Below are 118,013 nucleotides of genomic sequence, written 5' to 3'. Positions count from 1 at the left end.
ATATTTAATAGGGGCTGGAAATTTTTGAAGATACCGATTACTTCAAGCTGAGCTTTGCGATTCGCTGCACAGAAGGGTGGGGTTAATTAGACTACGTCGTCTCAAGGAAACGCTCAGCTCCCTGAAAGAAAATCTTGTCAAGGAGCAGGACTGTATTTCGGGAATGAATCTTTTAATGCGAAACGCAGGTAAGATTATTAAAGTAGCATTGAAGCCCAGACAAAATCGTCAAGATTCTATATGTGGCTGTCACTACACTTTGAAGCTGTAAAGTAGATGTAACGATCAAAGAAACGATTTATGTCTACAAGTTTGTTGCAGCCGATCGACGAGTGCTTGCCTGACAATTTCACGGTACTGTCTGCAAAAAAATAACAACAACAACAACAATAATAATAATAATAATAATGGAAGACCGAATCGGGATCTGAAATGTAACCAGCTGTTGCCTCGAGTGTCCGGACCGTGAGAGTGGACGTCTGACAAATCGAGACCATTCGTAGGATGTATGACACACTTCAGAAGCCAGGCTGTTCAGACTGCTGTTGCGAAACAGTGTTGCCAAAAGATACCCTCGAGACGGCGTATTTCTTTGTCTCGAGATTTTTCAGTTCGAAGATGAGAGCGTCGAACAGCGTGATAACAAATGACATCATGGAGAACTCTCTCGATGTTCGATCCCTGAAAGCCGAGGGGAGAAATCCAGATTCGATTCATGTAGCCACGTCTACTTTTCGTCTTGCGAGTTGGATGGTAACTTGTCACGTGTATCGCGAGGACAGAACACGCTGTGAGTAGACGCGGAAGGGTTGTTTGGCCACCTTCTCGGACGAACGTGACATATCGAATGCAAAGACGAGATCTGAATGCGGAGCAACAACCCATGAGCGGATGAACGTGAGCCTCCCCGAATCCCACTCCTGGAACACCTTGGTCGAGCAGTGCGGACATTCATGGATTCGCAACGTCGCTCGCAAACCTTTTCCGCCACCCTCGTCATCAGCATCCGTTTCTATTGTGTCGCACTCGAGATATTGCTGCGTAGGGCTCTTCGAACCATCGGAAAGGCAGGTTCGATCGGCAAAAATTACACCGTCACTTTCTTGAACATCCGAGGCGTGTATTCAAACGCAAAAATAAACCAGTCCCATTATCGCGCAATATGGAAGATGAATCATATTGCCGTATCCATCTTTCAGACATCACTCCATGTGTCTCATCCTTTTAACGCTCACCACGCAAGCTCCTCGATGGTTATGAAATTTGTAGAGAGACACGTTTGTGAGAATCCTTCTAAGCTCAACTTTGGATCCCATTGACGGAAGAGGCATCGCGAAGCCGATGCAAGCTTGACGCAAAGCCACCTCGATGTCCTTGACATTTTTTCAACGAGAGTCAACGAGGCAGTATCAAGTCCGCCCGTCATCACGGGGGTGAGACACGACGGAATACAGATTTTTTCGGGCTAAATACTCGGCTTCATATGTACCGAACAAACAAAGTTAACGAGCCGTGTCAGCTGCACAGCGAACATGGCAGAAATCCGAAGCACGAAAGGCGTACAATTACGTGCCTGGATGTTTGAATGCTCTTGTATTATACGTACACTCGTCAAGTGTATCGTGTGCGAAGGGATAATAAATACTGGGGGAGGGGGGGCGATTGAGAAGCAGCGATGCGAGCCGCGAACGGGGAACGAGGGAGAAATATATATTTTTTTAAACGACCAAGGGAATCGCAGTCTGTTTACCGGGAGCACTTTAGATAGGGCGTTGGAGCGTGAGGAATTTTTTTCACCTCACAAAACGACCGCCCACTCACTTCTTTTTTTCTTTCTATTATACCCTTACTTATATTCATATTCTACACAGATCAATCATTTTTATTTCTCCTCAATATCTCTTGTTTACCTTCCGTTTCACATCATCCGCCGATTAGAAGAGAAAGAAACAAGCATTTTCCACTGATGCGAAAGGACTCGAGTTCCGTGCATCCGACGCGGTTCGAAACACGCGTGCTGCGCTATCAAAGTGCGGATTAACAAACCACTGCCGATCGTATCGCGGCGGATATCGTTCGGAGTTTGGTATAAAGTTGAATTGCCTGAGCGTGGGAAGGGCTGCGGTATGCACGGGCTTAACTCGTCCATCGTTTATTTCACAAATGCAATTTATCCACAGTGCTACAGGCCGTGATGCGAATACACTGGCAAAATTTTACCGGTCATTAAATATCCGGCATTTCGAGCTGAGCGATAAGCAACGGAAACAAACGTTGCGAGCTTTCCAAACTGCCCGAAAGGTGGCGCCGCGCGCCACTCGTGACGTCAGGCGACTCCCGCCAATCCGGAGCGCGCTTAAGTGTCGCGGGATTTTCGAACGAGCCAACGAATGTTGGGGTACGGAAATTGGAGAACGAAAAGCCTGCTAATTGAATTTTATCGCGTGAAGAGGGCTGAATTTGTAGCGTAACTGTCCGCGTTACACGGGTCGAATAGCTGGGAACGTGAAATAAAGGATTCATCAAGTTTCTGGACGCTTGAGCTCCTCGCGTTGAAAATTACAGGAGCGGGTTTAACACCGTCTCAGCAATTTACCAGGTAGTAATTATACTCGCAAGTGAGTTGGAGTGCGAGTTTGCACGCGGCGAGGCAAAACAGAACAGCCGGTAGGCGTACCGCGCGGAATACCCGCTTCTAAAACCGCCTATCTTTTCCGCTTCATCCGACTTTGCGAAACTAAACGAGTCGATTATCCAGAGTATAGAATACACGCTACTTATGTGCGCCATGCCGTCATTGCACCATCAATTTCCATGAAAAAATTCTAAAATATTCTTGAAACCATAAACAATAAGCCCTCGAACTCGAATCGCTCCACCAAGTGTTTTCATATTCCTTGAAATAAGAAAAAAAACTCCTAAAAATAGTTTTGGTCTAATTGTAAGACCTTCGAAGCTGCGTCTATCCCCCCCTCCATAACATCGTCGGAAGTTCTTGTCACTCCGTATACTTTATTTTAAATTCAATAAAAAAAACTGGCGTGTCTAACCGCACATCCAATCAAATCAAATGATCGATTTAACAGGTGCAATTCCTGTTTATACACCCGTGTAGAGAGATTATGGTAAATTCTGCTCGAGTATGCATGCGGAATCGAGCGGTTCAGGATTGGCCCGTGCCAGTCTACGGTACATATGCATTATCCCAGCTGGCGGAAGTACGTGTAGGACATTATACATACGTCGTGTTGGTACCTACTTACTACGGTGATAAAATTTTACGACGTTACAGCGTTACATATGCGGCAAGGGCGCCACTGAGAGATATACGATACGTGATATAAACGGATAATGCATATTCACTGCAGCGACACCGACACGCCGGGAAACGACGATCCCACGCGAACACCCCGAATCTCGTGGAAACAAATTAATTATCATTCCTACCAGACGGCCGGCGTCGGTGTACGCGTGTAGCAAAGACGCCCTTATCGCGCGCTCGTACCTTCTCTGGCATTTATTTATACGCGACCTTGTCCAACCTTCTTATCACGCCACTTTAAATACGCGATGGAGAAAATTTCCCTGCCTAGCTTCACGCGCTTGAAACAACCGAGCTGATTGCAATCCGTGTTGGTAGATCTCGTTAAACTGCAATCAACCCGGTCCTGCGGGCGAGACGATTCAACTATGATTGCGATTGATCTGTTGAGAAATTTGTATCAACTGTGGTATCTTTACGACGACACGGAATTCTCTTATCAATTTTCCGAAGAAACGTGTACTTTCACACGTTCTTATAACAACGACATTACTCTTCACAAATACAATTGAATATTTCTTCCGAAATACATGCCGTGTGATTCGGTATAAATATTCCTATGTCGATATATTCAGGAAGGTGACAGAGATTGGAGGATCGGTGTACAAAAAAACTATAAAACCAGGGAAACAAGTGGTCGTGAAAGTGGAACGGTTTCGCCTAGAAAAAAAAAATAACCTCTAAATTTCAACCCCAATTTCCGTTCCGAGACACCATCGTCCAATCTTATACGACCATCTCTGCTCAGGGCGGCCACTCGACGTTTCGAAATAAAATGGCAGGGTTTTTTTCCCCACTCTCGTGAATTTACTCGAGTACCTGTACAGTTGTATAAAAGTTCAGTAAGCTACCGATTTTACGAGCGATATTCTCTCTTTCGAATGAAATTTTATAGTTGTAGAAACTATCGAGCAAATGAATGGCTTATTTAATTCCGTTGGCGAATCGAGTTTGAAATTACGAAGAAGCTGTTTACTTGATTAGCGCCTGCGTGTGTTTGTGTGTGTGTTTTTTCTCACTCATCGATATTGGGTGTGAAAAATTCCGTCTAATGTGAAAAATCCAAAGAATGCAGAAGAGCGAGAAGTAGGCGTACAAATAAATTGAAATAATAAAGAATCTCTGGCACAAAGTCACGTACATTCCTTACATCTCGCGGGACGCAGCAGTTATCGTCGACGATAAATTTCCAAAATTGCCTTCCTTTTTCGATAGAAAGTCGAGGCTCGGCACTGGGTGTAGAGAGCCGTGTATCTAACAAGCCAAAAACTTGATTTGTGTCTTATAATTACAAGAGGTATTGAAAACGACGCGGTTTTCATAGGCATTTCGGCGACGGAGGCTCAGCAGCCAAGTTCGGCTGGCAAAATTGCGAGAAGAAGAGACTCCGCGGGGGGCATTTGGCGATTCACGGCACACAAAGCATCGCTTCAACATCGCCGCTCGAATTTCAACTCGAATACATCCGGCATCCTTCGATTTCGCCATTTATTCGCAATACCATAACCGTGACACGTACCGCTATCGAACTCGGGAAAAGAATTGGCGCGATTCTCCGGCATCTGAGACGTGTGCGATTTTGTTTCGGTAAATATTCGTCAAATTCGCACGGATTCGTGAGCCACGCTTTCTTTTTCTCCTTTTTCTCTCTACTCTCCTTTATCGTAATGAAAAAGATCACAGCGCTTCTCCGCTCGGTCGGAATCCCGTTCAATATCCGCCAAACGCACTCGTCTCGCGTCTTAGATTTTCGAAAACAAATTACAGCTAAGAATCCGCTTAACCATTTACCCGAGTAACCTTGCCTTCCGGCGTGCCGTGCGACGTCGAAAGGTTAGGTAGACACTTGATTGAAAATTTGGTACCCTGCCCTTTCCACCCACGCAAAACCAGTACATACTGTAAAAAGCGGCGTGTCATGACGTAAGCGAAGCCAGCCGATTCTCGGGAACGAATCAGGACCAGGATTCCAGGTATAAAAGCTTTTTCTGCCGCTTTATTGATGTCTCAGGATCGAGTGGAAGGAGAGTCTAAATCTTTAAAAATACAACAACAAAATCCTGTATATCCGTGAGAGTAAATTTCACGGACCAAACACACGGTTGGTTTCTTTTTTTTATTTTTTCTCTTGTTTTTTTGTACCTAGTACGATGAACCAAGGTGAAAAATTGTTCGTTCCTGGAGCGCCTGATCCCGATTCATCCCTGCAAAGTTTCCGGCTTGTGTGGCGAGCCTCGATCCCATGACGTAACGGTGAACCACGTGCACTTTACGTGTTTTCGCAAAGTTTCGGGGGCACGGGGCGGAGGGTGGAACATCAAGTTATACGCGCATTACACACGCCGTTTGCATGCCGTTATATGCAGCCTCGAAGGTACCTAAGCCGGATACTCGAGCCCTTCGTCGAGCTGATTCTATACCTATAAGGAGGATTGACGATAAGACAAGGGGCTCAGACCCCATCACCTAACGAACCCTCGGCTGGGAATCGGTGAGCACTCACGCAGCTCACGATCTTTAATAAGTGTGCTAATTTCGAGGCTGAGATTTTCTTTATCAAGGGACGGGGGATTCGCAATCAACCTTATTTGAATTCATTTTTTCGTCATTCAGCCTGATCAATTACCCATGAATTTTGTGTAAAAGTATAACCAAACTTCTTTTACCAATATTAAAAAACGTCTCTGAGTAAACGTCTGGTTTTGGCGTCGGATCTTACAGTCGTTTCAGCGCAACTCCGATTTCCATTGCTCCGCTATCCGCTATCTGCTAACGTAATGTGATAATTGAGGGAAAATTAAGCACGTACCGCGAAATGAAGATTTTTCCCACAACGTGGGCGTCGGATGATACTTGTCACAGATAAGATTGCCAGACGCGTATGTGCCGCTTCCGTAGATATGATGCATGGCAAATAAGGGTTCCAGCAACACGAAACGGTCTCACGTACCGAGTAAAACGGTTATACGGCTGACGTTCCGTACGTTGAAAAGATTGAGTAAGGAAGCGAATGGGCATTGTTATTGCGTCGATTCAACGCCCGGAGAAAATGGCAAAGGTGGAAGGTGCCGCGGTTGTTAACAACTAACCGTATACCCGCCGAGATATCATGCGTATAAATCATTCCGTTTTCGTCGAACGATCCCGGGAACGATTACCAGCTACTGCAGAGCGGTCGTAAGATGGCTGTCACTTATCGCTGGATATAATAGCGGATTGTTATACGGCCCAGACAACGCGACGCGACGTGGAATGAATTACGCGCAATACTGTGTCTCGGAATTTTTTCCCCCAACTTCTTTCGACTGCCTCGAAACAAGATCGAAATTATAGTTTTGGGAGAAGAAAAAAAGTATCGCGCCTATACTCTACGTGCGTATTATCTTCTCTGCAGTCGGATCGGCCTATTTGTTTTTAAAAAAATGTTCGTTTCTTCTTTTCTTCCCAATCCTTGTCACCGGCGCCGATGACTTGCTGGGAGTAAAACCGTCGCGGTCCGAACCTTGGACGGAATTGCATGAGCAGAGCGGCGGAAGGGTCATACGGTGTACGTGCGACGAATTTATATACCAGATTCCGCGCACCGTTCCCTCAGGATTCTGCCGATTAAACCGAGGGATCAACCCTCGGTCAGAGACAACAGCCGAGAGCTTTTAGTCTGGATCAAATACAACATGCAGCCGGCTCAGCCACCGGCTATCAAAAGCGAAACAATGACGCCGGCTGCCTCGAGAGTCGCATTCGGTATTCGTTGGTCGTTCATCCGAACTTCACGGATTTAATAACAACGTCCACCTCTCCCTACCTGAGTCTCGCACTCACTGAGATTAGTCCCGGAGTAATAAAGACGTCGCGGAGTGCGAAGCAAACGAAGAGCCGCATGCTCGGCGAGGGTGGAAAACTCGGCGCGAGTCGCTTTTCTGAAAATATCTGCTCCCAACTCGATTTCAACGAAAGCAAGCTCCGACGATGTTTACTTGGAAATATCGAGCTTCTCACGCGACGTCTGAGGTGTCTGCTTCCAATTTTATATTCCAGGCCGGACAGGTTCGACACAATCCCTTTTCCCACCGGGCACGGAGAAGCTTCAACGACCCAGACCGCGGGATTTAGGGATTACTTAATACTCGACGGATCAGGGAGTCTCGAGACTTCTCCCGATTCCACGCGGAGTTCGACGATTATACTGTCGACAAATGGACTCTCGAATCGAGCGGATCTGCCGACGCGTTCGTTCCAGATGTTCGACACTCGAGAGACAATACGAGAAGGACACCGCTTCTGATCCTTGACGAATCGGAGTTAATTGCGTCAATTTCACAACGATACCCGAGTCGTGTTCCGAGGGACGAGGTGACCGACCGAGCCAAAGATCCGAGGACGGTAAAATGGCCGTGATTTATTCCGTTGTAACTTTGGCTCCAGCTGCAACGATACAATCAGCTTTTTCGCCCCTCTTCGTTAGTCTAAAAACCAAGTTCTTCGCCCGGATTAAACAACTACAACGTGACTGAATGTAGTCTGCGTTATTTTCCCCGTTTCTCAAAGTTGGTATTCACTCCGGCCTCTTTGAATAATTGCCGAGTAGCGAATTGGGTGCTTATTCTTACGGTGATAATTAAGCTGCGAGAACCGGGAATAGATAATTGCTGCAAGCTCTGGCACCCCGTGTTATTTGTTCTGGAACCAGTATCTCCGTTGTATGTGAATAGTGCTCCATGTTTCGCACACGTTCCTATAACTCTTACAACTAAGTGCGTTGTTGCGGGTAAAGTGAGTCCGAACTGGAAGTCGGAACCCCGGTCCGCAACTGCTGGGTAAGGAAATGAAAGAACGAAAAGCAAACAGGAACGAACACATCGCTTCGATTATGGGTCATACGTATTTCAATCTGTTGCGCTTCGGGATCTTGAGGATAAACCACGCCTTGCGTTATCGGCCGAAGCTCTCGTTCTCGAAACGTCGAAATAATCCAATCGTTGATTTTCCTCGGACAGAGAGCTTTCGCGACACGAGCAGAGTCGTCGTGTTTAACATTAAAATTATACCGATAAAAACTCGAAGCGTTCGCCGATGATTAACGACTTGCTTGCAGAGAGCGGCTCGACAAATATCAATCACTCAACTCAATCAACGCGTATTTGGCCGGGGTCGTTTGATAAATTTTGAAGCGCTTAATCGATGCCGCGTCGACTTCTCGCGTGCTTGGTTACGAAATTACGAGACCTGAAAGCGAGTTCCGCGATACCGTCGGAGGTTGAAAAAAAAAAAAAAAAAAGAAAAAAGTAAAACCTGGAAGTGCAGCCCACGCGCTAAAATTGCGGCTAGGATCTTCGAAGTTGTATGAAAGTTGAGAAGCTGACCCGGGATATGCCTGGCTATATATCTTCTTTGACTTAATTCGCAAACTTGCCTGATATATATGCATAAACGCCGGGCCAGGCTCTGAATTTTTTAAAACTTTTCGACACAGCCGGAAGAAATCTGATTACAAAATAGCTGAGAAAAGTTCCGTCCTGCCGCGCCGCGTGCGTCTCTTCGTTGCCAATCTTAATTATCGTACAGTCAATATCACGCCTCTAGCACTGCGATATCAAAACGGCGAGGGTCGCTTTCGAAACGCGCGTAACTACGACGGAAGATAGTCATCATTTTTAGGAAAGGGAAAAATTACGTATTCCCTGTGAGAAACAGATTAAAAGCTCGTTAGAACTAAGCCTCATTTAAGCCGTTTCGTTTTTTCCACCTTTGTTCTTTTACCTGCAATGTTATTGCGATTCGTTACACACTCCAGTTCCCATTCTTTGTCATCTTTCTCTTATTATGTAAAATAACACTACCCGAAAGTGCTCCGTAAGGCGATATTTCACTTTAATTTCCATTATGTATTTTTATTTATTATTATTATTATTATTATTTGTTCTTTTTTTTATGAACCATCTTTTTTCTTTCCTCTGCGCGCAAATACGACACTGGCTTGGTAATGTAAAGCAGTATAGGAACATAGCTTCCTACTCGAGGGATCGTCGAACTTGCGCAAGCCACTCCCTGCAGCTTATATTGCCCGTTAAGACGAGATAGGAGAATGACAACGAAAATTACTAATACACCGGACGTTGTATGCAATTCCCCTGTGACAAGGTATCCGTCAGCTTGTAGCTCTGCAGCTTTTTAAAATCCGTCGAAGGTATGCGGCATCGTGATATTATTCCAATTATAAATAATTTGAGGAAAACTTGGATTCAAATTCAGAATACTCGGGAACCTCTCCAATTTACCGTACCGGTACACGCGTACGTACTTGAAATCACACAAAAAATTGTGCTGGAAGGGTATCGTAGAGTTTGGGAGTTGAAAATAAATAAACAAATAAGAGCAAATACTCGGGTAGTTCAATAAGCCGGAAAAATTACCTCCTTATTGCTGCTCTCGTGATGTGCGCTAAGAAAAGATTTCGAATTATGCCTCGGCGGTACGAAAACCTTATATTCACCGCACTCGAGAAAAAAAAAAACGGGTACTGCGAAGGGTTTACGAGACGTACAGCCATGGCTAAAATTTGGCAGAGCAAAAAACGCGACGAAAGAAGAATTCGAAGATTGAAACTGACGAAACTGATCAAGTTGTGGCGAATTTAAGAAATACCTGCGTACCAGATCAAGAGCTTAAGTAGTACTGAATTCGAACTCTACCTTCTCATCTACAACGTTCAGAAAAATTAAACGACCGAAATAATTTTCAGCCACGTTTTACATTCAAGGCTGTTTTGACCCGACTGTACTACAATCTACATCCCATACATTCACCCTAAGATGAAAATTTTCATATCAAGTACAGCTGCGGTCTCGCGAGGAATGATATGAAACCGAGTAATTTGTTTTCTTCATACGTGAAACGTGAATTTCGATTTTTTTTTTCTCGGTCGTGAAAGGGGGTCGATAGACAAGAGGAAAAACTACATTTTCCATCAAAAATCGACACGTGGTTCGTTCGTCCATCGTTCTATCTTCGGGGTTGACTTTCTCCCCCCCCCCCCCCCCCCCCTCTCGCGCCCCGTATCTGCGCCCGTCTCCACCCCCACCCCCGACGGCAAAGCCGGTGTTCACGCTGTCGGCGGTGCCTCAGTGGCTGCTCTGGCACAGAGCCGCGCGGTACTCGAGCTTAAGGCTAGTCCACAATGTCGACCTCGTTTCGCGCGATATAGATTCCCGTATCTTAGAAATCTCAAGGGGACCGTTCGTACTTATGGTATTTCCGACAAACCCCGAACACCCCGATCATGCTGGCAATAATTAAACCGTCTCAACACCCTTCGGCACGGTCGAGCTCTTCTCGCCGATATCAATTTGCAATTTTCCACAACTGTCGTTCGTTCGTTTAACTCCTACTCTGCCGAAGGTGAATAATTAGGAATTAAAAAAAGTACACGACTACTGAGCTCGTAGCTTGCTGAATAAAGAAAGAAAAAAAAAAATTCATTCAATCAGTTCCTTCTTTTATTCTCTACAATTAAACTCGACGTAATTCAATTTCGCGATGACAATTCGCCAGGTGTGTAACCTCCGGTAAGCAATATCCGAATAATTTTTTATCAATATTTAACCAGCTTTCAATACCGGTACCATTGTAAATCTATATATGTACACACGCATCCGAGACGTGTACCTATAATACAACCGTATACGCGAATGGTACGATGTCGGCGAGCGAATCGTCGGAGCGTGGAACGCGAAAAGGAGAGGAGAAAATGCTCCGATCGTGATGTATAAGTTTGGAGATCGTTCAACCGTAAGTATAGATATGTTTGCGGAGCAGAGGCAGCGTACGCAGATTTCTAATCCTAAGCACGAGGCTCGGGGCTTTCAGCGATAAATTGATTTCTCCTTATGTCTGTAACTCGCTTCGTGCCTATTTTCCGAGCTTATACGTGTATCCGGTTTCCCTTTCGCAATCAGCCCGTATTAACTTCGGTTCAGCAGCCGCCCCCGTCCTCGGGGGTTGGTCGTGTGCCGCTTGTATGAACAAGCGTTCGGCGTTTGGGGTGGCTTTCAAATTAGAGTTAGAATCGTGCGGAGAAACGTGGCAAAAAGACTTCCCTCCTAATCTGACGGATAAAAGCTTTTGGGGTGAGTTTGACAAGATGATCCAGCGGTTTTCCCCCTCGCAGGTTGAAGGCAATTATCCTGATTACGTTGCAGACATTATTTGAAATTGTAATACTCTTCGTCCTGTTCGCAGCCGCGGAGTGAACTTCGCGGTGAGAATATTCGTGTGAATTTCATTATATTTCACACTTTGCGGAGTTGAGCGCAATTTAATAAGCCGTGACGAAGACGAAAGGATCTCCAGGCTTACCAGCCGTTTCGTTGGAGTGGAAAATTTTCACCCCTTCTTCTCCTGCGGGGCGGGGGGGGGGGGGGGGGGGGGGGACAAAGTTGCACCCTGTCTGTACGAATGACACGTATTTCGGCTGGAGAGTTATTTCACGGGTATCATTATTCAAACAGCCCGAGTGCCCGGCGCCAGATTTATCCCTCGGATTGATGACGGCGAGTGATTAATCCGGTAAACTCGACCTCCTCGCCAGTTTTACCGGCATATCATACGCGTCGCGTGTCCCGCCTCAGTATTTCTCCAATGCCCCAATCTATTATGTAAAAGAAAATCTTGTTTTTCCATCGCGGCTTTCAAGATTTATCAAATTACCAGCTCTCGACCTTGCCTTTCTCATCTCGGCTCATTTTTAATCAACTTTTCTTGTTCAACCGGCTCAGATTACGGACACAATTGTGCTAACAATCTATTTGATCTCATTTTTGTTTTACAAGAGCCTCGTTTATCATAATCGAAGTAACGGCGGTGTGGCTAAAATCGCACGGCTTAAAGCAGCGGTGAAAAGAAGGGGGGACATCACGATACGCTCGAGTATTCAAACGGTTGTTTGTCGTATAAATAAACTTTCCACCACGTCACCTGACTGCGTAGGTGAAATATTTCGGGTAATATCCGATCCACCGAGGCTCGCGTAACAAAGTGAATCGAATTTCTTACAACCGAGATTAGATTTGAGCCAAGATTGCGAATGTCGTTCGTTCAGGGAAACTGTAACAGCAGGAAAATTCCGAGGGTGGAATAACCTCGTTTCGCGTACGAGGTACAAGCCTAACAACGGTGCTCTAAATAATGGTTCAAGCTCCGAGGAGTGAGCAAACTCTCACGCGTATTCGACGTGCGAAAACTGTACTCTACACCGGGTCTTTTGTTCGCGGATTTCCGTGTCGTCGCAGCTGCAATTCGCCGCAAAAGTTGGTCGGTACTAATGAGAAAGGGTTCAATTTCGTTTTGACGAAGTACCCGCGAGTCGTTGAAAGTGTTATTAGCGGTGACCTTTTCGCCCGTGATCCTCGTTAGTCGAACCCTCTCGTTTCCTTCTTGTACACCAGACTTCGCGCTGTTTTTCGGGAAGATCCCACAAGACTTGCGACGTCTGGAAGAAAAAGAAGCGTAAAGAGGATTCCCGGAATCGGCTTATCATTCCTCGCGAAATTTCGTTTCCTTGGGGACACGGAGTTTCGGGAACCCTTTTATGTGTCTCGCTTGAATTTGCATTCTCAACCTCGTGTTACAGTCTAAAACCTCGACCGTATCCGTGACGCGACGACCGTATTCTTAAAACTCAACGATGACCGCGTACTTACAAATGAGATGGGCACCTGTTGATTCACTTTGCACAAGAGGCTCGAGATCCGTTCACAGGGGGTTAAAAATTTCCGGTAAAATCAACCGTGAGCTCCGCACTTTACATCAGTCACTCACTCTTCTCACTATTTTCCCGATTTGAGTTGTTTTTTTCCATTACATAAGCAAGTGTGTAACGCTTGAACGGACAAAAACGCGTGGTTCCATATATTGCGCTTCGTTTTTTCAAAAAAACTTTATCACCGCAATCGGATCTCTTTATCTTTCTTCGTGCATGTACGTTTTGCCCGAATCGTAAGTCGACGATTCGCTGAAACAGACGTATACGCGCGGCAGTTTCTGGAAATGGGTTGAGTAACTCGGGTCCTGATCCTGCGGGACGAACGGAGGCCGGGTGAGCGTCGTTAATTAATATCTTCATAACCCCGCGGCTTAGTGACGATATTCTCCCCCCGCGGTTGTTCAGAAGGCAGAATAACAAGTTCGGCGAAACTCTGTGCCCCTTTCCGCAAAATGGAAACACTTGATTCCAGTTTCCTTAATCTGGCGTGATATCAAATTCCGTTCCACCCCGCGTTTAGCCGTCGTCAGGTTGCGTCGCTAAGCGGTCTTGGCCGTAAAAGAAATCACGATTAGCCTCCGACACGATCCTCGAATCACCCGGGGAAATTATTATTCCTTGTATCGTTGCCGCGTTACATACCTACGTGTATGTGTGTATACCCGTGTCTGTGTATAAATATATGACATCCAAATAGGGCCGACAGATGGCCGTAGAAGTAAATTCCCCAGGGGCGGAAACACTGCTCGTCGCACTTACCTCGTATATACCATAAATGTCCCCTCTTTTCCCCCGAGTATCGCTCCCCTAAATTTTTCCCAGTTGGTATAATGACTAATGACGCAGGGTCGTGGATTTCCTAGTCCTTTATTTCACCATTTTCTTTTTCCTTCCCTCGCCGCTGCTAGTAATTTTCTACCGCGTACCGGCGAATCGTAATTCCCTCGGATATTTGCATTTTAACTTTAATTACTCCTCACTTGAGAAACGTGGAAACAATTAGTTCGCGAAACTTGATTTTTCTATATTTTTAATCGTCCAATTAAAAACCTGCCGACAAAATTTACAACTTTGACAAATTAACCTACTTCTATTTTTCGTAGTACCGAAGGTTGGTATTTTCATTTACGTGGGGGTAAAAAAAAATAAAAAGAAAAAATCAAGATAAAGAAAAGGTCAGACCGTAATATCGAGGAGCGTAATGTAATCGCAAAATAAATTGAGAGATCAAAAATTATTTTCTTTTCATTGATATAACAGTAATAATAATAATCCTTCATTAACGTATGCAAACAGGGTATATATTATACGTATATAAGAAGTGTACAAGGTAAAACCTGCAGATGAAAGCGATACGGTATTATTATTTGAAAAGGATACACCAGCCTGGTAAAAAATTCATACCAGTTCAATCAAACCTTGAAATACGTTTGACGGATACACCGGGAACGTAAATCCTGAAGAAAAGAGAGAAGAAAAAGAGTCAATAGAGGTAAAAGAAGTCGGCGCAAGTAGGCAGGATCCGTTCGAGTGTCGGTGACTGAAGGGTGGAAGGAAGACGGTGGAGGGGGGAGGGGCGGGGAGGGGAGGTGAATTCTAATGAAAATACTTCTGAGGAATTCAGAAATCCTTGAATCCCGCGGTCTCGCGTTTATCCAATACTTATAGAAGCGTTGAGCAAACACTCCACGGTGGCGCTGTTTGCTCGTTAATAATTGCAAGAAAACACCCGCGATCGAACAAATAGGCAGGTTTCCGGTTTATAAAATAATTCCCGAACCAATTGCAGTGACAGTTTTCACCCTTCGCGCCTCTCGCGGATATCCTTCTTTCGCTCTTCCCTCCTTCTCGCTCTTTCTCTCTCTTCATCTTCCGCGATTTACATCCGACGCGAGTATTTTTATTCCAGAATCAGGGTAAATTATGCTGCCGTAGATCGTCATCGTCTGCGGCTTGGTGTTAAATTGCGCAAACGGATATTAAAAACGTGACGTCGTCTCGTAAGCGTAAAAAATCTCACGTCATTACGGTTCGGGTATGATGAAGAAGAATTTGACGTCGAGAGAAAAGCGGGAAAGTTCTTACTCCTGTCGGTTAGTTTACAGACAAGGGTAAAGAATTGATGACGTACCCGCGTAATGATCGACCTTGCCAAGAATATCTCCTTTCAAATAGCGTATTAAATTCTATTCACACTCCAGCTGCGACTATCTCAAGCTTGTTTTCGATACAAGTGTATCGGATGACCCGGCCGATGGAAAAAGCCGGGGAATTTGCGCAACGAGAATGCGATTATTCTCGTCTTGAATAAAATTGTTAGCCTCGAAACTTGCCCGGGACGGGAGATATAAAATGAGCAAAGTGACTCTCCGTAGTTAAGGATCTCGGGAAAAAAGCCCCCGGTGGAAATTTTTCTCCCAAGTATACATCTTCGATACATATTTATGCAAACTGGTTTATCATATCGATTCTACATTTACCAACCGAACCACCCCGGGGCCGACTTACAAACGACGAACACGTGCGATCCTCTGCCTCGATACCCTAGTTTTCCTGTCACACGGGACGCTGCATCGCATCGATGCGAATTTATCCAACGTTTTTGCAAGGATCCGTTATACCTCGTGGAGTCCCCGATCATCGCCGGCTACTTCCATTTTTAGCGGTACTCCCACGTCTCGACCGATTCGAAAACACGCCTTCGTGAAGGATGAAGATCGCGAGTGAATCAAATACAATACAATCCCATACAAATCCATCTCACCGTCTCAGCGGAAAAGTGAAAGGTTGTTGGGTCGGGGTTGAAGTTCCGAAAGTGCCCAATTCCGAATGATTTGGTGGTGAAACTTCAAGTAAGGAAATCAAACTTTGCAGAAACGACAAAGTTTCTAATGGGCGGAAACCCGACGGCTCAAGGTTTCGAAAATGAAAGTTACGATAGAGCAAAGTAGCGAAATGTAAAATTCTGGCAGAGCAACATTGCGAAAAATTGTCAAAGTTTGACTTTTTTACTTCAACTTTCGCCAACTAAATATTCGGAATTTTTCACTTTTGGAACATTTCCATTTCGGAATTTCAACCTCGTCCCAGGATCTCCACACTTCCAAAAGTGACGACGACAACCAGTTTAACAGAAAAACGAGAAACGCTGAGAGCAGCATCGACAACCAATCCGTAATTACTTGAAATATAGCCGGATAGCCGAAAGTATGGAAGAGTAATAATTAGAAATTTGATAAGACCTGCCGAAATTGGTAGAATTTCATTCGGGTCTAGTATTCTTCGTAGTTCCTGGAGAAATTTGAACCAGGAATTCGTTCAAGTCCGCGGAAGTCCATCAAGTAACTTCTTCAATTACGTCCGGGAAACCGAATGAAAACGCCCTGAAAGAGGATGACTGGAGTACAATTTCAACGCCTACTCCAGGTTTTCGGTTATTCTCTTATCAGAGTTTCGTCGTAAAGTTTTCGCGAGACATACGAGACTCCTTTCCCGGGTGGAATCCAAGTGTTCAGCAACATCCGAGGGGTTGCGTGGGTGTAACAATGACTCGACGCTGCTGTTCAGAGAAATTATTCAACCATCGGGATCATGCCTACATGGGGTTAATTGCAGCAGCTGGATGACGGGATCCAGTCGGGATAACGAGACGCGAATTCGTTTCCGTCCTAGAAAATTCGATTCCGAGTATGCGTGCAACGCGTCGCCTTTTTCATCCAGCACGTTCGATCGAGCTCGAATATCATCTGTCTCCTCGCATACGTGATGGTTCCTCGAGTTCCGAGCGAAAGGAACCCAGGACGAATCGCGAATCGAAGAATTCAGCCGTTCCATGACGGATGAGCGGAATAATTCATCGAGTTACTTCGGGCGGAGACAAAAATCATCGATTTTTGCAAGCATGAGATGAATTCATACATACGATTAAGTATCGTGTTCGTGTCTCGGTGATGCGGAGTGTTAAATTTTCGACGACAGCGGAATCAGTTCGAAACGATTCGGGATGGGGTGACGAGTTTCCGAGATCATTACGCTGCTTGGACGACGAGATTTTCGGAAGACAGTAATACGATCATCTTGATAATTTGTAAACGAAGGAAAACCAGGGAGCCCGTAAGAGTAACGAAGCTTGGCTCGGCTTAAAGCTGTAACTAAGCAACATCGAGGTAATGATAATAATGCACAATTTATGATCGAATGATAAGTTTCGCGAAGAGCTTCCCCGCCACTGAAACTGAGCGAAAGTTTTCCGAAAGGCCGATGGTAGAAGGTGGAGTGAATTTTGTGTACACAGGGACTGACAGAATCTCGCACGTATAGTCGAAGTTAAACGGACAAGTTATAATTGGCTTTTGTATCGTAAGAAACTCGATTGCATCAAAGGGGGAAACTATTCGTGGGAAACCGTGCAGGATGCTTCGGACAAAGCCTAAATCAAACAGCACCTTCATTCCGCAAAGTCACAGGGACGAGGACGAGACCTGTCATACGCAGGATCGTTTTGGTTACGCCTTTCGAAGGAGAGACGAATTCACCTCCCGATCCACTATCAACGCCTTCCGTTCAGCCTCGCTGGTTTTCCCCATCCTTGAACACGGAGCCCCGCTGATACGAGGACAAATCGAGACGCACATCCGCTTGGCACATCGACGAGAGCAGGGGTGGGTTCATCCCTTTGCATGTTCACCGGTAGATTGTCCATAATCTGTAAATAGAACCCCGTGCTCCGAAGCCACACCTAATCTGGGGAAAGAGGGTTCGAACTTGGGAGCCGAGTAGTTTGCCGTCCGTAGACCCGAGTTACGGAATGAAATATGCACGGTCGAAGGGCAGGTGCATTTATCCACGAACTGAACGGTTGCGTCGGGCTAGCCGAATGATTAGCTCCTAGTTTGTACTCGATCCTCGTCAGGAAACAACTAAACACGTTATCGGAGTCCTTGCTCGTAGAGATTCGACACAGTTTATAGTGGCGAGTCAAACTCGTTTGAGGGCACGAACCGGGTCACGTTCGATGGTCCAAAGTGATTTCAAATGACTTTGAGCGATCCGGCTGGTTTCTCGTCTTCAATTTCCGAACTATCCTAAATCGCGTGTATTCCCTCCGGTGACCAGAGCTACTTTCGAACGTATCAACGCGCGTTGCCCGACGTTCGTAATCCCGGTCGGGGCCGTTTTCGCGTGAGAATGACCGCACCTGTATCAACGGTAAACTGACAAGTAGTGTGGCTCGGAGGCGCGTATAGACATCGCTTTGACACGGGTATTGTACGGTGGAGAAGCGTGGCATCGGTTCACCGATAAGGCCTCAGAGTTCCCATCGTCCTTTGCAATTCAGAATGGGCTAAGCATAGTACAATGGAATACGGCGGGTTGGTGATCTTGTCGGGCAGCCCTCGGTACCTTAAGAACAAACGCGGATTCTGTAGCGGGCTTTACGCCTCGCGACGCGATGCCGGGAAAACGCGTTGGAATTAGCTACGAATTTATGGCGGAAATAAAGCCGTTCGTCATCGAGACCCTAGAAGGACTGGCAACCCTTGCTCTTCGCAATAAATGGCACAACCAGCTGAGAGAGGTATTAACTGATTGAAATTTTGGAGGCTCGCCTAATAGTCGCTGCTCCATCCGTCGGTCCCTGAGATCTATGGGCTGGATGCCGTTTTCAGGGGGGGATGAGAGTGTATTCAAGGTAATTCGGAGCCGTTCGCCAGTCAGCCATCCGGAGCGAATGATCGTTAACCGAAAGCACTGCTAGACGGTGAAACGTTGAGACGGAGTTGCTTAAAAAAGTCTATCCGCAGTGTCGGGTTGAAACAAAGGTCACGGCAACGAGGCGAGGGCTGCGGAAGGGCAATCCGACTAATAGCTGCATTATGCTAAGGCCTCGCGGCCGAGAAACGAGGATCGCAGCCGGTGACTACAGCTGCCGGCGTGGTCGGCGTTGACTCCGATAAGAAAGAGAAAAATAAAAATAAACTTTTGCTAAACTCGCCCGACTACCGGCGGATTTTCGCCAAATGCCGAGGGGGGGAAATAATAAATCTCTACTTTGGTGCCGCGTGCCTCGCAATCCCATCCAACCCGTTTCGCGCGTTTACGCTCCCGACGAACCTGAGACGCTAATTTGAACTTTTTTATTGGCACTCGAGTAATAAAATGATATCCGGGGTAATCTACTCCGTTTTACCGCGCCCCGATTCCCGGACCATTCTCTCCTCACGCCAGGCGGTTTCAAAAGCTCCGAAGAGATAATTTTAGGAGAAAAGCCCTTCTTTGTTAATACTTGTTGTTCTTCGTATTTTCTCGATACATGCCGCGATAGCATTCCGCGGCCGACAATGAGGGATATACTCGAGTTTGGTTTGTTTTGAAATATGGCCGTACAGGCGTACACCTTCTTTCTCCGGTGAACTCGACTCCCTCGGAGTCGTCGGCATGACGAAAAGGCAACTTGGCCCGTAGGGGTGGGCCGCGATGACGAATGGAACCCGGTGAACTTAGAGGGCTAAAAACTTGCCGCAACGCCAACCCCCGCGAGATTGTGATATTTGTTAGACGAACAGCCTCGGATCTGCGACGCTGCCTCATCGCCCGAAGGCCGCGATACCTTCCACCCCTCATCGATCTTCCCCAACCAAGGCCCAAGACGCGCGACACGAGCTACTCGTGCTCTTATCCGACAGGCCGAAATGGACATTGTTGTGAATCGTGAACGGCCGGCCATCGAACTCGGCAGTGCAACGGAAATCCCCGAAGGGGTTAATCGACGCATCGGGCAACTATGACGAGATGAAGTCGCTCCTCTTACTGCTCGGCTGCATCTGCCTCGGGGATGGCGGACGCCGCTCGAAATTCTCGTACGAGTGGGACGCGAACTACGAGCAGGGGTTCCTCGACTCGGGATCGACGATAGGCCCGGTGTTCCAGGCCGCGGAGAAGAGCCACCTAGAGAACCCCGAGACCCATCACCGCATCAGGCACGCCGACAGGAAGTTCAGGTCCTCCGAGGAGCCCCAAGTTCCCGCCACCATAAATTGGCCCGTCAAGAAGGAGGCCGTAGTCGAGGGCGACCTGGTCCTCGGGGGACTGATGATGGTCCACGAGAGGGAGGACTCTGTCACCTGCGGCCCCGTCATGCCCCAGGGTGGCGTCCAGGCCCTCGAGGCGATGCTCTACACCCTCGACTGGCTCAATTCCGGCGGCGGCATCCTTCCCGGAGTTAAGATCGGCGCACACATTCTCGACGACTGCGACAAGGACACGTACGGGCTCGAGATGGCCGTCGACTTCATCAAAGGTGAGTCGACTTTGTCAAGGGGAAGCGAGTCTCTTTCCTTTCGCTTCGTATTTAGATTTTATCAACCGTCCGACTACCGAGGATCCGATGTTGCGGGCTTCTTGGGAGCAGGTATACGATTCACGGTGGAAAAGTGAGCTGTATAATCATATATTCCAACCAACGAAATTCCAACCAGTCTTTAGAATTTGAAAATTGTAATTCGGGATGCGAAAATTCGAAAAATAAGTGAACAACGGACACTGTACGAGCAAGTATTTTCAGGGTATCACTCGACGGGTGTCCAACAACCTCTCGAGATGTCCGACTTCAGATTAATACGCCAAATTTTTCAGAGCTTGAAAACACTTTGTTAAACCTTGCCAACGGGATAAAAGCGTATCTACCTCCGCGCCACCGCGTTCCCCGATGCAAAGTCTCGAAACGAATCTCCTCACTTTTCACCGGAAAAGCCTGAGACCTCCGAAGGGAACTTTGGTGGAATGCGTGGTTCTTATTCTCTTCCGGTAGTTTGATAAGTCGGAAGAGATTTCGTACGAGGAATTTCGTTGACAGTTTCGGGATTCGCGTATCCGGGGTTACCGGTGCTTCTACGCCGTGTAATAAATCGGCCCTCCGAACCACGAGGCCAATAAAACCGTGGAAGGTACGAGGTCTGTGTATGTATATGTATTTTCGAATAGGGAGAGTCGAGTGACGCAGCTGCTGCAGTCTTGAAGCGACGGGATTTTCTTTCTCGAAGTCTGTTATTATCGAGTCGCTTATTGGAAATAACTTTCCGTAACGACAACGGCTGATTAAATTTGTTCAAGAATTCTTATCGCAAATTTCCACTTTGTACGTGCCGGATCTTCACGCGATTCGCGTACCGATGAATTGCAGACTTTACACGTGATGAGGCATTCCACATTCATGCATTATTCGCCACCCGGAATAAGTTTTCGCAGGATGAAAAAGTTTTCCCACAATTACCTTCCACTTTCGTCATTCTCGTGTTTCATCCGATTGTTCAAACACAGCTGGCACACTTACGTACGTGGATTGTTTTCGGGTAATATTATTCTCCAGGGTTAAGAACCGAATTAGAAATTAGGACGAGTCGCAAGATCGTGCAAAACAGTTTTCTCCGTCGGTAGGCACGAAAAACTTGATAATCGTGCGAGCTTTTTCCGGGAGCTTTATTTTTTAGGGTAGAAAGATTTGCCGGATCGTTGGTTCGGATGAATCGGGCTCTCGGCTCGCCGATCACGTTTAAATACGGTTCAATTTTTCCCGATCATTTCTCCTTCTTCTTTCTTCGCTCCTCTTTTTCTCTCAATCAATTAGACCATCTCAAATTCAAGTTTCTAGCTAGAATAATGAACAGGCGGAGATTCCGCGGGAGGGCTTAAAGGCTTTCCGCGCAGGCTTTCGCCAAAGCGCTTCGCAAAGCTCTTGGAGCAATTAGATATGCAAAAATAAGACATTGCTGCAGTGGAGAGAATTCATTTGCCGAGACGGAGGTTGGTTAGCCCTGACTTAAGAGGCCTTTGTTTACCGCCTTTTTTTCTCAAATACAGACGAAGATGCCCTCAGGCATTTTAAAAGTTACACAGGCACAGCTGCCGGGATAGAAAAGATCGAAGGAAGCGCGCGGCAAATTGGCGCGAGGGACCGTCGTTTCGGACCGCAATGTTAACGGTCACGTTTCATTTCCCGAAATGAAAACATACGTAAATATCTGGTATTCCTCACGTTTCTTCCCTGCTGCGTTCCATTTATTTTTCAAAGGAAACACGCCGCGAGTGTAATATCACGACGCACGCCATACGGGCACGCGGATGGGGACATGAAATTTACATTGAACAACCGATGTGCCAGACATTTATCGCCGCAAATACACGCGGACCAGGGAAAAGGAAAACGGCCGTATCGAAATAAAATTTGAATCCTCTCGCGATGTCCCGGCGGTAGATAGGAAGGTATAAAAACGGACGCTTTGGCAGACGTCCTAGGCTTACGACAAGATCGAGGGGAAAATCCATATTTTCTTAATTTTACAACGGTTTTATACGAGTGTGTTCCGTTTTTTTTTACGGTTTAGTGAATTTTGGCAAATTCCAAAAGCGCGAAACGGCAGCTCTTCCTCGGCGTGGAACCAACCGCAACCAATTTTTGTGTCGCGTATAATCTGGGTTCTTCTTAGAACGGCAATAACATAACGATAACCGGCACGACGATGGGAGAAATTGAAACAGCCTAGCAGGTATCCGGTTTATTGGATTTCCTTTCTCTCTCCGATACGTCCGACGAACGTGTAAACGCGAAGTCTTTTCCCACCTCGGAACAACTTCACCCTCTTCTCGTATGAATTTCGCATCGTACGTGCCTCGGAGTTGCATGCCCGGCTAATTTGACGTCGAGTAATCAATGTCTCGTTGTACGTTCCGTAACAGCAGGAATTTGATTAACAATTAACCCCCGGTCACGCGTTGAGCTCAACCGTAAATTTCACCGTTCGTTTCAATTAGCAGGTATCTTGGCCCTCGGACGAAATGATTTTCACCGCAGATATTAAATTTCGCCCACAGTCGGATGCTTCGCCCTCCCGCCGCGCGCCAAATTTACAACTCGGAAGTAATCCCACCCCAGTAATCGCGGGCCGTTGGTTTTAACCGGTAGTCTCGTCTTTGACGCGTCGCAGCAAAGAGCCGGCAAGAGTAGTGATTTATCGACTCTTCGATACTTGTCGCCGATGCAAAGTGGCCTTCGAGTTAACGTACAGCGGTGAAGTTTCCATAAAGGCAAACGATTTATTGCGCTTGAAATGGTGGAGCGAAACCTATCACGCGATATCGCGCTTAGAACATGTGCAAATATTGCCTACACGAAATAGTTCAATAAACCTTTGCCTGCGGACGTTAGACTATCAGGTACGAGATCGTGTTGGTTCTACCTAACGGGTTACGCGAACTGGGAAGGATCAACTTGGACGCCTGGAAGTCACAAGGTGGGTTGCTTGTTACTTGAATTTACAAGCGAGGTACCAGCTAAGCGAAAGGTCCGGCTATTCGAGAAATCACTTTGAAAGAATTCACTTTTACGGGCGAGTCCTAAAATGGGCTTTGCACGCTTACGTTTCTTAACCCTTACACTGCACGCCGGGGTCAAAATCTAATAAGAATCTAATAATCTCTGATTTGATCCAAGAAAAACAATGAAATATTGTGAAAATCATTAGTTGATTCTTTTTCCAAAAATTCAACTTCACTTACTCAAATAAATGCCTCTTTTCGTCACGCATATTTTTTCCCTTCCTACGTGTATCTCTGTCTTGAGAATTGCCCGTTCAATTTTGCAGCCTGAAATATCGAAAATTCAGTGAGTTATAATTTTTTGAGCATAACGATCCATTTTTTCGGATTCAAAATTTCATTCTGCTAAACGTAAAAAGTTTTCGAGTTATTGGGATCGATATCTCCGTTTCTACGCGATAACTTTTGACGTGACACCGCTGTTATATACACAGCACGTGTGGAGCGTAAGGGTCAGATTGAGCAACTAATGTCAGAGTTGCACTCGAATTGGGAACATTGTACAAAGGCTCAAGTGTACCAAAGTTAGTTTCGCGTTACGTGCGTCCGTTTATTTTCGACTGTGCAAAGTCCGTTCGACGATCAGTGATGAGCCGGCTTTGCAAACGTTTAAATTGGCACGAGAGGCAACCCTTGACGCGAGAGGGTCGCGAAGCACCGGGAATTAAACGAACGCGAGCACAACACTCGAGTTGAGCGCAATTTTAATCCGAACTAGGAACGGTAATCGGAGTCGGAAGGGGTTTAATTCCCTCGACAAGCCGGGCAAGTTCACCGACGTCCGAGCCGAGTTTTTTAAAGGACAACGCACCCCCGTCTCGCGGGGTAACAGATTTCCCGTCTGGCCCGAGGTACCCGGGGATCGTAAAGATAACGACACGGCGAACGACGTCTCCAGAGACTGGAAGAGAACGAGGAAACCAGCCGGAGGACTGGCACGGTCTGCACTTTCCGGAAAGAGTCTTCTGCCCTGGAAACGGTGGCTGACGATGAGTATTATTGCACCTGTGGGCAGACGCGTCGTCGCATCCTCCGATCCTTGCTCGATCAACGGTGATCAAGTTAAACACGTATAAAGGATCGACGGTGAATATGCCGAATATGGTGGTCAACTGTAGCGAAAGAAACGAGTTAATTTTTTTTTTTTTCTTTCTTTATTCTCTATTTTTTCAATCAACGAGATGCTGCTCGACTTGACGAAAAAGCGATCGGTACAATCATTCGTGTTACGAAGTGAAATCACGCTTTTTGGAATTGAGGCAACGTTTCGTTCGCCATATTTGGAGAATTCTAAATTTGTTTTAGCCAGCCTGGGTACATAAAAGATTGGACGCATAGATCTGTACGAATCGGAAGAACGATTCGAATACTCAGTCATCGTGATATTTAGCGGCGAAATCGCGTGATCGTTTCATTTCAAATGAAAACGTTCGTTCCTTAAACACATTGTTCGATTCGCTCTGAAAAGTTTTGTATCTGGGATCGAAATACGGAAGTTCGCGGATGGATGGAGAGGGTACGAAGGTGAAAAGGTGGAAGGTAGAGAGTGGAAGATAAAAGGTGAAGGATTGGTGGTCCGCATCTAGGGTATGAATCGTATAGGGGTTGCAAAAAACGACTCAAAGATCGGGCACAAAAAAGCGCCTCGTTCAGATTTATGCCGGTCTAAAAGGACCGTGATTTTTAATCCGATGAATTGACACGGGACCCTTGGCTATTTTTTCCCACTTTCATGGAGTCCATTGACGTCAGCTTTTGCAGGATAAATTAACGTAAAATAAAAAAACGTGATTCTCATAGAACAAACGTCTTTACGTTCAAATTCTTGTACGGCTAAGCGAAATTTTTCCGACCCATTTTCTCGTTGATTCGTCCAAAACTTGATATATTTACAAATGTATGCAGATGCGATTTAATTATACGCGTAAAAGATATTGCGGTTGGAAGAAAGTTAATAATTTTGCAACATTTTTCAGATATATACATATTCAACATTATCCCCGACTTTACTTCCAACTTGAACTTTCGCCGACATATTTCCTCCTCCTCCGCAATTTTCTTAACGCCGTAATAAATCTTGGTGAATCTTCAGCGGTTGCTGTAAATAAGAAAATCGCTTTGCGTGCATCGATTCCGCTGAAGAAAATAGTAAAGTGATAACACAATGGGAATTCAATAAGCACGCGCATCGCGTGTTTAGCATGTGGTCAGAACCGTTTAAGTTTATTGAAATATGAAGGCTAACGTACATTACACGTAGGCATACGCATACGAGAAAAGCCATGAAATTTATACGAGGAATTTATTTCTCCTTGGTGGTAGACGCCTACGTATTTTCCATATGCTTCCAGGGCGATGCCTGTAATACAGACTCGGGATTCTTTCGCAGCCTGTAATGGCACTTGAGCGACGTTCAATCTTCTGTATATGACGTGGAGAGAAATTTCATTCATAAAATTTTTATGGAACTACGAACGGACGTAAGTTAATATAATTGATACCTCGCGTTTCACAGAAGATTGCTGGCACGGTGAACCAGATCGATGGGTGAAAAGATCGCAAAATAATATTCGTAATGGAAATTGAAATTCGCACCTGTGTGCCTAAAAAATCGGCATACGTCATACGGTGTCTGTCTCGAAGACATGCGTTACAGAAAAATAATCGAACACGACTCGATTAAATCCGTAAAAATTGAACGATTAATCGATTATTTCATATTTTTTTGAAACCGCACATTAAAGATCAAAATTTCATAAATTTCAGGACATAGTCTTGATACTGAAAAGGTTTTTTTATAATTTATAGCTTGGTTCAAAATATTTTTCAACTTCAGGTGAAAATATTCACTCATCTTTCACTTGTTACATCAAACAAGTACTCGGTAAGTAAGACAATGATAATAATTGATACATTGTGTAAACAACAATGAACGATTGTGAGGAAAAAGAATCGAGACGATCGATTAGTCGATTATACTCGATAAATCGTGAAAGAATAATTGAGACGATCAAAAATCAATTATACTCGGCCATTCTTACATCGTATCGCACTAAAGAAATGACTTAGAATTTTCACCTCATGTTACAGGCGAGACGAAATTTATCGGCGCTGCCTTTTTCCACAATTTTCATTCCTTCGGAATCAGCCGCGTTCCGGAAGACGCATCGCCGCGACCGCGTTATACGTAATTCGCACATCCCATCAGCAAGGCAAGCCGCCGGGGATTCTATCGCGGTATTCATATCTGGCATCCACAGCTATCGAGATCCATAAATGTTTGAGAATTATCGTTGAACAATGCGGCAGCTCCGATACCTCGCGTGTTTTATTACCGGCATAACGAGGCCGCACTCGATTTTTATTGGCCGTCGTTAAATTATAGAGATGGAACAAAAGTACGGAGTGTACGGAACTTCGATAAATCGAACCGTCGAAAATATATTCCATCACCATTTTATTCTCTCTCGCTGTTTACTATTTTATTTCATTCTGATTTAGAGCTCGATTTAATCACGCTGCGGTAATAAGTTTCCGAACAAAATGATAACTTTGAAACAGTTTATTAGCTTATCGACCGTCGCTCATCGAAAACGGGGTTCCTGATTCTTTTGAAAAGTATTCTCCAGGCAGGATGATTTGTGATCGAAACTTTCATATTTTACGGCAAAGAAAAATCGTCGTTGTCTGCGAAAGAAAAGAACCATCTCTTCTTTCGTACTTCCTTTCCGGTTAAAAATCAAAGTGAAAGCACAGTTCTCCTGTTTTCACGAGGAAAGATCCGACGTCGAATAAACTTCGAGCAAGCTTCGCTCCCAAGGTATCATAAGAAAAAAAGGAAAAGGAAAAAAGAAACCTGGAAAGCAAAATTTGTGCCAAGCTTCATCTCGGCGCTGCTCGACACTAGAGAACGTCGTTAAACTTGACCCGTAATTTTTTTGAAGCTACACGTCTTGCGATTCCATCAGAGGAGTGGAAACGGCGCCGAGTTAAAAGTCGCGATTTTCGTCGAGAGTGGGGAAGAAAAATGCGGTGAAATTCTCGCCTCGTCGCGTCCCGTCGCTTGTTTAAAACGAAATCAGAATAAAAATTACGAGTCCGTACCCAAGCATCAAGGCTCGGAGTACCGACTGCAGAGATTCGTTCTCCGTGTTTCTAGCACTCCGAGACTTGCGGTGCCCTTTGAATTTTTACTCCCTTTACCGCAAGCTCACACAACCAAGGCGCAATGAAAAAGAGTAGTTGAAAAAAGGAAAAGAAAAATACCCGCGAGCTTTGAAATTTGACGAAGTGGAACGTAAATGAAAATTGATATTCGAAAGCGTGACCCTTGCTGATATATTATGTATTCCGAATGCTGCAGCGGTGTCCATTAATTAAGCTCACGGGGCGTTGACGTTCCTCGTAGAGAGCGGAGCGGCAAAACGAAGAAAATTGAGCCGTACGTGGCGAACGCGGAGGACGAGAATTCCGCGCTTGCGAAGCTTTCCGCACGCGGACGTAACTTTCTGGACACGGTAGCTGCACAGTGCATTTAGAAAGAGCTTGGCAAGGCATTGTCAACTCGAAACAATATGATAGCTTCCCATTGTTCCGGACCCCGCTTAATTATAGTTACGCTGTTTTACGTCCCCTCGTACCATTGTCAAATGACGCAGAGTGGCGCAATTTACCCGGTTCGTCAAGCGGTCAGAGTCCCTTGTTCGTTTTGTGGATATTGCTCGGGACGCGGAAGCTACGGGCGGAATGAAAGTCCTCAATGTTTTATTACCGCCCGGTTCAGTCGAAAAAAATGTCAGAAAGTACGCAAGCTGATACGCAGCATTGATGATTGAATTCAGCTTTCATAAGTTTCATCAGAATAGTATTACGTTATTTGGTACGGAGAAGAATCAAAAACCATGAATTATGATCGAAATGATTGAGTAATTGAAAGGGCTAAGCCGACTTACACTATCCGACAAAATTTCTCGATCCGTTTAGCCCTTTAAAAATGTTTTCATTATTCCGTACAGCAACGCCAACGTAGTAAAATATGAACAGTAATTATTGGCGTATAAAACTGACCGCCGCTGTTAATCTCGGACTTACAAAGAGCTAAATGGACATGTCTGTGTGTAAAATCCCCGTGTGTAAACCGAATTACATCTGCGGACAAAATCCACACACCCGGTCGGGTTAAACCAACTCCGGTCCAATCCCAGATTCCCAATTTAGACCGGGTGAGGGGTATAAAAAAAATATATTCGCCCAGCGAAAATCTATCGAATGATTGCCTTTCGTTCGTGACCCCGACGAGGATGGAGAAAAATTGTGACTCGCAGAACCAGAATCTGCGCATCCGGAGCCGGGCAATTTTTTTGTTCAGTACATTTATTATCCTTTATTTTTCGTTCGTCAATTTTGTCACTTTCCCGGGAAAGAATTTTCTCCCAAATCTCTCCCTGCTGTTCCTGATCTAGCAATCATCGGAGGGGGCGGGGGGGGGGGGGGGGAGGGGGATTAATAGGTTCGAGGATTCGCAGCGATTTCGGGTTCCAGACTGTCCATTTATTCCTATCGGTCTGTATATCGCTGCGCCGTTTTCAGAATCGAACGAGCTTCAAGAGTTACTGCTAATGGCTACTGAATATGCAAGCGAATCGCGCCGCCCTTCGCTGGCACTCCACTCTAAAACTCGGACGCAAGTAAATCAGCCCCGGTTTCTCCCGTCCGAAATTCCCCGGTCTTTCTACGCCACATGGACAGCGGTTTAAACGTGAGTAAAGCCTCGGAGAAATTCGGGCATGAGAAACTGAATCCCAACAAGGATAACCAGAAATGGAAGAAAATACAAACGAATCGAGCAAAAGCACGTTCCTCTCCTTTCCGACCACGCGCTGATGGACGCTTTCGAGTAATTCATCACTTCATTTCTAGGAGTTTTTTTCTTAGAAACTAAAGCACTTGGAGCAATTTCAGTATGCGGACTTTACTGTTTCCATTTTTTATCGTTCGCTAGTTATGTGCGCCTTGCCGCTATTCTGTTAATAATTACAATAAAAAAAAAAAACTCTAAAATGTTCTTGAAACTACAAATAATGAAGCCCTCAAACCGAAATTGCTCCAAGTGTTTCCATTTTGTTTGAAAAAAAAAAAAAAAAAAAAACTACTCCTAAGAACAGGGATGCTTTTAGACCGTCCAAGTTGTATCCCCCCTTCCTTAATAGCCGCGGCTTGCGGCACGCTGTCAAAACTTTCCGAAACGCTCTGCAAACTCACAAGGGAAAGGCTAGAAGGGGCGAGAAGAAAAGTGCGGCCGGGACGAGCTTGACTTTGGGAGTGTGGATTTGGTCAAGTCTTTGGAGAGTTTGGGAATTGCGGATCTCGAACTCCGGTATCATTCACCCGATGGAAGGGAGAGTCCGCGCTGCTGCAGCCTCTTGTAAACCGAGTGAGCCAACTTCATCGCGGACGGAGATGAATTACTCCAAGTTTGATAGTTACGGAATTCCTCCAAGTCCAGGGATCTTATTTCCGATCGATCCGCCCTGCAGCTTTCGTCGTTGCAACCCGATTTCAACTTTCCGCGGCATATCGGGTTTCGCTTTATCGGTGCAGCTGCAGCCTAACTTCGGCGGTTATCGACTTGACAGGAAGTTTTGATGTGTGTCCTCCAGTCACGAAATAAGTCTCAAACAAATCATGTCCGCGAAACAAAATAGTCTTATCATTCACACGGAGGTTTGAAGATTTTCCTTTTTCCTGCGGAAGAAATCTAAATGGATGTAGATTTTTTGGACTTGTACATGGAAAAGCAGGTAATGTAAAGCTCGGAAAAAAAAGCTGTCATAATATGACCCTGTTTATAAAATGGATGCAACGATGTTGAAATCGGAGATAAAACGCCGTTTGTTACGCGATTTAAAAACCGCTGGCAAACCCATTCGTGATACGAACCAAAAGCACAACGATGATTGTTTCAAAACCGTCAATGTACAATGTGTAGAATTGCACAGGAAATGATTTCACAATTTCGATAAGCTTTACATCTACACCGTTTCGAATTCCAGCCTGTTTTATACAACGCGTAATTTTTATCGCATACCACGATCCAACGGGCGTGAGAAAAGGGATATTAATTCAATCTCGTCACAGCCGGCCACCTGTGGTTTTTTCCGGGTAAAGCGCAGCCGGCTTGCAGCTTTTGCACCCGGCAGGGGATGGTTTTATTAAAATAATTTCCTGTCACGATCATCTCGCGCGGTCAAATTCCTCCCTCGCTTTATTATTTACCAGCTCCCGGCTAATTTTGACGAGCGCTTTTTCGCCCCCCGCAGTTGGGCCTCTCCGCTCGACAAATTCGCCCGAAATTCCATCCCTGAGAGCTTTTCTTCTTCGCAATCGACCCTCCGCTCTCAATTCATCCCAATAGGACTTCGGGTCTTCCAAAGATCTCCCCGTAAAGAGATCCCAGGTAAATTCCTCTTCTTATTCTCATCCCTCGGAGGGATTTCGAAAATTGAGCCACCACCGCCACGCGGCTTGTTCTCGGGGAGACAAAAGTGAAAAAAAAAAACCTCGCTTTTTGGTAATTGTACGTAAAACTCAATCGGGTTCACCCTGCTCGGAAGAAGCGGGGCTTTTCGTCCAGTGGGAAGCCCACCCGGCATGCAACGGAAGATGGATCAGCAGTTTTCCGGTAGCTCGCTGATGCGACGGTGGATTACAATCCACGAGGAAGTTTGAGCATCGGATTCCAGGCCCGGAGGAAAGTTCGCGAACTCCGCGCCCCGGGTGGTCTTCAATAGTTCGCTCCTTTTTAGGGGCGGAAATCGAAAGTTGAAACGCAAAAACTTTCCAATCGCTGGAGACGCCGGGTCGGCAAGAAAATAGAAAGATTTTCACACCCTCGCGTTGTGAATTTTAGCAGTTTCGAGAACATTTCATTTTCACTTTCGATGAAATGACGGAAAGCGTTTCATGCCTTCAAGAATCCAGCATCACCTGTTCGGAAATATGATTTTCACAGCTTCCTCTGAAGGTTATCCGTTTAACTTAGTTTATATTCATGCACAGTGTACATTCAGCCTTCTATGTGCACGATTTTCCCATCTCCCCTTCCCCCCCCCCCCCCTCACTCTCTCTCTCTCTCTCTCCCTCGCTCTCAGTAGAGATAAGGCAGCTATTATGAGGCATACTAAACGGCGAGAATACTTGCAGCCTGGTTACACACGTACACCTGTGTGCTCAGAATCGAAATACATGAGGTGATTGTGAAGCAGGTCAGCAATTTCAGATTTTAGAAACCTTTCGAACAACCCCTGAATGACATCAGATTTGAGCCAAGATTTCCAGTTTGAATTTTCATGTGGTAAATTTTTTAAACGAATAATTAATACGAGGGATGAACAATGTTCCTCGTATATCGAGAAATCAGAAATTCCATACGTTCAACATAGGCAAAAGTATTTTTCATTCGTAAATTTTTATTCATTGCTTCTCAGTTGGAAAGATTATTTATTTTCTTTCTGAATGGAATGTGAATAAGATTTTTTTTTAAATGTGAATCGCACGCGAACTACCAAAAAAAAAAAAAAAAAAAAACAATGTGTATAAACGTTGAATATCGATTTCACGTAAAATTATGCGGACGTTGAATAGATTCGAAAAAAATTCGTATGTTTGCATAATGGTGGCGGTAGGTTTTTGTCGAAAAGCTCGTTTATCACGCGAGTGGGATCGAATCGCCCTTGAGAAATGTCGAATTGAGAAGCGTTACGCTCCCATACTAGAATCATTATTATCAATTTTCACCAAGACGCATTTGTCTTGCGAACAAGAATTGGTTTAGCATCAGGCAACCAGGTTCAGTCACACCAACTTGATTCGCATTTCTCACATTCCCCAGAGTCCAGAGTTTCTGCACCGGAGAGAGAAACATTTATCTCCATGTTTCTTCAACTTTCCTGGATTACCCCAAATATGAGAATCCTTGTTTACGACAATTAAGCAAATGTCACGTGACTACTTTGAAACAACCGATTCCCTGGGCAGGCGAATATTCACGCGGGACGCAGTCGATTGCCTACGTGAATGTATCATCGTGTTTTCACGGCCCGAGGCACCGAGATCCTGGTCACATAGCGAACCGGGCAAATCCAGGCCATTGTTAGTCAAACTACGTGACGCGTGTACGCGAGCAGCTTGCGCTATGTGTAAATTGGTTTTTCCCTTATTATACGCTAAGGGTAAGAGGAGACAAGTCCGGGTTGCGGTCCGATTCCACCCTGCAAGGATAATGACACGGAGCGAACTATTGACACGTTTCTTCGGGAAGCTACAATTCAACCCTCCGTTCGTTATTCACGGAAGCGGAGAAAAATATGCGAAAATCATTGCCGTGCTCCGTCTATGAATCGCATAGACGAAATTCCCCTGTATCGTTATCGACAAGTCGAGTCGAATTTGTAACTTTGTTACGAAACTTATAACTGTGCCAAAGAAAGTCGAACTGCAAGCTCAGTTTATAACGAATCGAGGTATCGAAATGAAAATGTGAATTCTTCGTAATTAATTAATTACCTTTACGAATCGATCTTAATTATGCATTTTCTAAGTCACTATTAATCGTATACCGAATTATTAACCCTGTTGCAAATTGTACGAAACGAACGGGCTCGTCGCCAGGGTGAATCGAAATTCAAATGAACTTGTTCCAATTTATACCGCAAGTAAATTTCATGCATCGATATACAATAGAATCGTACGTGTAAGGTAACGGGGAAAAAACTACAAAGAGATGAAATTGTCCCTGCGGTTACGCGTAGATGACAGGCGTGAGATAAAATTCGATTGTCTGGCGTATCTGAAATAGTTGAGAAACTGCGAAAAATGCATCAATGCATGTGACTTTTCGATGCATCGCTTATTACATACATAGATACAGGTACATGAGACGCGTGCAAAGAATCGAATCGAAGGATAAAGGCGAGCTGCATAAAGGACGAAGAACATTGACTTGTAAATTTCGAATGAAAACTCGAGCCATCGAGGGGCGAACGACAGTTTGCGTTGTGTTTTACGATGGGCTTTGAGTGTTTGAGCTGCCTCAAGTGAGCTTTGAGTGCTTCGCGCGCTTGACATGCATAGGCTGCTTTTGCACAGGTGGGCTGCTAGACGTCCTCGACTGATCCGCCCTGTTAACCTGATACTGCAGAACTCGAGAACCCGAACCACCATTCCGTTCTTCCGGAACTCCATGCTCTTGGAAAGTGAGCAAACGAAATGGGCGAGGGAAAAGTGCCGTGAAACCGTGTTAAAGGTCCATTGTTTTACTTCTGGAAACGAGAAGTATCGACTTGACCCGATGACGAGACGCTGGGCGAAAAAATACGCGAGGTTGATCTTCCCGTCGATAAATAAGGCTTGATAAAGTTACCGCAAAGGGTTTTAAGCTTTTCATGGTGAACGAGTTTGTTACGGTTTATACAAATTAATACCGAATACCAACTGACGTCCGGCAACAAAGCGCGGCATTGCCGAACAGATCTGCGTAGATTAGATGATTGAATCTGCCTAACAAGGAAATTGCCTGCGCGGTGATGAACGACGTTTGTCGTTTGGCGTAGCAGGGATTACTCGAATCAACCGCAACTTTGGCGAAGAGCAGCTTCCGCGTCCTCGGCGGGGAAATTACAACAATGAAATTGGAGTAATTCCTATGTTCACAAGTCGACGGTGAAGCAGATTAAAGCATTCACTTTTGCCCGTGCAATTTGGTGAGATTTTGGAAAATGTATTCGTTTAGCTCGGCGTGCACTTTGATGGTCAGCCTCGTTATGGCTTCGCGCAAGAGTTTCCAATCAGGCTGTGAAGCCGACAAACAATACCAGCACCGTAAAATGAACACGAAAAGCTGAAAGTCACGGTTCATCCCCGTTAGAATGGTCGTAACGGTCGAGGACGGGGGTTGAAATCAGCTTTGGGTTTTCCAACGATTGCTTCTTCCACATCGTTGCGACAACCTCGAGCATTGTCAGCTGCATTCCGAGACGGTATTGATCAGCGTCGGTGTTTTTCCCTCTTTGAGGAAAGTCCGTCGAGTCGGACCGACGCGATCCGAGGCACGTATAAAGCGCAGCTGCATGCGGATAAGGGTGGAAAAAAAAGGAAACGTTATTAATACGTGTTCGCCGTTTCCATTATCGCTCTGGCACTGCAGTCGCCGAGAGCCACAGCGGCGTAGTTACAATAAGACGGAGTAATTTGTCATTGCCATTAGCGGAAATAACGTAGTATACACGAGGCGTTGGGTGCCTGTCGGGTATTCCTGTTCTGCCGAGTATGATGTACTGTAATCTTAGTAAGCCATCTCCGCGCCGATGCAAATTGGCAAACACTGCATTGTTGGGAAGGGGGCAATCGCACGCAGCGAAGCCGCCATCATCATTATCGTCATCAGGGGACATCCGTAAGTGTGCGGAAGAAAAACACCATCAAGATTCAGCGCGAAAACGTCGATACCCATTTTCATGTATGAAAATCCAGCTCTTCCGTCTCTGAATGATTATAAACCGAACAGGTCACAGGTACCTACTAATTAGCATTTGCATCGAATCGGCGTTAACCAGTGAAAACTAACGGTGACGGAAACTTCTCCGGTACGATCAAAGACTCGTAGCTTTTACTTCTACGCGGATATCGCTACTCGGGATTTCTGGTTAAACTGAAGTTCATCGACACCAAATTAACGGGGTTTTGCAGCGCGTACGTTGGATAATTACAAGCCGCGCGCTCTGACGTCCAAGTTTCTCTTCAACGTGAAGTTTCATTCGTTTCAAAACTCCGGATACCAAGACGCTGAGTTACGATCTAAATCAATGATTAACGTATCGCGCGAGAAGCTTTGAAGATTTACACGCGCCGTTGACTCGAAGGAGAAAAATAAATTGTTCAGTCGACGCGAAGAGCGAATATTTATGGGACGCCGGTGCAGGCGGCACTAAAATTGATACCGTGGAAAGTGTAAACTCGGCGGTATTGGGCGGGAAAATTTTATTGGAGTCAGCGCTAGTTCGGCGCTTCCGGGAAGCTTTTCCCCCTCAAAGTTCGGGCGTCGCTCAAAGCAAGACGGGAGAAAAGGCTGATTCAAACATCGGTAAATTATCTTAAGCAGCCTGGGTCCAGAATGTTCCTCGCATACTTTGGGACCCGGATTCGGACGACGAAATTACTTTTCTTAAGCAAAGTAGCCGGTATCTGCTGCCGCGGTGATTTGTCGCCCTGAGAACTTTTCCCTTCTCCGATTGCCGATCGGCGCTTGAAATCGTAGATCATGGATGATCGAGAATCATTGGATTGCGCTTTACGCAATGAGAGAATTCGCGACCGTTCCACCAGCTGCCAATCCTCGCCGGTGCGGCTGTTCTCCTAATAAGATCATCGGTGTCGTTTTCGGCAACGTGACTCTTTGCCAACTCCCTTTTTTACCCCAGGACACGTCGCCCGGTGACTCGACATCGTCTGCTCCAGACGTCAGGGGTGGATCCATTTGACGGGACGAGGAGAATACACCTCGAGGACTTCTCGCCAATTATCGGCACTCTGTCTCTAGGGTTCGCAATTTTTCTTTATTTCTGTGTTTTTTCTCTTTTTCTCTCTCTCTCTCTCTCTTCTTTCCTTTTTCCAAACGGGTCGAAATTGGAAAGCGCATCGAGTCGAGTGAGCCACTACTTCCGCACAAGGGACTTTTCTTGGGGGAAGAATTGCACACGGCAGGTAGACGAGAAATCGGGTGTCGAGGAAACGATATCTGAAAAAGCGACGTGTTGCTTTTTATGCGAGGAGGTCGAGTGGAGAGACGAGCGAGCTGGGACTCGGCTAGTCAAATTCCGTCTCAACTTTCCCACGATGTAGCCGGTATTCAAATTTCTCAGGCATCCCGCAGCAGCTCACGTATTTAGGGCTGAAGGGTGCCGTGAGTCGTCGAAAACCGGAGCCAGAATTGCTGATGGCGAGTGTCACGGGAACCGCGCGTCACAATTCCAACTCTCGGTTCGCCTTTGTGTAGTAAATCCGTACTTTGGAAAGGCGGAAAATTTCCTGGATCTCGACTGACGTGAATAAACATCGCGATACTCACCTTTCCCCGTTTCGGCGTGAATTCAGGAAGAATTTGTCCGCGAGTCCCGGTTCGACATCCATCTAAATGGGGCGACAAAAACGCGAAATGATTTCAGGGCCGACCCTTACTTGCTTTCATTCCTTCATCGCTCATTGTCAGTTTACGTCACGAACAGACTCGCTTCTGTGCTCTCGAGGCTGTGCGAAGTACGAGAGTTATTAGATATCCTTTGTCCTGATCCTTGGACAGATTATTCTCCTTCTAATTCTAAGAATTGGTCAATTTCGATTGATCTTCGTCAAGAAATATAGAGAAAAAAATTGTCACGACGCCAAGTCAAAGGTGGAAGTGGACGACGTGTTTATTTGGTTAAATTTGTATCTATTTGACCTGACGTAACGAGATTGAAGTCACGAATCCAACTTGATTTCATTGAAATCCGCGCGGACGCAGCTGGTTCTCTTCAGCGTGAAACCTTTCCTCCGTCAAGCGTAAGCTCTCGCGTACGTTCGCAAAGCTCGCAGAGAATTTTCGAGACAGTTTTGTAACCTCGTAACGTTTCGCGGACGGTTCGCCGAGCAAATTCGTGCGAAAATCCGAAACGTGATGGGGTTATTTATCGACTTTGATCTCCGAGGCGAATTAATAATTCTTATAACGTTCACCCCGAGGTTCGGTTCGACGGGCGGAGGTTACGTTGGTTGGAAGAGGACCGAAGTTCGAACCCCTCGATCCTCGTCGCACCGCCGCTGATAACGTCGCGAATAGAGTAATGCAAACCCTGCGTACAAGGGGCAGACACACCTTAAACCCAATATACGATATATCACGCCCACGCCCAAGGATCCGGCGTGTGTGCGACACCGAGCGAAGGGATCGTCTACCTTATGAATCATCGTTGTACACGCCATCCGCACACATCGAACACCGTGCGCTATGTGGACCCTCGCTTGTGGGCGAACCCATCCGCGCCATCCACCTCAGCCATCTTCCGGGACCTGAAATTTGTCCCGTAGACGAGACCGAGCCCTTTCCGTTGACTCGAATCAGTTCTATTCGGGAAACCGATCGCGTGTGATGAATCGTATTGCTTAATTACATGGGGGAGGAATGTGTGCACGGAATTGTACGAGTAACCGCTTCGGGGTTGGGAAAGCTGTTGGAATAATCCAACTAAGCATGCGGCACGTGGTGGTGCTTGATGCTGGCACGTATCTGTGATTAGAGGTATTTAGGCGGTGTACGTATCATTTTCGATTTATCTTGTCGAGGGTGAATTTACCCCGATATTCAACAGCTGCTTTACTTCATTTGGAGGTCCAGCGGGGCGGGGTTGAAATTACGAATTTCAAAGGTTTCGAAAGGACGAATATCTTTCTCCCAGAAGAAATACATAGTTCGTCCAATTGCGATGAAGAACAGCTCATTTTACTCGTAAATGAATTTCCTCCAAACCATCGAAATATTCGTAATCGTTTCCTTTTCATTTTCCGAAATAGATCCACTTTTACGTCGACCTTCTTCTATCCACAAGATTCTACATTCTAATTACTCCAACGATATCATTATCATACTTTTCGAACGGGGAGAAGTCGAAATATCATCCGAACCGATATCAGACTTGAACCTCTATCGAATACCCGTGGAATCCCACGCGTCACATTGACGAGTATGCGGCGATCCTGCAGCAAGCAAACAATTTACCGTTAATTAAAGGAAATAGAATTTCCCGAGGATTCCTCGGAGGTTGGATCAATTAGGTTTGCGATCTATTATTACGCTGTCCGCATTCCATTGAGGGACGAATGGAACCGGCGGAAGTCTTTGCGGATTCCAGGAAGCATATCTCGCGGAGTACTCGTATTAACAATATTTACCCACAATAATATCTGTCGTTATATCGTAATTGCATCGCAAGTATTCGTTTGGAGGTAATTTGGTAATTTGGCGACTCGAAAAGCTTGCGGTAAAAATGACCAAAACGATTTTGAACGATTTTTATGAAATAAAAATAAAATGAATGTAAAACTGAATCTCTAGGTATAAAATGAACAACATTAGACTCAAACAATACTTGAGAGACTGGATAAATCAGACTTGTAATATTTGTTTCTAGTTTCTTCGAAACTCCTGTGTTGTTTTTCAAACTCGATCAATCACCCATTACGATTATTTTTTCTCACAATCGGTTTTTGCTTTTACTCCCATGAACGATGAAATGCAATATCAATTTATGCGATCAGAGTATCAATTGTTATCATTGTCTTACTAAGGACCTATTTGACGTAATAAGTGAGAGGTAAATGAATATTTTCACCTGGAATTGAGAAATATTTTGAACGAAGCTACAAATTATCAAAAAAATTGACGAAATTTTGCTTTCAAATGCACCGTTTCAAAAAAGAAAAAAAAAAAAAATACGAAATAATCGACAAATCGATAAATTTTTATCGATTCAATCGAGTCATGTTCGATTAATTTTTTGGACCCGATTAATCGATTCATCGACTATTTTTAGCTTAACAGCCATCGCCAGATTGCAGCGAGAAAATTCTTCGAATCCATTAGATTTCCCCCCGGGTCCTTGATTGGCCATTTACGGTACAGTGATTGGAAAGTTTTCCAGAATCAAAGGGGGGAAAATAATAAATGTAACGAAATCACGATCATTCGGCTCCGCCGTACTTTAGCAGAGCCAATTACGACGCTGCAGGCGCTATCGCGTTTCGAATCCGCGGGATGTTTCTTGCCAGCTCAGTCTTTCCTTCGTCGTCAACTTTTTAGGGTGCGCTTTTCACCGGCAAAAAATAACGCTTGGGTGAAAGTACAGCTCTGGAACTTGGCTTTGTTGACGCGTAAGCTCGACTAATCTCTCGCTATAATCGTGATCTCCTCGCAGTTCACCCTCGACGAAGTAGGCCGGGGAACGAGGCCTATCTCCGAAAAAGACTAGGGAGGGAATGACAAAAAACAAATGCTCCTCCGGGCGGTATATTTTTGAAATATTCCCTCCGCGTTCTGATATTTTTACAAATTATAATCCCGCATTCTAAAAGCGGAGAAAAATGCGAACAGTAAAACGACGCGTATTCTACTTCTTCCTCAATATCGTCAGAATCTTCTTTCCTTTTTCTTCCTCTCGTGTCATCTCTTTTTTTACCTTACAAATTTCTATCCCCGAACTATTTTTCATCCAATCATTCGACTTCGGCAAAAATTATGAACGAAGCTCGACGACCGTTTGCCCCACCATGCGATTTGACTCATTTTGCAAATTACCCGTGGCTTCATGGTGAACGCGTACGTCGCACGTGCCCGTGTATAATAATAATAATAATAATAATAATAATATGCAAAGCGAAACGCGCCGGTCCAATCGCCGGACAAATCGAGCCACGGATCGACGTCGAATATTTCATCTCGTTATCGCCGCCACATGGCGTAATTCATCCGTGAAATTGTAAGGTAATGATCGTTTCACCGCATAAATGCGGCACGCGATGGCCTCAGTTTGCTCCGAACGTGCATCAATGCTGCGCACTTGACTACGAAATTAACGACGATTACAAACGACAGATTTTCATCTTACTTACCGTTTTCAACGGCTTTCGTTCCTCTCGTTTTCGTGTAGAAAATGAACTGAGGTTAATTAATTTTTTGCAAAATACCAGGACGATTTTTTATCCGAATTTTTTTGTTCTTTGTAACCATGGGAATTTTTTTCAGAGAACATAACGATAAAAGTCCAGATAATAAGTGGGACAAATCGGCCCAACTCGTATCGCCTATAATACTTGGAGTTCAATTAATTCTTGTTAATTTGCCACCGCGTGTGCTTTTAATTGCGTCAATAGGACTCGTAATCGACCGTGATTCCGTATTAATTGCCGTTGCAAACACTTGTTCGTTAAATATTCCGATTCAGGGGATACATTGTGTAACGTGTACCTCGCATTGCACGCCGGCACTGATGGGGTGAACTTACGATTTCGACACCGCTTCTTAATTGATTTCGCAAAATTTCGCATTCTGCATATTTGACAATCCGACTTGTCATTTTTTTCACTCGTACTCTCCCGCCCTTTTCCTTCGTATAATTCAAACTCTCGCTGCAGGGCAGATAATTTCTCGGAGCCGCGTAATAATTACACAAGCGAACGGCGCGATCGTATCGCGAAACCGTCTCTTTGTTGCCTTTTATTGCGTTCTTTTTTATCTTACCCGCCTCGCTCGGCGTCCGCGCCCTTTTATTGTCTCCATAAAAATACGGAAAGAAAAATGAAGAGCAATAGGCCACCCGAATACGAGATGAAATCCCTACTCTCACCTTCAACCCTTCAACCGCTGCCTGCACTCGCTTTTTCTCAGTCTTCGGCAATACCGTTTTCCACCCTGTCGTTATTTCGCGACGCGAAATTTAAATTTTCCGCCTTGAATATCTCTCGCTCGATACAACCGACACTCATCCTTTCATCCCTTTCCATATTTTTACTTTCACCCTGTTTTTTTTTTTTTTTTTTTTGCACCGCAAGCAACTCGAGTGGCTTAAGCAATTTCCTGTACGTTAACAGCGCGTATAGAGATCGAAAGTTATTGCGGGGAGTGGTAAAAAAAAACCAAAAAAAGACATGTAATTATCGATTTACAGCAGGGAAGTAATCTCACGAGATGGTGTTTACGATTGTCTCTATTTATAGCACGATTTCAAGGTAAATCGGGAATTCGGTATTTACATACACGGTAAAAACGGAAGTATGAGGCTCGTGGCTCGTTAACTTGTCAAGTAGTACATTGAATCCTGCGCCACGTGTGCGAATTAACGGCGGGAACGACGCGTTATCCGTTTTATAATCGAATTTGTTCGCCGGTCGTTTCCCGAACTCGGTTAATTATATTACAATAATAGCCGGCAGAGCGTTGTGGAAGCTTGCAAGAACCGGAACTCCGCGCACCCTCGGAGAAATTCCGAACTCAATTTTCGCCACGAAATTCGGGCATCAGGCTGACGGCTCTTAATCGGGCGAACCGCGGGCTTCCCTTTACTGGAAGGACGCGCAAGTCCAACCCCTTAAACCACCATAAATAAAGTACATCGCCGCGCTAAGCTTCCGTACGACCGTCGATTCGTTTCGCGGGATAAAACCGGGCGCTTACTTACCTGCCCGATAAACCCTAATGCCGAAATATAACTTTGCAGAGAAAGTTGGATGGCTCGAGTTGAGCCAGATCGACCGCATCAATCCCCGTCTCAAGGCCGTCGGAAATCACTCCCGGTTGGGTAGAAAAAAAAGAAAAAAAAAAAGAAAAACTTGGGGTGGGGTTGAAATTCCGAATTTGAAAAGTTACGAAACCGCCGAATGCCAAAAGGGCGTAACTCCGACGAGTCAAAGTTACGAAATTGCGGAAGTGAGAAAATTTAAAAATCTTTAACATCGAAATTTCGAATGATCGAAGATTTTCAGAAATTTACTATATCGAAACTTTATTTTTCGGTACTCCGTTCTGTCGGAACTTGAATTTTCGGAACTTTGAGCCGTCGGCTTTCCGACCATTCGAAACTTTGTTACGTGGTACAAGTTCGATTTCTTTACTTTAAGTTTCGCCACCAAATAATTCGGAATTAGAAGCTTTCGTAACTTTTCAAGTTCCAAACTTCAACCCCACCCCCTAAAAAACGCCCAGCAATTTTCAATTTCACGATCGATCACTGATTCTGCACTTACACCCAACGAATACCGCACAACTCTAATTATCATATTCCGTTTATCGGAAAAAGCTGCTCCACAAACTAGCGTAATTGTTTATAAAAGATTAAATAAATTCGAGATTTTAAATCTCCGACAAGTGTTTGAAAATTTGCCTGGTATTTAAATTCATCAGACCTTTTACTTCACATTTGCCTTCTCGTTAAAATTACATTATCGCGCCTTTCCCGCGTGTTCGACGCGTGTTTTACTAGACGTATTAATTCATTTCAATCCGCCCCCCCGGCGAGCTAATGGTCCCGGGATACAGGGAGATGGATTTTTACTCCCCGTGCAGTAATTTTAATCCTCATACCTCTCCCATAAATTATACGGGAGACCGGAACTCACCTGACAACCGATAACACGGAGCTTTAAAGGCGGGGTCGGCAAACTTCGCCCAATGACCTTCCACGTCCGTTTCACCCTGTCCATAATATGTTTTCTGTCCAAGAGTGTCCGTCATGTCTGAAAACACATTTCGTGTATCGTGAAAAAACGATTCGCAGGAAGTGAGATCAACGTTCTCGTTTACCGATATAAAAGTATCTCAATTAATATTATTAAAAAAACACCGTTCCTTTCAGCGTAAAAAAAAAAAAAAAAAAAAAAAATTACTAGCAGCCGTGAAACGATAAAGGCGATGATAAACGTTTGAAAAGTAATTGCAGAGAAGTGGAGAAAAGTGTGTAACTTTGGGCGGATATTAGGACTGAAAAAAAAAAAGTGAAAGAAGAAAAATACTTTCAACAAAAATACAAGCAATTTAAACGGATCATTTACGCTTACACGCGTAAAGGGTTTTCTGACAAACTCGACGAAGATCTTGGCGGTAAGAAAAAAGTATACTCAAACGCAAAGATTACCGAGCAGGGGGTTGTTTGCAAGAATTAGCAGGAGGTACTATTTGCCCCTGTAAATTACCCGCATTGGAAGGGCCACGCGGTTTTCATTTTATTTCGGTTAGAGTATAATTACTGTCTTAAATCAAGCGATAAACTGTGTGTGTGTGTGCGCGTGTGTGCGTGTGTGTGTGTTTGCACGTATATACTTGTTTTAAATGAATTTATGTATTTCAATTTGTACCCACCTACAACAAGTCTCTTATTTCTTCCGAGCAGCCTCGACCCGCGTTTAAATCCCTGACATTTACGGCTGCGGACAGAGAGAAAGAGAGCGGATAGACAGGGAACGCTGTTCACGTGCAGAGAGAACGAAGAATGGAACGGGGGCGGAAGGGGGTGGAAAAAGAAAAAAAAAAAAGAAAAATAAACTGCCCGTGATCAGCGCCCCCTGACGTGTGCCTGATAGTTAACGATGCCACTTTGTACGTAGGAACGAAGTTAACCCTCGAACATTTGAGATTCGACCCTTCGCCCGCGAGGGTTGAAACGCGGTCCGCGTCAGCCTCGAAGAGCCCTCGAGGGCTGCATGATGTATTAGCCTCGGAGTTACATAATCATGCGAATTCGACGAACTTCTGTACTATTTCTCATCTCTCTTTGTTCCCCCTGGTACTTTTCAAATAATACTTGTCGCGCATTCGTTGTAAGATTTTTCTATATTTTTAAGCCAGGATGATATTAGTAATACCTGGTACGAGAAGAAAAATACCCATATTAAGAACGAGAGCTCGTACATTGATTCTTAATTTCAAATCGATTTTAAGGTGGTGATTTCTCTTCACAATCGCTCATTTTTTCTCTCTCTCTTTCTCTCTTTTGGCATACTGTTTTTCGTAAGTTTATTGGAACGATTTTTTATTGTTCTCAAATAGTCGATTTACAACGTCGATAGAAACGTGATAAAGAAAGTACCTCAGCGAGATTTGAATGAACATAGCCTTTTGAATAAAAATATTTATCATCGCAGAGTAACACCGAACGAATTAATTATATTAAGTACTTTACTATGTCAAGGTAATTTGAAGTGAAAAATAGGTATTCGAGATTCTGTTTATAACTTGTAAGTACTTACTTTCGTTGCATTAGTCCGATGAATAATAATCAACGCGCGACTATCTAATAATAAATTAAAAAAAAAAAAAAACAAAGGATTGATTTTCAGCTCACGAATCTCCCCGAAGAGAATCGAACCAATAATTAATTTGCTTTTACGACTCCCTCTTGACCCTCAAAGGTTGCTTGGTAAGGTATAAGTAATCCAACCCTTGACGTAAGGGTAATTTGATTGCGTACGCTGAACGATCTCGATGCCTACCAATCCTCCTTTCCTTAACCCCGGTAAAATCGATCCTTCGATATCTGTTTCCATCCCAATTTTACTTTCGACACGGATCGATTTGTCCTCCAAAGAAGAAAGGTAGACGGAGACGTCGACGCGTCGGAAAAATGGTGAAAAGGTGATAAGGTGAAAAGGTGGTCGAAAACAAACGCTCGGAGAAAAATGGAGCCTCGGTCCGGTCGTTGGCGACTATTTTGGATTCGTAATGTTTCGGATGCGATGATGGTTGAAATTGGCATCAAACCGTGTGTACGAGGTGCCGGTAAAGCTAAAGGAGTCGCTGTAGGAGTCGGGTCCATAAACACTGGACTGCCTTTTATCACGCTCGACGCCTCTTTACGGTCCTGCAGAAACGTCCGAGCGACGGTGAATGCAGGTGAAAATCTCGTAACCCCGATATGACGAGCCGTGCACGCTGCAGCTCGGCTAAATCGCATTTCCACCATTCTCTGCGCGTAATTCCATAAAGCCTTGCCACCGTACGCCAAATGAAAGGTGAAAACCCGAGCGAAGGAATTCATTTTCCAATTGCAATTGCTCGTCGAGTTTTGAGAATGGCCAAAGATAATCGATCATTTTTTAAAACTCGATTAATCAACCCACTCGAGTGTTTCTATTCGAACCCCTGAAAGTTTCTCACCGATAATCGCTGCGTAACATACGTCCTGTCTGATAAGCACCAAACGAAATTATCATTGCCACAAATTATGTTTCAAATAATAACGTCTTACCGTCATTTTTTCAACGGATTAGAGAAAAATTGTTCGATTCCTCGGGAGGCGCGAGGCGTGAAATGCGAAGGGAAAGAATATCGATGAAAGCCGTTCGCCCCGCGTCCTTTATTACTTTGAGATCCTTTCCGTTCCGCGTGCAGGATGCAACGGTTCTTTGGAAACGAGAGGCACGGAATGGGAATCACGTTCTCCCTTTTCTCGGCACACGGCCAACCACTCAGCCCGCCTTCCTAGGAGGAATGTATTCCCCCCCGGAGTACCCTTAGACAAACCTATCGAATCGATTGAAACAACCACTTAACCCTAGCTTTGACGGGTGGATTTTGAACCCGCCTTTTACGGCAGGACTCGGGATGCTGGAACAACCTTTGTTCTAAATTCGTTTCCGCCAAGACTGTGACGGGGAAAATTCTTGCAAGGAATTTTGAAATTCATCCTAGAACTTTCCTCCTTTACACTTAACCCCGAATTTCTTTCCCCCGTCCTTCGGTAAGTTACTACGAAAATTTCTGTGATATTCTGAAAATATTTTCACCACTCGTTATCCGCTAATTTCATCAGTCCTATAAACTGTAAGAAAAACGTTGAAATTCCATATGTCGAAGATTTCTGTATTTCACCTCAATTCGCACCTTGAATTTCACTTCTGCCAAATTCTTCTCTCTCTCGTGAATATCTTTCAACTTTTACGCCCAAACGTCTGACTCAATATTCATATATTTTTCATTCGCATTGCCCCAGAGACCGACAATCGAATTCAAATCTAAATCAAACAAAAGTAGCCCCTTCTGCTCACGTGCTAGACAGAGAGAAAGAGAGAGCGCTTAACCGAACCAAAAGACTTTCTTCTATCATATATAGCTCGCTTAAAATTTGATTCACTTCCATCGAATATAACTGGGTTCGTTGAATTTTGAAAAGTTACCGTTTAACTGGCAAATAAAAAATAAAACGTTAGAGTTACTACATACTTGCCATCGCTTTGCTGGAAGTTAAGAGGACAATCGAAGCCAGAGAATTCAAAGTCCACGGAGAATACTCGAATTCGCCCCGAGACTTTTTTAATGCACGCGTGAGTGATTTCTTTGTGAAACGACGGTGGATTTATTTTAAAAAGAATCGTGAATATGCAAATACCTTTATGCGGTCGTTTGGCTTGCCTCTTTGTAAAAAGAGAAAAAAAAATCCCCTTTCTCCCACCCCTCCTCTTTCACCTCGGCTGCGGTTGACAGCCGGCATCAGAAGTGGCCAGAATTTTTCCCTACTGTTTGCCCGGAGTCTTTGTCAGCTTTGTACACGTATACAATACCCATCGTGTACTTTCATCGTAAAGCAAACACGACGAGTCCGAAGGGAATACAAGAAACTCCCGGCCTTTCTACGTCTCGCAATCGGAATCCTAAGACATCGGCAAAAAAGTTTATCCACCAATTTTCCCCGAGTAAAAGCTCCTTATGACTTTTCCATCTCGATACAATTCATCTGTCATTTCTGACGGCCACTCTTCGTGCCGTGAATCGACAGACATTAACTCTCCGTAATATGTTCTTTACGATTCATCAATTTCTTTTCCCTGGTAGAAAGAGCAAGACGTTGTTCTGTCAATAAAATTGAGTATTGGCTTCCCTTGCGGAAAAATGAATGTTTAATGTAATCGGCTTTGCTCTTCTAATCGAGTCACGAAAGCACCGGGATTGCTTTCTGTTCTTCTTCTTCTTCGGTTGTTTTTTTTTTTTCTTCTTTTTTTCACTTCTTACTTTCCGTTGTCGGAGGGAACCGAGATTCTTCCTTCCAACCTGCTCGAACCAATTTCCACCGAAGAGAAAGAGTCCGCGTAGCTGCGACGAGGCGAGCGAAATCGGCCTACCTGGCCAACCTTCGTCAAGGGAATTAGCGCGGTTCGTTTCGCACATGTGTCCGCTTTCATCCCTGACCTCATCTCGACCTCCGCCTTTGTAACAGTAGCCTAACTACGTTATCGTTGACTCTGGCTAATCTGTCTCTGGACATTCCCGACCTCCGTTTTCCTCAATGTCCGCAGGCCAACCTCTTTCCTTAATTGAGACGGGCCTTGCCCTAGAATTTTATGGTACGTAGACAAACCCGACTTGTCGGACTGTGCTGCATTCGTTATTATTATTGTTATTCATCGGTTTGCCCCGTAATTTTGTAGAAATTAAGCAGACGATTGAAGGTAACTGTTCGTAAAATGATAATCATGCCGAGGTTGATTGAATTGGATTTAATTGAAACCACAGATGACGCGAATGATATTGTTATACGATAAAATGATGATGAAAAAAAAATCCTTTGCCACGTGTTTTTTTGGATTCGGTGAAATAATACAGTTTTACTTGACTCGAGAAAGAAGTTTATCGGGTGTCCAGAAATTGCTTCATTTACACTTTTACGCAAGAGTAAATGATTTTTCTTCAATTTAGTAGAATTTCAGTGATTTCATGAAAAATTCTTTCGTACAATGTCATTTAATAACGTGTGATTTAATTTCCTTGGCACCACGTTGCATGAAATGATTTAATTCAATCGGTAAAAACCTCTTCGAAAGAAATGATAAATGAAGTGCTATTATGTATTTCTTTACAAATTCATTCAAATTCAAAAAAAAAAAAAATGCGAAAATAAATAAATGCGTAAACAAACTTTTTAGGGGCTGCCAGGGTGGAAAATCGTAAATTATTGTTTTTCGAAACTCCTTATCGTCTACTAAAGTATGTACATAATATTTCTTTAAACTAGGAATATATTTTTTCAAATTTACCTTTACAGACGGTATAAAAAAATTTTTTACACCGCGATAGTTTCACCGCTATTTTCAAAAAGCGAACGGATACTTTTGACACACTTTTTGTGGTACGGCTTGCGAGTGGATGAGCGGATGGCGTTCTTTGCGAGGACGATAACTGGATTGTCAAAATTGTCATAAATAAAATATCCGGGATTTGAATTCGCCGGATGTCAGAGGTTTCGGTTATAATTTATTCCTACCACGATCGTAACACTAATGCGGAATTATTCATAATGTAACTAATACCTTCACCGTTATGCGATGAATTCAGGGGGCGCGAATGGTTTCGGGTTTCAGTGATTAAATTCATAGAGCGCGTTATACCTACTCGGTGGAAATCGCAAGGCTGTATATGTCTAATAATAATACTTGCGCACGTATTACACAGCGTATTATATAATAACAACGCAAGTTCTCGGAATAAATTAATCCAGAAGCAATAATTTGTTCCCTGCTGGGCTGGTTCGGCGCAGATAATTGAATTCCCGTTCCTAATTGATATCCGATTTTGAAAAGCTTGCAGCTAGGCTGGTCAAAGATTCCAGCAACGTCTGTTCGCCTTCTGCGCTCTGATTCGAGCCAATTTGGATCGGCCGAGAACCCGGCGGCTCGGTGACGGAGAAATCATATTTTCATCAAGCTAGATCGTGCTTTGCGCTTGCGGGATTTTATGCCTCGCTTTCTTTTCTCTTAATCAAGGCCGAAGCGTATCTCGTTCCGCGTTCACGTGAGCTTTTCTCGTTTTCACCGACGAGACAATTGAACAACAGTTAAATTTCTTCGGACGCGAAGCAACGGGCCGTTACTTTTCTCTTCTGTTATATCCTCTCCTTTTTCTCTTCCTATCTCTTATTTCCTCCGTCGCCTTTCCTTTTCTCCAATACTCCGTACGACCTGATCCCCTTCGGTGAATTCAAATTTACAACCCTCTTAGTCCGGCGCAGCGATGCGACGTCTGTTTCTCATCCCGCCGGTACGCTTCAATAACGTTTCAGTCCTAGTCCTAAAACGGGATCTTATAAAACTCACCGAAGAAAGTGTCTCTCAAGCTCCGCAGCGGCGGCTTGCGGGGGAGAATTTTATTCCGGCTTCGTTGGCCGGCTTTTTTTCTAGAATGCACAATCCGTTACGTTACAGAACTGGATCGATCGGCCTGAATCGTCTTCCGCACATTTCTTTGACTCGGGTTATGGGGGTGGGAATTTCTCTCGATACGCTTATTTTTCCGTTTCTCTGGATTTTTACTTTTAACTTCCCGTTGCTCTGTTTTCAGAGAAAAAAGAAAGCTTTCACGAGATTTCCGCGTTTTGAAGTTCAGAGAATCACCTCCGATCATTCTTAGACGGACGTATGTCTGTCTCTACGTACACGTACGAACGTGATTAATTTTTTTGTCCGACGATACCTCGAGAATGAGTTACAAGGTTTCAATGATTTTGGTGTACATCGACGAGGCTTTTTCAAACTTAGAACTGATCATCTTAAGAATGGACGAATGGATATGAAAAAAAATTGATACCGTGCCGGTTTTTGGGTCGCTAATCACGAATATAAGATCAGATTTGTGACATTTAAATTTCGCGTATTCAATCATCTGGACAAAGTAAAAACATTTGGATTTTGATGAAAATTGGTACTCGTCGGTTTGTTGGGTGATTGATCACGAATCTGAAGTCAGATTGCGAAATCCAAAATGGCGATCCGGTATGGCGGAAAAAAATCTAGTAGAATTGGTAGGCGGAGGTTTCTTGGGTCACCGATAACGAATCCAAGGCTAGACTAGAAAAATTTGTAACGGTTCGGAATACAAAAAATCGTCATATTTTTTTGTAATATGATATCCGAGGGCTTTAAAATCGTTTACCACGAAACTGAATTTCAAGTTCGAAATTCGAATTGAATATTATTCTTCTTTTTTTTTCTCTATGAACTTGGAACCTGCGGTGCGAGAATGGAAAGTTCGAGGTCTGGCTCATGGCCAGTCTAAAGCCGCTTGTCTTTTTTTTCTTCTTTTCCTTTCGACTTAAGCTTATTTCTTCGTCACACCATCCCTAATTACCGGCTCTCCTGTCTTCCTCCCTTTTAAGATAGAGAGATAGAGAGAGAGAGAGAGAGAGGGAGAAAGAGAGGAATGAAAGCGGAATCGTGAGAATAAATTCGAATAAATCGCGACTTTATTATACCCAGCGAAACGCGGCCAACGAGGCTCAAGGAATTTGCCGAGTCGCGGAGTGCGGGCGAAACGTTGCGGCTCGAGATGGACGGATTAAACTCGTAAGAGTGTTTCATATCTGTTAATGAGATTGAATTATTCATTCGTGGAAAAGTGCCTGCGGCTCTGTACCTTATATATATATATACATATATATATATATATATATATATATATATATGTACACCTTCTGCTCTTCTCCCGGTAATTTAAGAAACGACTAGTGAAAATTCAGGAGATTAGACTCTTTCTATTTTCACTCTCTGGTCACGATACACCCAAGACTCTCGGCCAGCTAAAATTACGCGAAAACTTTCCCGACCTCTACCAGCGATTTTACGACATTTTAGCGCAATACGAATGCGTCACGCACACACACGCAACTCTCGGTATTATACGCGTATATCGCATCTCGTCCCCACCTTACAGACTTTATCTTGATTCACCGACCCAGCCAGGCTGCGACGCTTATTCCACGGAATGGTGGCTACGGAATAAAATCAACCCTCCGGACTGTCTGAAAGCTTCAGGGTTACAAGCAGACAACGCTCACCCGCCAACCGCACACAAGTCAGTTTTTCCCGCCTTTTTTCGGATTCCCTTCGAGCGTGTCTTTGGCTTTTTTGAACCAGAGCTTCCAACGGCGTGGAGAAAAAAAAATCAACTTTTATCCAGGAGTTTACAACTTGTGACAATTCTGTCAGTGTGGCTTTCAATTTCAATTTTTATCGTTTAAAAGAAAATCATCGATTGCAGAAGCTCCAACCTGTCCTGTTTGATCTAAAAAAAGTAAAATACTTTCGTCGAATAGGTAGTGAAAAACAAAAAGCGAAAGATAAGTTTTACGGAGCTCACGAACCGATCGCCGGACGATGGAAACTTATTTTCTCCTCATAACAATCCGGCGCATTTTTCTCCTCCAAAAGGCGAAATGAGACTGCTCGGCAAAAGCGCGAGCATAACATAATTTTTCATGTGAGGATAAGCGAGATTAGCACATAGTTTTTATTCGGATTCTTACATCGCTCGTGCGGTGTGGCCGTTCGTTTTTCAACCCCGAGGAATAATACTTTTCAATTTCCGATAAGAGGGAAAGAAGCCTGAAAGGAAACGCAAGCTTTTGGTATTTTCTTCCGTGTTTGAATCTCGTTCTCACTTCTTCGAATTCATGGCAGGGAATCTTTATCCCGTGCCGTGAATGCCGCGAAGAATGACCGAGAATAAAATGTAATGGATTTGCGATCGAATCGATTATTTTTCCTCACAATCGGCTTCTGTCTTTTACTCCCAAGAACGACGCAATACGATATCAATTTGTGCGATCAGAGTATCGGTTATTATCATTGTCTCACTCACTAGTTACTAAAGATGAACGAATATTTTTACCTGAAATTTACGTAATTTTTGTTTGGAACGTGCCGTTTAAAAAAAAAAACGCGTAATAATCGATTACGAGGTTAATCTCTACCGATTCAATCGATTCGCGGTCGATTACTTTTAGCTCAACCTCCATCGGCGGTATAAGATACCTGCCGCTGCACCGTTTAAACCTGGAAAACTAATCTAATTAGAGCGTAATTGGTAACGTAGGACGGTGTTCGGTTCGCAGTGTAACAGAGTTTGCGAAGCCGTGGCCAAATGTGTGTGTCGCAGCTCGTACGTGCAGGAATCGGACCGCCGCACGAGCGAGCAAAGCTTTCGTAATATTACTTCCGCCTGCCTGGCTCTGGATACGAAATTCCGAATGCCGCAGGTTCGCCTCGTAACAATAAACAGAAATTGGAGGGAATTGTTATCGCGCGTTCGATATCCTCGCTCCCCGCAAACTTCGAGGACGCGTCGGATCCGCGATTTCTCGCCTCTCGAAGCCGCGTGCTTCCGTCTCTCGGGCCGCAATTGCGGCGTGGCAGTAGACGGGGTTTTAGCCGGCCGAAAAACAGCCTTTCAAAGGGACCAGAGAGCCTTGAAATTTTCAAATTTCCGACTCCGGGTCCCCGCCTCGAAAACCCCGAAAGCCTCGCCCTCGCGGCGACAACGTTTCAAACTACATCGGAGTCACCGATTCGTAAAATTGACGAAGCGGCAGGCCAAAATGCGAAATACCCTCCGAACGCCATGGAAATTTATATCCGCGAAACTTTGAAACGCGTTTCTATCGGGATCACATTTCTCCGTACGCTCCGCGTGCGACAACGGATCGAGAATATACGCTGAAAATTTCACGCGTGCTGGACTCTGATTTACAAAAGTTGCCGTCAAACGATTCCGCTCTTTCTTTCTTTCTTTTTTGCTCGTGTTATTCTAAGCAATTTTCGATAAATCCGGGCGCGGAAATTCGACGCGGAATTCTTCTCCTTCGGCGCTCAATCGATCATCACTCGATTTCTCGATTCCTTGTGCCTGCCTACCTGCTTCGAAATCTCTCCGCGCTGCGGAATGACTTTCGTTCGAAACGAGGCGTTATCAAGCGGAATGATCTCTCGATATCGTCGCAGCTGAGCACACTTCGCAACGTCTTTCAGACACCGAATTTCCATATTTCTCTCGACGTATGACGTGGCTCGAGAAGGGATGAGAAGGGGCGAAAGAAAGCAGATAGGACGACGAGGTCGAGCGTTACTCACGGATATCCATTTTTTTTTTCTCACTTCTCTTTCCACCATTTTTTCCTCACCCTCTGTGGGAGCGGGTGAAGTGGATTATCTAAATTGAGATAGCGGTTTTACATTGACAAAATGCTATTCCCGGGGGAAACGTTACAGTGGAATAACGGGACGTTTCCCTCTTCTCGCCGACACTCTGCGTCGATAAATATTTCTTAAACCGCGGGTGAACTTTACTATTCGATTATGCTTCCGAACAATTTGTAATTAGTTTTCATTGATTTGAAAATTGTTATCCAGTCCAAAGACATGGACTGTATTACCACGTCGACAGATTTGTAGTGAATAACACTGTGCGACGTTATAAAAATTAAACAATATCTCGAATAGTTGTTCGCATTAGGTATACCTAGTAAACAAAAGCAAAAAAAAACAAAAAAACAAATTCAAATTTACGTATCAGCTCTCAAAACGTGATCAAAACATAGAAGAGTAAAATTTTACTCTCTTTACTTCCGGCCACACTTGTTTGAGGGCAGACACAAAAATATATCTCTGCACGATGTATACAAAAATGATGCAAACATTCAGATTACTCATAAATCGACAGAATGCTACGTGTTTGTGTTAATTCTTCTCATTTATTTTATATTTGTGGTAGATTTACTCCTAAAAATGAAAACGAAGCCTGTCCCCGTTACTTGAAAAGTGTTACGAAGCTTATTTCAAAATTTTTATTGAAAATCAAGACAAATTGTTCAAAAAAATATAAGTTTTTTATCGAAAAATAAAATTCTATATCACTTATCTGACGTGATGTGATAATATTAGTTATAAACCTCAATTGGCTTTAAAGCGAAGACCCATAATTACATACCGTAAGCCCAGTGGAATAAAAAAATATTCGATTTGTTGCACAGTGTAGGTATCTTCATGAATGAGAAAAACGTTTCATAGATTTTATGAAATTATTTCACGCTGAACTGTAAGAAATTATTTACTCGTGCCTTATAAAAGCAGCGACCGATTTCCTCGAACCAAGTGAAACTGAATTATTTCGCGTATAATATCGACGAGTCACGGTCGAGGAGTTTATTCTCGGACTAACCTTCGAAGTGTACCAAAAGTGGATAAATTAAAAAATGATGGGAAGAAAGTTTTGAAACGTTGCCTAGCAGCCGTTTTCTCGGCTCAAACTCGAGTTTTCGGGCGGACCTAACAAAACTCATTCCGAAGATGGTTAATTCTAGAACTCCTCGAGGCCCTTAAGACTCCCCAGACGAAACACAATTATAAGGTAATCTCTCGAGTCGCAGGTCGATGAACAATGAGCGATCGTATTCAAAGGAGTAAAACGCCGCCCGAAAAGCTCCTTACGGGAATCTTCAAGGACGTGTACGATTGTAAGAGAAACGGATAATGATCGTACGCGGAGGAAAAACAAGGACGGGACGACAACGTCGTTCCGAGTATAGCGAGAGCTTTTTGCAGGCGAACCAGCAAAGAAAACATTTCCCCGTCAGTTCCGAACCCCTTCTTTCATCCGACGACTCGAAGCGCAGCTTCGGAGAGCTTCTCTCCTCAAGCTCGATTCAAAGGTTGAGTTTTATCGGGGCAAAAATTTCTATTAACTTCTCAAGACGTTGAGAAAAATTTCACACCGCGCACGGCGTTATTACCACTATTTTACAGCTACTGGAATTTCCGCAGTTGAAAAGTTTCACCGTAATTGCGAACCGTTTGAAAGAATTCATTGATGTTGTACGGTACGAGGGAATAACGAGATTTTTCATCGATGTTGGAGGAAACGATGAGATTCTGCAAGTGCGTGTCCACCTAATAAAAAACGAGATCGAAACATCACTCGACGTTTCTGATGAAAATAATTCCACCAATTTTCGTTCCAAGCGAAAGAGACGGGACGAGACGAGAAACCGCAAACGTTGTAAGTGCGATAATTATTGCGATGGGGGAAAAAGACGGGTAAAAAGGTACCAAATTAGCATTTTTCACAACGCTCCGCACGCACGTCGAGATATAAATTTAACGGCGACCCGCGCGCGTAACTTTCGTCTGGGAATTCTCTTTTTTTTTTTACGCTCAATTTCGTTTTTGTGTAAAAAAAAAAATGTTCCTTTTTTTTTATCTTTCTTCCTCGCTTTCTCCCTCGCTAGCAATCTCGAGTTTCCAGACTAACTACTTAACTAGGCGAGGCGCTGCAGGAGGCGCTAGCAAGGTTTAATAAGCTCTCGAAAACAGAGGAGATGAAATACTCGCTTAGCCGTTATTCCCACTTCTGACTCGGATGAAAATATCGGCCGTCCGAGTTTTCGGGATGCGTTACTAATTCACTCTACGCTCTTCACGGCAACGCGATATTGCCTCTCGTCTTTCACAATTTCCAAGGTCAATTATCTAATTGCCTCTAACCTTCCCCGAGTTCGATCTAAACAATCAATTTCACCCTTTGCCTTAATCTGAATATTAATTATTTGTTACGGAGTTGAAGAAATATGTCGGAATTTTGTTGCTCGAAAACGATTATAAAATCGATATAGAATAAAAAAAAAAAAAAATGCTTAAAAACCAAAATTTCCCCCATCTTCGAAAGGGGTTAAAAGCATTTGCAGAGGGTGAGGGGAACTGATTTCAACATCGCCGAGCCGTAGGTGCGACAACCTCGCGCGTTTTGTTAATTGAACAAGTTTCCACATAAAACAGTGTCTCCCTCGCTGGGTTTCAGCGTCACACCTGTTTTCAGACTCCCCGTAATGTTTATCGCCGAAACAAAGCGAAAATGACCGTAATAACAATGATGGCGAAATTGAGAGAGATTTGGCGGGAAACGATCCGGAAGTTACACGACACGTGTTAAGGACATTTGCATAAACTTTTGGCAGGGAGGAGGTAAAAAATGTATTACAGGCCAGCTAATAAATATTTATCGCCCATTCCTGAATAATTCATCGGCGTGTATAATCCGACAGCTGTATATACGCAGCGATCGGGGACATTTACAAATGTATATGCATACACTCAGCGATAATCCAATACCTCCTTAGGCGTGATCCGATCCTCCTTATCCTGATCCTCGTCGTCCTTACAAATTTACTGAATTATGTATAGCATTGATATTTCCTGTTCCGCGAACACGGGTCGACGGGGAAAAGACGGTGGGCGAAGATGACGAAACCGTTGCTTTAAATTCAATTTTCAACAATTTGCATTATTCGACGTTAATAACGATACGATTATTATTATCCCACGCCTTCGGTTATACATTTTTTTCTTCATCAACTTCTTCGAGCTTTGGAAATAAGAGTCGGTAGAAACGAAAAACACGCGAAAGTTTGCCGAATAATTTCTGTCCGTGAAATAAGCTGAGAATTGGGTTTTGCGGTCTGCAAGAAAAGTGCAAAAATGTCAATACGTCAGATCGAGTTACGCGGGCGGTAAATCCCGAGAGACTTTTCCCTGTGATATATAACCTGCATATAGGTAATACATATCCATCGGCAAATCCTCTTACCATTTATATATTTATGTATATATATATATATATATATATGCTATTCCACCAACAGTCTGTTTCTCGAATCGAAATTTCCGGCTCGGCTTACCTCGATCCGGTTGACGCGAATGTTCGCCTTTGATCGGCTGAGGAATTGAATGGCCCGATCGAAGGACGGAAAGTCGAGAAGCGTCTGAAAATCGGACTTTCCCAGGGTTGGCAAAACGCCGAGCGCAAGTCGAGATGCAGTTTCCGCCCGTAATAAGCTCGAATTATTCCCGGATCGGAATCTACGACCCTCAGCATGGATCCGCGGCCTGAATCACGGTTAATTGTGTCCTGATAAAAATGCATAAAAACGTTTGAAAATATCCCTCAGCGCGATTCGGCGAGGGGGTAAAAAGTGTCGGAAAATTGAGGGGTAAAATTTTATTTATCTCACTCTTTTCATCCGATTTATCATTGAATTATATGACGCGCGGAGAGAGGCGGGAGAGAAAAAAGAGCCGAGGAGGAAGAGGCGCTTTGACGGATTGACGGATGACGTTGAATAATGAACGAACGCCTCACGACCGAGGGGCGAGGATTCAAAGAGGAACAAACCCCCGCAAATAGGAACGGAATCGAATCCTTTCTCGATATTTGGAAAAATCGGAGCGTCAAAATCGGGATAACAACGTTCGGCGAATCGGGATCTTCGTTTATCCGCTCTGAAATCGCCATCGATCAAACCCTCTACCGATGCTCTTTCACCCCGGACTTATTTAGGGATGAAGTTAGCCGAGAAGGGACTTGGATTAAATAGGACGCGAGAACGAGTGTCTAGTCTATACTAACAATAAGTATAATATGTACGAAGATCAAAGCAACATTGATTTGATTTCAGTAATCGGTCTCAACGTGCGCTTGAGGAAAATTAATTACCGATTCGCAAGATACTTGCTGTTGTGATTTTCGAAGATACCTAATTCTCGTGTCGCTGACCGAGGGAGACAATTTTCAATCACGCACTTAAACGTCCGGCTTAAGATATTTTAAACCCAAGTTTCCATACAGTTTCACGTGTCTTACGAAGTTTGCGAGAACACAAATGAACGGTGTGAATAGCGCCTGCGAATTCAAATCATAATCGCGAAATTGAATTTTTCAAGGAGTAGGTACAAAAGCCCAGGCAGCGTGAAAACGAAAACGGGATGTTGTAGAGAAAAAAAAAAAAAAAAAAAAAAAAAAAAATGAGTAAAAGAAAGTGAAAATTGAATTTTCGCTCGTATAATTCTAGCGCGGAGAGGAACGTCTTACAATACCGAAACCAGCCCTCGATGTTGCACACACGTTGTATTCCTACGCGATGAGCGGTTCGTTGCGCCCGGGAGGAATTATACTTCGCAATGTATAAATACGCAAAATATAATGCATATATTTGTTCAATTGTTATTCAAGGTTAAATTTCATTAACCTCTCGCAAACCTCGTCACGATCCCTTCTATTATAACGGTTGATTAACTTGCGAATGAATAATTGTCAAGTTTATTGTTTCGTTAATTACGCAAAGTCGTCGGTTCGTATAATACGGCTCGGGGGCGAAATGATGCGGGGGTTGAAATTCGAATGAGAGAAGAACTCGGACGTCTTAAACGATATTAACTTTTCAATTTTTTTCATCACAAATTTTCCCCACCCCTGAGACACGGTTCGCCAAACGCGACACGGTAGACTCTTAACTTTTTTTTTAAAACGATATATAAAGCTGCGACGGCTGCTGATCGCCGAGCTGTGAAGGCCGTCGTCTTATCGGAACTTTACAGGTTCTGACACAATTTCCAGTCAACCAACCCCTTTCTGTCTCTACCCCTGGTATACCTACGCCGAGGGTTAATGATGGTACCGACGGTCCGGAGGTCGGTCGAGGTAACTGAAATTTCCCTCAGAAATTTTCTCACGCCGTTATCGTTTTTCCTCATTTTCTTCCCCGCGATATTTTATCGCCAAGATCGTATACAACGGATGAATTTTCGCCATCTACTCGGGTATTGTTTTTCCCTTTTTTCCCAGCCGACTCTGAACTGATTGGACATGCCCGATATTTTATGTCTCTGGCCCTCGAGACCGAGGCGCCAACCCGCTTCGAAACGCAGCATGAATATAAAGTCTTGTTTGCCAATTAGACGTCGGCGGGCCAAATTGGATCATCGGAATTTAATCCTATATAATATAAAGAGACGTTTCTTCGCACCCCGCGAGATAAAATTCTTTTAAATCCTTAACCCTGCAGTTCGACGATACGTTGATTTATTATTTATTATTATTATTGTTTATTGTTAAAATTTTGGGTCCTGCGGAAATTGAACACGGTTTCGTTGAGCGATAAAGACGTGGACCAAGACAGGCAAAATTAAAAGAAGGCAACGATGCGTTTATTAGCGATACGTGTTACGTCGGTTTCAAATCTGAATTAGAACTGTTTTTACAATAATGTTGGTTGCCGAAACAACCTTATTCGTTTCATTACCATATACAAATAGCTGGATCGTTAGAAAAGGGTGCAAAACGGGTGATTCGACCCTTTGTAACATCATTATTGTTGTACGATTTTATTCATTATTATTACGGTTTTTGTTGTTGTTTTTATTATTCGTGCCAAGACTGATCGAGCTCTGCATCAAAGTCGAGCCCATTGAATGGCAATCAGAACCCATAACTATTTGTAATCTGATGATCCGCACTCTTGGCTGCAAAAATTGCGCATTAGGGAATATATTCCCAATAATTCAGCATTAGGGAATTGTTAACCCCGCACCCTCCAACTTTCCTCCGTGCCGTGAGTGGAGAGTGCAGATAACCGGCGCACAATAGGTGCTTCTCTAAACTCTCGATGATAGCGCGACGAACGCCGTGTGAAGGCTGCTTGTACGATGATCGTACGTTTAAGGGGTAAGAACCTGAAAATTTTACCATTTAGAAAAAAAAAAATTTCTTACAAAAGAAAAGCTAACAAGACAATGATATGTGAGAGAGTTATTGGGCAAACATTCAAGTATAATACAAATATTTATTGACATAAGATATTAAAAAATGGAGACATTCTCGCGAGACTTGCGAGACTCGCTCGAAATAGTGCAAATTTGATTGTGAAAATTAAGAAAAAAAAAAAAAAAGAAACACTTGATCTACATATTAATATAGCTGTACGGAAATGCGTAGGGGATTTTTGGCATGTTAATTTGAACATTTTTTGTCGAAAATTTAATGTCTTCTTTCAAACACTCGCCCATTACACAAAAATATTTTTCGCCGCAATATTTTTTGAGTCTTTGTTGACAGTAATTTTGTGTATTATACTTGAATATATATGTCTAATATCTTCCTTGAATATTATTATCTTATTACCTTTACTTCCACAAAAAAAAAGAGTCAAAAACGTGCCTTTGTTTTGTTTTTACACGCGGGTCACGACAGGGGGCAAGGAGAAATCGCCGATGGGACAAACCGATTTCGATGAAAAATTTTACGCGCAATTATTGACGATTTTTTAACATAACTTTTCATTTACAGTTTGAACGATGCCTCTGTGTAACGAAAATTTCGTAGTCAAGTACTTGAAGTCGTTTATTCGTGTCTGAAAACGTGTTAAAAAATGGCTGTTGAAATCTGTGTATCCTATTATTGGCTAGTCGATTTCTGAACATTTCTACGAATTGACGTTGCCGCTTCGTCGTGCGATGTAAAGGTTAAAAAAGCAACGTTAATTACTTGTCTCGAGCACCGTGCACCGCATTGTTTTCTCTCAGCGGTCTTCGAAGAAGGCGTTTCAAAATTTCGTTAAATAAAAAAATAATAATCAGCACAAGGAAAAAGGTTGGCAAAAAAGGAAAGATAATCGTCGGATCGTGTAAGGCAAGATTAGCTGATCGCGAGGCGACTGCGTTGCGTGCGGAATGCCGAAAGCGAGAAAGCTTTCTGAAAAATAAACACAAGTCGGTATAAGAGTCTGGCTAATTGCGGGGGTAATTACCAAATTTATTTACCCGTTATTGCGTAAAGCGAGCCCTCGAGTCAAGAGTACGATAAGTTATGTGATATTTACGTTTATCTTTACTTCTTATACCATTTTTTTTATTTCTTATTACTGTTTCACCGTTTTTTTTTTTTTTCTTAAGAAAAATCAAGTTGACGGTCTTAAATATTTTACGAGCAATCGCGCGTTTCACCTTCACCCCCGGGTAGATTACATCACTTGCATCAAATTATTCAAAGTTTACGTAGTCGCGTATTTTTATGTTATCCGGCGATCTTCTGCATTTTCCTGTAAACCTGGAATCAGGTAAACCGTCAATACGGCTTAAAAACAATTTTTTTACTCCGTCACTTACCGTCAAGTATTATACATCGAATCTAATAAATTCTGGAAGGTGTTTCTAAATTTATTTCCGTGAAGAATCGTCTCTCATTTGCAGGCCGGATAAACAGAAACGCGACCGTGAAACTAAGGGATGATATCGAAACTCACCGCTTACTTACACTAATAAACCTTGCAGAGTGACAGCCATTAGCGAGCGTCATTCGCTCCCAGCCAATGTCGCAGAAATTATGTCGCTCGTTTATCCTAAGACAACAAGGTGTTCGAACAGCGGTAGGAACAAAAGCTCGCTTTTTTTTAACGCGCGCGTTTCTAACACGCGTGTATTAATGAATTAAAAGTAACGCGACTGGCAAACTGTTCGCACGTATATATTCGACAAACCTTCGGAAGATTTTCTCGCTCGCAATTTGTTAAGGCGTGCCAAAACCCGAGGGCAAAGAGTCTGGAGCGTGGTCAGCTGAATTTCACCAGCTTGCCGTCTGGTTTTGCTGATTTTGTCAGACGACAGCCAAGCTGGTGAAGAAACGGAGGAGACTCGTCGAATATAAATTGGTCCCTCGGTATTTTCCGCTACCTTTTTTCACGAACGAAGCCGTTGCGGTGACGCAACTTGTTACGTTTCGTATTTTGTATCGTTGATAATGTTCTCCGCGGGAATAAAAGACTGGCGACAATTGATACGCGGAGTTAAATTAGATCGCGGTGTGATCTAATAAGGAAATTTAATAGGGCCTTCTCGAAAGGCGTGACAAAAGTACTTCGCGTAGAATTTAATTTGAAAATAACAAGGCAAATTGATGAGACGGCGTAAATTGGGGCTAATTTTAAACTCGACGCCGGTTAGTTGCCTACCGAATTTTTTTCAATCTCTTTCGCTCTTTTCTTACACCGCTTTCTTTTTTTTTTTTTTTTTTTTGTTTATTACGAAGAGATACCGAATGCGGATCAAACTGATTAAACATTTGAATCGTCGCATCTGTAACGGTTTAAATATTCCCGCCTGAAAGCAAAACAATTACTCAGTTGAAATTGACCCTACTTGTAGGTCACGTGATATCCGCTTTCCTTTCTTCTCGGAAACGAGCATCTCTTGCTGCAAAACCATCGTCAGAACATCACGTGTCAAATAGCTTTCTCTGATGTATGTGTTTTATTTTCTTTTTGTTTACGAAGAATGCAACGTCAGTAACGAATAAAATAATTTACTGATCTAAAGATTCTGTTTCACGTAATCAAATCAGAGATGTGTAAAACATTAATTATCTGCGGTGTCTTCGACAATATAATTACATGGATATACGCTTCAACCAACCTGTCGCCGTCACGGATAACACCGATGGATCTGCTCTGCAGGTAGTAAAATATAAGTGAATAATTCTAAGCAAAACAATTCAAGACATTGAAACGACAAAGCTACAACGAAACAAGTATGAACAAAAAGTTGGAGACTATTCGAAAACGAATGAAGAAAGAGAGAATAATAAAAAAGAAAACAAGAAGAGAAAAGATAAACAATTTTAACGAAAAAAAGATGATTTATATTTACAATTTTAATCTGTTTCACCTGTTGATCGGTAAATCGTGCACTTTATGAGCGGATGATTGAACGGACGAATCAATGAATATTTAATATGTTTTTCGGTTATTGATATAAATTTGTGCAACAAAAATCAAAAATAGAAGGAATATTGACAATTCATACATTCTATAACATAAAATCCTTTTTCAATTTATTTTCAAGATTCAAACCTATATTTACACACCGAATGCTACGAAGTTGCCGTATATCTGGCTACGTCTTCGACAAGTATTTTTTACGGTCGCTGCCTACATATTTTACTGCATAATACATATATATATATATATATATATATATATATATATATATATATATATATATATATATGTACAGTTTTATCTGAGCGGAAAACTGAAAGATACCCATTTTTTTAAGAGGGTTTGGGCCTTTTGCGACCCAACTTCTCTCGCGCCGATGGGATGTAAAACGGGTTGGAAAAAACTGTTTCATCGTCATTTTGACGCCATGCATATTTCACAGCGAAATTGAAATCCCGCTTTATAGATTGTCCTTTTGTTCAAGCATGCGTGTGTGAATGTAGTACGAGTCAGTGTACCGGTATGTGAAAATTCAAAACAGCATCTGAGGTCGAGAGAATCTCAATAATCCGCGCAAAAACATATGTTTAGTAAACCTCGGTGTTATTCTCTCTCACGCGAAACTCGTCGCGATGAGAGACGATACAGTTCGTCGCTAGGATAATTAATAACGCGGTTTTCGTCTACGGTGTACAGATCGAAGCAAATTGTCCAAGTTGAGCAATTATTTGACGTGAATAAATATTTTTAAATTTTAATCGTTATGTTATAATGATGAAGGGAATATAAGGGATGAAGGGAATCAAACCCAATCAGATACCGAAAGTACCGTGAGAACGATAAAAATCTTATCTAACTGTTCGCAGTTTTTTTTTTTTTTTTGTTTCTTCATAAAGTGCACGTTTTTTTCATTTCTAAGCGCTTAAACTTTTTCTAAAGCACACGGGTTGCGTTTTCTTTTTTTGCCGGTGCATGGCCAATAAACACGCGAATAATTATTATTCGCATTTTAAACGTATTTGAGGCGTGGCAAGGTTTAAAAATTACTTCGCCAGTCGTCTGATTAACCTTGAGTAATCGGTGTATAGACTGACTAAAAAATCGCCGTTGGTTCGAAAGCGCTGCAGTCGCGATAAACGAGCCTTTCGCAAAGCTCGATTGGGCGGATAATTAACAGAGAGAAATAGGGGAGGGTGAAAGTAAAACAACGCCCAGGGATTTAAAGCGAATTGTGTAAAATAAAGCACGACTCAAGTTGTAAAAATTCAACGAACTTACAGCCGCGATGGCTTCCTGTTGCTGACGCTTCGTGTCACGATAAGAATTATTTGCGCGCCCCGGATTTTCGTGTCGGATTTATAAGCTTTACCCTTGTTTTTTATTTCTACGATACCCTTCGCGTTAGTGTCACGTATTTTAAATGAATAATTAATTAACTGCCGCTGATGAGTGTACGACATGTTCACTTTCAGGAAAATGCTTGCTTTCCGTCGCTCGATAATCCTACAGGTTTGCGTTTTTTTTTCCCCCATTTCTCTTCTCTTGGGATAAATTGATTCTCGCATTTTCTTTCGCTCTAAATATGAAGCGTAAATATTGTCAAAAAAAAAATGGATTCATAAACAGGAAAATTTCGATTCAACAATCCAGTTATAACCGAGCTCATGTAGTTCCATAAAATTACTCGATAAGATTTAACTTTTCCGAATGCAGTAAATAGTGCGAACCGAGTCCTAGATAATCGATTCAATTTCACCGCGCGTATCGAATTCCGGATAGTGAAAAAGGAATTTCTGGTATGCAGGTTTCAAAGCTATGTAAATTAATTGACTGATAAAATATTTTATCGCACATTGTATTTTATGCGTGCAGTTGTACTCGAATAAACGAATTACCGCACTGCGAACAGACTCCCCGAGTTTCGTTTCGGGACTTTTGGAAAGTGGAATAATTCCAACGATCGAAGTACGCGAAGATATTGCAATAATTTCTGAAAATTGCGCGAGCGATGTGTAAAATATCGAGACGCAAATGGTTTTTCACTGGCAGGTGCCACGCCAAGGACTTGATCCATTCGCCGCGGATGATTGATATATTGATCAAATAAACGTATAAATTTGTCGACATCACGGTCGGAGAGAAGCGAACGCGTACAACCGGCAAACAATTTGTGAAATTGAATTGGCCCCGTGAATTAGCATGTTAATTAAAATTGCAGGGACTAGGTGGGCGTGTCAAAATATCGCCATCATCCGTCACCTCGCTGGCAATCTCCGGAATGAATTATAACTCCAATTAACGTCTCGCGAGACTATTATTTCGATTCTGTAACCAAAGCTGCACGGTTTTGCAGAGAGAGAGAGAGAGGGAGAGAGAAAGGAGAAAAGCCTCGGCCGAGATGCGGCCACCGCTAATCTTTGCGGCTAAGATCCCCGACGTTTCTTCACCCAACCGGCAGCAGGGAGTGAGCGAGGAAAGTCTCATTTTAAAGGTTTCTGCTGCTGGCCATATATTCCTAAACTCATTACAGGCCCCTCCTCGAAATCCGCGGAGATAACTTTTAAAGTGTAATTTGCGCCGAGCCCTTATATTTCTCCCGAAATCAGGGGAGGGGGGGGGCTGAAAGTTGTACCGCGAAACTCTTTCATCGAATTTCGCTAAGCGGACGCAGCGTCCCTTCTACGCCTTCCATTTCCGCCCTATTTCCAGGCGCTTACTTGTTGCTCGTTTAATGATCGAGTTCCTTTCGTTCCAGGCTCGATAAGCAACATCGACGGCGCTGAGTATCATTGCAACAAGACGGCAGTCCGAAAGGTTATAAGCGGCGTCGTGGGAGCCGCGAGTTCGGTAACTTCGATCCAAGTCGCCAATCTGCTTCGCCTCTTCAGGATACCCCAGGTCAGTGCAACCCCAGAGATCTTAAGGGGTTACCAAGGGTTTCGAGGATTTTTTTATGGAGAGACATTTCAATTTGTTATTATGAAAATTTATACACACGTTGGGGTAACGTTGAACTTTTTTTTTCATACTTTTTATATGTAAAGATAATGGTTTTTAAAGCTGCTGTAGCCGATCTTCGGGGGTACTTTTAAAAAAAGACGTCTTGCGGTGAGCAGGTTATGTCTGGACTGGATCATCTGAAATTAAAAAACAAAAAATATTTAGTTGATATCAGGTATTATCTTGTCCTTTATCGAAGGAATGAGGGAAACAATAATTAAAAAAAAACGCGGCTTGTCAGAAAAAAATCTCGATTTTCCATACAAATTTTCGCCTCAAGTTGTTTCTAAAATGGAAAATATTTATCGGCGAGAATAAGCCTTCGATCAGGGAATGAAAAATGTATTCATGAAGCTTGTGTAAAAATTTGAGACCCATCGATTGAGCCGTTTCCGAGAAATCTTGCTCACTGACTTTGAAAACATAGTTTTTGAAAAAACGCGTTCAAAGTTTCAAAAGCGCTTTACACATAGTTCGCAGACGTAATTTCGAGAATATTTGTCGGATCGACATGAAATTTTCTGTTCGCATACTTAAATGCATATACATTACGAAAGTGGAATTGAAAGAAAACAAATCGATTATTGAAAAATCCCGACTAAGTAAAATGCGCAGTAAATTCTCCTCGACGCCAATCGGCCCACGTTTTTCCCTCGACGATCCCTAAATGCCCGCTCCAAAATTGCGAGCCACGATCAGAGGCCTTTTTCCGAGGGGTCAAACCGACTATCAGATGCTCGTCCGGTCCATCCTCGACGGGCAGCCTGATGAGAACGTTCGCCGTTCGGAGGCGAGGCGATAAGGACGAGTAAATTTTTTCGCCTCTTGCAACGAGGATTAATTTCGTTTCGCGATCCGTATTTTTCCCTCCGATTCGCGACCCACGAACAAGGCCTTCGGCACCACCTGTTACCGTTCCCGTCTGAATCGCACGCGGAGTATTTCGCAAACGCGAGTAAAAGCTGAGCTTTTTCACGGACGCATCCGAGTTGCCGATGGAACTTCGACTCCCGTCAACGTGTTGCACAAATTTATTCCTACAAGAGTATGGAAGTGGAGAAGCCCGGCAAGAGTTCGCTGGAAATAAATGACGGAAGTCGGGGCACTTTGCGACGAAATGCACTTCCGAAGTCGCGTTTGCCGTTCCTCGGTCGAGGACGACGATAATTTATTCATCCTGGAAGTGACGTCATTGTCCGCGTCACTCTCTGCCGATGTTCAGGTTTTATTACGTACCGGTATATGTAATGTGTGAAAAGAGGGACGCGGTAACGCTGGAAAGCCATTTCGGCGTGAAATCACCTTACTTATTCTTCTTCTTCTTCTTCTTCTTCTTCTTCTTCTTCTTCTTGTTCCACTCGGCTTCCGCTCTATCTCGCGCTTCACCACCGAGGACCGGCTGAATTCCATCCCAGAAGAATTATACACACAAGCTGCGTCAGAGTCGCCATTAATACTGGCTAACGATAAGAGGGACTTTTTCAACCCCCGGTCGAGAGAGTTCGCAACCACCCCGTTGGGACTTCGGAGAACTTACTCACTCCGGGATTCGAGAGCGGAAATAAAAGCGAGATCACTCTTGGCTGCACGGAGCACATGCAGCTCGTTGTCTAACTACTTTTGGTAAATTAGATGACACGTTACCGCACGTGTGTTGGATAAATTACGTGTCTTTTATACCATACACGTTTTACTCTTATCGGCGATACGTTATAACCCTTGAGGCAAAAAAATTGCTTGGCCCAATTTCAAGGACAAAAATGATGCCTTTCGACGGTGACGCTGACGGCTTTAAGACGTGTTTTCAAACAATTTGAGAACGGATGATCAGTCGGTGTTTTTATGTAATCCTCTTGGTACTGCGGAGCAGCAAAAAGTTGTTTGTAAGAAGCCTGCGAGACGGCGAAACTTGAGTTCGGCACAGGGTCCGATAAAATCCCTGGAACGAAGTTCCGAATCACCGAGAGAAGAGAAAGGAGAGAAATGACTGCGCCGGACGAATGTGAAAATTTGACGAGACGGATTGCGGAAACGGTGATCGACGGAACGAACCTGAAGTGACTAATCGCGTCGCGAATAGTCGGTGACGGAAAAGCGTCAAAATTAACGGATTTCCTTCTTATTCCGGTATTCGGAAGTTATCCTCATAGACGAAACGCTTCTCGCCTTCTCCTCGCCGCTTTACTAGCTCAATTCTCATCAATCATGAGAAGATGGATGAGCGCGAATTTGCACAGCCGTAGTACGCGGAGCGCCGTATGGTTGTTACTCTTCATCATCAACCCGGTCATCAGCTTCTCTCCCTTTCTCTCTCTCTCTCTCTCTCTGAGCGAGGCAAAGCACAGGCAGTGCATGAAACTATGACGCGTTGTGTTGCCGCGGGATGCGAAACTTTGTTTCACTCGTGAATTACTTTGTTAGTGAGCTGGCAGTTGACCTGAAATGAATTTCAGCTGCTTCCGAAACAGCTCGGTTGAATCCTTGTGCCGCTCTCTCTAGAATCCTATTCCAATTTTAAGAGATCCACTTTTCATCATTATTTGATAACCTGATATATTTCTATTAGAGTTACTCCGCTTTCGTATTTTTGTAAACTCTTTTTCATCGTATTAAATAGACAATTATCTCGCGATATATTCCGATTCGAAAAATTTATTTTCTGCGTGAAGTGGGGGATTTTTAATTTAACGCGTCTGTTTCATCATCGGAATTGCTGCTAATTATTTCCGTAATCTCGGAAACTCGATACTCGCTCAAGCGTCATTTTTCCAAGTCCGATTTGAGCGCTCCTAAGATTAATTAAATCTCGAAAATTCGACGTCTGATTATATCGAAGAAATATGCAACAGCTGTCTACACGAGTAATTAACGTGGGAAATTCTTGCTGACGGAAGAAAAAAGATTCGTTCGAAATATAGAGACCTAGTTGACACGGTGTAACCCTCTGAAAAATTCACTTCAATCGTTTGGCAAGGCTTGAAATTGAGAATAACTATATTGTTTTCTAACCGGCGAAACAATTCCTCTCGGCAGAATACGAGACTCGAATACGAGTGATGAAATTTATTTTTTACGATTGCAGTAAAATCCGGCAAGGAGTTTAGGGAAAAGGGTGTTTCAACCGCTTCGAATGGATCATGGATTGCCGTAAACGCGACTGTAATTTATTCATGTATTTCTTTTACGACTCGTCGAGAGGTCAGTTTTCTTCGATCCACTCTGATTTTTTCCCCCCAGAATCTGCCCCGAATATATTCGGCGCCCAGAAAGAACCGAGGAAAAAGTAAAGATACGTTGAAGAAGTTAAATATCCGAGACTCCGGGTAAAAAAAATTGTCGACATCGATCTCTGTTTTTTCCGAGATTTTTCCAACTTGACGCGAATCTGTTAACTTCTCGTATTCCGAAACTCGATGATACGCCGAGTAAACATGAATCGAGTCAGCATTGTGACGTGACTACGCGTTTATTCGACGAGAGAGAGTTTTTTAAGTAAGCAGCGTTAAACAATTGAGCTTTGCAACTCGTGCTGTACAACGAATGTCGTACAATGCGCAAGTAGTTGTAACGGAAAGTTTATTGCGCCGATGTGTATAATCCGAATTAAATTGGGTAAAGTTCAAGGGTGTTACAAGGGGTCTTGTATCGGCCTTCTGGCCCTTGTTTCATCAGCAGCTTAGAGAAACTCTCCTTCTACCGCAGATGTAATATAATAACTCCCTCTGGAAATATCCCGGCTGCTTTATTTGCAACACCCTGAAGCCTGGCCTTCGCGTACTTGAAGTTCCGAGATTGGGCGCCTCCCCGACATTCTGGAAACAAGCTATCCTCGGCTCCGTGCCAAAGTTCGCGCTTTGAAAGGACCCCCGCAGGATGGGCTACAGGTACGAGTGCGAGGCACGATAAGAAGAGAAGCAGGCAATCTGTTTTCCTATTTTTTCGTCCCTCAGCCCCCTTAATTTCGAAAATTTAACAGCGACAAACGGCTGTTTGTTGATTTATTTGTTTAGTTATATTTTGTCAGTTTTAATTGTCGGGTAAAACGGAGAGTAGAGAAAAAGTCGGATCAATAAATGTCGCGTTTACTTAACGTTTGATTGGATAATTTTATTTTTCAAAAATTTCATCCCTAATTACGCGATGCGCTTTAATTGGAGAGTAAAAAATTGTTCAAGTTTGTTTAAAAAATTTCTCCCCGATTTCGCATGTATAACGGAAAGGACGAGGATCCTCGCGTTTTAAGCGACGGAGGAAAGTCTTCGAGCGTATAACTTCTCAAATACGTGACGTATATTTATATCGAGCCAGATGTAAAATATCGGAGGTAACTTTTTCCGAAGCTCCGCTAAGCTCCAAGGATCACCCTCCAATATTTGGAAACTTGTTTCATTAATATTATCCGAATGAGCTCGTGCATCACGAGTTCGTTTGAAACGGCCTTAACGAGACTTCGACTTTCGGAAAATGCTTTGAAGGGAAAAAGATAGCCTGCGGCGGAATGACGCTTGGATTTTTTTATCCGTACTTTTTACGCGGAAAATCAAACAATTTCGTAAAAACGGTATACGATTTCCATATTTTTCCTCCCTCTTGTACGCTTACCTCGATATTCCGAAGGTATATGCACAGTCTGCGGTTGAACATCTTGACGTTCGAAATCTGTAAATAGCGTCTAACTAAGGATGCCTTTGATCGACCCACTTGTATCATTTTCCCCTTTCAAACCCCTCGTGAAACGATCCGATTTAACTTATTTTCCTCGGGTAACTCAGCGATGAAAATATCCTGTAAGATGTCGAGATTTTCGCTGGAAAATTGCTTCCCCAAACAAAGTACGTTCATGGGAAATTCATTGAGTAAGGAGTCGTAAACTTCGACAAGCCGTTGACGTGAACTTGAGGAAACTCGGTTTTCATCCCCTTTGAGACGGTGAATCAAGCTTGCTTCGCAGTTCGTTTTAAGCTTTCCAAGCCTAATTTGCGTTTCCTGGAACAGGGAAAATAACGAATGATAATTCGTCTCCTGCGGACTGATCGTTGATCCGATTTTGAGTGAAATTAAAATATTTCTCAAGGGCTGAAAATCCGGAAGCGGCGGGGTTGAAATTCCAAATTTGAAAAGTTCCGAAAGCGCCTAATTCCGAATTATTTGGTGACGAAATTTGAAGTAAAGAAATCAAACTACGTACGGCGAAATGACAAAGTTTGGAATGGTCGGAAACCCGACGGCTCAAAGTTCCGATAGAGTAAAATTCTGCCAATTAAAATATACTCGCATAGCGTAGTTCGCTCAACGAGTGGGCGTAAAAGATCATAATGACCAGGATTCCGAAAGTAAAGATATCAAAAATCCGAAACAAAGAAAGCTCAATGTAATGAAATTCCTCCGAGCCAGAAATTCACAGAACTGGAAATCTTCGTTCATTCGGAAGTTCGATATTTCAGATCTTTTAGTTTTCTCACTTTCGCACCTTCGGAACTTGACTTGTCGGAGTTACGCCCGTTCGAAATTTTGTACTTTCGGAACTTTGAGCGTCGGGTTTCGGGCGATTCGAAACTTGACCGTTTCGTCAAAGTTTGATTTCTTTACTTCAAGCTTCGCAAGTAAAGAATTTGGATATCGGCGCTTTCGGAATTTTTCAAATTAGGAATTTCAACCCCGCCCCGGCACGTCAAACAACGACTCCAAGTCTCCTTTTGGGAATTCGAGGTAATTGAAGTGATATATTGACAGTGCCCGATAAGCCGGTTGTTCGCTTCTATTACACCCTCTCGGGTATGTGTTTAGGACTAAGATACGCCGGCCGGGAGCTGGGAGGGTCTGAGAACCGAGGGAAATGAAATGACTGGGGCTCTTTCGGGTGCGTTGAACGTCGTAGATCGCGTGACGCCACGTCGGCGCGTCTTCTCAACGCTTCAAACTATGATTACACACTTCGGTTGGCAGGCAATTTTCACCGAGGTGTACATACGACTCTCTCTCTCTCTCTCTCTCTCTCTCTATACACGTACACCCTACATGCCGTACCCACGTTAATTTGACACCTCGTGGAGCTCAACTTTGGCATTCCAAGCACGCGTAGGGCGCCCGCCTTTTTCGACACCTTCGCTCCCGCACTCGTGCCCATAAAAAATTAATTCCAGCCGCCTGGACGGGCGATTTCTCAGCAAACCGCGGTAAGTGGACGGCCTTCCCGCTTATTTATCTCCGTGAAATATGCAACGCGTTAACCGATATCGGCATTAATTTATCGGAGGTTGTTGGAGAAGGATACCCCAAAGAACCGTCCGTAAAGCGGTTCGCTGAATTCACCGAGGTTTTAAATTGGCTTTCCGGCTCCTCGGCGACGTCTCGAGTGCGCTAACAAACTCCGGCCAAGACTGGCGAATTTTTCGGGACGGTTGAGGTTGGGTAAGGCGGGTGGGGAAACCTCATTAGGAAAACACGATGGGATTGTTGCGTGGAATCTTAGGGAGCCGGTTAATCTTGAACTTCGAAGATCCTGGAAACGGGACCCCCTGACACCGGGTGTAAGTGTAATTCTCCGGGGTGACTTTCACGCTAGGTTTAACCCCAACGAGCATCGAGTTCCTCCGCCCTTGCGACAAGAGACTCGCCGAGGGAGTGCCGACTTGCCCGAACAAGGTCCCGGCTGTCTTCGCATGACCCTCAAGTTCCAGGGTCGGATCGTCGGGATGCTCGCGGGGTTCCGCGTTGTCCGAAACGGCCGGAAGTATCGACGTTTTCGTCCGACACCTACTCCGCGATTCGCAATTACACACCCTCCGTTCGACACGCAAATTCCGTAGAGCCTGGGTGTGGCAGAGAAACGGGCTGCAACTCGCCGCCGAGCCTAGCGCGCGTCGCGTTTTCCCTGTTTCGGTTGCTGGATTCGATTTTCCATCTCCTAGGCCGCCGTCGCGCCCTGCAGCTCGGCCTGGTTTTTGGCGGATTCAATTAACGACGTGACATCGAGCTTTCGACACCCCGCGGCGATCCGTCATTTGCAAATAACACGGATCAGATCGGCGCGGGCCTTTGTGTGTTCCTGTTTTAAACTTTCGATGCAACGAGACTTCACCCCTGTGTAGCACGCGCTATAATTTCACCTCCTCCATTATTCAAACCCGCTTCGAGGATCGACGATTTCCAATAACTGTACGCGCGATGAATAAATACCTCGATGTAAACGTAAACGTGTACGCCGCTCGTTCAATACTCGGTGCAAATATTTTCCCCACTTCTGAAACGAATTCGCAGCAATGCGTTCGGCGATCGGTGATGTTTTTCAAAATCAATCGCAACTTTTTGTCGTAATAATACCGGAACCAAACTGTCCATGATCGACGAAATTAAGCACACATTTGCTCCGAGTCCTGGAATCACCTCGAACAAACTGTAAATACCGTTTGCGTGAAATCCCGTGTAGAATGATTAACAAGGACGTGCTCGAATTTCGGAAAACCATGCTCGCCGACATCGAAAATTATTATTCTTCCTTGTCAGGTGAGGAGAATTCAACCAAATTCGCAAATTCGAATAACTCGACGAGACAACGCGACGGTTGGGTTATGCAGAACCATGAAAATACGTGGTACCGGTTGGCGATCGCTGAAGTAAGAACGGGACCGTAAGGACGAAGTAAAAAGTTGGGAAAGAGCGAGTTCGGTAAGCCGACAACCCGTGATAAATACGTTGACCACCCCACGTACAGGGTCGAATGATACCGTGAACGTGGTAAAAGTCGGCGAGCACCGGAGGAGATAAAAGGTAACGCAGCTGTCGAGAGCCGGCGGATGAAGGCGATCCACTGCCACTGTAACACTCGATAACACCGCAGCTCATTTCTCGCTACATAAACTCCGTAAACGAAAGCAACAGCAGCAGCGCTGAGTTTTACCCGGGAAATGACGAGCGTCCTTAAACCTCGGCTCAACGGCTCAGCCCAGCTCGGCTAAGAAATTACACGAAGCCAGGCTCGCGACCCACTTCCGGTAAGCTCCGCAAGGATGTATCAATCATCATTGGCGTGAATTAGTCACCGGGGGTATGATTGTCGTTCTTCTTTTTCACCCGGGTTATACGAGCCTTCGTGGAAACTAAAAACTACGTCTGATCGACTGATTTGTGATCGAAGAATTTTCGAACAAATGAATTCGAGTAGGCCGACTTGTTCCAGCTTTCTGTCTTCCGGTTTCATCGAAAGCATGCACGGCCAAACTTTGAAACGTGACTTGCAGCTGAAGATGAAACCTCTGTGATCCCTGACGGTGATAAATTTCATGAATAATCGAGGACGAGGCGAAGCTCGTAACCTCGTCACCCTCCTCTGAGTATAAAAAATGATTGAAAGATCGTAAAACCTGCAGTTGATGCGACGTCGTAAAACATCTCTCGGCCAAAACGTTGGCCATTTTGCAGGGGAGCGTAGATTTCGCACGCGCGTGTATCGAAAGCGTATCGATGCTCGGATTTTCTGCAGCAGCTGCGGATGAACTTCAACTGATTTGTCATCCTTTAGTGGCTATGAATTGTGAAATTCTTCGTTGTCGTATCCCACCTCGATACATCGCGAGAGGAATAACTTGAGAATTGCGTTAACCGTAGCTGCAGAACACTGCCGATGAGATATCGTATTCATATTTCTCAGCTGTCCCATTGTTGAGGTTTCAAGAAGCGCGCGGGTGGCTTGAAAAACAGTAATTTGCTGCCGACGCGCCTCACGTTGAACGGTTAATTAATAACGTGTCAGATCGTCCGCAAAGCTCTGCCAGTCTGGATTCAGGCCTGAGAGGCAAGGAGGAGTTGTAAATAATATATCATTTCTGTATCACCGGCTGAGATCTAGAAACGGGGTAAAGAAAAGGGCCTAATGCTGATATATCGCGAACTCCGGTTGGCCGCATTGTCGGTGCGTTCGCAAATTCGCTCGATTAATACTTTAGCAAACGAGTTGCGAAGGGTGAGGTTGCGTTTGGAAAAACTGTTCAACCGTCGACCGATCGACGATTAAGAAAGAAATTTGACGGTAAAAATCTGTCGCTATTGCAGACGCAGGTTGTATTCGCTCCGTGTACCGACTATCTTTTTACTTAGTTTCGCCTTTTCCTCCTTTTGTTTCCCCTTTGTCGTTGCCTCGGCACTCCGACTCGGAGACGATAAAAGGCTTTCCTATTATTCGGAGCAGTAAAGTCTGCGGAGAATAAAGGGAGTGGCGTTAACAGGTTTTCAACTGTGAGGGTAAGGAGGATTCCGGACCGCGGAGGTTCGGGTAACCAAGTTACTCGTTACCTCGGAATAGACCGAATTGAGTTACTAGTGGGCAGATTGCTTCGTAATTGTAACACATCTCGCTATCGGGCAACATATCGGCCCCCTTTGTCTATCGGCTGGGCGTGTGGCTTTAATCGATGCAGCGGAATCTCTCGGACACGCCGTGATACTCGCTCTACGAATACCACGCTCACCGAACAGTTCCAATTTACCCGAGTAGAGAATTCGTACGAGAAAGAATTCCGATTCAACGTGACATCGAAGCAAGACGTCTCACTCCGTATATCCGAGTATCCAGAGATTTTTGTTGCGAAAAATTGAATCACGCGCGGCGGGAAAGACGGGCCGTGAAATTCTTCGGGACATCTCGGATCTTCCATCGCTGAAATTATGTCCAACTTATCACGTTCTCGCGTTTTGTGTTTCAGGTGTCGTTCTTCTCCACCAGCCCGGAGCTATCGAATAAGCAGAGATTCGAGTATTTCTCGCGCACCATTCCCAGCGATCACTATCAGGTCAAAGCCATGGTCGACATCGTGCGGAAAATGAACTGGAGCTACGTGTCCATAATTTATGAGGAGAGCAACTACGGCATCAAGGTAAGCGTGACGTCGTCCTTAAACGTTACTTTACGGTCGGATGATTATAAGAAAATTATTTATCAAAATCGGATAATAGCAAATTGTGCGACGAACGGCTCGTTACTTCGAGAGCCCGATTTCGAGTGCGGTAAATCTGCTGCTTTGGAGATTAACGGTGATCGGGGTAAAATTCTTAGCGAAACTTTAACCAATTAGGGATGAGCCATGCGTAACGATATAAAAAGTTCGAGGGTTGAGGGTGTTTTCAGATAAATACAAGAATAAAGAAGACAGCGGAGGATAAACGAGCCTAGGTTGAAGGTGGTACCTATTCGGTGCGTGTTTGATTAAAAATTCACAAACTGATGGATGGAAATGCCCTCAGTTTTAGAGAAGGAGAACTCAGGGGAACGGAGAAAGAAATTACCCTTTTTCCAACCCCACTCGATCCCGTTACAAGTCTCGCCCTTCCTTTTACGATTACTTGTTTTTCATTTTCCGCCCGAAACGTTCATCCGTTGAACGAGATGACTCTCGTGTCAGTTTAAAGACAGCCTACGCTTCAGCTGGGAAAACTTTGTTACTCTCAGGATGTAAGTTCGCCAAATATTCGCGCCGATCGGATAACGCGACAGGGCATTTTGGCATAAAAACGCAGGCCTTATGTTTCAACAGCTTTCACGACTACCAATCGCAGATTCGGTATCCAACTTTTTCGCGTAATTTGTACGTACATTCAAGGCTCGATAATTCGGAATAGAACCGAGCTACAACGTCCGTCGTCAACAGGCGGGAAATATCCGTGGCGCCCTTATTTTTAAACGGCGGTCCAACACCCCGTGCCGGAAATGATTTATCACCCGGATTTCGGGCGGGAAGTGATAACCGCAAGCAGGTCCGCCGGAGATAGGGGCCGGTGGCCCGGAATCACGGGGATCCCAGGGGAGCCGGCGTAGAATCATAAAACCGGATTAGTCGTATTCGCATTTTCCAATCACCGTTTTTTTTATGCCCTCCGAAAAGGGCGTCGAAGCATATGCCGCGACAGATCATTTCCCCCCTTATACGGGGGTTCATTATTAGTCGCTGACACTCGCCGCTGCGATGAACTCGGGCGACTTTATTTCCGGCTAATCCTCCGCTGACACGCCGATAAACCTTTTTACTCCTCCAGTGCGGGTTTAATCGCGAACCAGTTGCCGTAGGCCTCGTGACCAGGGTAAAATCTTATCCGACCAGCCGAACATCGCGTGATAAATTGAGGTACCTTCTCTCTCTCTCTCTCTCTCTCTCTCGCTTGTCATGACCTTGCGTAGGGCAGATCAACGCTACGGATTTTAGCTATTCATCAGGCTCGGGGCCTCGACGTTCGTCGCGTTGATCATCCCCCAGAACAGCAGGCATCCCGCAGGTGCTTCTGCGATGATGCTCCCATACCTCTACTGGTTCTTAATTAACACCGTGTAATGGATCCTCAAACATCCTCCCCCTCTGACTGCGCTCGCGTCAAGAATAGAAGGAGCAGTTTCCCCACAGCAGACTTTGAAATTGAAAAATAGACACAGTAGCGGAATGCTGCATGGGAAGAAGAAGAATGACGTGAAAACTCATTGTCGGTTTAAAGTTTCGATTTTAGTTGAGGTCACGACTGTGCGGCGCGAGCAGAATCCAGAGTAGAATTTCGTGCACCGTCGGTGGTCCCGAATTCGAATTATCCGTTGCTGGGGAAATTCTTTTGGTATATTGAAAAGAGACGGTCACGACGATGAAGTGAAACTGTTGATCATTTCCGCTCATGGTCAATAGAATGAACTTTCTTGTTTTTGTCAAATTCACGATCATCTCTAGACAAGGACGCTTGACATTCCCGTGAATTAGTTCTCGTTCTATAACGATCGCTGATAGAATTCTGCGGCTGGTATCGAGCAAGAAGAAGAACCGGTACACCTGAGACTACACAGGGGTCCCTTTTTGTTACAGGCCTTTGAGGAGCTCGAGGACCTGCTCTCCAAATACGATATCTGTATCGCGATCAAAGAGAAGCTCGTGAAAGACTCGGGAGTTGCCGAGGAAACGGCTTACGACAACATCGTACAAAAGCTCCTGACCAAGCCGAGAGCACGAGGTAGGTCAAAGTTTCCGATGGAACGACTTTCGACGTGGGTGTCTGTGTTACCAAGTGCACCCAGAATTGGGAAAAACTCGGTGTGATAATCAGCTAGAGAAATACGAACTGTTTTTTGCGGAAAAGAGCATCTCAAGCAAGTATTACGTACTTACGAAAACTTGCTTATTCGTCATAATACTTGAGATATTTTTTACAAACTTCGTCTTTCCGGAATTGAGTGCGCGCGGAACGGCTAGAGGCAGCTTTTCAAATTTGATCCGTACGAGATACAAGAGACAATTTTTAGGCCTGGAGGGGCGGTTAGAAATTTTTTCACGATCCTGCGGTCGCCGCGACAAGCACGTGACTGGAATCCTTCTGGGGCAAAAACTATCGCGTCCTGCTGCGCCTTCCTGCGGACATTTTAACCCCGGCGAGAAGAATCGTAGAGCGTCGCTGTTCGTAGACTTTGAAAGTTACTTTTGCTGGGTTTATATGTTTTGATGGGGAGTTTTTTTTTTTTTTTTGTACGGCTCACCCCGTGCACAACATCGGAAAACTGCGGCAGCTGAATTATACGCGATGTCGTAAAATACGTTTCTCGTGTGCAGAAGGGTGGAAAAATAAAGGAATAAAAAAATATAGTTTTTCCACTGGTACAGGAAGTCGAACGGTGAATTATTCCGAGCAATAAACGACGAGTCGTGCGTGGTAATTAATTGACTTGGAAAAATTCGCGTACCTGTTTTATATTGCATATGCGGAAAACCGATCGAATTGAATGGTAGATTTTTCGGTAAATAAAACGGAATTGAATAAATTGTGAAATTAATTTCTCTTCTCAACATCCCGCTGTTTCATTCAATTCAAATGATGCGTCATCACTTTTTTTCGATGGATGGAACAAAACTGTAAAATTTGAGGTAGAGTTGTACAAAGAATTACGATTTTGGAATTGACGAAAGATTAGACAAAATATAATACCTGTTAACGAATAACCCTAATTTCATATCTCCCACAAGTAAATATTCTTCCATTTCCACGCAAAGTAATAAAATACACATATATTTCTTTGGAGACGACAAACCAGCCGCTGGGTATGAAAGGCGGAAATTTTCATAAAACTTGTTTAAAAGTTTGGGGATCCGGGATAAGTACATGCGGATCAGTGAAGAAAAAGTTAGTGCCCAAATCTCAGCCGGTGAAAAGCCCGGATGGCTTTTAACGGTGTGAAAACTGATCGTGCGGTCACGATTTTGCAACAAATAATATCAGGCGGTGACCATTTTTCTTCCTCCGCATTTGACAAGCGTCTGCTCGGATCATACGTGGTGCTTTTTAGATTCCACGGATTCAGGGGCGCAAAATATGGGGTAGGGGGTGAAGGACGGAGAATACAGGGATTGAGAATACAAAGCCCGTAACAGCCGTGCCACTTGCTTATTCGATTCGATCCTGCGACCGAGATCGGAATCTCCTCTTTATTTTCATTTTCATTTCGCGGTTGGATGCTCGCCGGCCACAATGCAGCTGGTCAGCCTTATCCTTGGCTAAATCGATGCCGAAACTGGGCAATCTCGATCTTGATCTCAGGCCGCTTCGAATCCAAGAGGTCGGAGTCCAGGGTGCTCGAATCGACGCGACGCACTTCACCAAAACGGGTCGATGGCTCCTCGTCCATTATTAGGAAAAACTGTGGAACGGTGAAACGGAAAGTGAAACTCCGCGTCCAGCTGCACCCATCGAGCTCGTTTCAATCCACTTTAACCTTTTTTGTCCCACACGCATTACGTACACCCTACTCTCGTCTGAAATTCTATTCCATTAGGCATCGACGCGACGCCCCATGGCTCTATCCGAATGGCTATGTTGATCGGAACAAAAGTATGAGATGGCGGAAACTTAATCGGCAATACGTATATCACAATTCTTCGCGATCAGTGGTATGAAAGGTCTTTTTAAACGGAAGCTCATGTATTGAACTTCCGAATGCATTAGACAGAAATAAGCTGCTCGCACAATGTCCCCGAACACCATACCGGTTCGGATAATATGATATTTATAATCCACCGAAGACGTTTCAGAGACATGTCGTAACCCTCGACGAACCTAATTCAGCCACCCTCTGGTTTATGCGGTCGAATTATCCAGATATCCGTAATGTCCTGAGCTTAAGTTTGCGGCTTGTAAACAAGAATAGATTCTAATCGGTTACTCGGTGATTAGAGATTCCATGATTCCCGGAATGCGTCCTCGTAACCGTTCGGGGATGGATTAAGTTTGCTTCGCTAATCTGAGCTCTGTGCCCACGACCATTCCGATCCACCCCAAACTTCGGGGTGCAGAAGGTGGTTAGTGTTCCGGTACGCACGATTGGATTCGGAGATGTACCGCGTGCAGTCGTCCTAACCAAAAGATCCGAGTTTCTCTTGGACAAGTTACTCCGGCGTAGCTTCGAGTCAACTGCCGGTCAATGTTGAAATTTCTCAAATTATTTACCGGTCCACGACTGTATCCATGAAACGTGCTTCACGGGGTGGGAGATCGAATGGTTCCTGTCGAAACAACCATGCACCAGTTCCATTAGTGATCATTGTCAGTTTCTGTTGCATAGAAGCTACAAGTTCCAAGGAACGGAAGAGATCGCTATACCCTGCCTTTGACAGTTGCAAACGGATGCTTGACAGCTCTGTACCGCAAAACGCAGAATCGTGCAATCGTGCAATCCTGGCGCGATGATGGCTCCAACCGAAGACGATGTTGCAAAGGTCGGTCCGAGGAGAGTGGTTCTCGGGTTAGGTACATTACATCCACGTCCCTCGGCTCTCAGGCAGCCGAGACGTAAATGGCCTTGGAAGGTAGACCTGTATGGAGTGAAAACTGAAAACTGAAAAAGTTAGATCCAGCCCGCATTATGTATACGTGGGCACGTACCATCCTCGGCCCCTGAGCTGCGGTTCATGCATATCAAGTCGACGGTGGAAGAGGAACGCGGCAGCTTCGGGTACAGCGAGGGCCTTGCAACCATAAGATGAAAACTTTTCGTCTCTTCTTCTTTTTATTCTTCTTCTTCTGTGATGCGAATCGACGGAGCATTGCCCACGATATCCCGGGGGTGAAATGAAGACAGGATTTTCATTCCGATCGGTATCCTTTTTTCATTTTTCCCCCGGTTTCTTCTTTTCCTTTAACTTCTTTCATTTACTTTTTTTCTCATATCATTCCCTTGGACCTGGACATCTTTGGAATATCAAATCGACGATGAATTCTTATCCGAGTAATCTTCGTCTACAGATTACAGTTATCAATCATTCATGGAGTGTAAGGGGTGTACAATACTTCGTCTGGTGTACCCTTTGCGTATATTGCATTTTTTACACAGGGTACAAGATCGATGCTCCGAAGCTCGAAGATTTATTACGCGTATCGACGTCTTTCTTTAATATTTGCGCTTTCGTTATTCGTGACGGATCCTCCTACATGTATTTAGTTTTGCTCCATTCCTTAGAAAAAATCGTTTAATCGCAGGTGTCGACCGTTCGAACTTGCGAACTGCGTCCGGAGCTGTGAAAGCGTTGATGTAAGAAAATTTATAGGGTCACACAGCGATATGAGGAACAGAAGCGCTGACGTTAGACTGCGGTTCATATACCTACGTGTACGTGGGTATGATACTCCAGGTGCACGGATCGTAATTTTCTCTCGTATACGAACTGCAGCTCCCTCCTAGCCACGTGTATGCATTTCGCTCTCGCATCCATGTACACACCTACGTCTGTAACAGCCGCCGAGTATTATTTCACGTGGAAAAGCAATTTAAAATTTCTTCACAGTGAATTTTCCCGCATCCTCGCAATGATATTCTTTTTTTTTACACACCTACACACGACCGACGCGTCTTCGTTCTATTCGCGAAGATACAATATCGAACTGCCGGAAGAAAGCTTGAAATTAATTGAATTTGCGAGAAAAGGATAAAAAATTGATGAAGCAATTTACAGATATGCAAATATAAAAAGAACGCAGAGTTTTTACGTACATCCGGCGAGGTTCGTTAAATTGGTTCCAAAACCACGACGACGCCAGTTTCACGTTATTAATTAAACCAAAAAGTGGTGGATTTACGCTGTCGACGTATTGATATGGCACATTTTTTAATTTCAGAAAAAAATTCAGCAACATCAAACACGATCGGGCTTCCGGCCGTCGCGGGAAATTTCATCAGCGTAAAATTAATCGCACTGATCGAGTCGCGAGGCGTATTCCAAATGACTATAGAGCGGGAAAACCAAATATTTGAATTTGAATTAACGGACGAGGTTCCATTTTTTAATCTCAACGAGATTCGTGCAGACTGAACGTGTTCTAGCAATTTCCTTTCGAAATATAGGCGAAACGACGGCATCCGGGTGACAGGGGAGGAGGATTAACTTGTTGCGCGTTTCAGGGTGCATCATTTTCGGCTCCGATCAAGAAGTGGCTGGAGTAATGCGGGCTGTGAGGCGATGCAACGCGACAGGCGCTTTCTCCTGGATCGGAAGCGACGGATGGAGCGCCCGCGACCTCGTCAGCAACGGAAACGAGGCGGAAGTCGAGGGCACACTTTCCGTCCAACCACAGGCGAACCCGGTCAAGGGGTTCGAGGAATACTTCCTCAATCTGACGGTGGAGAATAACCGGAGAAATCCGTGGTTCGTCGGTGAGTTCATCGATCCTGGCCATTTTTCTATCTTCGATACTGTCATCGGCCGCCAGTCGACTCGATTGCGATTGGAAAAACGCTTTCCATTCTTTTCGCACCTTGACGGTGGTAGCGACGTAACGAAGGTTAATTTTCAAGTATTCGAAAATGAGAATATACATTTTTAAATCTAGCGCCATTTCTCTGTGGCTAAAAGTTGACAATCGATTGACTGACAGGTGTGCACACCGTGCGAGTCGCACCGACGCGTTAACGTCGTTTGCATTTTATTCCGGAATAACGACAAATTTATTACGGAAACAAATTAGCTTTGAGGCTAGATCGCGATTCGAACGTGAAGACAAACTTTTATAAAGACTAATGTTTTTGTTTTATGTGATATCGCGATTTCACAATTTTCATAAGGAAAATATGAAGTATTTGCGACAGTCACATTCGGAATGACGAGAAGTTTGCCAATATTCGTTACATCACCGGTAGATGGGTACCTACACGAAGAAATGATCTCGGAATTTCTGATTTTTGGGGTAGCAAAGCTACACGTTCGACGCGATACGTAAGCTTACCGAGTCCCTAGGGTGTTATCGATTCCGGGTTCTGTTTCTCTTTGATTGGTGAGGCGTGATAGCGGGCATTGAGTGCGGATATTAAATACTCGGCATAGGTGTAACGTACAGACACACCCGCACACCCATGCCCGGATGCCTATCCCTACCAGATTCGGATTCGAAGCACCTCGTCGAAGGAGGGTTATAAATAAAAAATCGTACACGTGGGGGTGATAATGTGACTTTGCTTTGAAATTAGCGGTGTATCCCGCACAAAGGAAAAATTGGGCAAACAATGGATGTAAAAAAGGACAGGAAACTGCATGGATGAATGCAAAGAGAGAAGAAAAAATTCGTGAATTATTAATCAATAGAATGAGGCTACCTACAGGTATACACCTTGTTTATGCGAAAGCTGTGTATCGGTTTAGTTATTGCTTGCGGAATACAGAACATGTATCACCGTACGTACAAGTGCGTATCCCGTAAATTTTTAAGCCGCTTTATAATTCGCGTGCCATTGTGCGGAGATTTTTCATTGAAAAAATTAGAAGGGTTTAATTATTCCCTTTTTTCCCCCTATTATTGCTTTATTCGTGATATATACGCGAGGTGTACGAACCGAGAAACATTTTTTAACCAGCCCTGTTTTATGTTAATAAAAAATGAGTATCCGTGTTCGTATTTTTAATTCACATTTTGTTTCACAATCAGTTCTGACGTATAATTAACGAAATAACGCGTTTCCATCTCGGCGTATCCAAGCATGAATCTTCGCTCCGACACAGCGTACAGGGTTTTGAATTATATCTGACAAATATTCGGCAAAACAGTAGTTACGCAATACACAATTACACGGATGAGTTGTGCAGGGTGGCGGGAGGATGATAAGAACGAGGCAAAAAGATCACGCCGTGCGGATTTATCCGCCTTTCGTGAGCTCTGCTCATTTCGATACAGGGTATATGTGTGTGTACACCCAGGGGATGAAGCGATCGTTTTACAACGGCGAGAACTGATCCGACGCGATAAAAACGAATCGTTACGAGTAAGGGGTTGAAATATATTTGAGAATCATCCGACATTAGTCAATTCCTCCGTCAAGCCGTGAATTCTACCTTTTATTTAGCCGAGTGAACGGATGCCACTTTCCTCCGCGAATTGGTTGCAAACTGGGGTAGTTTGGAGGGCGAAAGCACGATTCGCGGTGGCAATTTACATTGGCGAATTTAGCGGAGGATCCGAGGGAAGAAGACGAAGCCCGCAAAGATTTGGAACCGCCGCGATATCGCCCGAATTCGAAGTTCGAGGGAATTAAACGGTCCATTTCGGGGAGAATTCATTGCCCAATTCGATTCGATTCGATCCGATCCGAACTTTCAATCTGCCCGCAGAATTCTGGGAGGATCACTTCAAGTGCCGGTATCCAAACGCCTCGTGGACGCCCCACAACGTGAAATACACAAACGCCTGTACCACCGAGGAACGTCTCACGAAGCAGAACACAGCCTTCGAGGATCAATTGCAGTTCGTTTCCGACGCGGTGATGGCCTTTGCCTGGGCCTTCCGGTGAGCCTGTAAACAACCTGTGCATCCCGGAAGTAGAGATTATTGCATACAGTTGGTGCAAGCTTGATCGAGCCGACAAGTGCGAGGAATTGTTTTTCCTCCGCGTAATTAGGGCCATGTGGTAATCCTACCCTTGCCGACCGAGCAAACTCACCCTCTTTCTTCATACGTTAAATATACAAACGAACGGAAAGGCTTCAAATTTCGGAGATGCCGAAAATTAACCGTTAAGGAAACATAAGTGGTTTTTTGACACGTTTTACCATTACCACATTTACCACATTTCAGGGGCCTAAAGTGGCCAGCTGACCGTGAGTGCATATTTTGTTAATGAAATTATTGTGATTCTTAGTTCTCGTCTGGCGACTTCAGTGTTGCATGGAAACAACGTTTTGAAGCCTTTCCGTTAGTGTGTTTCTTTAATGTGGGAAGAGAAAGGGTGAGTTTGCTCGGTCGGTAAGGGTAGGAGTACCAAATGACGTTATTCACCCGAAGTGTACGGCGTATTCGTGCAACGAGTCCGATTCAAAGTTTGACAATCGGTTTCACAGGGAGAACTTCGCTTGTCTGACATTTTATCCCCTTTGCAGCGACATGCACGAGGATCTCTGCCAAGGGAAGTTTGGACTGTGCGACGCGATGAAACCCACCAAAGGAACGGAGCTGCTCAGATACTTGAGGAAAGTTAACTTCACAGGTGAGTTACGCGACGATTCGATATCCGCAGCTTCTTCCGGACTTCGAATTTGCGTTACGCCGTCGAGTTCGTGATCGCGGCTGCAGTTCAATTGCGATAACTCGGTTGCGGAAAGGATGCGAATCCGAGTGTGGAGCAGAGCGCAATTTGCATTACTTCATTTCACGAGCATGGGCGTCCGTGTTTCACGCTCTTTGCGCCAGAATGAACACTGTTCAAATTCAACTCCGGCTCGTGACGCGTTACCGCGGCGTAATTATAACCCCCGACGTTTTAATACCGATTTAATTGCCGGTCGAGTGCAGCTGCACCCGTTTACCACATACGGACAGTGATGTTTAACACATATCTATTAACGCTGCCAATGATTTCACTCACGGTCAGCTATGCAATGGTCTGCAACGATTCATCTCGATCCACTCAGCTGGAACATTGTTAGATCTCTGTATGAACCTGAGCGACGTCTCAATCAGTCGTCGATTATCGCAAGTTCAGGCCTGATCATTGCAGTGGGAATTGAAGGCGGTTTCATTCATTTATTTTTTACGACCTACTGCTCTGTGTTAGAAAGTCGACAACTTCGGATGGACGTTTAAACCGGTGATCAATTTTTGGATCGATAATATTTTCGCGAATTAATCAACGGATTTTATGCAAATTTGGTCTGATTCGATGCGGCCCACTTTGACTACGATTAAATTTCGAGCGATATGGACGGAGCTATTCCTAAATCGATACAAAGAGTGTACAATTCCTTGTCCGACAACAAGTCAAAAAACGGTTTAACTGAATTAAATGAAACCTGGTTCCTTAGTTTTGTGTCACTTAATGCAGACCCTGTGCGGTCAGATTTTGAGTATAAAATAATTGGGAAACCTATCTTCGAGTTTTTTTGTGACAATAAAACTTTCTCCGACCAAAACTCTCGAGTATTTCTATTTCTAGGACTCGTTCGTTCGGAATATTCAATTTTCCCAGTTTGTTTTTCATAACATAAATCAAAGGAACCTTCCGAAAATTCTTACCGACTAACCTGACCGCAGGTTTAAGCGGGGATGAATTCCGGTTCGACAAAAATGGGGACGGACCGGCCAGATACAACATAATTCACTTCAAACAAGCCTCCCCGGGAAAATACAAGTGGGTCAGAGTCGGCGAATACATGGAGGGCGAACTCCGCCTGAACATGTCCGGTAAGCTTGGTGGAAAAAAGTTGTAGTAAAAAAAATAAATAAATAAATTGAAACAAAAAAAAAAAAATAACGCCAGAGCGAAATACACGAGCTCGGTAATTAACACCGCCTGCATTTACGTGTTTAATCGATGTGCACCCAGAAATACAATTTCGACTGGGTCATCCCCTGCCACCCGAAAGCGTCTGCTCTCTGCCATGCGAGGACGGTCAGGCCAAGAAATACGTCGAGGGTGAAAGCTGCTGCTGGCATTGCTTCAACTGCACGCAGTACCAGGTTAGTCGCTCTCTCCTTCCTTCCTTCCGAGTTTAACGAGTTTTCCTAGCTTTTTTTGCGTATCCGTGCATAATGAGAGGGAAAATTACCTCTAAACAGATCAGACATCCCCTCGACGAAACCCAGTGCATACCCTGCCGGAAGGGAACCGTCCCTGACGAAACGCACTCGACCTGTCGCGACATCCCCGAGGAATTCTTACGCCCTGAAAGCGGATGGGCGATCGGTGCCATGTCCTTCTCGGCTACTGGTATTTTGGTGAGTGCCGGCGATGAATTCGATCCAGATTCATAAGGGGTTGTAAGGGTCGAGGTTTAGAGGTCGAAAGAAAGAGATTTTTCAAGGATTTTTCGTGGAGAGGCATTTCTATTTATTGATATAAAAATTTATTTACATGTTGGGGTAGCGTTGAACTTCGTTCTGATATTTTTTGTTTGTAAAAATAATGATTTTTAAAACTGCTGTAGCCGGTGGGCATGATATCTCTGGGCTGGATCATCCGAAATGAAAAAACATAAAAGATTTAGTTAATGTTATCTGGTCTTTAATCGAAGGAATAAGCAGAATATTATTTTTCATCAAAACGACGGTGTCTCGAAAAAACAATTTTGTTTTTCCATAAAGATTTTCGCCGCAATTTATTTGTAAAGTGGAAAATATTTTTCAGCGAGAAAAAATCTTCGATCAAGGAATGAAAAATATATTCATAAAGCTTGTGTAAAAATTTGAGACTGATTGGTTCAACCGTTTCCGAGAAATCTTGCTCAACGACTTTGAAAACACAGTTTTGAAAAAAACGCGTTCAAAGTTTCTGACAATAAGTTACTTTACACTTAGTTCTGGTTCCTAACTTCGAGAATATTTGTCAGATCGACGTGAAATTTTCTGTGCATATACTCGAATGTGTGTATATTCCGAAAATGAAATTAGAACGAAATCGATCTACGAAAAATCCTGACCAAGTGTACAACCCCTTGAAGGGTAAGGTTACGACTCGCAGGAGGGAAAAAAGCTCGCCTTTAAGTCTCTCTGTTTTTTAGGTGACCCTCTTCGTCGGCGGTGTGTTTCTCAGGCACAACGACACCCCCGTCGTCAAGGCGTCGGGGCGAGAGCTGTCCTACGTGTTGCTGACGGGAATCCTGCTCTGCTACCTGGTGACCTTCGCCCTCGTTTTGAGGCCGAACGACATCGTTTGCGGGATCCAGAGGTATTTTTCCGAATTACCAGGTTTATCGTCATTGAGCTCGGTGGGAAAATGAAAAGCGGAATGAAACGGGCGGGACATCGAAAAGGGCAAAGGGGGGAGAAAACGTATCCACGCGGTTCGATCGGCGTCTGGAAACGGCGGGTGTGTATGAGAGCTGTAATAACGGGGTGCGGGAAGGCTGTAGGTGATTGTCAGCAATAAAGGGCGATAAATACGGAGTCGAACGGCAACGGGAGAGCGAAACTATAGGCATAAATGCACGTTTACGGCACCGTATCGAGTCGGCGTTACGTCTAATTAGGGAGGCTGATGTTTTACGAATCCTGCACGTCGATAAAGCGTATTCGGCCTGCAGCAACGAAATGCTGAGCACCCGGAGAGGGAGGGAGAAGCGCGCCTTTATCGCCGGGTATAAAACTTGCAGTATTTGTTGCCACCCCCGCACCGTTCATAAAATAATAAAATTCCGGTACAAACCTACAGAGCCATTACGCCCGACCATCGACTCGCCAACCACCCCTAGCAAAATTACTCCGTCCCTTTGATTACCCCGCTCTGACGTAAAATCCACTCTACGTATAGGTGTAATTTAATGTACGTACATACGTGTGACCCGTGCGTTGATAAAAATTGTCGCAGCTGTAGAAGGATACATTTAGCGGTAAAAGAGTCGTTTTTTTCTTTTTCTTTTTTGTAAATTCATTTATAGAAGCACCGCACCCTCGTATTTTTCCCTCAATCTGATGTGACGCGCGTTGTGCCCTTCGATTTCTGATCGAATAGTGAGAACAAATTATAACAATATTGGAACGTAACTGACGTCGGGCTTTATTTGAAAGCGAAATATGATTTAATGTTGGGATACTAATTTATTACACATTTTTTCAACAGTCCCGAGTAGCCTTTGTGTTCTGAATAAAATTAAGCCTTATAGCTACAGCTTGGGGTTGCAAGGAAATAATTGCGTTAAATGAAAGTTGAAAGAAAGGCTTGGGTGCTTTCGTTTCAACGTTATTTAAAAATTTAATTCCCGGAAAAATTGCCGACTTCTCTTTAATTCACCTGTCTCGAGAGGCAGAGAGGGAGAGAGAGAGAGAGAGAGAGAGAGAGAGAGAGAGTTTTACGAGTTTCCAACTGTCATAGTATACATGACAGGTACTGATATATTTTTAACCCTAATTGGTCGTTCCGGATGAACTTCACCCCAAACATTTCAAACACCTCACAGAGTTCAGGAATACACTTTCATAGTCTTTTTTCTCGCCATCAATAGTATAAAAAAAAATTCTTTTTTTCCATTTCATCTTAACTTTTTCGATGTTTTACAATATTTGAACAATCAATTTTTCACCCAATGTGAGAGTTATGCGATTCTACCGAGGTGTGACCAATTAAGGTTAAAACATTGGCAATATTTCTCGGCGCTAAATTTCCAAATACATATTCATACATTCCGTAAGTATTCCAGTCTTTTACCCGCGATATTAATTATCGACTTATCGACCCTGCGATCAATCAATGCCTAAATTCGGTGGATCTCGCAGGTTTGGGGCCGGTTTTTGTTTCACGGTAGTCTACGCGGCTCTGCTGACGAAGACGAATCGCATATCGAGGATATTCGACTCCGGCAAGAAGACCGCGAAACGGCCCTCCTTCATCTCGCCGAAGTCGCAGCTCATCATTTGCTCCGGTCTTATGAGCGTCCAGGTCCTCGTGAACGGGGTCTGGATGATAATCGACCCCGCGAGAGCCATGCACCACTATCCAACCAGGGACGACAACCTCCTAGTTTGCAACAGCTACATAGACGCGAGCTACATGATCGCCTTCACCTATCCCATAATCCTGATCGTTGTCTGTACGGTTTACGCCGTTCTAACACGAAAAATACCGGCGTACTTCAACGAGAGCAAACACATCGGTGAGAGCTGCTCAATCTTACGTACCTGCCGATTGCTAATTTTTTTCCTCTCTCTCCCCGCAGGCTTCACGATGTACACAACCTGCGTGATTTGGCTGGCCTTTGTTCCTCTCTACTTTGGTACCGGAAACCACGTGGCTCTCCGGATCACCTCGATGTCGGTGACCATAAGTCTCTCGGCCTCGGTGACGATAGCTTGCCTCTTCAGCCCCAAGGTTAGACGATGGTCTTACAATCGGACCCGATGAGTATTTTTAAATTTAGGTACTCGTGTCGCGAGCTCTCGTCTTTAAAACGCCCAATTCCCGTCCATCCAGCTCTACATCATCCTCATTCGGCCGGACAGGAACGTGCGGCAAAGCATGATGCCAACCAGGTACAGCACAGCCAAAAACTCCGCCGTAACGGGGACCAACGCATCCAGCGTTATGGCTGCCGTCACTCTGACAGCCGCCACTTGCGACCAGAATAAGGCCGTCAAGAGGCACGTGACGACGACCATCGATTGCTCGACGCAAAGCGAATGTAACGTATCGTCATTATTATTGTTATAATTGTAACGCTTACGCCGAGTCCGCGCTAGGGATGACAATATGGCGTCGGAAGAGGGTATCAGCTGATCGTCAAATACGTGTTTTACGCCAACGCCAAGGCGCGGAAAAGTTCGCGCAACCTGACATGACCTTGTTTTATCGTCCGGGGAGAAAAATACGACGAGGGACGAGTTTTATAATTAAATATCACCTATTTTACGTTATATCGATGAAGGAGAATTTTCGTACGTGTGTAAAAGTTAGCGATTACCCCGATTCTGGGTGATTGTAATTACTTGCAGCCTGAAAAACATCCTGCATATTTTACAGAGAAACTTTTCACCATTTTAAACCTGTAATTGATTGAAACCCAGGCAGACTCTGATCCTCGGTTAAAAGTATCAGCCTTTACACAAATACGGGAGTCAGCTTGTTTCAAAATCGGGCGCTGTAATTGTACAAGTGATCGATATCTGTGGTGCGTACCTCCGCACACACACACGCACGCACATTCGTATCTCACATCTCAGCGGGATTTACATATCACTTTAACTCATCGCGCCAGACGCACGAGGCGCGATATGCAAATGGATCATGGATCTTCTCGGAGCTTTGTTTCCGAGAGATGCGCGGGATGAAAATGTTTAATTAGAATCTACGCCTCTTAACTTTTTTTTCACCCTTATCTCCGCCTCGCGCTGAACATGCTATATATTCGCAGCTTCGTACTTAACTCTTGAGCTTTTGCGACCCTGCAACACAGTAAGCGCGGAAGGTACTTAACATTGCCTTTAGTTGATTTGTTTTTTTTTTTTTTTCCACCGTTAATATCCTCTTTCTCCGCTCCTCTTCTCGTCGTTTCCTTTCACCACTCGTCTCTCGACACGCAAGGCTCTTCAGCGACGAATCTCTACCACCGAGTACAAGACACGGTTGGACGTCGGAAACTCTTGAGCTTAATTTTTGAAAAACTTTTTCGCGCCGCATGCAGCGTATATTCTTACCTTACCGCGATTGAGAGCTCTAAGCCTCTTCTTCCCCGACACAGGTCACGAGATGGAGGTGATGAAAGAGGATCGCATAAATGGCAAAGTTCAACCGAGCTTCGTCTCCCGCTCCACGCAGACCCAATCATCGCCATCGGGGGATCAGGAATCTGCAAGCACAACAAGCAGCGCCGCGGCCGCGGCTAGGGAATTAATCTGCGCCATAACTCCGAAGGAAATTATAGGTAAAGATCAGTCGCGGACGCCGACGGTTAAACAGATCCAGAACAACGTCAGGATAGGAAACGGACCGGTCAGCCAAAAGGACGACCCCTTATAGCAGGAAACGACGATTATTGCGAGGTCGACGACCGCCGCGGTTCTCCAGGTCGACATGAAGCCCATATCGAAGACGCCGGTGGTCGTATAGCTCAATAACTTGATTAAATTAATTATATAATTACACAATAAATCGATCAACGTTTATGATATTGTAATATGTAAGATAATATTTCCCCACGTGTTGCTTAATGTTATATCCCTGCGTAACTTCCTGCAGCGCAGCCCGAGCGAGGGTCGTAAAGTTTGATGAGCGGGAAGTTATCGATAGTCGTCTGTTATTATAGATAATAATATATTCGGAGAATCCAGGATCACGTGATGATAATACAGTTATATTTCCTTACGGGGTGTAGAAGAAGTTCTCTCAAACCGTCAGAGGTATAAGTTCAAAGAGACGAATAGTTGCAAATCGGAGCGGGAAACAGGGAAAGCAATTCATCCTTTTTCTATGTTAATGATTACAGGATCGGATCTAGTTGAAGGAAGTGTATGATCTGTGATTGCTATAATGTTTACAGTGAAAAATCGGTCGAAATGAAAGGAAGGAAGCGGTGATCGAGTGCGAGTGAATGGATTTTAAATAAATAATACAATGTTGCGTAAATGCCGTTTCTTCGATTCTGGAGCGTGAATGAAACGTAATGTATATACATAGGCATACAATATAAAAATATGTAACGGTGAGAACGACGCGGAGTTTAGGCTTAATAAACTAATATTATACACATACGTATAACATATGCATAAATAAAAATGTTGTCACGATAATCTATAATTATAAAAATCAAGGAAACATTATCGAATACATGATAAAAGAAAGTAAAGTATAAAATTATATGAACCGTTGAATATAGTCTAATCGTTTGTTCTATATCTGCGGTAATTCCGTATACTTCCGTATACTATATATATATATATAGTATATTGTATAATACCAGCTACATATTGGTATGTGAAAATTCAAAATTTATATATTTCAATTGTATATAATAATAGGTATATGAAAACGTGCACAAATTATATAAGTGTTACGCTCAAGATATATTATATCAATGTTTTGTGTAATTTATTGTACATAAGACGCGTACATTTAATATTTATAATACAATTAATATACATATACGCGTAAACAAAAAATACGTAGCAAAGACGGCCAAAGTACATAAGCATATATACGTATAATCTGATATTATATGATATTATTATTAGATATGACATCAACTGTTCATTTTTGTATGTTATTAAATATGTAACGGTATAGTGTATGTACATATATGATATATTGTTATGCGTAAGGTTCCAATTGGAGAAGAAAGACAACAAGGAATTAAAATATAAATTATGAGATGATTGCACGCACCGCGATCGGTTTTTTTACGTGAAAGTTGATATATTGCGTTACGGTAGTGTAATTTTTATGTAAATACATATATACGTAATAGTTGTAATACAAAAATTTCCGTATCCTTTTTCACCTCTAAACGCGTGTCATTGATATTTGTGCAACTCGCAAGTTAAGTATTTGAATTATTGTCATGAAAAATTTAATCCTTCGACGTGTTTATTCGTGCTTTGTAACAGAATCGAAACAATTCATGAAAACTGGGAAAATTGAATTCACAGTTTTTGATATTATCCTTTTCTTTCCGTCTCGCAAAAAAATGTCAAAATTTAAAGCAAATTTGAAGCACCGATAAATAAAAATACACACTCACTGGGTTGATTATAACGAAAAGTGGGAAAACTCGTTGGTAATAAATACGCACTACTTAAATACCGTACTGTTACAGATAGTATTAAGAAATAGAAATTATATAGGAATAAATTTAATCCGGTTAATCTTACGACAATTCTGTTTTTATTTTCACTCATTTATGTGATAATATTTCTGCAGACTATAGGAATTGCAATCGGTAGACGTATTTAACTATACGCGAGGTATCGTTAATATATTGTTCGAGAGCTCGGAAAAGTGAACGATCGTAAGAATTGTGCAGTTGAATAAAATTTATACAGTTTCTCTATTTTACGTTTAAGAAAAACGAATATTCTTCTTTGTATCATTCTAACTAAAACCGGTTTATTAACGAATAACGCAACACGTGCAATCCAAGTCACTTTTAACTATTCAACTAGTTGACATATTGGCCCCAGCTTTAATTCCGGTATAACCACGAATGTTATTGAATTAATTACACCTGAATTCTACGCCGTTCTTATAAATTCATATTCAGCTCTCGATATAATTTCTATACAAATATATTTGTAATAAAGCATAGAGATTGAAGATTAATAATGATATAATATATACGTATGAATGTAGAGGGTAGAAATAGTTTTATAACACAATAGCAACAGTAAAAACAATATTCATAATAGTTATAATAATAATAATATATTAAACAATGTGTGCATATATATATATATATATATATATATATATATATATATATATATATATATATATATATATATATATATATATAACACAGTATCAGTAATGTATATACGATATACAGCTGTTGTAATAATTATGTATTGTTATATTCAAGATACATTATTTTACACACGACACATACACAGTATAATTTACGTTACATTACACGTATAATATGCGATTTCACCAGCAAGTCACAAAACCGAGCTCCGATGCCCGAGGATAAAAAAAAAATCCGTTCTTATCGCACTTCAGATATCGCAGCTAGATCTAATTATTATTGCGTATTGTTTTCGTTATTATTCGTATACCGTCAGACGTTGGAGAAACAATACCTACGATTAATCGCAGTGTTCGGATGATGTTCGAAGAATTCGAAAAAACGACGAGAAATATACAGAGATTAGAAACGAATTTAGAGATCAGAGGTCTCTTCGGCAGGCTCTGAGCATAGATGAGCCCGATGCCCCCAGCCTGATGTCACTAGTCGTGTTAATCAAACATTACTTAATTAAATACGAAGACACCTCTCAGATTTTAGATTCTTCAATCTTGTCACTGGCACACACTCTTTAATTAGTGACCTGGAAATTAAAAGAGAAAAATACCACGTATACACAGCATTACATATATATATACACACACACACACACACACACACACACACACACACACACACACATACATACATACATACATACATACATACATATATATATATATATATATAGTACGATAAGAATAGGCGTCCAGTATTTCAATGATTGACTAAATTAGCCGATATCATGTGGTTTAAGATGCACGCACCATAATACATACGCGTGTGTACGAGGTGACCGAGGATTATCGTCCCATAGACCATCAAAGTCAGGGAAATCTGAAATTCACGAGGGATATATCGATGGCCGATGGGACGATGATCCTCGGTCACCATGTACATGTACTCGATACAATACGACATATAGATATGCGTATAATCCTGTTATTTTTATTCAGGCAAATCGCCGTATTGTGTATATTACGCAAGTTGTACAGTCGATCGTTTTACAATCGGGCGTGTAGCGTAATTTAATCGTGTGATTATAATAATAAAAGATATAGGATAATTTTTTGGGGATTAATAAAAGTAATAACAATATAATTACGAATAATTGAATGACCTGTAAATAATATAATCGGCAATCATGCGTTCGCGTATTACAATATACAAAATACGTAGGAATGATATCTGCGTACGTAGATTTAACGATATTCAGACATCGTATTGTAATTGAAATAATATATAGAAAATGTGAGTGTAATATAGGTGTTAAGCCGGAAATAGAAGACGATAAAGGTGGAGATGAAAAGATCGTAAGATGCAACGCAGAAACAATGTCAAAAACCCTGTGAGCGAAGGCTTTCTTGCGGTTTGTGGATATTATTTTAAATACGCACGAGGCTAAATAATATTACAATATTATACATACATATATACATATATATATATATACATATATATACATACGTCATTCGATTATGCAGATTAAACAATGAAAATTATAAAATAAAAAATGATAATATAAGACAAAAAAAGAAAAAAAAAAAAACACGAGAAAATCGAAATATATACATGATATATCTCTAACACAATTGTCTAAAATTTATGCGGCAATAATTTAATTAACATCAAGCGATTTCCTACATAGACTGTATAGAAAAAGAAGATAAACTTTGTTTCGTGTAAATCAGTTTTATTCCAGACAACATTACAACGGTATTCAGACTAGCTAACAATTTTATCACTTATTATTATGTGTGTTTATTCGTTTTATTTCTTTCCAATCTTTTCTTTTTTTTCTCTTCTTTTTTCCTACGAAGACGTGATCACGTAATATCTTACCACTGAGAAAGAATCTGAACATTACGAATATTCTCATATTCGTTTAGTATTTTAAAAATCGGCAGTGACGTCGGCTGTTCATTACGCGTGGGTTTGAAAAAAAAAAAAAAATCCCCTAATTTCGCGGAAGCAAAACACGTTTGTACAGACGTTTATTTAAAGGCTCTAACTTCATTTTTACGACATCTTTTATAAAAATTTAACTGAAGGTTGAAAATAGTTGCAGCAAGTTGTACATCGGAGGTAGAAGGCATAGATACTGTGAGTGAATGAGTGAAATCGAAGATAAAAGATTCCTGTTGATCGGGTGAAACGGACATGATTTCTAACAGTAGTTTAATATCATTCGCAGGCAAAAGAAGCAAGCCTTAGTTCGTAGAAATAATGATTGATTAACGCTAAGATTAAGAAATAAATTATACAGTAAATATTTGTACGAAGAGCACAAGCCATAAAGAAAACAATCTAGCTAAAGCTTTTAAATTTTCGATCGTGATTGCCGACGTCATCGTCGAAAATCAAAATCAGTCGATTGAAAAAAAAGCAAATTCATATATTTCAAAAATAAAGAATAATAAAAAAAAAAAACCAATCAATTATATTGAATAGAAGAAATCATTTGAATTGTTCGAATCTTTGGTTCAGTCAATCTGTCTGGAAACCAAACACAAAAATGGTACGTACAAGCATTGCAAAACAAATAGCACATATTCGCACTGTTCAACATTGGCGAATTGTTTAAATTCTTCTCATTATTCCTACATTCACATAAGTATACATTTCTTTTTATTTTTTTGTTTTTCTATTTCAATCTAGGCGACAATAGAAAGACAAGCGAGTAACGTACGTTCGCGAAAAGCAAAGTGAAAGAAGTGCCTACGTAGTGATAGAAATATATAAAGAAATTGTATAAGCATACATACATATACATAGGTATAATATTGTATACCCTGAATTATTGCGGTATAGAATTACTACAATTATTTCTTTATTATCGTTATTTTTGTCCATTATTGTAGGGATGAATCCCTCGCCGCGAAAACAAGAACAATTGAATTTTAACCAATTGCAAGACAAAACAACACAACTGGATTTACATCATTCATTTTGCAAAGATTTCAGCATGCACTGTGTTATTTTTATATGAACATATGTTTTGTTGTATACTAAAAGGTACATATTTTATGGTTTTTCTTTTTTTTATAAAATGGAAAATCATATAATATTATCCATTCATTCGGTAAGTAACAAAATGATATATATCAGTATATGGAAATAGTAACTAATGTTGTAATTTAATAATTATGTTTATGCAGCATTTGGTATTAATGATACAAATGATAAATGTATCGCGAAGGATTACATCTCGAGATAGAAATTCTTTGATCGATATCGAACTGTTTCTGTTTCTTTCATTTTTTTTTTTTTTTTTTTTTGTAATACATATCCTTCCGAATTAGCATCCTCTTGTAACTGGCTCTTGTCTATAAAACTAAAATCGAAACAAATCAGTGGATTTTAATATCTGTCTGACATAACACTGTGACTTTTATAATACATATTATATTATTTTACTATGATTACGTATTTTCAAGTTTTCCTATTTACTAAATACTTTGTTTATCTCCTTCTGCAATACTTAATGTATGGCTGATGATTCGATCTCGAAAAACATCGCGGGATAGAAACCGAAATAAGTAAAACTGATTAGCATATTTTATGTCAAATTTTGGCAACATCTTCCCCTCAGTTTTGCTTATATTCACTTCTACTTTTACTTTTCACCAGGTTTTACATACATCGCGTAGTTGATTAAAATTATCTCGTTGAATATCTTGAATTAAATATTTATGTATCCGTTAATTAGCACCATTCGAATATATTAATAGATAGTTAAAAAACAAAAAAACAAAAATGGTTCGACGAAACGTTAATAACATCACTGAACCACAAGATGTTGAAGAATAATCTCGTACTTTTATATTCTATAATTTTATAAAACGTCGCGGGGTAAAACAAGTGAGAGTAATGAATGTACTTTATAAATCTAGGTAACTAGCGATACCAAAAATTGAAGATAAAATCAATCGTTTAAAAATTTCATTCCAATTCACGACTGCAAACAACCTTACTAAAGTTAAAACTTTTTCCGTATTTTCAACTTTCTCTTTCATTTCTTCGTTTAACAACGGCTTTTTTTAGTATAAACATAATAACATGGCTCATAGTGATTCCATATTTATATATATTATATTAGTCGTGCTTTTTCTGTAACTTGTGAAGTAGTGACTACGGTTTAATAATGAAAATCCTGAACCAGCAGTTCATTTTACATATTTAATAATATATACAACTTACGTCTCTTAAATATCGACGTGCAAAATCCGAGCCAACGTAATAATTGGCATTGTAAAATACAATTACGTTCTATTATACTCTTAAAGATCCCTGATTTCATTATTTTCATCACACTTTAAACAACGTAATAACACAGATCCCTCGGTCATTCTACTTCAGAACTTATTCAATTATTTTACGACACTCAGGGTGGCCGCTTGATTGTTTTTTTTTCTCAAAAATTACTTTGTCTCTTTTCCGCAGTGTTGCGCAAAGTGTAGGCATCGTTTTAAAAGTCTCAGTTATTGACTGTCAAGGAGATCACAACGCATCAACTTTCCAAAAAAAAAAAAAAAACAGAGGTGTTAAGTCACGATTTCAATGAAAACAAGAAACGACAAATTAAATTATGTTTGCTGACCACAGCAAAACAAAGTACACGACAATAGTTACAAATCACAGCCAACTTATTTGTATTTTTTTATTTTCGATATGTGAACATGACATAATCCCAAGACTTGAAAACAGTTTCCTGATAAAAGTTCTCGATTCTCCCAGAGAAGCGGCCACCCTGAAATCACTTCATCCTGTGCATACGAATATTCGTTAATTTCAGTCATTAGAAACTTACACGTATGACATTTTTTTCTTCGTAGAAATATCAAGAGTATCACCGATCCGTGGATAAGAAGTAGGCCTCAAGAGATCTGCACTTATCCGTTTGTTACTTACTTTAAGTCTTCCAGAACTTACCACTGCCTCGAATACCTTTTGGTTTTTGTTGTTTCTTTTTAGTATCTGGTGGAACAGGCACGGCTTCTCGGCTCGTTTCGCTTCCTCCCGATCCAGATTCGATCCCGCCACCAGCGACATCTGCCTCCTGGACAACCCCACGTACTGTATGAGCTGTGATTGATTTTTTTACGGCTTGGATCTGCAAGAGGAAGATTTTTGATCAGACTTAAAAGCTGAGAAAGGCGGGACTTGTGAAATGAGTGAATAAACGTGCTAGTGCTGGAATTCCAAATACACGAGCAGGTTTGGCTTAAGGGATTGTGCCAATTGACTTACCTCCTGCTTAAGTTTTTCTTGGTGTTGAGTTGCCTTTTGTTTTTCACTGTTGGCCCTAAGCACCTGCTGCTCAATGCAGTTCAGTACCGTGTCGCAGGCCTCACCCCAGGCAGTCAAGATTTCTGCAACGGCGCCGGTATCACCGGGTCTGACATCCCGACCTAATCCAGCATAGTCAACTTCTAGCTGTGAATTCTTCTGGTCCAATTTACCATGGATAATATCGGCGTAAACAGCCTCGATTATCAGATCCTCCAGGTCTCTGACATTCTTCAAGTCAAGCTCTTCTAGCAGAACGGAGTAAGGTATGCACTTTGATTTCGTGGCTAGCGTGACTATCGTCAAATGCTGGAGCTTCTTTTTCTGAACGGGTGTGAGGTGGAACAGTTTATCTTTGTTCGCCAAGTACTGCTTGTACGTGCCATAGGCGAAGAGGTTCAATGTGTTCCAATACTCGGCGTACGGTCCGTTCTCCAATTCTTTTATGTTCGGCATATCCAGCAGCTCCCCGAAAACATTTACTCCAGGTGCTTCAACGGCCTGCTTTATCAGCTCCACCGCTGCCGCGCCTTTAGCAGTTTTAGCCAGAAGGACAAACTGCTCCAAGGGGTTGTTGGTGGATGTTTTTTCAGTTACACTCGCACCCGTCATCGCTAATCTGAAAAAAAGGAATCTTCGATTGATTTCTGACAATTAATGGTATTGGGTAAATGCGAAAGTCGATTGCGGCATCGTGAAAAATCATTTCGATTCAAGTAAGGAGTCAGTGAGGTCACAATCTCACCAGACTAACTACGCTAACCTCGAATTCGGCTGCCCGAAGAACGCCAAGCCTAACGACGAACACAAATTAACGTACGAAATAATCAATATCACTTATGCAATTCTATGCTAGCCAATTCCCAGGAATATCACCGCTTATCAACTCGTTTCTCGCCTACAAAAACGATTTTATGCGCACGTATTGCTTTACCCCTTTGACGGATTTTCATTTGTCATTTGAAACACAACCACTAAGCCCACAGCCGTTAACTGGCAATAAAGGCGAAAACACTGGGCGAAAACAACTCGTGTCAGTATGTATTCTGTAGTTCCGGCATGGCTAGCTAACATACCGACAGAAATGGTAAGTGCTTCTATGTGCGTAAATTACGAACAAAAACGGAAATAACAGAGATCCTAGGCGTTTGTTCATATGAAAAAATTCGCAAACTCCGATGACTATTTACTTTTCCAATATCCACAAGTCCGTTATTATTACCGATCGCGATTTTTCTGTTGAGTTCTTACCAACGATCGGTAAGACAGGAAATTTCTTAATCCTGGCCGTAAATAGTGTAAATACCTCTGCCGTTCCCGACATACTCTGTTCGGGTTTTCTCCGCGCGTCGTTCTGGCGACTGATTCACGTTATTCAGATTTCACGTGTGCTCCGTACCTCGACCCGAGCGAGTGCGGCCGACTCACAAGTCTACTCCATTATTTATTTGACGAAAAAGTGGGGATTGGGGACCGATTGTCCGCACTGTGGTTTCCCTCTGACAAGTATCACGCTGCATGATTTTATTTTTCACTCATTTTCTATTCTTCACGAGTAATTACCCACGAGCTTGTGTGAAAAATAAATAAATAGCTGAATGAAAATGTTGTGCGAGAGTGACAGCATATTCGTGAAATATTATTAACGTATCAACATCACGGATATAAATCCGAATGTGACAGGAGGTGTCTCTTCGTCTGTTTCAAAATGCCGAAATTAATTGAGTTTGAGGAATGCCTACGGGATACGCCAAAATTTCGGTGAGAACAATCACTTTTTACAGCGAATCGTGGACACCCAACCTTGACAGATTTTACTTTCGTGTACAGATATGCCATATGCGTCGCCTGTAATTCATTCGCAAAACGAAAACGAAAGAGAAAGAAACGTATTATAATCATCATAGTAAACAGTTTAGAAATTCACCCACGGATTTATGCACGTCACATATTTAATATCCTTCTCACACATACGTATGTATATCTATACGTATGCCGTAGGTAAAGCATTACGTATTCACGCACGTAAAAATGTTCGGCTTAACCTCTCTTTGTCGAAAACTAAATTTATATTTGTACATTCGCTCGTTTCTGTCTACGCGTTACCTTAGACAAAATATCCTTTGTCTCTGCGACGTATTTACGCTGTGTTATCGCTTCTGAAATTTATTTCGACACTCAATGTGGAAGAATCGCTCATCCATTGTTAATGAGAATGAATAAAACAAACAAACCCACTACCTTTTACACCTATGTAGAAAACGGCTAATCTGTTGTCGATACAATTTTATCCTCCCCTCCCTCCAAACGAATGTTTGAAAAAATTGTCAGGTTGTTGCTATGTTATTTGTTCCAGATCACGCATCGAGGAAGAAGAAAGCAATGTAGAGCAGCTAGAACAAAAATTAGAAAAGGTACGCAAGTGCGGATTCGATTGTCCATTTTGTCGAATTAAAACTTCCTTTTATCCTTTATTAAGCATTTGAGAATAAAACATCGTATTGAAGTTGGTAATGTTATCATAACGATTCATGCTGACAAAAAACCATTATTTCATGGTTTTGGAATTGTCTGAAATTCAGTAAACGGTAATAAAACAAAACACGCTCGTATTTCGAATTTTTAGTTCCTGAAAAATCATTGTAAAATTAAGAAAATACTGATTTCTTCCCCAATGTTTCGTTACAATAACGTTACTAACTTCAACCTTGTAATAAAACACGTTCTCTCTGTTTTGAATCAAACCTAACTGATGTATTGTAAAAAAGCTCTGAGGTACTATTCAACCCATTTTATGACCTGTGAATATTTATACAGGATATCCTGTTGTTATCTTTAAAAGTTGTTTCTGCATTACATTACTTGTCCAGTTCTGTTAACGTTCAATTGAAAATATACAGCGTTTGAATCATTCAACAATACACTTTCATAAAGTTATAAGCTTTTGCTGAAAATTATTTAATTATATTATCTTATCTTTGCCCAGTAAAACCGGTGAACCCTAGTACATGGTGCATTAAAATTAACTTTGCGGTTTGCATACGTTGTGTAATCGAATGTGGTGGTAGAACATATACTAAAAACAATTTGTCTTGAATGTTTTGACAAATGCACGATTATGCTAATTACAGATGGTTATGATATTGCAGGTGTTAAAAAATTGCAGCATGATGATCGACGCGGGAAAGAATTATGTCGGGCAACAGAGGTTTGTTCAAATTTTCGCGGATTCAAAATTATATTTTAATGCTATTTGAAATATTCTCTTTAAACAAATAAAAAAAAAAAAATACCTTCATCTATCTTTATACCGTAAGATTAGTCATTTCTTAGACTAAATCACATCAGGAAGACCAGAGGATAATTTACATGCTTCTGTTACCATTTCATGAGTCATACTACGAAAGTTTGTACAGTATATAATTGACCTTCAACAATAGTGTACAGATTTCTTCTATTTGATTATCACCTGATTCTCACTTGAACTGCGGGTGGTTAGAAAAGTTGATGAGTCAAAGTACAGCCTTGGAATAAATTCTTCAGTCGACGCGCAGTGCTTCTGAAACATTAAAATCCAGTTAAATTTTAGAGAGTGATTGTTTAGCCATAATGATACCTGAAAACTCTGTTAATTCAAAACTTTAATTTAAAAAAATGTTTATGGTTTCACTCATACCATTTTCTTACTTATCAAGACTTACAGTGAAATAATTATGGTTACATTACTTGGTTCAATAATATAACAAAGTTTAAAGAAGTTTGAACCAATCATTTTATACTCTAAAACCTCCGGGGCTTTGTGATTTTTCCAGAATATGATAAACTAATTCCCTTTTCATTAGATCTTCAATCGGAGGAAAGAAAAAATTAATTGATACCCAACTTGAACTTTTTTCCTGTGAATTCTTCAGTCCATTCAACAATGGTATTATTACATTAATGAACTTTCCTCTTTCAGCTTGTTTGCAAATAGTTTGTGGGAGTTGTCAACGTACTTCGGCAATGATCCAGAAGTTATGGCGTTCTTGAACAAACTTATCCATGCCCTACAAGAAATGAATAAATTTCATACCATCTTACTTGACCAAGCGTCGAGAACTGTCGTCAAAGATCTGAATTCTTTTATAAAAAGGTATCCTACTTGAAAATTTTGTCAGATTCACGAACGATCGGCATGTAATGAGATATTTATTTTCCTCTTTACTAATAAAATTTATCATGCAGTCAATAAAAATTAAAATTTCTTGCTAGCAAATTCATCTTACATGGTTATCTATTTACGTGACTGTATAATTCAATTTTACACCACGTGTTTACACATTGGACAAGGAACACGTTACGCACGACAATCGATCAATGCATGCAACATGTCAACTGTTGCGTTATAAGTACATGATTTTCTTCTTCTCTTGACTACGTTTATCTATCCTTGCTCACATACATGTGCTATTAAATTGGTAATGACATCAGCACCTAAAAGAAATAAGTACTTTGAATTTGGTGTATGCCTTATAAATAAACATCTAGTTATCTACGGTATCGGAATTAAAAGCTCTAATCATAGGCTGATAATTGATAAGGATAAGTGAATTGTTACGAGTGCTATGGCTGAAGGCTCGATTTTTGTTTGTTTAGAGTGGATTTAATATATTTACAATGCGTTACTAAGTTCAGAGTATCAGATAAATTAGTCGGATGCTCTTGACACGCCTAAATCTAAACTAATATCAGTAAAATTATTTGAATAAATCAATCTTAACTGAACCTGGCATGAAAAAAAAATTCAAACTAAGAGAACAAATAAATCTTTTTTTGTCAATTTTCGCAGTGATGTAAAAGAAGTGAAAGACTCTCGTCACCACTTTGAAAAAATCTCGTCAGACCTCGACATTGCTTTGAACAAGAATTCGCAAGTACCGAAAAACCGTCCTGTTGAATGCGAAGAGACTTCCAATTTACTCTCTGCGACACGATCATGTTTCCGACATACTGCTTTGGATTACGTCCACGTTCTGACTATGCTTCAGGCCCGCAAAAGGCACGAGATACTGGGTACTCTTTTGAGCTACATGCACGCATGTTTCACATATTATCACCAAGGAAGTGACTTGGCCCAAGATCTAGATCCTTTCCTCAAGGGATTAGGCGATGGCATACTGAAAATGAGAGGCGACACGGCGAAGCTTGAAAAAGAGATGGAAAACCGACATACATACGTTACAAATCGTGATTTGGTCCCGTCGCCAACACCCGGTAGCCCGAAAATGGAAGGATACTTGTTCAAAAGAACCAGCAACGCCTTTAAAACTTGGAATCGACGATGGTTTTGCCTCAAAGATCATCAGCTGGTTTACAGAAAGCGTACTGGCGAAGATGACTACACAATAATGGAAGAAGACTTGAGACTTTGTTCTGTAAAACCAGTTGTCGATAGCGATAGGAGGAATTGCTTCGAAGTTCTGAGCCCAACAAAGTAAGTAGCCATTTTTATTATACGTGAAGCAAGAAGGTTTGCGTTTTTCATATCCCCATTGTCCAACACGAACAAACAATGACGTCATGCTCTGTGTCTTAGGAGCCACATATTGCAAGCAGACAGCGAAGAAATGTACCTGGCTTGGGTGGCTGCCATGCAGCAAGGTATAGGTGCTGCGATACAACGTGGCACAGTCAATGGTCCGAACCAAAATACTCTCACACCTCATACTCGAACCTCCAAAGGTCCGACAAGGCCACCACCGAAACCCAAATCAAGGTAAACAGCTGTGCTTAAGACGGTTGTAGAAAACAATTCCATTGGTTTCAGTGCCGAATTTTTATTCTTGAACTAACATGTAACGAAGTATGTATATTTGTATTTCAGAGTGTGGGAGCAGCTACTGAAAATTCCTGGTAACGACAGTTGCTGCGATTGCGGTGGAATAAATCCGAGGTGGGCGAGCATCAACCTAGGGATAACGCTCTGCATCGGTAAGTCAGAATTATCAAACTTATCAAGTCCTAGGTAATGAACTTTCTATCCTAAAGTCAAACTTACGATTGCTTATGGATTTTTAGAATGCTCGGGCGTGCACAGAAGCCTCGGGGTGCATCATAGCAAAGTTAGGTCATTGACATTAGATGATTGGGAACCGGAAATATTGAAAGTTATGGCAGAGTTGGGTAATACAGTTGTAAACAATATTTACGAGGCTCTACCAATACCAGCTGACATCGTAAAGGCAGAGCCAAAATGTAGCGGGTAAGTCAAGCAAAAAACGCAAATTGTATAATAAATGATTTTGATATTAAACATTCACGTGATTTCTTAATATCTCATTAACATATTCCAGGGCTGTTCGAGAGGCCTGGATCAAGGCAAAGTACATAGAACGGAGATTCGTCAAGCCATTGGCCTACTTAAAGTCACAAGAGTATCGTACTAGCCGTGAAATGATGCCGTTCCAGAAGTGGAGTGTCAGAAAATTGCGGCGTAGGCCACGAAGCCGTGATAAAACTGATGGCCAACGACATGCCAAAGAGACGACGCTCTTGTCAGTGGAAGAAAAGCACCATTCGACGAGCTCAGAGGATGGTGAGGTAACTTCGATAGAGAGCGTAAACTATGTGGGAAGATGCCGTAAAGTAGCTGATCGAAATTCTTTAAGTTCCGAAGACAGTCCCAATTTAGACTGTAGAAATCAGTCGACGTTGTATGGAAAAATATTACCGAAATCCAAAATCGATTTGGAGCCTAAAGAAGTTGAGGAGCGGAGCGATGAAAACGATTTTAAAATAAGTGGAGGAGAAGAGACAGAGTCGAATAGTCTTAGCATTTCTGGCGCTGACTGTAACCTGAAGAGTACCTTATCTGACAAAAGTTCAAATTCGTCAACTTCGGATATGGTGAATGAGATTCGCGAAGGCAAAGAAGAAGCTAGTGACGTGTTAATGTTTGGATGTGATTTACCCAAGCCCACAATCGAGGGTTGCTTAGAGCTAAGCTCTGACCAGGACTCGACCGCAGGCGAGGACGAAGAATTTGCGGACGAAGAAGACATTGAGAATCTTCATCCAGAAATGCTGCTGTACAAAGCGGCTACTGCTCATAATCTTCCTGTAATGAGCGCTGCTTTGGCATCTGGTGCGGATAAATTGTGGACTAACGTTAATGACAAGGGACGTAGCGCCCTACATCAAGCAATTATTAGTGTAAGTCTATTTGCCAAGGCAAAAACAGCTTCAGTGATAAAACATGTAAAGTCAATATTTCGCAAAATTACTAGCTATTAGTGAACACAAATTGCAAACTTGAATGGTTACTTCCTGAATATTAAAACCAATTTTATTACAGGGCTCTGTCATGTCTTGTGAATATTTATTACTTAACGGCGTTAGAATCAACTGTCAAGATGCAGAGGGAAAGACGCCGTTACATTTAGCTACTGAGCTAGGTAAGTAACATTGAAATAATAAGATTTCAATCTTCTTTGACCATATTTTTATACTGCGATAATTATTCTTTTAACTATCCTCAGGTCACACGGCGCAAGTTTGCCTGCTATTAAAACATCGGGCGAATCAACACATCCAAGACGGAAGTGGCGTGGAGCCACTCTCGATTGCTGTAAAAGAAGCTAATGCCGACATCGTCACGTTGTAAGTGCGGGAGATATTTCAGCTGCATTTACCAAAGCCCAATGACAACTCACGGAGACCTTGTCAGATTTCGAAGAGCTTCTTGTTCTTCGAAAAACGAAAAGTACTTGTAAATAGTGTTCAAATTGAATGCATGTATTTCTGCAGATTACGGCTGGGGCGGTTAAACGAGGAGATGAAGGATTCGGACACGGGAGTGACGGGCGACGAAACGTTCAACGACGTTGTACGAGATTTCAGCCAGCTCGCTTGCTCTCATCCAGAACGACTTCAACGCCGTAACGATAATAGCAACTGGTCAAGCGCTTTGGATTGACCGTCAGACGAGTACAAAAATAGCCCCGTATGTGTTTACCTTAATTTCTGAGAGCAGGTTGACAATATATCCTCTGCTTCGATCACCATGTTCCCGACCTTACGGATTCGGCATATAATTGCCATTGTGCCGCGGGAAGCGCGAAGGTATAAAGATCAGCTTTACGCAACGATGCAGGTGGCGAAGGCACGGTTTTCTCCGTATTTGAAGGAGAAATCTTCCACGAAAGAAAAGTGCATTACTATTCGTCGCCCTGCCTGCTTGCGCTGTGTACATCTGCCATACATCTAGAAACCAAGGTTTGCATCTAATCTGCAGAGCGGTTGTACAGTAGGGACATATTAACTCTTACACCAGCGAGCATGACATTAGCAACTTAATTAATTTGATCACTTTGTAATATTAGACGTTATTACCTTTAAAGCTGTAGTGAAACGCATGCATACACGTACGAGAATACATAATCGTTGAAAAGGTAATTTCACAGATCATCCGAATCACTCTTCGTGTACAGGTATTGGTATAATTTTTAGTTCATTAGGATATCTTTTGTAACAAGTCACACTTGTGGTGCCAGCTGCGTATTGTAAAAATACGCTATTTCTAGGTACTTTATTAAAGCTGTAATAAATAATGGAGAGAATTGGGGATCTCGAAACCGGCAGTGCGAAATCTATATAGACCAAGAAACAAAATAACATATTAATAAAAGGAAATTAAATTACGTGAATCAAACTAAAGACGGATTGTCGGAGTATTATTTGAATCATGATACATAAAGAAACGTGGAAAGACGTATGAAATTTGAAATTAAAAAAGAAAGACGAAATTAGGTAAAAATTCGAAGCGTAAATATAAATTTTTCTACAAATTTTTACGAGATTTACGTTCGTTTAATATGTATAATCAAATCTGCTTGCAGAAAAATCTTGTTGCCAAATTTTTACTATAGATATATACGTAATATTTATAAACAATATAATATACCTGTATATGTATATATATGTCTAATACATATATATTTGTAAACAAAATACAGATCTGAAAATTTTGCTAGTTCATTACAGTGTACATAATATGCCGGGTCGTATTCGTGAGAGAATTATCCGTGTACCATAATAGATTCCATAGAACACAGATAAATATACGCAAACGGCCTACTGTCGAACATCGAAGTCCACGCAATCATCATAGTGACGTATGTATGTCATAAATTGGCGCGACAGGAACCAGCGTTATTCTCCGCGAATATGATCGACTCATGACCGTATACTTTGTTGTTAATGGGTACTGAATTGTTTTGTGATTAAAATTAGAATTTAAGGATTATTAACTTTTGCCTATCGAGCCGTGAAACGATCGTGTACAGTATTCTAAGACGACATGCTACTGTTGATGTACAGAAAATTACGTCAAAAAAAAAGTAAAAGAAAAGACTTGCTAAACCTGTTATCAAAGTTTTATAAAACTTACTTTGTCAGTCAAGTTGTTGTTATTATTATTATTATTATATATCGATGGCTTTATTTGTCATAGCGGTGGCATCAGGGTGTACCTATATTCGTAGATTTACTTAGAAGAGAGAAAAAGGAAACACTTCCAAAAGTTAGGCTTATATCCAGCTGTAGCAAAAAAAACGTAGGAAGAAATATTAATTAAGTTTCGATGTTATAACCATAGGGTGTATACATATCTATGAAATTTTCGCACTCTGCATATATTTTTATACGCTAGGCAAATTTTTTTCTTGTTACACAAATATTCATTGTGATCAGTCAAATATTTGTTATGAAACTAGCTGTCCAGTGTTTTAGAGCTTTGTCTTTTTCTTTTCTCGTCGTTCTTCGACACAGCTCCACAGCTTCGTGTCAATATATTTTGAAAGAATATTATTCACAAATTCGAGGTTGTAAAATTCGAATGATGTTATTTCCCTTTTACTTTACTGTAATAGTTTGCCAACTGCAACATCACACCTTTCGAACATCCTAATCTGCAACGGATATTTTTTACAAACCTATAAATATTATTTTGATATCGATTTTACATTTGCTTATGATTATGATTTTTTTCTTCTTTCATTGCGTCTTCCTCCGTAATCATACTCTGGTTAATTCTATCGATTAAACATTTTACCATTTGGCCTCTGCACGTGACGATCAGTTAAATAATTAGTACGTAACCGTATATATCTATAGATATTTGAGAAAAGTTTTTTCGAGGAAATATAACAGAAAAAAAATTATACACATTCCGTATTAGATATATATGTGCACATACATACCTATATATATATATATATATTATACATATACTGGTGCTTCAACTTGTTATGAGGCAGATCGATGTTGTTATATTATATACACTATAATTTATAGCACGTCAAATTTTACATTTCGGAAATCACCTGTGCATGCACAGAATATATCTGTGTATCAGCACTCAAACATACATACATAAATCCATGCAAACAGAAAAGAAATTGTTTATTTAAAATGTATATAAACAATGTTCTATAGTGCACGATATTTACGCCATATAAGATTGATTAAAACAAAAAATAAACGTGTATACGTTAATTTTACAATATGAATTAAAACAACGATGGATCTTTGCCGCCCATAAACCATATTTCCATATCGTGCAAATATACATCCGGCATCATGCGAATCGAGGCAGTGTAATTGCTCCAGTTTCGATCGTGTATAATTATTATTAAACTGATATATCGAAAGAAATAATTGAAATATGTCGCCAAAGCTTTGATCTCTCGTACGGATTTTATTATTTATGAGATAAATCTATATAGAGTGTCCAAAGTGCATAGTTGTGCACGCACTTCGCACGCGTTAATTAACGCAATACAACATTTATGCGTACGTCGCATAATTCGTTGCACGCAATTTATAATATTCCTATTTATCGATTGCATCCGGTCTTGCGGATTGCGTCTATGGCTCGAATAACGTGGGCCCAAGACTTGCCGCGGAAGATGAATGGGTCAATATCCTATCAGCCGTGTCATTCATGCGTCAAAGAATCAATGCATGTGTGCACGTGCATCTACGCTTTATACTTTTAATCACAAATCACATGTGCCGGACGCCTTTTTATTTATTCACTTATTAACACTATTCACTTCTCGCGCGAACGATAAGCCAAATACTTCTGCAGTGCTGAGAATAATTGCAAATATATATGGCGACATGGTCTGGAATTAAAAAAATTTGGAAATTCGTTTATCGTCAATTCGAATTTTAAAAAAGCGGATAATCAGAGGGAATCAAAATTGCCAATCACGCGGCAAAAAAAATAAGACTAGGACGAAAAATGCTAACGAAATTTTGCCAAGCTTATGCTGTTCTCTTGAAAATTGTTCTTGCTTCTTTGCCCGAGATATTATTCGGGGTTATTGATTCAGCCCTTGCCTGACACTTTCTCTTTTTCTTTCTTTTCTATAGCTAAGTTATGACGAGACTATAAACTATCGAGAAGTCGGTATTATCAGCATATTATACATATCGATTCCCAGGCGTATCTAGAGCATTGTAAAAGATTGACGTCATTCCCGATTGCTCATTGATTGCTTATTGAGCTTGGAACGAGATCACACAGATTGAATGATCGAAATTATAATTATCGTATAATAATAAAACGTGTTATTGCACATACCACCGATACTCGAGCCACATCATCGCGAAAATAACTCACAGATTCAAATCCTCCCCCCCTTTCATCCCATTTCTCTACTATTGTAAGACAAATTTTTCTAGTCCAGCATAATTCCGATCGAACTTAAGGTCGGTAATTTTATGATTTAATTTGTGCAATTAAATCTCGAATTCTGTAACTTTACGGAATGTGAGTAGAATCGTGACGTGTGAGAATACGCATGTTGATCAGAGATCGTTATAATCTTATCTGGTAAATTTTTTTCATTCTGTGCCTACAAAAAAACGGATCGGAACGGATAGAACGTACGTAAAATCGGAAATTCCGATCCTAACGTCACGTCATTTACAAAAAGCGCTAACAAGGCAGTTTATGAAATTATCGCACCACTTTGTACGTAACTACAACCCGTAGGATCTTGAATCGTGGATGTAATCGCATTCAGCGGCCATTACGGACCTGTCACTAATTGTCAGTTATCCTCGCTTCATTGGTTCAGCCTTTTTATGAATCGCGGGCTTCTAGCTACGCGTTGCCGTTTAATTGGCAGAATAACATTGTCTTTGATAACGAATCGCCACTTTCGATTGGTCGCATTGTACAAATTTATTATTCTCCCGGCCATAATGAAGATTTCTGTGCAACAATGTGCTTGCGCACGGTATGTGCAGATATCATTTTAATAACAGCAGCGTTATTACGATGTATCGATATTGCATGGCTAAACACAGCGGGCGCGATAATTCTTCCCCAGTGTAACATGTTATATGCACATGTAACGTACGAACTCGCGTACACATGATTATAATATCATACCCTGTTATATCGTGTTTTTCAACATTTATATCATTGCAATGCGTATAACAATTTATTTTACGGCAATACAGTCGTTTACATTTACGCACGCAAACAAAATATATCGCTTAATTAATAGACAGCCAATATTTATTTCGTAAAAGTATAATTCCAACGTACTTAATTCCGCATCGCGCTTACGGCTAAAGTCATTATCGTACGATAAGGTGTAACGAACGCAACGAATTATAGCGGATACGCTCGTTCGTTGTTTATCCCATGATCGGATGGTTTTCACAATTATGATACCGCGCCCGACGCGAACCGTGTTGTATAGCCAAGAACTTGGAGCGGCGGCAAGCAGTCTACAGCTACGCCTATTATAGGCGTTCCTATCTGTAATCAGAGCGGAAGAACGCAACTCTGGCTGTAGGGACTAAGTATCTTATACTACGTACCATTGCGGACAAGGCCGAAATAATACGACCGATTCAAAACAATTTGATAATATTCTACGACTACGCAGATGCGTTTGGTACGTGGTGTAATCTTAATTACCCGCGTATTGTAACAATTTTTATGAAAAAATTCCTGCTAGCAGCAAACGACGAGAAGAAAAATGTAAAAAAATTGATCGGTGCAGTTTCAACGGCAATTGGTAATATTAATAAAAAATAAATGAATATTGATTCTCGATGTGAAGAACGGTTTAAAATTTGGCAATATGGCGTCGTAACGAATGATCAGCTGATCGTGACGAGTGAATTTCGCAAACATCAAAGTGCAGTAAAGTCTCCCGCAGTCCGCTGACATTTCATTTCGTCCCCACGAGTGAATACGGAATAAAAAAACAGTCCGAACCCCGAATCTTAAAATTAAATACAACTCTTGAAGTCTGAATCAGCCTCGCAGTTTCCGCTACCGGTCGGTATTCCAGCTCCCTGTAAAACTCGGTACGGAGCATAGACCATGCAAACACGAGAGAAATGGGAATGGGATAAAAAAAAACAAAAAATGAAAACAAGCGTTCAAGTGCCCGGTTATGTAACGCGAGCTTCGAGTTGTCCGCTGCGCGTCTTGTCGGAGATTTGTGTATTGTATCCATGGGTGGCAGCGATGGAGGGAGGATCGGGAGAAAGAAAGACCGCACACGCTGATGGTTGATATATCCATGGGATATATATCACGTACCCTCCGTATCGGCCCCGGCGCGGCTTCGAACGTGCGTAATGCTGATTGAATTATTGGTTTGGTGATACCGATAGTAAAGGTTGTATCACGCGACCCGTACGAAAATACGAAGCGGGGGGAGGAAGGTGGGAAGCAATTTCCCATACACGCGTAACGTTGACGTCCACTCGCCGCTTCTACAGGAATTTATCATACAAATTCACGCGTGTCTATACATTACATCTCCATGACCCACGCGGTAACGCAATACATGCACGAGTGCTGCGCAACGCGTTTATACGCTGTATGAGAAATGTGGTGAAGGGCTTACATTTATGCGCATGCACATGTATGTGCGTTTATTGTACGTATGGTACAACGCGTATATGTACGACTAATGGTCGCGGTCGATTGTGAATGAATCTCGTTCGTATATTGCCTGTAACGACAAGACGTTGCACGCTTTACTCAAATATCCGTCATACGTAACGTGCGCGTGAGCACAACCAGCATTGCTCGACTGACACTTCTCGTTGTCGAATCTCCTTCGGACAATTATCATACAATGTAGAATCGTCGTGCGGAAAGGGTGCCTCGTCAGCCTTTGTGTCTTATTTACTACATTGTATGGCGAATCATGGTCACAGTCGTATTTCATGGGATGATGAGAAACCGCTGTATACCAAGGATATCGCGACTTTGAATCATAACGTCAAAGCGATCAACTTTTCGAAAAGTTTTGATGACGAAAATTTTTTTTATATCTATAACACGAGCGATGACGAACCGTGCGACCGATATTATATTTTGAAGCGTAGTTACCGCGGCTCACGATGACGAATCAATTGTTATAAACGCTCTGTGATTGTGACTGAGTAATGCAATCGGTAATTGATTGCACGAACCGAGCTAATTCCCGTCGTATGTCGATAGGATAAATTTTACTCTACGGTGCGGTGCGGTGCGGTGGAATTTTTTTCCAACCCCCACCGTAGTGAGATCCACGTTTTTTCACGAGTTCTACACGCGTACGCGCATCATGTTTCGATTGTACAATTTGTACACACGCACAGCTGACGAATGTCTTGTACACTCTTATTAATTGGTATATTGTCAGAAGCGTTCGACGAATATTTTACCTTATATCTTTAATAAAAGTATCACCTTCGCGAAATACACTCGAAAACGACCAGCGTTCTTTGAACGCACGTGAGTTTTGAGGCAGAGACCAAATTATTCGGATCTGATCGGAAACTGTAAATTAAACGCCGATCACAACACGTCGAAATGAATATAGCCACAACAGCTGTAGCCGACTTACTATTCGTTGTATATCACGTAGGCACGATGTAAAAATACGCTTAAGCCAAAGTGCCAAGTGCGTAGAGGACCACAACGTTATGGATATATGCGGTGATGCCCCGAGCAGCTCTGTACAATAATTGATGATACGCAATTTACCGAATGTTTTTCTGAATCTGATTTCTATTTCTTGAAACACTTTTGTGCCGATAATCTGGTTGTCCGCAAAAAAATTAGGAAAATTCGCAGCGTTTTAATAAGAGAATTGAATTTTTAATTCATTAAAGTAATTGCGTTTCGCAAAATTTTGTTAAATTTGCCCGCTGCAATTTTCACCGAGTCCCAAACGCTAGGAAATCAAAGCAAGTCGACGATTACTGTCGTACTCGATTCCAACATCTTTGTTGTTCGAAAAGTATATAACGTCGTATAAACGTAGCCGGAAAAAAACGTTACACGTTTCTAAAAAGTCACAAGCACAGAAATTTGGTAAACAGAAAATTAATCACTCCTCGGTATTTTTCGCAGAGGTCTCAATATTCTTTGGCGCCAATTATTTATCGAAGATAAAGTCTCGACTGGATCCGAAGAAAAATAATAAAAATTATTTATAGTTTCCTAAATCTTGTGCAACGCCTGCGAGTTGTGACAATTCCCTGAAAATCATATTCAACCCGCAGCTGAACGTCTCCCAATCTATTTCCGAGAAAAGGAAACGTTCAAGAGAGTCGGGCAAATCGCACGGGATTCGCGGAATAATTCGCTTAAGTATATTACAATATCGAAATAATTAGAATGGGAAACATCCGGCTGCGGCATAATTACTAGCTGATTGCTTCACTTCCCGTCAACCCCGAGAAAAATAATCCTTCTTTTACATACTCGGCTGCCGCTGCCTAACGGAGCTGCGTTTCTTCGTTCGAGAAAATATTCCGCGTTACATGCATCGAAACAATATTTCGACTGGTAATTATAACATTATATTGCTATAGTATTATACGTAAAACAATTATCCTTTTCTTTTCTTTCGTTCTTACCGATCACTTCTGTATACAGATTATTTATCATACTCACACTGTTAATTAAAATGATTTCCGACGCGAATTCAATGCAGTATTGTGCGAAAAAGTGTGATCGAAATGAATATCGGAACTTGCGAAACATTGTTATTAATGCGTAATGCCTGGATGTTTTTCAATATGAATTCTCTCCACCACTCAGAACTAATTCAATCCAGTCATTCCGCGTTCACAACTCGTCAACCGAATGAATGTTGATTGAACCCTATTAATAGCTGAGCCCTGATCGTCGAGTTTAAAAATGTGCCGAAGCCTATAATCTAATGTATATTGAATTCAAGAATCGCAGTTTTATCCGTTTTTCATCCGTGCAAACGTTGAAGATTAAATCTGCGAAAGAGACAAACATAATATTGTTTCAAATTGTAATTACAACACGTAACTGCAAGTTGAAATTCTTGGCCATCCCTTCGACCGTCTTTCGGACCAGTGAGCCTTGACATGCCTGGCAAGTAATTTCACGAGCGATTAATTTCGCTTCAACGCGACTTTAATTCTTCGGCCAACCGATCGGTACGTAACAATAATGCACGTTGCGCGTGTGAAATTACCGTGCAACAAATTAACTACGCCGCTTCTGACTCGTATATCCGCAGACTTCTTTGGTTCAGTTCCTCGACCGCAAATCCTGCAACAACTGCAGCCTGCACAGGTGTTCACAACCGAACCACAACGGGTTGTTCTCTGTTGCAGTTGCTGCAGCCACGGGTGTCAATTTTCACGATCGGCTCGATTGTATCGCGGAATTTTGCAACTCCTACAATCCGCTTGCGATTGTACGCAGATTGAGAGTAGGCAGCAGCTGCTTTGTGCAAGTACGCAGTTGCGATGCAACTTGAATCGAAGCGCGTAGTTTTATCCTCATTTCAATTTCCCATGCGATTGATATTCTTTGTATGTTACATTCGTGTGACGTAATATTGCACAACATCGCGGCGCCGATCCCCTTTCATGCATATCAGCGTGCGTTGATAACAAAAAATCCGTGCAAAAGTTTCTCGATATACTTGCGTAAAATATTTCCTTACTTGCGTATTCGTTGGATGATTGATGTGACTTTTTTTATTGCGCGAAACTCATCAGCAATAATTTCTAGCTCACTATCATCAATCTATGCATATATCTGTTTTTATTTTCGTATAATGAAATTCTCTGAAATTACGACGCAAGTGTAGCGGAATTTTTGAAAGTTTCAACGTCGTCAGAGATTTGTACAAAAGCGGTTGGAGTTGCTTATTTCGAATAATAAATGCATCGCCGACGTTTATGACGAAAGTAAATTGATGACAGAATATTAAGTCGCTGATAACGTTGTCCTTAAAAAATTAAAAAATATAACAAGAGCAGCCCGTTCAATTTTTTACCGAAATTAATTCACGGTACCGTGACGAAGTATTTCATTCTCAAGTTCCTCAGAGTTAATTGTACGGTCATACGCGAGTGCAATCCGACGTAATTAAGACGCTAGCATCCCTCGAATAACAGTGAAAAATAAACTTGTCGATTATACCACGATAATCGTTATTCGTTAACGTACATGTATAACCAAGCAAGTATTGTATGGTCGACATTTACATGCTTGTGTTTTACGCGCAACATTATATGCGCAGTAGCAGCGTATCATCAGCAGCAACATCAGCGGCAGAAGCCACGACGAAGGATGCGCTGTACATGCGTTATACATACAACGTACGTGCGTAACTTGTACATACGTGCAAACTATCTACGTATCACCGTTTAAAAAAGTTGTAAACAGATTCCACGCTGGTTTAGATTATTATTGACGTTTGATTGGACCGATGCAGAGAGGCTCGCACAAATTGTTACGACGCGGCAGTTACGCGGCAACGTGTATGTTCTACACGTATGTTATATTATTATTGCTCATGCGACGTAGTAACCTCTTAAAATCATCTCTTATTGGGGCAAATCCCGGCAAAATTACCCACGGACTTCCCACGTATCGAACGCCTCGTCATCGGTTTATTACGTGACGGTTGTAACGAACGGTAAAATTTTTTCCGGCGAGAAACGGGGATTTACAAGAGTAAAAATTTTGTCTCGTTTTTGTTTCACTCAATGCAAATCGCACGCCGACGCGACGAAGCAAAATTATCGACAGCAAATCGTTGCCGTTCGATTGGAAATTTGAAAATCGTCTTGCGGTGGGTACGAACGGACTTTCAACGTTCCTGCGGCACGTTTCGCGATCGGGACGAATCTTGACGAACGGTTTCTCAAAGCCTGGCACGTATTCGTCCTTTTTGAGTTTCAGACGCGAATCGAGTGAAATCGACGCGGACGCAACGGTGTATATTTATACTTAAGGCTGCGAGCCGAGGGTTTGATGTATCCGCAATTGCCGCTCATAGGTTTAGAGAAACGACATTTCAGACGCGGTTACATCAGCCGCGTGCCTATTTCAATTCGACATAGACATGGTTGTACGATCGGAGACAGAGGCAGCTGGGTCTGCGGAGGTTTGAGGCGCAGCCAAGAACGACTAGCACATTGTCCATTGGGTATAAACGCGGCTTGACTTGTCCAGGGTCAACCAAAAAGAAGTGTGTAATGAAGGGAGAGAAGGAGAGGGAGGTTGGAAGGAAAAAAATCACCGGACTGAAAAAAAGATAACCAACGTGGGAGGAAAAAGAAGAAAAGATATATGAAATACGAACGAACGAACATCGTGGAGCGAGAAATGAGATTTTCGAGCAGCTGCAGCTTCGTCATGTCGTCCAACCTCAAGATTTATAGAATATTATTTGGTCTACGGTTGTAAAAGAATCATTTCGAGACAATTTCAGTTGTCAAGGTTGGTATATTGGTTATAAACCACAGGGACCAGATCTTTCCTTTACGTTGTTTTTCTTTCGTCTGTATACATCTGTTTTTTCATTTTCTTTTTCCTTCCCTTTTAAAATTTACGAACTGTTTTCAAATACATG

The 118,013-nt window shown here is 42.6% G+C and overlaps 3 protein-coding genes across 12 annotated transcripts; 2 read left to right on the top strand and 1 right to left on the bottom strand.

Annotated features, from left to right (window-relative positions):
* Positions 1-10,467: 10,467 nt before the first annotated feature.
* On the top strand, positions 10,468-92,228 carry LOC107220772 (metabotropic glutamate receptor 2-like). The gene is made up of 16 exons (XM_015659493.2): positions 10,468-11,110; positions 19,769-20,382; positions 65,148-65,290; positions 75,094-75,264; positions 77,227-77,371; positions 81,801-82,052; positions 83,998-84,172; positions 84,763-84,869; positions 85,913-86,062; positions 86,205-86,338; positions 86,438-86,596; positions 87,379-87,545; positions 89,090-89,466; positions 89,530-89,681; positions 89,784-89,991; positions 91,048-92,228. The coding sequence occupies exons 2-16, from the start codon at positions 19,875-19,877 to the stop codon at positions 91,323-91,325; spliced, it is 3,126 nt and encodes a 1,041-aa protein (XP_015514979.2). The 5' UTR covers positions 10,468-11,110; positions 19,769-19,874; the 3' UTR covers positions 91,326-92,228.
* A 1,579-nt stretch (positions 92,229-93,807) lies between these two features.
* LOC107220779 (COP9 signalosome complex subunit 7b) lies at positions 93,808-101,471 on the bottom strand. 9 transcript variants are annotated; one of them, XM_046730185.1, is made up of 4 exons: positions 100,028-100,182; positions 99,055-99,712; positions 98,737-98,917; positions 93,808-94,348 (listed from the first exon to the last, which is right to left on the bottom strand). In XM_046730185.1, the coding sequence occupies exons 1-4, from the start codon at positions 100,165-100,167 to the stop codon at positions 94,341-94,343; spliced, it is 987 nt and encodes a 328-aa protein (XP_046586141.1). In that variant the 5' UTR covers positions 100,168-100,182; the 3' UTR covers positions 93,808-94,340. The 9 variants fall into 9 exon arrangements, with proteins under 9 accessions (XP_046586141.1, XP_046586143.1, XP_046586140.1 ...); XM_046730187.1 differs by having other exon boundaries at positions 98,752-98,917; XM_046730184.1 differs by lacking the exon at positions 93,808-94,348 and adding an exon at positions 95,481-97,138.
* On the top strand, positions 100,471-109,807 carry LOC107220778 (arf-GAP with coiled-coil, ANK repeat and PH domain-containing protein 2). 2 transcript variants are annotated; one of them, XM_015659502.2, is made up of 12 exons: positions 100,471-100,854; positions 101,450-101,507; positions 102,243-102,301; positions 103,052-103,225; positions 103,922-104,566; positions 104,669-104,848; positions 104,957-105,063; positions 105,151-105,334; positions 105,426-106,284; positions 106,427-106,526; positions 106,611-106,731; positions 106,879-109,807. In XM_015659502.2, the coding sequence occupies exons 1-12, from the start codon at positions 100,802-100,804 to the stop codon at positions 107,045-107,047; spliced, it is 2,709 nt and encodes a 902-aa protein (XP_015514988.1). In that variant the 5' UTR covers positions 100,471-100,801; the 3' UTR covers positions 107,048-109,807. The 2 variants fall into 2 exon arrangements, with proteins under 2 accessions (XP_015514988.1, XP_046586138.1); XM_046730182.1 differs by lacking the exon at positions 100,471-100,854 and adding an exon at positions 101,047-101,067.
* Positions 109,808-118,013: the final 8,206 nt, after the last annotated feature.

Source organism: Neodiprion lecontei, chromosome 2 (assembly GCF_021901455.1).
Source record: "Neodiprion lecontei isolate iyNeoLeco1 chromosome 2, iyNeoLeco1.1, whole genome shotgun sequence".
NCBI classification, from domain to species: domain Eukaryota; kingdom Metazoa; phylum Arthropoda; class Insecta; order Hymenoptera; family Diprionidae; genus Neodiprion; species Neodiprion lecontei.
This window is presented reverse-complemented; position numbering and strand designations above follow the sequence as displayed.

Excerpts from the sequence above, each read along its gene's own strand:
- LOC107220772 (XM_015659493.2), top strand. The coding sequence starts at position 19,875 with ATGAAGTCGCTCCTCTTACTGCTCGGCTGCATCTGCCTCGGGGATGGC. Across the intron at positions 75,265-77,226 it reads AGAGCAACTACGGCATCAAG|GCCTTTGAGGAGCTCGAGGA; the intron begins GTAAGCGTGACG and ends TTTTTGTTACAG. Across the intron at positions 77,372-81,800 it reads GACCAAGCCGAGAGCACGAG|GGTGCATCATTTTCGGCTCC; the intron begins GTAGGTCAAAGT and ends TGCGCGTTTCAG.
- LOC107220778 (XM_015659502.2), top strand. The coding sequence starts at position 100,802 with ATGCCGAAATTAATTGAGTTTGAGGAATGCCTACGGGATACGCCAAAA. Across the intron at positions 102,302-103,051 it reads AATTATGTCGGGCAACAGAG|CTTGTTTGCAAATAGTTTGT; the intron begins GTTTGTTCAAAT and ends TTCCTCTTTCAG. Across the intron at positions 105,064-105,150 it reads AGGGATAACGCTCTGCATCG|AATGCTCGGGCGTGCACAGA; the intron begins GTAAGTCAGAAT and ends ATGGATTTTTAG.
- LOC107220779 (XM_046730183.1), bottom strand. The coding sequence starts at position 100,167 with ATGTTAGCTAGCCATGCCGGAACTACAGAATACATACTGACACGAGTT. Across the intron at positions 99,713-100,027 it reads AATGAAAATCCGTCAAAGGG|ATTAGCGATGACGGGTGCGA; the intron begins GTAAAGCAATAC and ends CCTTTTTTTCAG. Across the intron at positions 98,918-99,054 it reads AAGAAAAACTTAAGCAGGAG|ATCCAAGCCGTAAAAAAATC; the intron begins GTAAGTCAATTG and ends TTCCTCTTGCAG.